The 131,711-nt window shown below is 42.6% G+C and overlaps 3 protein-coding genes and 2 pseudogenes across 3 annotated transcripts; 1 reads left to right on the top strand and 4 right to left on the bottom strand.

Moving 5' to 3' along the window:
- Nucleotides 1-45,379: 45,379 nt before the first annotated feature.
- On the bottom strand, nt 45,380-49,549 carry LOC147453911 (uncharacterized). Its single transcript, XM_086516983.1, has 2 exons — nt 47,916-49,549; nt 45,380-47,810 (listed from the first exon to the last, which is right to left on the bottom strand). Exons 1-2 carry the CDS (start codon nt 49,547-49,549, stop codon nt 45,380-45,382), a joined length of 4,065 nt encoding a protein of 1,354 aa, XP_086373109.1.
- A 559-nt stretch (nt 49,550-50,108) lies between these two features.
- LOC147453910 (uncharacterized) lies at nt 50,109-64,916 on the bottom strand (annotated as a pseudogene).
- Nucleotides 64,917-65,140: 224 nt separating this feature from the next.
- On the top strand, nt 65,141-105,289 carry LOC147453909 (uncharacterized). Its single transcript, XM_086515978.1, has 6 exons — nt 65,141-65,587; nt 74,196-74,419; nt 74,676-74,807; nt 104,325-104,422; nt 104,713-104,847; nt 104,959-105,289. Exons 1-6 carry the CDS (start codon nt 65,439-65,441, stop codon nt 105,043-105,045), a joined length of 825 nt encoding a protein of 274 aa, XP_086372104.1. The 5' UTR covers nt 65,141-65,438; the 3' UTR covers nt 105,046-105,289.
- A 1,411-nt stretch (nt 105,290-106,700) lies between these two features.
- Nucleotides 106,701-108,341, bottom strand: LOC147453908 (uncharacterized). Its single transcript, XM_086517222.1, has 2 exons — nt 108,105-108,341; nt 106,701-108,015 (listed from the first exon to the last, which is right to left on the bottom strand). Exons 1-2 carry the CDS (start codon nt 108,323-108,325, stop codon nt 107,985-107,987), a joined length of 252 nt encoding a protein of 83 aa, XP_086373348.1. The 5' UTR covers nt 108,326-108,341; the 3' UTR covers nt 106,701-107,984.
- A 76-nt stretch (nt 108,342-108,417) lies between these two features.
- LOC147453907 (uncharacterized) lies at nt 108,418-108,981 on the bottom strand (annotated as a pseudogene).
- Nucleotides 108,982-131,711: the final 22,730 nt, after the last annotated feature.

The following is a 131,711-nucleotide window of genomic DNA, read 5'->3' as shown; positions in this document are numbered from 1 at the left end:
TGCCTTGATGGATAAGTGACGAACTTGTCAAGGTTTACAATCAAAACCCAATGGATACTCTTATGAACTTGTACGTGAAGCTATCACGCTTCACGGTTGTACATACTAGCCTTAGTCATAGCCACTTAAGTGGGAGATTGTTCGGATAAAGGCATGTGGTTGGCTTCCCATGACTAACCATTTACTCTTTGTAAAACAATAAAAGTAACACACACTCATTCTCTTGGTGTGCTTTCCTCACCGATTGCTTCTCCTTCTTCTTCCTCTTTCCCACATGCATGTATAGACACACACTTCCCTCCCTCACATGTGACATGCTGCTCCACGATTATCCCCAACAATATGACTTCTTCATACTTGTGACATATCTCTCACAGATAATCCAATATAATTAGCATGGAAATTTATCTTTCCCATCAAATATATCTCAACTGGCTTCTTTACCCTTGCATGACACCAAATTTTTTTCCATGGAAGGTGACAATCTAAGTTCACACCGCTTCAATCTTACATAGCACCTTCACATGAAAGGGTTCTCTATTTGTGAGGGAGCCTTCAACATGAAGCAATAGTCCATCGTTGGACAACAGAAATTGGTGGATTCTTTGAAAAGCAAGGATATTTTTAGAGGATAAAATTTATAAAGACACTTAGGTTTCCAACATGGGACAAAACTATGGATGGATGGATGTGCCCTAATATCAAAATTCTTGTATAAAACTTACATCATTGTAAAGGGATTTAAAACTAACCCAAAGGGTAGGACTTCCCTATGCATTCAAAACTAGATTCTAAATTTGGTATTAGGCACTACTTCGATTGAGGTAAGACCTTCCCATGTTGATGTGAATTGAGGGCCTTTTTTAGTGTTTTTGGTCCTAATGTATACCCACACTATTTGGGAAGTATGCCCTAGTCAAGTTTGTAGCACACACAATGATTCATAAGTTTGGATTGCATGATCACATTGCACATGTCAGTAAGCATTTGGCTCTAGAAAAATTCTCTTGTCTAGTCTTGATACGGCTAATGTTAGTATACCTGCAATGCCTACCATCATGAATGTTGCACAATTTGTAAGGCCCCCATGTGTGGAGAAGCCAATAGTGCACATATATTTGTTGGCTTCTAGCTTGCACACTGATGAGGTCTTTATTTGTGATCGTGGATGATACAAAGCTAATTCAAGAGCCCCAACTTGGGGTCTAGAGCATGCTGAGCAGCCTCGACTAGCGGGCCAACAACCCTTAAATAGGGATTCGGGGGACAGTTTCCTCCAGACAAATTTTGAAGGAATATTCCTTGTGATATTAGGCCATATGTGCAAGCCATTAGTACTATGGCCGGTCACCGATGGTTGGTGGCCACATGCATTGGGTTGGCATAATCAATACCAGACGTGCGCACGCACACACACATCTACCATGCACTAGTAGCACTATATATGGACGCCATCTCCATGAACTATGGCATCCTATGTTGAAGAATAACTAGCCCCTTGTATTCTTGCCTACTAACTCTAGTTGTCTATATCGTCATTAGAGGTTTATTTTGAGAGCGCATGGATGGATGACGCCATCACTTTGTAATAGTGTTAATCTACATTTTGATTTTGCACTAATGTACTTTTTATCGTATATCTCTCTACTCTCCTTGTTACAAGATCCTATTTGTTCTATATTTCTTACATGGTAGCTCGCACTTAAGATTCTACGAGAAGTACTTGTATTACCTTGCAAAATCAATTCTTTATTATGTCATTGTCTTTAAATGTTACTGCTAGTGCTACTCCACTACACATTCATCTACCAATTTTCATGGAAGGCAATATTGATGGCACCAATTACACTGTGGAAAGTCAAAAATTCTGCAATTTTGGATTCATATGAACTAGTGAATACAGTGTTGGGGTGGAGTTGACCCAGAGCCTATTAAAGCAAGTAGTCCAATAAATCCAAGTCTTGTTATTTCTCTCGATACTACTCTTCTACATGCGTAGAAGAGAAGGAATACAAATGCGTTGCACACCGTTGTCATGTGTGTAAGTGATTTTGGTCTCACTTTGATTTAGCATACCACTAAAGCACATGAAGCTTGGAGCATATTGGCTTGCCAATATGAGGCACGCAATCACACCAAAGTTCAAAATATAGAATATAAGCTTGTTGCTGAGAAACTTGTTGATGAAGAGAACGTGGATGCCTTTATCAAGCAAAATAAGGATCTTCAAGATCAATTAATTGCTATTGGTGTGGATATTTTTCTAGAAGATTTAGCTCGGCACTGCAGTCACGTACTTCTTACTAGATCATATGATGGTCTTGTTACGACACTCAACACTCAGGTTCGTCCAAACCCTCTTACATTTGAAGAACTAAGTGCAATTTTTCCTGAAGAGGGGCCATGACTCAAGTCTAGGGATGCCGGGGTGATGTTGCTTTCATAGCCAATGGAAAAGGCAAGGAAGTGCGAATGAATACAAGAAGAACGTATCTACAATTAGCTGTTTTTATTGTGACACGAAAGGTCATGTTGTTAAAGACTACATAAAGAAAAAGGAAGATGAGAAGAATGACACCTTGAAAGCTTGTTGGAAGGAAAGAGAACCTACCAATAATGCTAAGGTAGAACTTGAACTATGGGCCCCCCATAGAAGAGGTATGCTCATCAACAAAAAAAAATTGTGTTGATGGTTCGTGGATTCTAGATAGTGGACATCCCGACACCCACATGACTATTAAGAAAGATTGGTGTAGTTCCTGGAAACCTTTTTAGGAACCCATCAATGTAATTGTTGAGAATAACACAAAATATCCAACAGTGGGGTTTGGAACAATTTCTTTTTTAGGAGCTATAAAGTGAAACTAAGCAACTTTGATGTGTTGTACATGCCAACAATCAAGAACAATATACTCTCAATTACTGCAATCTCTAATAGTGGTCTTGAAGTTCCTTCCAAGTAAATTGGAGCAAAAATCTTGGATTCTCAAGGCAATACAACAGAAAGGGAGTAAGGTGCAAAATTATTTACTAGCTTTCTAGACATACAACAACTATAGAAAAAGGTACAACTAAGCTATGGCATGAGAGATTTGGTCACCTAAGTATTGCTGTGCTAAAAGAGATGCAGAGATCTGGGATGGTTGCACACATGTCTCAAATCTCCAATATGAATGAAGTAGGTGAGGCTTCATGATGGGCATGCAACAAAGGAAGGCATTTCCACGAGCGACTAATAATCAAGCATTAGAGTTGGTACATGCGGAGCTCTGTGGTAAATATTGTGGGTTCTGCCAAAAAAATAAAATTTAAAAAATGAAGCAATTTGTACAAGAGTCAACACTACATTGTATGGAATCTTTCAAGATCCCATATGTTCCACCGTCTTGACCCCCTTTTCCTTTTTTGACTTCCTTTGCTTTGCTCTACCTTTAAAAGGGATCTCTGCTGATTTTGCTAAATATGTGACGCCCCAGAATCTGGGCGCGTCGGGGAGGGGACGTTTTGGGCCCGGCTTGGACGGGACCGGCTCGGGTCGGGGTGTTTCTTCAAGGGGTCCTGGCGCGGACGGCACCGGCTCAGGAGGGCCCGGCTCGGACGGGACCGGCTCGGGTCGAGGTGTTGCTTCAAGGGGTCCTGGCGCGGACGGCACCGGCTCGGACGGGACCGGCTCGGGTCAAGTTGCCTTCACGGGGGCCCGGCTCGGACGGGACCGGCTCGGGCGTGGTTGCGTTCCATGGGTCGACGGCCGTTTGCGTTTCGCGGGTCTTGCGTTCCGGGTTCCTAGCCCCACGTAACCTCAGGCTCCGCCGCACTGACGGAGGGTCATAGCGTGCCCCGGGGAACCTTGCGTGGAGTCCCCACGGTGCGCGAGTGCGTGGAGTGAGGCTAGCGTGTCTAGGTGGGGGGTCCCCTCCCGTGGCCGTTCTCGGGAGGCTCATACCCCTTATATACACCCCCGGTTGAAAAGGGTTCGACGACCTCGTCGAACGTGGGAAAAAGAGTGTTTGGCTATGCATGAGGCCGTGGGGACAAAGGGGTGCATATAAGTGCAAGTGAGCAAAAATGTTCCCAAAATGCAAGTAAGTAGGCATGCTTTGTTTTTGTACTTTTGAGATGAAGTGAGTGTGTATTTTTGGATTTTTGGAAGAAGGCTAAAAAATGTATGCTTTGAACACCCAAGTAGAATTCCCCATACTTGAGCATTCCCCGAATAGGTAACCCACTGTGCGCGGAGCCACCTGCTGCGTTGGTCCGCGCGGAGGCTTCTTGAAAGCCGGATGTGAATTAGCATTCCGTCGCAATGTAGCACTTGCGAGTTGGTCCCTGTTTGGACGTCATTTGGAGGGCAAGCTCGGGGCCTGTGGTCTCTTTGTAGACTTGAATGGGTCTTCAGCTCAGCATGGGCCACAAAACGTGGCCGGGGCGCGACGAACACCGTTGGCTTGGTTCGTCGCGTTTTTGGTCTTTCTCTGTTTTTGTTATAAAGAGCCCTGTCTGGCTCGCATCTTTCATGTTGGCGGTGTGACGGCCCGCGGGTTGGGCGCGTCCTGAAGAGCCCTGTCTGGCTCGCATCTTGCCTTTTTATCATGTGGAGAGCCCTGTCTGGCTCGCATCTTTGCTTTTTGTGTGTTGGAGGTGCCCGACTCAGATCGGGGCCGGCGCGGGTCACGGGTGACGGCCCGGGGTGTGGACGCGTCACGGGAACGGAGGGCGTGTGGTTGCTTTCTGGAGCTCTCTTCACCAAGATTTTGACGACCCGGGCCATTGCGGTTGGAGTCGTCGTGAGGATCGTGCGCGTCGGGCACGTCGGTCTTCAGCTCTTTTCCAGGAGCTCTTTTACTGAGCTCTGATACCAAGTGTGACGCCCCAGAATCTGGGCGCGTCGGGGAGGGGACGTTTTGGGCCCGACTCGGACGGGACTGGCTCGGGTCGGGGTGTTTCTTCAAGGGGTCCTGGCGCGGACGGCACCGGCTCAGGAGGGCCCGGCTCAGACGGGACCGGCTCGGGTCGAGGTGTTGCTTCAAGGGGTCCTGGCGTGGACGGCACCGGCTCAGGAGGGCCCGGCTCGGACGGGACCGGCTCGGGCGTGGTTGCGTTCCATGGGTCGACGGCCGTTTGCGTTTCGCGGGTCTTGCGTTCCGGGTCCCTAGCCCCACGTAGCCTCAGGCTCCGCCGCACTGACGGAGGGTCATAGCGTGCCCCGGAGAACCTTGCGTGGAGTCCCCACGGTGCGCGAGTGCGTGGAGTGAGGCTAGCGTGTTTAGGTGGGGGGTCCCCTCCCGTGGCCGTTCTCGGGAGGCTCATACCCCTTATAAATAAATAGGTTTAAATTCGTACCTACATACTGGTTATGTGTATTGGTTTGGGAGCACATGCCTTATCCACTTTTGGCCACTTCTTGTTGTAAAGGCAGCCATCACACGAAGCCCACCTAAAGACTTCATGAAACTCACCTTGAGGGCTTATTACTCTCCTTGTGTGATGCATTTTTTAGGGATCTAACCCTCTCTCTCTCTCTCTCTCTCTCTCTCTCTCTCTATGTGTGTGTGTGTGTGTGTGCGCGCGCGCCCCCCTTTGCTTCACCTGATTATATTGCTTTTACAATTATGCACATTGAAGAGTTTTACGAACTTGTAACACATCAATCCTTTGCAAAAGATATTTAGCTAACAGGGGCCATGCGGTAAAAATCATATGAAGATTTTGCATGTGCTTTCAAAAATTTAGGTAGAATAAGAGGGTGATTGGAGATGAGATTTAGTTTGTACCTTGAAAAACTATGCACATATTTGCAACAAGCCAATTAGTGTCATTATATAAAATAAGCAAAGGATCGTGTAGTATAGTTGCCGTTTAGAGGCCTGCTGTTAAAAATACTTGAGAAATAGATTTATCTTATTTGATTGTGGTAAATGGCGAATAGTACTACCATTAATTGAGCATTAATTATAATGTTGAATTGAAGACAAGGAAAAATTAGGGTAGATATCAACCATGGAAGGTCAATAATCATCAATTCAATAGCCATTAATTACAACGTTGAGTTGAAGACAAGGAAAGATTAAGGTAGATCAAGTTAATAGAGGGGTCAGGTTAGCGATGGCAAAGCAAAAGCGATAGCGATGATGGTTTCTAGATGAGCATCGAAGGAGCAACAGTCTACTCACTAGGTCATCAATAACAAGCTCCTTTCCATCTCCACCTTGTCCGCAACTGCCAAAGGTAGCCCCTATTGGTTGGTTTTCAAGGTTTATCATCCGTCTTTGGGTGCTCGGCAGCTAAGCATCAACCCTCGCATGCCCTCTCCCACTTTGCATGCTTGAGACACGATACCGAATCGTGCTCGTCCATCGGCCTGAGGTAGCGCTTAAGACCTCTCAAGCAACGCGCTCTATTTGTAGCAAGCTTGCGCTTATTACCAACATGATTATTAAGTTTTAAGCTTGCGCTTATTATCCTCAATAATAACAAAAGTTATGCGCTAGTCTATAGCACACAGCAACATGCAATGACAAAGAATGTAGATTTGCAATAGTATCAGTTGTGGAAGTGAGAAGTACATGTACAACTTTTTGCATGTGTGTGTGTGTGTGTGTGTGTGTGTGTGTGTGTGAGAGAGAGAGAGAGAGAGAGAGAGAGTAGAGACAATTTAAAGAAAAGAAAACGCTAAGTAGAAGAGAAACACAAATATACAATGTGAAGTTATCGCCTCTTTATATCGACACAAAAGGTCTTTTGACTTTTCACTTTCATATGTCTTTTGACTTTCCACCTCCATATGTCTTTTCATTTCTTAGCCTCATCCTTCACTCATGAGGTTGATATGTTTTGAAAGACTTTGTATTTTTTTGAGATTGGGGAGACCTAATATCTTCAATAGAGCACTTATTAAGTTGTTAAACTTTTTTTAAAGCCACTCTTGGCTTTGAGGCTTAGGAAGGTTGAAAGAAAAAAAACAAACAAACAAGCAAAGCAAAAGAGGGAAAACATAGTTGCCCTACCACTCTAAGAGTCTTGCTCCTGTGCTCTTCTCGGCATGGAGCTAGTTGACATGTCCATGGTCAATGACATCAAAAAATTATCACAACTGCTTGACGCAAAGAAAATGTCGAAGAAGGGGGAAGACGTACAGATGGATGAACGGGATCGTCCGCCGAACTCGTCCAATTTAGGTGTAAAAACGTGAGATCCCTCCTAGGCTGTTGACAAGGCCCCATTGACTGAGAAAAACCTCTGTGATAATGGTGAAGGGAAAGAGGTTGACCAACCATCTTCTACCCAAAGCTTTAAGTTTGAAGTAAAGACCCTCAAAGCTGGTGTACCTCAGGGCACGATTTATATAACTAGTAGCAAAGAGGCAGTTGGTACCTCATCTCTAAGACCAAGAATATATTTCGCGCATTTTGAAGGGTCCTTGCTCTAAGGACTCGACCAAGGTCACTACTATGGTGACATCAAGTAATGGGAACCATGATAAGGTGAATAATGAAAAGGCTTGGCTTGAACAAGAGCTGAAAGAGACTAGCATACAAATGTCTGTGTGGTACCATGGGAGTCAATAGTTGACTCAACGGAGTCTCTCTAGGGGTTCCATCCTGTCTGAGTCAAATTTGTTGGCTTGTCGGGCTAGCCCTGTTGTTCATTTCAAACAAGCAGGGTCTAGGCAGGACCTCCAATCGGGTGTGTATAGGCTAGAATATGTCTAGATCTCCACCAAAGTGCATGGTGATCAATGTGGGAGCGGAGCGGGACTCATAACAATCCCTCTCAACTTTGGGACCTACTTTGTGTTGGGTTTGCTGGCCTATGTCCGGCCGACCGTCACTAGCTCACTTACAGTTTCTTTATCCAATTGTATAGATAATACATTATGAGCCATACACACTATCTCGATATTATGTGTACTGTGTAGGGCAAGGCTCACCCTCACTTGTGTCTGCTTACTCTCTTCTCTCTCGCACTCTCTCTTTTTGCTCCTGCACTCGATCCAACAATTGGTATCAGAGCTTTGGCTTCGCGACAAATAGAGTGCTATAGAGAAGTGAGCTTTCGGCTATGGTGAACTCGTTTTCGGTGGACGCTTGAGATTGGTGAGCAACCACCAGATCTGTGCTCATGGAAGCTTGAGGGACATTCCCAAGCTTGTGAGAGGGTGTATTGCAAGTGTGTATGCTTTTTTGCATCCATACTTGTAGGAAGAATGCAGATTTTCATTTCCACAGGTCATTTTTCGGGCTCCAAAACAATGTTTTTTGCGTAACTTTTGCATACGGAATGCAATTTATGCAAGGTTAGGGTGTAACCTATGGTTTTGGCACGCTGCGGACGCAATGGTGATGTCAATTGGACTGATTTTTACCTCTAAAATTTTTGTTGCAGTAGCTGTTTATTGTGGGTCGAGGATTCCACACATGGTTTGCTCTCGGATGTGAGAGTGGTAGTGGTTCCAAGTTTTCTCACAGATGGGAGGATACGATGTATGATCTGTGTGGTCAAATGATCAAAGATTTGTTAGCACTTGTTTGAGGTCCACTTGCGTCCACATACAAGAGATGTGGTAGATATTTTGTGGTTGCCGATTTGTCTTGCCGTTATGTGAGATACTTGCAGGATACGTTGACACCTTTGTGAGCTGAATATTCAGCCAATTAGATTGCTATTTGGGATGCTATTTTCATGCATAAAAAGGGCTGAAATTATCAGCCATACATCGCTTTACAGGTGCCATATTTTTGGCAATGGTTGCATCTCAGATTTTGGTCGTTTATGCATCAACTTTTGGCATAGTTTTCTTGACATCAGATAGGATATCTTCTCCGAGCATTCTAGCAGTGATTTTGGAGCTTTATGCACACAGGTTTCATGCATTGAGATCTTGGCATAGTTTATCTGTCTAGGTCGTTAGCAGGCTTGCTCGACTAGACTATTTTATGCACAGTTGATTCCAGAGTTGGGATTTGATTATCTTTTTTGTTTTGCCATACGCTATGGCTGTTATGTACATCACCGGTATGCTCTTTTGAGAGCGTTTCTTCGCAGGATTTGAACATGATTTTGGTATACTCCTAGAGTTCTCATTAGGTGGGAGTTTTTTGGCATATTGCTTGCACTTTTTTTGGCGTCTATTTGTGCGCATATCCTGTGATTAGTAGTGAGGATTGTACGTTTTTTGTGGATACTGCCATCGTACACTTTTGTGGAGCCATATTTGGCTTGTATGGCAATCGCGACTATTTCTAAGACTTGGTCCGAAAGATAGCCATTTTTGAGACTTGGCTATACGTTTGTTGCATATTTTACATTGCGAGGATCGTGGTAAGGTTTTCTTGAGCTGGGGTATTCTCAAATGTGGAGATACTTTCGATGATACAAGTAGCTAGAGATCCCCCTTCGTGGCCTCGCCATAGGATATGTATAGAGAGGACTAGGTGCTCGTTAGCCATGATGGCTTTTGATATGTCAGTTTGACAGTTTATGCATAGCTAGTACTCTTGCTATTTGGTTAGAGATACCCTTTTATGCGTTTGGTTACATTTGTTTGCAGTTTTGGTCTGTGTTTTGGTCAACATTTGCTCCCAAAAACAAAGGAGACTTTGCCAAAATTTTGCCAAAAATTTTGGGCTTATAGTTTGCCAAGATGTCTCTTAAAGAGCGTGATGTCTATGATATAAAGAATTTTGATCGCACAAACTTTGCTCTTTGGAAAAAACCAAATGCAAGATGTTCTTGTCCAAAAGAAGCAAAAGTTGCCTATCATGTACAAGGAAAGAAGTGAGCAAATGGACATGACCAAGTTTTAGTGAGATGAGCTGGATGAACTATACTATTAGATTGCATCTTGCCGAATCTGTATACTTTTCCGTGTTGGAATGTGAGTCTGCTTACGCGGTATGGAAAAAGCTATGCAATGCCTATGAAAAGGATATGGCTAGCAATAAAGTTTTCTTAATATGAAAACTATTCGACCTTCGTATGTAGGAGTCTACTAGTGTTTCCAGTCATATAAATGATTTTGACTCATTGTTTGTTCAGATACGTGTGTAGCACATGACTAGGATGATGAGATGAAAGCTATCTTTTTTCTTTGCTCATTACCTCCATCATGAGATATATTTTGCACTGTGATAAGTAACTCTGCACCTACTGGTACACTATTGTACAATGATGTCACTAGTTCTCTTTTGTATGAGGAAATGTGACGAAAGTCTATGGGTAGCTCGCATCATGGCGAAACTCACATGGGAAGCGAAGAAGGGTCGTGCTAAGCAACATGATGCAAGTAAAGATGGCAAGAGGAACTCATCCCATGATAGGTCAAAGTCTCATGGAAGTTATAAAAATATTCAATGCCACTATTGTGAGAAATATAGTCACATGAAAAAAGATTGTCATGCTTGGAAGTGTTATAAGGACAAAGGCAAAAGTAACGATAATGTTGATAAAGAGGAGAAGTCAAAGAGCTCAGTGAAAATCGAAGAAATCAATGTCAATTCAGATAACTGTGATGCGCAAGATATCAATATGCTGACAGAGATTGATGATGTGTTCTTTGATGCACATGAATCTCTGTCATTACAGAGTTCATTGCTAGCTAAATTGCTTGTCAGCAGTGAGGCATCACACACCTGGATACTTGATTCGGGTTCTTCTTTACATGTTACTCCGCATAGAGAGTGTTTTACCACTATGAGGAGACTATTGTATTTCTCACACTTTAGACAGCTATGCATGTGACATTGTGGGTGTCCGTGACATTGCTATGGTTATGGAAAATGGCATACGTTTCATGATCCACAATGTGCCTCATATCCTAGCTTTTTCACACAATTTCATTTCAATTGGTTGCCTTGATGACTTTGGTTACAATGTCACTTTCTTTCAGTAGTTTTGGCGTATTACAGAGGGCAACTTGATGGTTGCACAAGGTTTGAAAGTGGGCTCCCTTTATCCTCTTTATGCGTAAGCCAAAAACAGTGCTCTATCTATAACCCAGATGCCAACCGTTGCATTGTGGCATAGCCGTTTAGGACATATGTCCAAGAAAGGAATGGAGACTCTTTCTCGTTTGGGTTACTTGCCTTCTCTTTCATTTTTTGAATTTCTTTTCTGTGAGCATTGTCAATATGGAAGGCAAACACGTGCTTCTCATAATGGTTCATTTGAGAAAGAGTGTAAATCTTTAAAGCTTGTGCATAGTGATGTGTGTGGCCCTATGCCCACTACATCTCTTGGTGGAGCATCTTATTTTGTCACGTTTATAGACGATGCAACATGTGAAGTCTGGGCTTATGCTATGAAGTCTAAAGATGAGACATTTTCTTGTTTCAAGAAATTCTTATCTAGTGTAGAGACTCAGTCTGACCGAAAGTTAAAAGCTTTGCACTCAGACAATGGTGGAGAGTACATTTCCAAGGAGTTTGCAAAAAAAATTTCAGGAAGGAGAATTAAATGTGAGTTCACAGCTCCCTACACCCCTGCACAAAATGGTGTTGCTGAGAGGATGAATAGGACCATTCAGGAGAGGATTATGTCTATGCTTTCACAAGCTAATTTGACCCAAGGTTTTTGGGCTGAAGCACTTTATACGGCCTAAGGAATTATGGTCAGGACATAAGTTGTCTTATGACAAGCTCATGACGTTTGGTTGTGAGGCTTATGCACATGTGCCTAAAGAGCTTCGTGGTATGCTTGATCCCAAATCTAGGAAATGCATCTTTATAGGCTATGGACAGGATGGTCAGGTTGGCTTTCGTTTATGGGATCCTGAAAGACGATCAGTTATCTGTAGCAGTGATGTAGTCTTCAATGAGACTGGCTCATGAGATGTCTGCAAAGGAACGATCTCCTTTGAGATGTCTTCAATAAGCATAATTAGTTGTCCATTAGCTAGTACTAGTCATCCGAGAAGGTCTCAGAGAACCTCAAATCCGCTAGACCATTTTTTTATTGGCCTGGATTTTGTATTGCTAACAGATAATGGTGAGCCGTCTAGTTACAAAGAGGCCATGCTAGCCAAGGATAAGACTCAGTGGGAGCTTGCAATGAAAGTGAGTTGTCTAGTATTCAAAAAAAACAAAACTTGGGAATTGGTTCCATTTCCAAAAGGTAAGAAAGCACTGCCTTGTAAATGGGTTTACAAGAAGAAGATTGCATCCAGTGTTGAGAACTACACAGCTCGTTTAGTGTCCAAAGGTTTCAAGAAAAAATATGGTATAGATTTTCAAGAATTTTTTTCTCGAGTGGTCAAGATGATGACAGTGAGAATGTTGCTTGGTTTGGTTGCCACTGAAGATTTGGAGCTTGAGCAAATGGATGTCATTACATCTTTCTTACATAGAGATCTCAATGAGGAGATTTATATGCAGAAACCTGAAGGGTTTGTGCTAAAGGGCAAGAACATTTAGTCTGTAAGCTTCCGAAAAGTCTCTATGGCTTGAAGCAATCAGACAGACAATGGTATCAAAAGTTTGATGCATTTATGCGTTCCCAAGGCTATAAGTACAGTACTGAGGATCCATGTCTTTATGTGAAAAGACAACCCAATGGACAACTAATTATGCTTATTCTTTATGTGGATGACACTCATTGTTGGTCATTCTAAGAAGGACATGATGACCTCAAAATGAAGCTGAAGAGTCAGTTTGACATGAAAGATTTGGGAAATGCAAATCACATTTTGGGTCTGCACATTACTCGAGATCGTAAGAAGAGATTGTTATACTTATCTCAAAAGGATTATGTGCATAAAGTTCTTGAGCATTTCAAACTGTAGAAGGGGAAGGCATTGAGTACCCCATTGCCTGCATATTTGAAACTTAGCAAGAACGATTGTCCCAAATCTGCTAAGGAAAAAGCTGCGTTGACTAAGGTTCCTTATGCTTCAGCTTGTGGCAATCTCATGTATGCCATGGTAATACGAGACTTGACATTGCACATGCAATGGGAGTTATCAGCAGATTTATGTCTAACCTTGGTAAAAAGCAGTAGGATGTTGTCAAGTCAATTCTCAGATACTTGAGTGGCACAGCGGATAGAAAATTATGCTATGATCGTGGAGATCTATCCATCAAGGGATATGTGGACAGTGATTATGCAGGCTGTGTTGATACACGTAGATCAACAACAGGTTGGATCTACACATTTGTTGGTTCTACTATCTCTTCGAGATCCACTCTTCAAGATTGTATGTCGATTTCCACTACAGAGGCTGAGTATGTTGCTTTGAGTGAAGCATGCAAGGAACCTATTGTTGGGATGTAGGCCAGGTGGCCGTGGGAAACCACTCTTACTCTTACTCTTTTTCTTCTAAAATATCAATATTGGGAGAGAAAGTGAGAGAGTTGACTCTCTTTCACTTTCCTCTTCAATAACCCAACTCCCTCTTTGTGCTTCATCCCCTTCCCCAATTCTCTTCTCCCCTCTCTTGCATGCATTCCTCACACGCACACTCCGCTACGACAACCCCCACAATTGGTATCAGAGCTACGGCAATCGGAGGTGATGGTCCCTTAGCGGCGACAATGAGCTTGCCGGCTATAATGGAGCTCGGAGCTCAAACTTGAGCTTCGTGGAGTAGATCCTGCAACGATTGGCGGCATCAACAAATCTCGAGCTTCGGTGCATCCTCGCATGCGCAGCCCCTCTCGAACTTAGGGAATCAAGAGAAATGGAAGCTATGCAAAGCTGAAGAAGAAAATCAACACAAGTGGCAACATGAGCAGTAAGGCAATTCAAGAGGGCAACTGAAGCAGTCAAGGAAGAGATTAAGCACCTCGGACAGTGATATATGTACTCGGGCAGTGATGTCTATACTCGGGCAGCCGACACTAGAGCAATTAGTCAAGCTTGGAATTGAGAGAACTCAAGCAAGGTCGAGCAGGTCGACACCGGATAGAAAAATTTGAGCAGGTTTGTTGTGCAATCGAAGCCAATAAGCACTGGCATAGAGCATCAGGGCCTGCTTCAACAACCAGGATTGAATTTGGGCAGCAGGAGAAAGCCAAGGTAGCAAGGAGCCGAAGCGAGCAGGGAAGGAGATCTTGCCAATTTTTTGGAACTTGAACCAAGCAAGGCAAGGTTGAAGCCAGGTCGAGCAGGCAATTGGCGAGCTAGTGTGTGTAGAATCACACACACACACACACACTCGCTGCCCCTCGGATCTCAGAGGGTCGCTAAAAATTGACAGAATTTAATCTCTACAGAATTCGATAGAGAACAATTAAATGATATTCCTTTTAAAAGTTTGAGCCCTTTTGTGTGCAAGACTTTGTTCCCACGGAACCACCATCAAGCCCCTCGAACAACTCTGAGCCCCGAGCTTGAGTAGAGAGAGACCGACTTTGAGAGATAGCGTTGTGAGAGAGAAAAAGCGAGATTTGTGAGAGACATTTGAGAGAGAGAGAGAGAGAGAGAGCATCGATGGCAACTTTGAGCATAGGCGTCTACACTTCTCGACTAGCCACTTCGGCGACGGAAGACAACATTGCTTTCATCTTTCGGCATCGACTCAAACTCTCGACAACGTCGACATCTCGACACCATTTCTAGTGCACCGGCTCGACATCCTTACACATTGTGGTGGATTTTCGACATCCGACTAGACCACGGTTTCACGCGGACAATTTTTCCCGTGATCGACAACTGTGCTTGCCATATGCACGGGTGAGGTACCTCTACCATAGAGGAGTGATGCCCGACATCAGTACCGAGCGCACGGATCACGCTCTACGGCACATTTTTCAGCTATGACATCAGCACCAATCGCGCTCGACGGCACGGTTTTTGGCTACGGCACCTTTGGCGGCTACTCATCGGCACATAGCAACCCCGACACGCAGGTTACAAGTTACAGGGGAGTTTTCAGCCGATTTACACACAGATTCTCCAGGTTCCCAGACACAACGCTTTCACAGGCGATTTAGCAGTCTTATCGATCAGTTTCTCTGCAGACAGATGTGTTGACAGATGCATTTTTGTGTGAGCACATCTAGTGCTACTGAGCTGGTTTGAGAGCAAATATCCCCACAGGATTCACTTTTACTGCATGCAGCAGGTCTTGGTGCCTGTTTGAGCACGGTTCACTCATGTACGTTGAGTTGTGGACACTGCCCACTGTACTATGTTGGAGAGGGGGAAAGGGGAATACACCTGGCACACAACACAATGCCTCACTATAGCCCAGGGTATACACAACGCCCCAATCCACTAGAGTTCACCTTCAAAACTCGACACTGTCTGCAAACAAATTGCCACCTACACATGGCCATACGCACACATGCTCTGCAATGCATAAAGCAGACCCAATCATTCCGCTCTACCCAAATCACAGCCTTCGATACGCACACAACCTCACTCTATCTCCCTTTGCACAAAAAACCTCGGGGGGGACGCACACGTCGACACACGCCCGAAAACACACGCACACAAGTAGAGAAGAGAAGGGGGAAGGGGGAATGACGCCAAGAGACAGCAATGATGGCTTCCTTTCATACACACACCATTGCTTACAATTAGCTCCTTGTCGGCACAACCCTCGGCAAAAATACTCCTAATGGCAAAAGCTCCAAGAGCAAAATAGCTCAAATGGCCAAAAGCCCCTAAAAATTAAGGTTCATCCCCTTTTAGAGGCAGCTAAGTCCAAAAAAAAGAAAAAATGTGAGCTCTCCAGCTCGTGCAGTCATCTTTTAGCTTGCATTAGTATTTTTTCGCCTTGCATACACTTGGTCTATTTCCCTTTTCAAAAGCACTTGCATGGGGGACACATCGCCATGTTGCCCACTTGGAACTAACCCCCTAGGCCTCCTTTGAACTCTCTCGAACTGTCTCTCTTCCTCCATTGGCTGTTGTCATGGGACTGCCCTGTTGGGTCTCTCTCTCTGCATTGCCTTTGACTGCCGTAGGACACATCCCCTCCCTGAGCACTAGCGATATCGCTAGTGGGGAGGCTGCACTTTGCTTTCAAAAAGGGGAGAGCCCTCACGGGCATGGGAATTGCCACCCACGGGCACACCACGTCATCACTCCGTGCCGTCGGCGCTCCGCCATACAGAACCGTCGAATGCCGGCTATTGCCAGTGCGCCACTGGTGCAGCCAAAACCGTCGTAGGCTACCACTGCATACGCCCACACAGCGCCCGTAGGGTAGCAGCCATAGCCACCACGAGAGCAAGCTCTCTCTCTCTCACTCTCACTTGCATACCCACTAAGGCTCACTGCCCTGCCTTTATACCATGTGCTTCAATGACCCCGCATATGGGATATTCACCTGCCACGTGTGGAAGCTCCTGGCTTTGAAGGCTTTGAAAACGCTCATAAAACACCTTCAAGCATTACCACTTTTTGCTCTACTTGCCAACTGCCACACCTGGTGGCCCGATCTCCGAGCCGCAAAGCCCGGCAAACAAGCACGTGATTGGCTCTGCACTCCCCCAGCTTTGCCGCACTTCAAGATTCTCTGAGACCCCAAAACGAGGCTGCAGAAATGCTAAACTTCATCTGCAACCAATCTCGAGCAACTGTACCCAACCTTCCGACTTCTATAACTTTCCGCTCCGGACTCCGTTCGACAAGCAATCAGTTTTTGTTGGCTCCATACACTGATAGCACCTTCTCAAACTCTGTTGCGGCCCAAAACACGCCAGCTCGTTAGACTTCCCATGCGATCAAGTGGGCACCAACCCAGCCCCCAACAAAACCTCAAATGGCCATAATTAGCAATCCATAGCTCCGATCTGCAATCTAAAAAGACAAGCATGCTCCATAACTTGAGCACTACGCGTTTATACACTGACATCCACTTGGGCCACTTGTCCCCAGCTGCCCCGCTCGGCAAGGATCTGCAATGCACTAAACCTTCAAACTCAAATATCTTGGGCTCTGTAGCTCTGTTTGATGAGCCGTATGGACCTGCTCTTTCATCACTTCAAGATCTACATTTCTAGGCCCAAAGATTGCACCTTGAATCTCCTTCATCTACTCCTCAAATTAGCCCTTTTGGAGCCTTTCTTGGCTTATAAACCACATCAGCCATACATATCCGCTGCTACCTGCTTGCGCATGATCTTTATAGTTTCTCTAGCCCTTTGCCATGCATCTGCTAGCCTTCACATACCTGCCCATGCCATCTTCTATGGTCGACCAACTTTGGTTGCACCATCATTGCCCACCCCCTAGTTGAGCATTCATGCTCAATCAAAAAAGAGCTTTATTCCACTTCTAACTGCAAAACCTAGCACACACTATGAGAAAACCAAAACCATATTTACATAGTCTTATTCTACCTACTGTCAAACCTTCCAGTGGGTTGCCCGACCCCCTACATCACATAGCTCCCGCCTGGATCAAACACCTGCCATTGGTGTCTTCCACCCACCTGTAACACCCTTGCATAGTGCCACAACAATGCCCCTAACCAACTGCATATCCAAACTGCCAACAGCATACTTCTACCACTCCATGCACTCAATGGCAAATTGCCCACTCACAACAAAGCAACTCCAAACACATCAACACTTTCATCAGCCAAAAACATATCTGACATACCTGACCCATGTTCCATCCATGTAAAGTGAGATCTCTTCCATCAAATCTTTCACTTGCTCAATGGCCCATTGCACAGCCGCTTTGATCACCATCCCTTTTAACCACCACTCACAAACGTCCTTGGAAATCTTGGACACCGCCTCACAATCTGCATCACTTGTCATAGAGTACACTTGCTGCATAGGAAGCACCTCCATCCTTGGCTCCATATTGTCCTTCTCACCTACCATGCACTCAATTCTAGCATCGTCGAGCTCCTCCTCGTCAACCGGCCCTTCAAGGTCAATCAGCATCACCTGCTTCTCAGATTCAATCACCTGCTCTTCAAGCATTTGCTCTCCCGCTACATCATACTCCGCCAAGGAAGAGAGAAACTCGTTCTCTATTGCATCACCCTTCTTCCTCCATGGGCATGGCTGATCTATCCCTCTTGGAAAAACTTTGCACCTGTTGCACCACCATGGCATATTCCATCACCACTTTCATCATCATGGCCACTAGCATGGCACCACACACCACCTTTACCTGCGTACCATCATCTGTAGGCTTGGACCGCTCCACTTTGTCTTCATCAAGCACATCGGCTTACTCTGTTATGTGCTCCTCTTGAACATTGGCTACTACCATATCATCAAATACATAATAAGGCAGCTTTACCTTTACCAGCTCACGTTCGTCAAACTCCATCTCCTCGCCATAGAATGTGGACTCATCCACTCTATCCTCCTCACTTGTCTCCCAGCAAATCAATCTTGTATCATCCTCATCACCGGCATCATATACCGACTCCGCGTCTGCATTTTCATCCACTTGTTGCTCCCCAAAAGCTTGATCCCAGGTTGGTGCCCACATGATCGCATGGGAAGTCATGCCAGCTGGCATGTTTTGGGCCGCATCAGAGTTCGAGTAGGTGCTAAGTAGTGTATGGAGCCAACAGGAATTGACTGCTTATCGAACGAAGCCCGAAATGGAAAGTTATAGAAGTCGGAAGGTTGGGTACAGTTGCTCGAGATTGGTTGCAGATGAAGTTTATCGTTTTTGCAGTGGTCTTGGAGAATCTTGAAGTGTGGCAAAGCTAGAGGAGTGCGGAGCCAATCACGTGATTTTTTGCCCGAGCTTTGCGGCTCAGACATTGGAGGGCTACTAGGTGGTAGTTGGCAAGCAGAGAAAAAAGGCAAAAAGTGGTAATGCTTGAGGGTGTTTTATGAGGGTTTTCAAATCCTTCAAAGGCTTGGTGAGCCAGGAGCTTCCACATGGCAAGTGAATATCCCATATGCGGGGTTTTGCATTGAAGTAGATGGTATAAAGGCAAGGCGGTGAGCCTTAGTGGGTAGTGAGAGAGAGAGAGAGAGAGAGCTTGCTCTCGTGGTGGCTATGGTTGCTGCCTTGCGGGCGCTGCGCGGGCGTATGCACTGGCGGTTGCACCAGTGGCACGCTAGCAATAGTCAGTGTTCGACACTTCTATATGGTGGTGCGGTGGCGGCACAGAGTGATGATGTGGCGTGCCCACATGCGGCAGTTCCCACGCCCATGAGGGCTCTCCCCTTTTTGAAAGCAAAGTGCACCCCCCCCCCCCACTAGCGATATCGCTAGTGCTCGGGGAGGGGATGTGTCCTACGACAGTCGAAGGAAATGCAGAGAGAGAGACCCAACAGGGAAGTCCCATGACAGTAGCCAGTGGAGGAAGAGAGACAGTTCGAGAGAGTTCAAAGGCGGCCTAGGGGGAAATTCCAAGCGGGCAACATGGCAATGTGTCCCCCATGCAAGTGCTTCAAAAAAGGGAAATAGACCAAGTGTATGCAAGGCAAAAAAATACTAATGCAAGCTAAAAGATGTCTGCTTGTTGCACAAGCTGGAGAGCTCACATTTTTCCTTTTTTTGGACTTAGCCCCTACTATTAAAGGGGATGAACGTGAATTTAGAGGGGCTTTTGGCCATTTGAGCTTTTTGGCTCTTGGAGCTTTTGCCATTAGCAGTTTTTTTGCCAAGGGTTGTGCCGGCAGGGAGATGATTGTAAACAGTGGTGTGTGTATGCAAGGAAGCCATCATTGTTGTCTCTTGGCGTCATTCCCCCTTCCCGCTTCTCTTCTCTACTTGTGTGCGTGTGTTTCCGTGCGTGTGTCGGCGTGTGCCCCCCGAGGTTGTCGTGCAAAGGGAGATAGAGAGAGGCTGTGTGCGTGTGGAAGGCTATGATTTGAGGAATGATTGGGTTTGTTTGATGCGCTGCAGAGCTTGTGTGCGTATGGTCGTGTGTAGGCAGTAGTTTGCTTGCGGATAGTGTCAAGTTTTGAAGGTGAACTCTAGTGGATTGGGGCGTTGTGTATACCCTGGGCTATAGTGAGGCATTGTGTTGTGTGTTGGGTGTGTTCCCCTTTCCCCCTTCCATCTTCTAGTGCCCCCATTGAGGAGCTTTCTGATGCTCCGATTCGAGGTTGAAAGTGGTGTTGGTTAGCTGACAAAGTGGTTGGTTGATGGTCGAAGTGTTCGGTGGTCGAATTTGAAGCTGGCAAAGATGGTGGAGCCAAGGTTTGGCCCCATATTTATGGGCGTTGAAGATCCCAAGGATTGGCTAGCAGATTTTGAGTTATGGCTGTTGTCGATGCATATGTTGACGAATGCGAAAAAGCTGCAGACGGTGCCACTGTTGATGCATGGACGGGCCAAGATTTGGTTCGATGGTTTAAAGAGCAGTGATTGAGGATCATAGCAAAGGTTGCAAAATTAGTTTTTGGAGCGGTTTAGAAAGGTGATTACTGCAGAGGAAGCTGGTGCAAAGCTAAAAACGATACGCCAAGATGTGTAAGGATTTTTCCATTTTTCTTGAGCAGTTTGAAGCCTGTTGGAAGCAGTTAGAGGTTGCTACTGGGGTAGAAAGCAATCAATATTTGAAGTTGTCAAAACTGTTAGAGTGCTTGCATTCGAGGATTAGAGAAAAGGTGGAAGATGGTGCGGATACATATGAAGACATGGTCTATCTAGCCAAGATGAAGAGCAGAAAGGTAAAGCGGAAGCTGGAATTGGACGTGTTGAAGCCTGCACGTTATGTGCTCGTTGTGAAGGTAGTAGGGTGTTCTTTGGTCTGACCAAAGGTGGTTCCAATTGTTCAAAGTGTAGAGCTTGTTGAGGTAAGGCCTATGGTTGGTTATGTTCCTTGGAGATTTTCGATTTGTGATGTGCATGTGCCGAGGGTGGACAAGCTTGTCAATGAGGAGAAGCTGCATGTTGAGGTGAACCAAGGTGCAGAAGCGATAGAAATTGTTGAGGTTCCAATGCAGCTTAAAGAGGTAAAGCCTGTTCTTGTGGAAAGTTTGCATGAAAAGATAGCAGAGTTCAATCGGGTGCCCTGCCCGGCAAGGATCTGCAATGCACTTAACCTTCAAACTCAAATATCTTGGGCTCCATGGCTCTGTTTGATGAGCCTTCTGGACCTGCTCCTTCATCACTTCAATATCTACATTTCTAGGCCCAAAGATTACAACTTGAATCTCCTTCATCTGCTCCTCAATTTAGCCCCTTTTGGAGCCTTTCTTGGCCTATAAACCGCATCAACCATACATATTCGTTGCTATGTCTACCCAGGATCTTTATAACTGCTCTAGCCCTTTTCCATGCATCTGCTACCCTTCACATACCTGCCCATGCCATCTTCTATGGTCGACCAACTTTGGTGCACCAACGTGTGGAGCCATTTTTTGGCTAGTTTGGAAGTTTTTCTCGACCATTTCTAAGACTGGGACCGAAAGAGCCCTTTCTGAGACTATGGCTAGTCCATTTGTGTCTGCATTAGCCTTTGGAGGGCCGATAGCATGAGTTTTTCTTTGAGCTAGGGTGTGCTCAAATGTTGAGACGCATTTGGTGATATAGGTAGCTAGTTTCCCACTTTTTGTACCCTCGCCATAAGAAATGTATCTGGATGGTTTCATATGCTTTTGACGTCGAGTTGGCGATCACGTTGGTAGTGAAAGTATCAATTTTTTTATGCCCAGTTAGTGTAGTTGGCACATTTATGTGTATTTTGAGTTGAATTTTGGCTCCTCATACAAAGGAGACTTTGTCGGATTTCCTTCACGCGAGTCGTAACTTTCATTGTTGACACATTTGAGCCTATTTTCGTTGAGATTTTACTCCCGATACGAAGGTTACTCTGCCCAAATTTTTGTAGCTTCTCACCATAGTTCGGCACCTCTCAAACCCTCTTGTCAGTGATGGCTTCTTCTTCAGAAAAGGAGGAGTATTTCATTAGCAAGTTCGATGGCATCAACTTCACCATGTGGAAAGAGCACATGAAAGATGTTTTGACAAATAAAGGCGTATCATAACCATTGAAAGAGCGTGCAGAGGATGATGACTATACGCAAGCTCAATGGGAGCTTTTGGATGCGAGAGCCATGGCTACGATATGTCTACATCTAGTCGAGTCAGTGTACTTTGGGATAGCTTTTTGTTCAGCATGGGAGAGCAAAAGTGCATCCAACAAATTTTTTCTCATGAAAAAGCTTATGAAGGTCAACATGAAAGAAGGTAGCACAATTTCTGGTCACTTAAATGAGTTCAACTCTTGGTTCAGTCAGTTGACATCTTAGGGTTTTAAGGAGTTTGACGACGAAATCAAGTCTATATTCTTGTTATGCTCTCTATCCAGTTCATGGGACATCTTTTGCACAGCCATTAGCAATTTGGATCCAAATGGCAAGTTAGTGTTCAATGATGTCACAATTGCATTACTCACTGAAGAAATTTGACGTAAATCTCTGAACGGTGCTAGTCATGGAGATGTATATATGGCTGGCAGTTCAACAAAGGCAAGAGGCCGTGACAAGAACTAATACAAAAGCAAAAGTAGAGAGCGAAATCCTCATAGTTCTAGTAGACACAAAACTCAAGTCGTGACCACAGTGCAAGAAATGTCGAGTGTTACTATTGCCATAAGAAGGGCCATTACAAAAAGTATTGTTGCAGTTTCCTAAGAGATCAAAAAAACATGCAAAAAGATAATTCTAGCAAAGGCAAAAGTATGGTAAAGATTGAGAAGCTCAATGTGGTGAGCCTCCCATACCTACCACTGCAGTAGAGGATGCTCCTACTCCAATTATGAACATTATGCCAATAGATATTCATGCAAAGGTAACAGCAGATCCCTCATATGTTCTCATTTTCACTTCAGATCTCACTCCAGATGCTTTGGTTGCATAGGATGAGGGTTATGCACATAATTGGATTCTTGATTCTGGTGCAAGTTTTCATGTCACACCGCATAGAGAGTGGTTTTTCTCTTATGCATCCATACATGGCATAGTCAAGCTTGGTGATTCCTATGAGCTTGACATTATTTTCACTAGTGATGTGAAACTTCATATGCATAATGGCACTACTATTGTGTTGCAAAATGTCAAGGCATTCGTTAGCAGTTTACTGCTCCATACACACCTGCACAAAATGGGATAGCTGAAAGAATAAATTGCATGATTCAAGAGCGAGTTATCTCTATGATTTCTATGGAGAAGCTTACTCCAGAGTTTTGGGGGGGAGCTATTCTGAGAGCAGTGCACATCATCAACAGGTCACCTAGTTCTCCTTTGAATTTCAAAATTCTAGAAGAATTATGGACTGGGAAAACGCCAAGCTATGATGTGAGGCATACACACATGTGCCCAAAGAACTTCATCGCAAGTTAGATCCCAGGTCACACAACTGTCTTTTATAGGCTATGGTGCAAATGGAGAGATGGGCTATCATCTTTGGCACCCAGAATCTTGCAAAGTCATTCGTAGCTCACACGTGATTTTCAATGAATCAAAAGTGCACAAGAATCCCATTAAAGAAGTTTACAGACACGTTTGTTTTGAGGATGTAGCCTCCGAACCAATCCAGTTCAGTAGTGTTGCACCTAATCCGCATGTGCAAGATACTACTATTTCTTTGGAGAGAGCAGAGTCCAGCAATACTCTGTAAGAGTATCACGTGTGCCCAAGCGGTTTGAGTTGGGTATACACTACATTTTGGTCAGTGATGGTGGAGAGACAACCTGCTACAAAGAAGCTATACAAATGGACGATAGCATTAAGTGGGAGCAGGCTATGCAATCAAAATACAATTCGATTGTGGCTAATGAGACGTGGGATTTGGTTGAATTACCAAAAGGCAAAAATGCTTTATCGTGCAAGTGGAAGATCTCGAGCCTAGGTACAAGGATCATCTAGTTGCCAAGGGTTTCAAGCATAAAAAAGGTGTGGAGTTTGATGAGATTTTATCTCCAGTAGTCAAGATGACTACATTTCACACTGTGCTTGGCTTGGTTGCTATCTAGGACATGGAACTTGTCCAAATGGATGTGAACACATCATTTCTTCACGGGGATCTAGATGAAGATGTCTACATGAAACAACCATAGGGTTTCGTATGTGAAACCCAAAAGCCAACGAGGGCAGTATTGGTTTGTAGACTTAAAAAGGCACTCTATGGACTCAAGCAAGGTTCAAGGCAGTGGTATCAAAAATTCGACAAATTCGTGCAATCTCAGGGTTACATAAGAAGTCAAGAGGATCACTGCTTATACACAAAGAGGATGAACGATGGTTCTTTAATCATCTTGATCTTATATGTAGATAATATGCTTATTGTAGGCAAACCAATTGATGAGATCAATCAGTTGAAAAGAATGCCAAGCACTCAGTTTTCCATTAAAGATTTGGGAAATGCCAATCACTTTCTTGGTATACGCATCAAGATAGACAGGCAACGTGGAATTCTTGAATTATCTTAAGAAAAGTACATCCACAAACTCTTGCAACGTTTTAGTATGCAGGGGGGGAAGTAACTGAGTACTCCAATGCAAGCATACTCCAAAATTAGCAAGGAAGATTCTCCCAAGACAGTTGCTGAGAAAGAGGAAATGACAAAAGTGCCATATTCTTCAGTAGTTGGCAGTTTGATGTACGCTATGGTAGCCACAAGACCATACATTGCACATGCAGTGGGAGTGGTTAGTAGGTACATGGCAAACCCTGGCAAGAAGCATTGGAAAGCATTGAAGAAAATCCTCAGATACTTGAAGGGTACAGCTAGCAAGTGTTTACGCTTTGGAAACAGTGATGTATCTATTGTAGGTTACACGAATGTGTATTATGCGGGTTGTGTGGATCGTAGAAGATCCACATATGGCTATAAGTTCATGTTTGTTGGAGCAACTATCTCTTGGGGATCGTGTCTCCAAGTCTGCACGTCTTCATCTACCACTAAGGGCTAAATATGTTGCTACGTCTGACGCAAGCAAGGAAGCCATATGGTTAGCTCGTCTAGTGGGAGATTTGGGCATTCACGAGGTTCTAGTACTGCATTGTGATATTCAGAGTGCCATTGCTTTGGCAAAGAATCCGGTGTTTCACTCAAAATGAAAACGCATAGAGGTCAGATACCATATCATACGAGATGGATTGGTTGGCAAGCGCATCGAGCTTGTCAAGGTTCACACTGAGATGACAGCCCCGCAGACGCTCTCATGAGAGCCTAGCCTCGGAGCGAGCCTCGGAGCGATTTACACATTGCATAGAACTTATGGGTGTAGGATGAAGCCTAGGTGATCCTTCATCAAATTTGTATAGACTAACTATATTGATACCACTATTGGCCACCATGACCTTCAAGTGGGAGGTTGTTGGGATGTAGGCCAAGTGGCCGTGGGAAACCACTTTTACTCTTACTCTTTTTCTTCTAATCAATATAGGGAGAGAAAGTGAGAGAGTTCTTGCTTTGAATGCAACAAATTTGTGCACTTTGCAAAGGACTATCCCATGAAACCTAAAGTAAGCACCAATCCTAAAGTATAAGATCCCATTACAAGGGACGACAATCAAGTCCTTTCTAGGGATGTAACTATATGGAAGAGAGTGAGAATCAAATGACGATTAATGAAGAGAAAAGAGTAGGGGAGGAAAAAGAGGCTTTGATTTGCAATAAAGAAGACATGATCATGCAGGAGAAGACTGTGGGAAAGCATAGTGTTACACTGCAAATCCCTGAACGCCCAAGCAATAAAAATGTTTTTGTCTTTCCTTCTTCTATACCTAAACTTCTAACAGTAACCGCCATGTTGACAGTGCAAGTCCCAAGGTTGAAGAGAGTCAAGAGGGTGAAGGCTGTGGCAAGGAAAGCCATGACACCGGGGTCTGCTATTGGGAAAGGCACCCATCCTCCCCACTTCACTTAAAGGTAGGACTGTTGGCATCCCTCTCTGCAATCCCTTTGAAGTGCTACAGGAAAAGAAGTCTATTGATCCTGAAGAGCCTTTGGATTCTCTCGAGACCAGTGCGATGGGGACAGGGTAGACTGTGAATGTCGAGGAATTTGTCCCCCTCTCCTCATGAACCCCACACTTCAAATGCTGTCCTGGAATGTGAAGGGCATAAGAACGAAAGAGAAGCAGGGAAAGCTTTGGAAATGCATGAAGAGGAGAACGAATATTAATTGTTGGAGCACCACCTTGATGCATATGTGTCGAGAAAGCAATCACTTGGTGAACTGCTATTCTTTTGCAGCACCACTCCTGATGGTTTTAGTGGAGTGATGACAACAATCCACATGGATCTCGAGCCTAAACTAGTGTTTCAACACCCGTCCGGTGTCTATTAAGGTCTCTTGCGGTTTTTATTAAGGTCTATAACAACTTGCTCACCATTGTCAACTTTTACGCTCCTAATGATTCCAAAGGTAGGTTGACGTTATGGAATGACCTCTCACAAATTCAAATAGAAGGGGATTTTCTCTTAATGGGAGACTTTAATACAGTGTGTTCTAGACAAGATAGGCAGAGTCCTTCAAAAATTCTTGTTGGGGTGAGCGTAAGAAATGTGCCGCCCTGGAAGATAAATGGGCCCCGGTTGATGCCTAGAAGTCTGGACCTTGGAAGGATGACACACGTTTCACTTACCACATTCTCCAATCCTCCCAGTCTGCCTATAGACTGGACAGACTCTATTTCACTCCTAGAAGTCTGGAACTTCAAAGGATGACACACGGTTCACTTACCACATTCTCCAATCCTCCCAATCTATAGCACTCCTAACGGAGATTGCATGCCTTCTTCATTGCTTATGTAGGTCCTCGTGAATGAAAATCTCTTGAGTCACTTTCCTCTTGTTGGTACCTTGAAATTTTCTTCAGAAGAATTACATCAGCCATAAGGTGCCAAGAAACTACTCATCACCTACCCAAATTCGTAAAAAAATGCTCACTTTAAGGCTCTGGTGTCCCGATCTGCAGAAGAACTCAACCAGGACATTATCAAGGAAAGGTCACATTCACGAAAAGATTCAGCAAAAAAATTCAAACTGCAATCAAGAGAGTGGGATCAATGGTCAAAAAGGCTAACAACCATGCAATTTCAATCTCCAAATCTAGATATTTTTGCTAGGCCTAAAGAAAATGCAAGGCAAGGCCTTTGAACTTGAACGCATGGAGTGGCTGAAGATCAAGCAGTCCTTGCATGAAAGGGAACTCAAGGAGACTAACCTCCTTAAGATTCAGGCCAAGGAGAGAAGCATAAAGACTGAGGAGGCTAAAAAAAACACTCTCCTCAGAACGATCAAGGTAAGAAAACGATAGGCTACCATCTCTTCCTTAATCGACAACCAGGGAGTCCAGATCAACGCATACTCAAGTGAGTTTTAAATGGAGTCTATATGCTATGTTGGCGAATATGGGCTGATTACACAAGACGGTTGCAAAAGAACAACAATGTGAAAAATCAAGATGCTTGTCTTGATTTCGTTGAACCTCCTACCGAATTGTATTTTGATCAAAAGGACAAATGGATCCATGAAGGATGACACTGCCGAAAACCTTAGTGTTTTTATGATGTTATCACCACTTTTGCTTTCAAGGATGAAAACGCTTGTCCAAGGGGGGAATAATGTAATGCTAAGGGCAAACCCAGGGGAGTCACGGACCCATGCCAAGGGCCAACTGCTAGGTGTGGATAGAGGATTCTAAATTTGGATGGCCAAGGGCCTATATAAAGGGTGGTAGGGCAGAGAATCCTCAAGGCAGTTCCCCGGGGTTCTCACATCGATCTTACAATCCTACCAACTAAAGAGCAAGGCATTCAAAACGGTGATCCCAGAAAACTCTCTCTCTCTCTCTCTCTCTCTCTCTCTCTCTCTTTTTGTGTGTATGTGTGTGTGTGTGTGCACATTATCATTGATGCTCTTCCTCTCATTGACGTCTACATTTTAGTGCCCCTCTTCCATTGTTGGTTGGTACCATCCATACTACCATCGTGAGGAGCTACTGCTACCCATTGTGGCCTTTGGGAGTGCTCGCCACTTCCCACAATCCCCACCCATCTACCCTTTATGTTGCCTCACATCACCCCGCCTTCTGTTACCAACTGCAACACCCTAGCGTGCTGTCTCCACCTGCCACCCGTGTGTCGCCCGTCGTCGTCGGCTATGCCAATTGGTATTGAGCATCACCAATGACTTTACTGCCTTCACTTGTAGGTAGAGCTAACCCCTACCCACCAAGATATAGGCCATAGATGCCGGTTGTCTACCGCCCAATGCCATAGGCACTTGCAACGCCATTACCGTTGTTTGCTCAAACGTGATGGGCAATACTCGATGATCTATGGCTGCATTCTCATGCGGCTCAATAGGAAGTAGAGAGAGAGAGAGAGAGAGAGAGAGAGAGAGAGAGAGAGAGAACTTTGCAGAGGCTAAGAGGGATTGTTGAAACACCCATTCACTCTCCTCCTCTGACAATGACCACGGGGGTAATTCTCACCGAGCCAAGTTTCTCCCCCCTCTCTTATCTGCAGGCTAGATGCAAAAATTGCATGCCCCTTTATTATACAAGCAACTTTCCTTGTAGCTTGGGAGTCAACGTCACCCTCTTTGGAATTTGGAAACCTTTACACACCCTATCCAGACTCACCATTTTTTTTTTTGCAAAACTCACAAATTGTGAGTGGTTATAGTATTAATCATCCAAAAAATTACAAGATAGACCCTGCTCAATCTGAGCCAGAGTGACAATAGAGAGACTGACGGACCACATATGACTAAAACAGGAGCCACCTGACCAGCAAACACCTGAGAAATCCGGCTGATTAGGGAGCCACCCATCAAGGAGATCATGAACAAATGACAAGGGAGCCACTGTGAACTAGGAGCCACCCACATGTAGTGGAGACGAAGACCCAATCGTGGTTGCCACCAGTATAGAGAAGGCTACCCCTCGCCCGGACTCACCACGAATTGGAAGGAGCTATTGTCGCAAGAATCCAATTACAGAAAACCGTAGATCACCAAAAAGAGGCCTGAGTTGCTGCAAAGAGGCCATCTACAAAGAGTAAACATGCCCCACATTTGGAAAGCTATAGAATCCCACCTTTGGAAAGCTTCAGAATCCCAAACTTGGGATCAGATCGAACATACACCTTACAAACCAGCATACACCAAAGGAGCCACCAAACCAGGCCACCAGAGGATGACCAACCAGAATCACCACGCTGCCTTGTAGGTCTGAGGCCCTTCTTCAAGATATCACGGACCCAGCCTCGCGGACGTAAAACCGCCCGTGGGGGCGAGAGAATCGGGGTCATTCGAGATGAGCCCCCCAAGGACATGGCAACTACCAGCTCCGTCCAAGAACCCCAACATTCTCAAGGATGTCATCCAACATCTACGCACCCCACTGTGCCAAGCGAGGTGATGAAGGTTTGGGCTCTCGGCGGAGAGAAGCACGTCCGTGCAACCCATCGTTCCAAAAATCACGGTATCACCTAGGCCAGAAGAGGGAGCACAAGGCTGCCCAGACAGGGCCCCCCCCCGGGAATCCCTCTGTAGCCGGAGCCTATCCCCGCTCCACCCCTGCTCCCTGCCTTGCACGAAGCGCGAAGAAACCCTAGTCTTTTCTGGTTCTTCTATCCACACTCATCTTATTCCTCGTATCCACACCTCCTTGGGATAGAGGGTGAAACTATTGTTCCTTGAAAATTTACGATTGCAGAAACACCCTTGTCTCCTTATTTATTACAGCTTTGCCTCATCATGAGTGCCCACTGTCACCCACATGGAGCCAATCACAAATTTTAGAGACCAATCATCTTTTTTTTTTAGACCAATTTTTTTTTTCTATTTTTAGCCCCCAAAAAAAGGAGAAGACAAATCTAAGCTTTGGAGCAAGCCAATAAAGAAAAGAATATATGAATTTTTAGAGTAAATTGAGAGAGCACGTTTCCTTTGAAAAGGAAACTATTGAATGGACATCTCCTTGAAAGCATCATTGTTCATTTTACTTGATTGATATTACTTTGATTCAAGATATGGGGAAAGAAATAAAACCATGAAAACCCACAGACCACTTAAAACCATTAATGGCCTTATTTATCTTGAAAGCTAAAAGAACAAGGTGAGATTTCACGATGCTTTTCAAAAAGAAAATCAAGATATGAGAGAAATAAAAATTATATATATATATATATATATAAAGAGAGAGAGAGAGATAGAGTCACAATCGTTTGTTCTTGTGAAAAAAACTCTTTATTCTTTAAAAGCTTTAAAATTAAAAAGATACACAAAATAAAAGCAATATAGTCTTATCCTAAGAAAAAAGAACAAGTATAAATTGTGTGTTTATGTTGAAAATAATATAAGATGAACAAGGACAAAAAAATAAACAAGGCAAAGTTTTAAAGCAGTGTAAAGTTATGAAATGAGAGGGACCCATTTGACAAACTCCATGAACATTTAAGATGAGTCTCCATCATCCATCATTGACATGAAAACATTGGAAAGATGCCTAACTCAACACTAAGGCTTTTTTCAAAAAGCCAAAAATAACAAAAATGAACCATAAGCCTTTGCTAAAGGTACACCAAAAAAAAGTCCTTTGACATAAGAGGAAACAAAAGGTACCATTGGATTGGGTTTTTATACGGTGGATTTTTAAAGGAAGTTCTTTTTAAAAAAATTGTTTATCACAAAAGCACCTTTGGCTTATAAATTATACACAAGTTTTTGTTTTTTTTTGTTATTTTGAGTTTTTGTGGTGCATATTGTGATAGCGTGTCCTGATTCTCTTGAAAGACTTTGGACTACAAGAAGTCACTTTTTATAATGTTCATATCGCTTCAAGCCCTTAAGACAAGTGTGACATGACCTTAGAGAGAGAAGAGAGAGAGGGAGGGGGGGAGAGATTTTGAAGAAATCAAACTAGCGAACAATCATGTTCGACACTAAATAATTTATTTTTTGAGAAGAACATAGCAAAAGCAATGTTTGAACCCAATCCAACAAAAAGTAAATGATGATTGTCAACGAGAGCTAGCTCAGTTGGTAGAGCAAGAGACCCTTGTGTCAAAGATTTTGGATTCAAACCCCCTTGACAGCTCGTATGACATGTAGCCCTTAGGGGCTGTTCCCCTAGTCCAAATGATGGATTGGCCACCCTAACCCAATTGGGATGACTCACCTTAAGAGTCGGATTGCCTCCACCTACGGGGGTTGGGTGTGTGTGTTGTAATTTCAAAGTTCTACTCTCTCAAAAAAAAAAAAGTAAATGATTTGAGAGCAAACTTACTGGTCAGTGTTGCTAGATAATTGTATCTATTGTCTCAAGTTAGCTCTCATTAGGTGGAATCTTCGGAGATTTCAACACTACCTTCATTTGCGCTCACCTTTCAATCTAAAAGTACGAGCCAGCATGCAGCTAGGAATCGAACCTAGGGCTCCCCCCACACCGTGAAACCATCTGAGCTAACTACAACTGCAAGCAATCGCTTGCCCTGTGAATGAACATATGACCAAAAAAAAGCTATGTTGCGTCCTTAGCCGTCGCGTGTCACTGCGTGCCACCTGTTAGACTCTTTCTCTCTCTCCCCCTCTCCCCTCCATGTACTCCATCCACTCTTTTTATCTCCAGAGCCATGGAAGGCATCTCTTGTGATTGGATCAAAACAAATGTTTTAAAATCATACCACACCTATTGGTCAGTATTTTGTAAAGATACTTTTATGTTTTCTTGAAAAATAGAAGTGCTTTTGGTTAGGGCCATTTGTGTGGGAAGGCATAGATGGTCATTTGGATTGATAGCAAGGCAGGGACGTTGCATTTTTGTATCACCTTTGATGAGAGGCAATGGAGATTGACGGTGTGCTTCGATGCGAAAGCACGGCTAGCAGCTCTTTGTGTCACAAGGGATGGGAGGTGCATGGTCATGGACTAGAGGGAGAATGGGATGTGTAGGGTCGTCGAGAAGCGAATGACTATGCAGGGAAGGAAGCAAGCACATACGAATAGGCAACGATCACGCAGAGGAGGGGGGGTTTGGCTCGTGACACCAAAAGCGCAGGGGAGGGGAGGGTGGATCGTGATAGCTAAAACTAATCTGCAAGCTAGGGAGGTGGCAAACCTAGGGAGAGAGCGTGATGCTTGCAGTGCCTTGATGGCCTTGGGCATGGTTCGCCTTTCCATCGCTGCTACCTGCATTGAGCCTTGCAGTTGTTGCATAGCAGGGGTGTGAGGGCAATCACCAATGGCATTGGGGCAGAGAGATCATGCATTGTTGATGCTTTGAAGCTTGAGGAAAAGGGAGAAGATTCAACAGCGAAGCTGAAAGCTAAGCATTTCAAGAATTTGTTTCTATCCGAGGCTTTTTTGCAAGAAGATCATCAACAAGTACCCGCTAATTCCATGCAATGAGAGTGTCATAGTGAGACCATGAGAGAGAGAGAGAGAGAGAGAGAGAGTATGAGAGAGGTAGAAACAGGTGGAAAGAAGTAGGGGATGGGGATGTAGTGCAACGATTGAGCAACGAGTAATTCATAGAATGCCGGGAGATTTGTGGGAGGGCCTCGTGGTGTAGAGCAGGGCATGCACACTTTCTATGCACAGTTTCTGCAGAGCAATGATCGGACTTGCGTCGTATTACAAACTAGGCGCAGAGTAGGGCAGTGGACGATGGGAAGGGCAACGTAAGGTCGTGTGTAATGGTAGCATTTCCCCTTTTCCTTTTCAATTGGAGATTCTTTTGGAATCTTCGTGCTAATTAATGGGTCTAGTGAAGTGGACCGACTAGTCTGTTCAACAATTAGTAAGGATATTATGACACTTAAGAACCAAATTTCCTTCTGCCATGTAGTAGTAGTTAGGGACCATTTAGTTAAAGTTCATTATCTTCAAGCCACTTTTCCCCAAATTCCAATAATATTTAGAAATATAGCAATCAAAACTCGTTATATTGCTGTTGACTCCCACTTCCATACTAGTGATATAATGTGGATATTCTTCTTCACCATTCAATCTATATCTACATTAAACGGACAAGCCTTAGATCCACATGGCGGGATCTAAGGCCTTCTCCTTTTCATTTTCGTCTTCCTTGCCAAGCTTTGCGACTGCGCCATGTCGGCATGCAAGCTTAGATCAAGACAAGCTGTTGCGACACGTCGGACTTGCTGCAACTGCGCCATTGCCACATGTGCGTGAGAATGGAACCTCCTCGAGTTGAGGTCAATTGTGCCAGTGTTACATTGCCTCTGCATGTGGCCATTGCTGCCACATCTGCCTCGGAGCGGCGCCTCCTCGAGTTGAGGTCTACAGGGCCTCCTTGAGTTGAGGTCTTCAAGTGCACAATAATATCCTCTCCCCTTCCATTCTTTATCTCGGCAATCTCTCTCTCTCTCTCTCTCTCTCTCTCTCTCTCTCTCTCTCTCTGTGAGAGGAGGAGTTGAGCTCCCTTCGTCTTTGTATGTGGGTGCACTCGAGTACCTCTCTCTCTCTCTCTCTCTCTCTCTCTCTGTGGGTGCCATGAGATAGAGGGAGCGACTGCGGAGGCTTGGGGGTCAAGAGGTAATATAACGCCCCGGGGGTTTCACTCTATATACAAAATGGGACGCCACCTACGAGCAGACAACTTTGATAAAACCCCTATATACAACTCATATTAGGGAATATGACCCCCCTTTCTACGCTTATACAATAATGAATGCAGAAAACTATCATACCCCTTTCTTACATATAAAATTTAGGTGTCACATGATATAATTAAGTAAAATTAGTCAAAGAGCATGTAGCATAGTGATTGGCAATGTACAAAGGAGCCACTTTTGTCGATAACTAGATGTACCCTCAACGTGTCTTAGTTTGATTTTCAAATTATGTGTCCATTCAGCCTACACTCTAGCTACTTGTCCAATTTGGACCCATCTAAATTACACAAAAAACATGGTTATAAAGTTGTGTTAAGTCTCCGTGTAAATTTGCATCTATACAAGCTCTTTATGGCTTTCATCCCTAAACAAATAACTGATTATAATCACAAAACAAGCAATTCATACAAAGCAATTAGTTCTTGCATGTATCTTTGTAGCTATTGACTCACAAGTTTGACTCTTTTGGGAAGCCATGATTTTGAAACACAAAAGCTTCGTCTCATTTTCTCTCTCTCTCTCTCTCTCTCCCCCCCCCCCCCCAATAAATATGATACCCCCTCCCTTATTTTTAAGCTTGGGAGATAAATTATTGGGGGCCTACCCCTAACTTATACGATTTTGTAACTTATAAAAGAACCCCCCTCCCCTGCACTTACGTGGTGCGGTAAGTTTTCCATGGTGAATCCCCCCGGGTATAACGCGCACTATCTCACCGACCCAGCCACGCCTAATCGTCATGGGGGCTTATATATTACTGCACAAAGTTAGGCTAAGAGTAGAAGGGTCTCACTGATCTCTCTCTCTCTCTCTCTCTCTCTCTCTCTCTCTCTCTCTTACACACACACACACACACATTGCAGCACTGATCGTACTCGACAATTGCGGAAATTCGCATGAGCACACTGGCCAAAGCTTGCAGAAAGAAGTATGCAAACTCATGCCCAGCCCGTTACGGTAAGTTTTCATTCTTATCAATCCAAAACGAAAGCAATCTTATTCTCTTTGATCTCTCAAACATCTTGGCTACGAGGCCATGTTGAACAAAGGTGGCTAGCAGATCAAGAAACGTGCAAGGGGGAGAAATAAGGACCTAGGGACGCTGCATGTAGGGTCCTCAGTGTCTTGCCTTCTCTCTCTCTCTCTCTCTCTCTCTCTCTCTCTCCAACAAAAAATTTTGACCTAGTAGATAGCAGTTCACTCTTTTGATCATAACTTCTTCATCCGAACTCCGATTTGGGTGATCTATAGCCTCAATCGAAGAGCACAAAGCCCTCTACGCATTGATGTAAAGATAGAAATTCTTAGAGTCATGGAAGGTGTTTCTGTAACAGAATTTCCAAAGTGAACAGGTTCAAGAAAATTGACTCTCATCTTTTACTTTACATACAATGTCTTCCGCTACTCGCAAGGGTTCTTCTTCTTCAAAGTCCAGAAACATTGTGGAAAATGATCCAAGATGTCTTAAGTGTGGAGATAGCAACACAACCACCCAACCAACAACATCGAAAACCGTGATCATGGCATACTTGATATCTTTGCAAGAGACTGAAAACAAACAAGGCAAAGACTTACGAGCACTTGCAATGGAGAATGGCACACTAAGGGTACTTGTGGTTGAGAATGAGAATCTCAAGAGAGCACTTGAGATGCAAACAACACGTTTGATGAAACTTGAAGAGGAAATCAAGGAATGTAAATGCTCTCTTGTGGACTTGAATGCTTTGAAGGAGCGAATGAGCAAAGTAGAGCATGGCCATGTATTGAAAGAGGAGAAATTTGACACCATGAGTTGGGATGTATGCGACATGAAAAATGTATGCACGAACAAGTCTTGGGCTGATGTATGTGGTAGTAATGTGGTTGCTAATTCCTCACTCATGCAAGATATGGCTCAAACAAAGAATGTTGAGAATGTGGATGTGGAGGAGTTGAAGGAACGGGAGCGATGTTCCAAGAACATTGTTATTCCTGGAATTCCCGAAGAGAAGCTAGAGACACCTCCTTCTCTTGCCATTGTTATTGAATATTTCTTCAAAACCCACTTTGGCATGTCCGGAGTTATGGTCTATGGAGCACATAGAGTGGGGAAGCAAGGGGCTCCTCGCTCGAGAGAACGGCCAATTGTATGCACCATGCCGGATGAGACCAAGCGAAAGATTATCCTTGATAATAGTTGGATCTATTTGAGGGATAGAAAATGTTTTGTATGTGAAGATCGCACTATTAAGCAACAAAAATATGTGTTGCAAGGCATATGAGGAAAAGAATAAGAAAAACAAGGAGATCTCTCACGAAGAAAATGTGCCCAAGGAGGAGGCAAGTCCCTCGAGCAAATAGGGATGCATGATCTATGAGACCGAGTTACGATTGAAAATATGCTTTTGGAATTGTAATGGATACCCATGGAATGCGGGGGTTGGCATTGATGAACTAACAAGCAAAGCCGATGTTGTACTTCTTGTTGAAACTTGGGAGCATGATACACAAAGGATTAACGGCTTGGAGAATTACAATGTACATTCATTGATGTGCTCAAAGAATCTTAAGCGACGAAGAGGACAAGGAGGGGTAGCATGTATGGTTAAGAAAGGATTGGAAGATTTTGTATCAATTGTGAAAGATGATAAGTACAAACGTTATGTATGGCTGAAAATTATGAGAGCACCCATTTTTGTAGCCGGTTGCTACATTCCTCATCATGATTCTCCCTTTTATGCTTGCATGGATAGAGATCAACTATTTTTAGATTTAGAAGAGGACATTTCTTATTTCAAAGGTGAAGGTGGTGTTATTGTATTTGGGGATATGAATGCTCGCACAAAAACATTGCAACGTGATACTCAACAATTTGATATGCCATACATTTCAAGGGAGTTGGAGGAAGTTCACTTGTATGATCGTTCTTCAATGGATGAGAAGTTACTTTTACACGTGTGTAATAGCACGAGTATGCTCATTGCCAATGGTGTATCTTTGTGGAGTAAAACCAATGGATTTACATGTAGGAGACATAATGGGGATAGTGTGATTGACTATATGCTACTCTCTGAAGCCATCATGTATGACATAAAGAGTTTTATGTTTGGCCAATGGACCCCGGAATCCGACCATCGCACCTTATGTATTGACCTTTCATGTGGAGAAGCAACTAAGCATGATAATCTTAGCCAAAGGAAAGAGAAATTATCACTATGTATGGATTTCAAACGGGCACCAATGTACATTGAATGGTTGAGCAAAATTTATGGATGAAGAAGCTTCAATATGATGCACCATTGGAAACTAAATGGGAAGCTTTCAAGAAAGTTATTTGTTCTTGTGCCAAAGAATGCTTTGCTATAAAGCATCTCCATGGTATCAACAAAGATAGATCACGCAAAAGGTGGTTTGATAAAGAATGTCAAGATGCTCGAAAGTCCTTGATAAAGCTTGATGGAACTATGGACAAAGACAACTATCAAATTCATTTGCATACATACAAGGCATTGATTTAAAAGAAGAGAAGAAGATGGGAAGTAAAGCAACAACTTTTTCAAGTCCAAGAAAAGGCACATGCATGTGGAAGATTTTGGAGAAACTTGAGGGGCAAGCGGGTTGAGAATTTTGGTAACTTGAGTCTTGTGGATATGTACACACATTGTAGGCAATTATATGAGCAAGCAAATGCTAAAAAAATGTCATTTTATGGTTAACTCCCATGTATGCCTTCTTTTTTTACTATTAAGGATGTATGCGGTGGGCTTGAAAAGTTGGCCACTCGCAAAGCGGGAGATCTTCAAGGTATCAAGCAAGAGATTATCAAATGGACGGGAGATTTTACCCATGAGTGGATGTGTGATATGTTCAACCTTGCACTTCAACATGGTATGCTTTATGATTGGAGTACTAATTGGGTTAAGCCTTTGCATAAAGAAGGGGATGCAAAGAATGTAAACAACTACCATACTATAATGATTGGGTCTCTTATGGGAAAGTTGTTTGAGTACATAATGGAGATGAAATTGAGTGATTGGGCTGAAGATAATGACAAACGTGCAAAGGGACAACCAGGTTTTCGTCGATGCTATAGCACCATTGATCATCTTGTCACTCTTCGTGTTCTCATGGAGGAAATTTGATTGAAAGGCAAGCGATTGTACTGTTGTTTTGTGGACTTTAAGAAAGCCTTTGATATGATTCCACGCAACAATTTGTGTAGAAGGATGGAAGAACTCCAAGTGCCAAGTGAGTTTATGCTTGCGGTTTCTCGAATCTATGAGAAGGTGATTTGTCAATTGTGCATGGGAAAAGAAATTTCAGAAATTTTTGTAAACACTATTGGGTTAAACAAGGATGTCCGTTGTCAACAACTCTCTTTGGTCAATGCATCGATCAATTGGAACAAATGGTACTTGACTTTATGCTAGAAGAAGGCATTGAAGAGGTCACTATTTGCAATGCGGTAATCATGCTTTTGTTGTATGCGGATGATGTAGTGCTTCTAGCACACACTTTAGAAGGTGCACAAAAGCTTATGGTTGTCCTTGAGAACTTTTGCTTGCATAGTGGGCTGAGTGTGAACGAATCCAAAACAAAGGTTATGCTTGTGAAAACCAATCATAAGGAGAAGCCATGCATTGTGTACAACAATGAGACACTTGGAGTTGTTGAGAGCTTTAAGTACCTTGGCCTTGAGGTTCCGTCCAATCACAAGTGGCATGAATGTGCTATGTGTCGTTTGGAAGCGGGAAAGAGAGCATATTATGCATTTGAGAACATGTGTAATGCAGGAAACATCAAGTGTTGGGTTCTCAAGAAGTATATTTTTGATGCATTGGTGACACCAGTTCTTCTTTATGGAGTTGAAGTGTGGGGCGGGAGCATCTCAAAATCTACTTGGAAAGAGTTTGAAAATGTCCAAAAGCATTTTCTCACAAACTTTCTCCAAGTGAAGACACAAACACCATATATGCTCCTACTTCTTGAGCCGGGATGTCTTCCAATTGAGGTTATGGGCATGGAAAGGGTTGTGGAGTACATGATAAAGATGCGTCAAAACCCATCACACCGACTTCCTACAATTGTATGGGAAGCAAGGAAAAAAGTTTAAAAGACGCATAAAAGCAAGATCTTGAGCGTGGGATGGATGCAAGACATAAAGAAGTGGTTTGGGAGATGGGATGCATTACACTTGGTACATGATGCTTCAATTTACTCCCAAGTGAATGAACCTTTTCTACAACGCCAATGTATTACGGCTTGGGAGAAATCCGGTGGGTCACGCTTCATACATTACACCACCCATATTGCCCCCAACTACAAAACCATGTTCTTCGCTGAAAGAGAAAACCGTACTCATAGTTACATGCTTGAGCCTATCCCCTTGTCGGCGATACGCACTATCGCAGACATTCGGCTTAGCTCACATTTCCTTCCATGCGAGATAGGGCGTTGGAGCAATGGAGAAGAGTCAAATCGATTGTGCACATTATGCTCACTGCAAGTTCGAGAGTCTGAGTACCACACACTACTAGAGTGCTCAGCTTTTGGTCACATCCGAACTTGCTTCTCTCACATTTTCAGCCATAACTTAGACCTACAAACTTTCCTCTCCCAACCAAAGTGTGGGCTCTCCATTGCGACTCTCATCACCACAATTTTGGAGCATCGAGATTCACTTATCAGCCATACACATACTACATCACATGTAATTTTGGTCCCATAGGTCATATTTGACCTCCGAGGACAATAATAAAATCTCTCTCTCTCTCTCTCTCTCTCTCTCTCTCTCTCTCTCTCTCTCTCTCTCTCGCGTTGTAAGGATTTCATCCTCAAACTCCCTTCAAATTCCCCTCCCTATATTTTGACTCTAATTTGCAGCAAGAGTTCTACCCTCAGCCTCTAGAAGTCCCAGCTACAACTCCCTGGAACTCCCGTCAATCGTCGTCGCAATTGTTGAGCCAATGCGTCTGCGCCCTTCATGTCGCCTTGGTTGCATGAAGGCTCTAATGAAGGAAGATTTCTGGTCAGAAGTGTTTCAGAGAGTTTATTTTTGGCCCTTTGTAATTTTGCAATGTAAAAAGGATTTTTTAAATATACCTTCTTTTGCCAGGCAACTTAGAGTAACCAAAGACCACCTACATATTTAGTGTGATATTGTATTTGAATTCTCCTTAGGCCCAGAGGGTATTGTCCCCTTGAAATCTTGGCACTGTGATAATAATGCATGCAAGAATATAATATGGAGCATAGAATCTACTAATGGGCTTGAAAATGGGCAAATCCACGAGGGCCAGAAGAGTAGTTTGGATATCACTGAGTGCAACCATGAGATGTTTGCTTCAGAAGATTTTGTGGTTTTTGTCGCTAGATCTTTGCTATTTTTAAGCCTGATTTTTTCGAGTGATATAACTTTGTGTTTATCACTAGCTTCCTTTTACTCAATTCTTTGCATGCGTCTAATGTAGATTTTGGTAGGCAGTGTATAGATCATATCAATCTCTCTCTCTCTCTCTCTCTCTCTCTCTCTCTCTCTCTCTCTCTATCTATCTAAAGATGCGGGATTAAAAAGGAAACTTGCAACTCCTTACTAGGATTTTTTGTTTGCATGACAGATCTAGTAAGGTGGCGATTGATAGATATATCAATTGATATATATGTTTGTGTGGTGCCATACACTTATTGCTCCCTGCTGCTCCCACTCAATAGCCACACTCGGTGAAGCTCTGGCCTTTGCACCTCAGTCTTTGCTCCTCGATCAATCTGCTCCTCAGTCAAACTACAGTCATTTTCTCCTTCATCAACCCACTGCCCAAGGTGCCTACCGCAACTTTATCCCCATTGGTCTAAAGCTGTAGCGAACAATCCCAAGAGACCTCCAAGATCTAATTGATGATTCTTAAACTCAAAACCTCTTATTCAAAAAGCAATGGGGACAACCAATCTATCACATATGGGTTTAACGTAATCCGACCTATAAATTCTAAAACAGGGATAATCAACCTATTAAAAACCTAGGTAAGAAACCCTATTGAATTTGGAGGAATTTATTGTAAGAACGTTCGAGTATAGCCAATTTACATCTAGAATGTTCCATATACAAGTTCTTCAAGTTTTTAGAAATTTTTCTTTTGTGCATTAATGTGTGTATATCTTCAAACTCTAAAATACTCTCTCTCTCTCTCTCTCTCTCTCTCAGAAAGAAGAGAGAGAGAGAGAGAGAGAGAGAAGGGGGGGGCCGCCGGAGGCGGCAAGCCATACTAGTGAGTATTAGTGATATTAAGCAGACAAATCCCTTGATACTAGTAATGCAACTAGTATTGCCCTTTTCCCTTCTATCAAAGAGCTTCCCATTGTACTAGCGAATGAGAATCGTACCCAACAATTTTTCATGTATATCTGGTAATTTTGCATTGATTTTTTTTTCACATCTCTAATCACTAATGGTTTCAAATAATTAAAAGGTATTACTAATTAAATCCACACAAAATCTCTCTCTCTCTCTCTCTCTCTCTCTCTCTGACTCTAACACTCTTCTTTTCCTTCGAGAATCGGCCCTCCTCAGCTCACACCCAGTCGACTTGTCACCATCAACTATGACCCACTTGCAGGGCATGCCTCTATCTCAAATGTGACCAAGATTATGAGGGAATCTCTTGAGGATGACGCCTTCTCGCCATCACCATACCCCACCCCATCCCTACCATCGAAGGCTCTACAGAGTGCTCCATGCTTCACAACTCTACCTACACAATATTCCCTTCCCTCGTGCCGCAGCCTTGTAGGTATAACCTTCCCTTCTATGTTCCACCTTGCAGTTGTCGCGCAGGACAGGGAAACGCATATACCTGCACTACACCTAGTAGTTGTCGTTGATCGCAACTACAGGGTGAGCCTCTGCCATTGCCACAGACCAAGCCACACATTGACATAGACATACACAACGGTGCCATATAGCGTTGATAGGCAAGGCTCGCACAATATACCATCCAAAAGATGATGCAAAGCATCGCGTGCGATGGAATTAGACAAATAAAATCTCTCTCTCTCTCTCTCTCTCTCTCTCTCTCTCTCTCTCTCTCTCTCTCTCCACGTGCCAAGTCCCTTTTTTTCTTCTCAAAGCCATATGAGCATCTCGTAAGATTCCTATTAATACACCCCCAAACCAAAATTGGCACGGCCTACTGGCTTCAAAAAAATTAAAAGGTATTCCTGATTCAAAGATTCCCTCAACAACAACAAGAGTGATGCACTAGTATATAGCCCGTAATCACGAACAATGACGAAGCACGTAGATCTGCAACAGTGTTAGATATAAAAGACGGATTCAACATTGAGAGAGAGAGAGGGGGGAAGGACACTTTGAAGAGAAGAAAACGTTGAAGGGAAAATAAAGAAGAAGAGAAACACCTATTTATATAAACACAAAAGGTCTTTTGACTTTCTATCTTCGTGCATCTTTTTACTTTTCATCTTCATGAGTCTTTTGACTTTCCACTTTCTTTTGTCTTTTCATTTCCTAAACTCACCCTACACTTATACTTATGTACATAATATGTTTTGAGAGAATTTTTATTTTTCTGAGATTGGGGAGACCTAATCACTGAAAATGTGGCTCTAATTTTCGAAGCAAGTCAAATTGACGGGAATGTGGGTAGATGTTCTCATGCCTTCGAGGAGAAGAACGTTGGACCCAGCACGTGGAGGAGAGAGAGGGAGAGAGAAGAGAGACAACAACGTCGCGTTTGAAGATTTTTTTGGGCGCGTTGTTTTTTTGTGTGTCTGTTTGTTGCAGGCATCGCTTTGTAGATGCCATGGCGAGTGCTTTGGGAGGAGCGAAACAGGAAGGCTGTTGGGGGTTTTAAGGGCGGGCGCAAACAGAGGGCAGGACTACGATGGTGAAGACTGACCCCATGCAGGCAAGGATCACATCAATGCGCAAGACACCGCTCTCTCTCTCTCTCTCTCTCTCTCTCTCTCTCTCTCTCTCTCTCGCATAGGCGTGTTGAGCAGGGATGCGATGGGAAGGATGTTCGATGCCCACAATCCAGAGCATGGGGTTGCGCAGCAGAGGGGACGGACAGCAAAGGCAGGTGCTGTCTGCACAGCTGAATGCAGTGACCTGGTGACACCGTGGGAACGCCAGGAGAGTCCACTTTTCCTTCAGCTAGTACTCTTAGGAGAGAATCTGGTAGATTAATAAATTAATGTACGGAGCAGAGACCCAATCATAACTCAAGATAAACTTACTATTTTCATTTTTTAAATACCACTAAATTCCTTAAAGCACTATGAGTACTTTGCTCTTAGTGGTATTGCTTTAGTGTGGATACGATGAAGCTTAAACTTTGAAGAGCTATAATTTCTCAAAGAAAAGATCTACTACACTGATCGACACCATAGAAATAGGTGGCCAAAAGGCTCTTTTCATTTCTTTTTATAGGAATCTTCGGGAAATGTTTTTTTGAAAATTAGGATAAAAAGGGGTTGGGGGGCGGGTCGTATGGGCGCTAAGCATGGCACTTGGAGAAGACAGGGAGAGGGTCTTGACGCGTATGCACGAGGACAAACCAACTCCGGTGTATTTTAACCGGATGAAATCTTGATATGCCGGTTAGATTTTCAGCCTTCCTTTGAGAAAGCCGAAATATTTTCAAAAAATTTAGTGTGATTACCGACAAAAGCTTCGAAATTTCACCTAAAAACCGCAATAACTTGAAGTGTGCCCTTATTTTTTTGGGAAAATTGTTGAAATAGCCCTCTAATTTGTGGAAATTCCAAAAATGCCCCCCAAATTTTCAAAAACTCCCAAAATATATATGCCCCTAGTTACGAGATAACCAGACGTGGTGTGGGTTGGCACATGGAGACAGAGGGGGCTTTGGCGACAGACGTCATGGCAGAGGCTCGAGGAAGAGGGGCGGGTGAGCGTAGGCTTCTCGCAGTGGGGCATGTGCGGAGGCAAGCTTTTGCAGGAGGGCGCAGCAGGTAATGGTAGCTCAAAGACGAGGCTCCACACGCGCCGAGAGCAAATCACAATATCTCTCTCTCTCTCTCTCTCTCTCTCTCTCTCTCTCTCTCTCTCCATCCTTGAGCTTTGACGCTACGCAGAAAGGTGAATCTCCTTCATGAGGTTCAAGAGGCTTCCCTATGTTCTGATGGTGGGTGATTGTCGTAGGAGGAAGAATGAGACCATGCTTCGGTCTCGGCTCTTCGTGCACCAACTCGCCATGCGGAAAGGAGATCCTATGCGTGGTGAGGGAAGACTGGGTGATTGCTGCTTGCAACAGGGCGTCACAGAAGTCTCTCTCTATGCAGGAGAGGCCATGCGTGAAAGGGGGGGCGGGGGTTGCTTGCGAAGCAGAACAAACGAGCGTGTGCATCGGGTTCAACTGTTCGGCTAGATTCAATGGTTAAGGTGTAGGAGAATCTCCTTAACAAATTAATTAATGAAATGCAACTTCGAGCCAGGTAGTAGTAGAACTTTTCATGATTAGGGGATTGGTTCAATATTTTAAATCTAGAATGCAACTTCGAGCCAGGTAGTAGTAGAACTTTTCATGATTAGGGGATTGGTTCAATATTTTAAATCTAGACTACTTTTGGATCTGCACTACTTCTTCTATACTATATATGAAGCGGCTTAAATTTTTCAAGCAAGGAGAAAGCATCCACTTGTCGCTCCTAGGTTCACTTCAAATAAAACTTTGCAAAATGTGTCATTTCTCTTAACCTTGAAACGTGTGAACCATTTCACCTTTCAACTTGCAAAGTTTAAACAAGTGATAAAATCACGAGGCCTGCCGTTGAGGGGAGTGGTGGAGGGAGAAGACTAGAATTGCAAGGCAGTCAATGTTAGTGAAGGTAGAAAACCGTGCAGAAGAAGGGAGGCTTGAGAGGTCATTGATGTTGAATAGTTGGAGTGGGAGTTGTAGAGGGAGACCTTTTTTTGGTGCTTGGATTATTTTGGAAGCAACAAATGTGTTGACGAGTGGTCGGACCAAAAACAGAATCGTGTTTCGCAAATTGAGGCTGGGGGGGCATTTTTAAGCCAAATATGGTCGAGGATTGAGTTGTATATAGTTGTGGTTTCATGGATCATTTGTTGGTAGTCTCTTGTCCGCAACATGTTGTGCAAGTCTCGGTATTGAATGTTTTCGCTGTCAGCGTGAATGTTGAAGTCGCCGAGTATGACGCTAGGGATTGAGGGAAGGGTTTCTCGAGTGAGTGTGTCTAGTAGTGCAAGCAAGGAGTTGGCAGGGGTTCTCGGTGATTTGTAGACAGCAATGATGTGGAGATTAAGTTTGTCGTGGGCGGCAAAGGAGGCTTGGATGATTTCAATTCCTGGAGGTGAGAATGTCACTTGAGAGCGCAAGGAGAAGTGTTGTTTGTAATAGATAGACATGCCATATCCATTGTAGTGGTGGAGGTGGTTGAATTCTGGTGCAAGTATGTTATGTGTGGACTGTTGTCTTGTTTCTTGGAAGCATAAAATGTCTGCAGCTGCAAAGGTGACATCGTTTCTTGTGTGGTGAATGTATTTTTGAGCAGACACAATGTTTAGTGAGTGAATAATATGATGGCTTCCCTTGAATGTGGAAGGAAGTGGACTTAAGTATTCCCATTTTGCATTTTTTTGTAGTCTTCGCAGTTCTTCGAGCACAATGGCATCAATCTTGATTTGTTTAGGATGGATTGGGCTAAGAATGTGTAAGTTTGCAGGGTCCCTGACACGAGAGAGGGCTGTGTATACCAAGCCGTGGGTGTTGATTTCGGTTGGGTCGAATGCTACTGCGTCCATTGTCAGGCCTTGGGATCTGTGGATGGTACGTGCATTTGCTGCGTGGATAGGAATTTGTGTTCTCGAAACAGTGCTTAGCATATTTTTGCCGACCTGAAATTCTTTTGTTGTTTGCAGTATTGGTGTCACTGGTTGTCAATGCCGTCATAGTATAGCTGCTGGTTTACTATCTGCTGTTGTGTTCCAGTTGAAGGCTCGAAGAAAGCTATCCATGCAGTAAATGTGTTTGCCCTGAAGTCTACATGTTTTAGAATTCCATCGGCACCGTTGACCAAGCCGTCGCAGACGTTGAGGTTGCCGGCACAAAGCTCGACTATCATTCCTGCTTTTAGCTCAAGGATTGAAGTCAACCCTGCTGTTGCTTGAGGGTCGTTGGGAATAGCAAGGTTTTTTGAGCAGGTTTTGTGGTGGGTATCATGCGCTCGTATGATGTATGCCTGTGTAGTCAGGCTTTTGAAGACAAAATGATTATGCTGATTCTTCAAGTTGTTTGTGAAGAAAAGATGTGGTGTTTTGAATATGTCAAAAGGCTTGTTTGCGTAGTTGGTGTTAATGTGTATGAGGTCCTCGTTCGTATGTGTTGCATTTCTCATTCGGTTGAGGATAGAGACAAAGTCTACGTTGGACTGCCGCATTGGCTCGTGTAGTTCGTGACATTTTATATGGGTGTGCCAGAAAGAGGGTGCAAGCATCTCAACAGGTGCGTCTGGCTCGCTAAATATCCAACGGTCTCGTACTGGGCTTGCTTGGCAAAGGTCTCCACAAAAGATTACGTCAAGACCACCGAATGGTTCTAGATGGTTATGTTTGATTGCCCGTAGTCGAGTGTATATGATGCAAAGTAGTTTGTTGCCTATTAGCGATGCTTCATCGAAAACAACTAACTTGACGTTTTTGTAGAGGGTTGAGAGGTCGGCTAAAGTCTTTGCGGAGAGAGTCGTGTTTGTTTGCAAGACAAGTGGTAAACGCAATGCTGAGTGGATTGTGGTTCCTCCAAGAGTGAAGGCTGCTTTGCCTGTGTAAGCCATCAGCATTGCTGTTGGAAGCTCAACCTCACTCTCGATCGTCGAGCCGTAGTGCCGAACTTGACCTTGGATTATTGTCCGTAATGTGAATGTATTTTCGGTTCCTGCACCTCCAGTTAAGAATAGGTGGATAGGTTTTGCTGGCTGTAAGCCTTTTCTAATCATGATGTCATCGTAGAGTGCTCGTTGGCCTTGGTTCAATTGTGTGACAAGGGACTGGTATTTGGGAGCAGGCAATGCGAGGACATGGCGAAGGGGTAGAGACTTTGTTGGAGGCCTTGAGGTTGGTAGATCGACATTAAGTTCATAATTAAAACCTTCTTCACCTTCACTTTGTGACGGGCAACTCGATGAGGATTTTTTGGAGGAAAGTGTTGGTAGCTCAAGCCTTGAGAAATTTTGTTTGTTTTTTGTGATTGTTGCAATGTTGTGTTCGAACTTTTCTCCCCAAGAGGTTGAGGACATTCCGAAGTCAGCCTCGCTGCCGATAAATGGAAAAAACAACAAGCAAAGCTCATGGTAGTGTCTCTCAGAGTCCTTGACAACATTGAAGTTCGCATACCTAATCACGCGAGCCTTCTTGCACTTGCGAGGAATGCCTCGCAAGAGAGTGTAGGTGCTGGTGTATTCCGCTAGGCATAAGTCCGCAAAGATCGTCGGACAGTGCGTATACTTTGTGACGATGTCATCAAAGAAGATGTTTGTGTCGTCTGGCTGAAGAGAGTCTAGCGTGGATCTTCTTTTCAGCAGCAATGTTCTTTGGCTCTCAAAATCTGCATTGATAAATAAGAATTGTCTACTTGCACTGTGTAGCGGCAATGAAAGTGTGATGTACGTAGCTTGTTGCGATGTGATTTCCTGGGCATTGATCAACACGCTCCCCATCTTCTTCAACCATTCGAATGTTGGGAGGCTAGTCTTTTTGCAAGTCTCAATTATATTCTTGATTGCTTTGCTTGTGGAAGAGTCTACCTTTGTCATGTATGACGTGCAATACGCAGCTACTGCATGGCCATTGAATATAAATTGGATGTCAATGTTTGCATCCCAAAGGGTGCACAGTGACTTGTTAAAGTTGTTTGTGTATATGTCTTTTGGATCCCTCTTTAGCAGAAGTGTTGGTTCTGCAATCTTCACAGAAAGTGATTCAATGTAGAGGTCGTCATCCATGTTTAGAGTGTTGAGCCAGTCGTCAAAAGATAGTTCTGAGTTATGACCTAAGCAAAGTAACTCCATGTCAATCTGTTTCTTGTTTTGTAAAAGGGTTTTCTTCTTGGTTTGACTTGTTATTGGGTACAAGATTGTGGATTTTCTTGCTGGCAGACGTGGGAACCCAAATCGACAAGATGTTTTGTGCTTCTTACAAGTGTTATGATGGAAATGAATTTGCACAGGGTTAAGGTTGTCGTCTAGTTGATCCTTGTTTGTTGTGATGTAAGAGTCGATAAATTGCAATGTCTGATCATCAGGTGTGGTGCCAAATATCGGTACATCCTTTATCCAAAGCAGGCCATGGTCGTGTTGACTCCCTCTGTGTTGAAACTCTGTCACAAAAAGATAATCCAACACTTCACCAAGTATTGATTTATTGCGCTAAAGTTCTTTCTTCATTTCTTTGAATCTGTGGACATAGTACCTCGCAACAGTAACAGGATTTGATCGAACCAATGCACGCATGAAGATAGATACGCTTGCGAAGTCCTCCTCTTTTATATATGGGTTTAATCTAGTCAAACATTGTCTCAAGGGTGCCCATCTTTGCTCTGCACATGAGAATGTCAGGAAGAAGGTAGGCTGACCCAATTGGCGAATCATTGCAGAGACGTTGCACTTGAGCTTTGCCTTGTAATCAGCAGATGTACGCAATGTCTCAAAGTCATGAGAGCCGAGTTGAGAGGTGAGCAGTTGTTCAACGTTCGTGCTTGTGCTAACGTCTCTAGCTTGAAGTTGTCTGCCCTGGAGTTTCCCCTTTCGAACGCGGACCCATATAGAGCTCAAGACTTTCCCAATGATGACTGTCATTGTTTTAAAAAAAAGGTTTTCTATGTCTCTTGCGAAGCGTCTATCTGTACTTTTAAGCTCCCAATGTGCTACTTGTTGATACTTCTTCTTTGCCAAGACGTGGTACTTTCTTCTCTCCCCAGAGAACAATGCTGGGAATGCTAACTCTTCGCAGGCTTCGTCATCGAATATACTAAGCGGGCTAAAGCCCTCGCAAGGTGCGATGCTACTTGGTTGCGCAGCGTAGTCCACAACCTGCTGTGCAGAAAAGATGCCGTGAACAAGGGTGTCGGACTGCTCAACGGTATCGTCGTCAACATGGCAATCAGGACTCATAGCAATGTCAGGAGCCAACAAAAAGGAGGATGTCCATGACTCATTGAGTGTTATGTTTTGTTGTAGGTATAAGCACGTTTTCAAAAGGTGTGACAATGCTTGTACAACATATATTGGCCAAACAAGACCACTAAGATATGCATGGTTATACTCCATCTTGCGCTTAATCTCAACCAAAATTGTTGCTTGCTCATGCGCAAAACGAGGCAACAACGTCTGTACTCTCGATAGGTCTGCCATTACATTCACAATGCTACCACGCAAACCATATTGACCCTCGTAGTTGAGCTCACGAATCTGTGCGAATGCGATGCGTGGGGAGACAAGTCGTCGCTCAACAGCATTTAGCTTTTCAATGACCGGCACCTTGGCGTTGAAGGTTAACTGCCCGCATGCACAAAAAGGTGGTGTTTTTTGTGCTTTAAGGGATTGCTTGCAAGCCGTACAAACACAAAATTCTGAGGGACCTCCTTGGGGGAGTTTCTTTAGGTTTGTTAAAAGTGAAGCCTCGGCATGGTTTAAATTATGCGAGCTTTTCTTAAACATCAAAGTCTCACATGATGCACAAGGCCAACAAGGTGTATCCATTATTGCTTTTAAGTATTTTCTTGCTTGTGAATGCGGGCACTGAACTACACGGGGTTGGGAGTGCACGGTTTTCCACATCTTATAAATTTTGGTTTGAATTTGTTTAGAGTTGTAAGAAGGAATCAAACTCTGAAATCTAAGTGCAATCTCTTTAGCAGCAGAGTTGGGACTTGCTTCTATTAACAAAGACAAAGCAGTTGTAGCATGTTCAGTCCATACACATCTCGCTCGCTTCAAACGATTGTTTGCTGAAGGAAATGAGAACAAACCTTCTGGGGTATCAAAGAAAAGCAGCCCATTCAGTTTCGAGGATGAAGGCATATGCGCAGAGCCATAAGAAACCATCTTATCGAAGGTCATATTTTGGAAAAGGTACATATTGCAACAAGAATCTAAAATACGACAAACAAGCGACACTAAATGCATGCTAAGGACCTTTGAAGATTGTCGAATCCATAACAATGATTGCACAAGGTTTCTAAGTTTTAGAATGTTATTGGATTCATTTCGAAAATCAACAACCCATGGCTTAAGCCACACATTAATGGTTCCAATGTTCCTTCGCGAACGTCACATATAACAAGCTCAACAATCTTTTCAAGGAGAGTGCATAATGAGAAGCCACAATCAAATGTGCATATGAGAGAGTTTAAAACATCTTGATTCAATGGATGCTTAGAAAAAAAAGCTTGATCTATCCCAAGGTGTAAACCACCAATATCAAAGCTAAACGATTGATTGATCATAGTTACAAGCGTTCTTTAGAGAGAACAAAGGTATGTGTCATAGACGGTATGAGCCAAGGAAGGTACAAAAAAGTGCCAAAACAAGGCTGCATACAAGAGGCTCGAGATATATTGCAAGAGATACATACAAACAGAAGCTCTAACAGATTTCAACAAAATTAGCTTGGCACACCAGACTTGTATTCTGAAACATACCCTTCAGTGTCAACAGTGAATGTCCTAACTTTCTTGAGGTTGACAAGAGATGACTTCAAGCTAACAAGATTATCATCGTACAGTTCGAGAAAAGGTCGACGAAGACAAAGCACTTGATCAACAACCTTCCCATGCAAAGTCACATTGGCAACGGATCCATTTTGGAGAGCGACCTTTGCTTGCACGGATGGCACCTTGAGAACATTCGACACTTTGTCACATGTGAAACAAAAGGGGTTGGATGCTTGGCGGCTTACCCGAACTCCCTTACAACTCTCACAAATGTACTCCACACCAAGGCTATTCACGTTGACGACCTCTAGTGTGCCAAAGATCTGCACAAAATGCGAACGCTAAATTAAGTGCTGACTATTTTGAAAGATACATACAAGCAAACATTGAAAACCAGCATGAAGAGTGGGATTCACCTTCTTCCCAAAACCCAAGCTTGCTAGTTGCTTTGAGAGGAAGCCGCGAAAAACATTCTCAAGTTGGATTGGCAAAGCACACAATATAGTTGCATCAACAATTGAAAGAGTGTTTGCAAGGTGCTTGAAAACGTTTATATTGTGAGCCACGCATGAGTAAGATCCATTTGCTTTCACTTCATTGACCATATGATGATAGTCCACTCTTCTAGAGGGAACAAACAAAAGCTAATCGAAAAAAGATAATTAATAAAGACACAAATGCCACTGTCAATTTTTTGGGCTACAAGTCAAAATGCAACCAAAGAACCCAACTTACGCTTGCCCTATCGCTCGAGGCAAGTCCATTAGCAATTGTCAAGCGATAGCTCGTGCCACCATCACCCTTGGAAGAGTCATCAATCTTCGTGACGATAAACGCAACAGTTGGGACAAAATCCATTGTTGGACCAGCCACAAGGTCTTTGATTTTGTGCTCGGGATAAAGACTCAAGACGCAATCAAATGGCTCAGCTTTGACAACCAAAGTAGTCGCATCGGCGTACAAAGCCCACACGCTTGTGCCACCGTCGTTGCGAGTTCTTCTCCTTACTGACCCCCCCTCAATGCGCACAAAGTCATTGGCTTCAACGGACTCCACAAATTGAGCAATGTAACTCTCAGCCACAACAAAAGTAGTAGTGTGCTTACATTCTTTATCAACCAAATCAGCCTTTAAGAACTTAGGGAAGGAGCCTTCTCTAATCTTGAAAGTTCCATACTTACATAGCACCTTGCCTTCAAATGCAAAGCGGAAGTTGATTGCGTTAGAAAGCTCAGAAATAGCAAGGACAGGAGTCCTAGGAGCCAACGCTAGCTGCGAATCAAAAGTTTCAACGATTGCATCACGTTTTGGAAATGTTGTGTCGCTGCTCGAGAACAACGTTACGCCAGCTAGGCTCTTACGCACGGCCTTCCCTGCAAGACAATCAAGTCAAATTTATCCTGCAGTGCCAAAAAAAAGCCAAGGCTGCTAGGAAAATACCTCAGACATGACTAAGGGCTTTTTTGATGGCCTTTGAAGGAGAAGGCTTCTTAAGAGAAGCCCTTGGACTTAGTTTCTTGAGAGGAGACATAACTCTCTCACCAAATGCCTCATGCGTCGGAGCTTCCAACACACCTTCTTCCTTCAAGTTGCCCTCCACAAGTTCATGATAAGACTTGCCATGCGCAGCTTGAGTGTCTTGCACACTTTGAACATGCTCGAAAGATAGGTCTACAACCAACAAGAATTCACAACAGAAAGATTCAAGCTCAAGGTCACTTTTCGTTGACTGTAACAAGTAAGCAATTCATTCAAAAGGTGCAAGTAAGAGTATCAAACCAGCCATTTCAAAATCCATTGCGCAGAGGTATAAGGTATGAAGATGCAGAACAGAGATGGAGGGAGAGGCAGAGACAGCGAGAGGAGGAGAGAGGCTTCCTTCCCTCGAAAGTTGGAATGCTTGAGAAGTGAGAGCAGCTATTGTCAACTACAACCCATAAAAACTATGCATAAAGCTGAGTGTTAGTCTAACCAAGCCACGGATAAAGAGGACTCAAAAAACTAACAGGTTTAGGGACTCAAAAAGGAAGTTTAAGTAACAGCTCAAGAGCGACATCCTCATGAGTGAGTCTTTAATATTAGGTCTTTAAAGATGCAAGGTGGAAGTAATCATATAAGAGGTGCAAATAAATCAGCCACGTTCTTTTTTAAGACCAAGAAAGGAAGAGAGAGAATACTCGGCAACCCAAAAAGGGAGCAAACTTCTGTCCTAATCTTTAATGCACCTCAAAAAGACAAAAGGTAGAGAGAGAAAGACAGGGAAAGCAGAGGAAAAGAGAGAGAAAAAGCATTGTAACTTGACATCAAATCTTAAACTGCAACAACATATGCACAAATTACAGACATCTTGCCATAACGCCCAGAACTGCGAGCCTTGCCCGGTGTGGGCCTTGAGAGCCGATTCAAAAACCAAGACACAAAACGATCCTGACACCCGCACACAGCTTTGATTCAGAAAAAAACCAGAGATTCTCACACTCGAACAATATTCTAACGAATATTCTTCTAACAACACGACATGAAATCTGGGCACAAAACAAGCTTAATATCGGCACCACATCAAATCTTACAACCCCTGTTTCGAACGGCACTAATTTAACCTGTCTTCAAAATCTGTGATTCTTGCCATAACCATGCATCCTTGAGATCCCGAGCGTCACCCATAGCAATAACATCACCCTCTCCATCTATATATGCCTGATCCTCAAGACTGAAATCGCTTGTCCGTCTATGTGGAATTATGAACCCACAACATGTCTCCTCATACTTGACCTGCAGAACATGAAACAAAGGTCACAAAGATCTTCATTTACAAATCACAAAAGAAGCTAAAACACTGACAAAGACAGCCACAAACCACAACATCACTCAACAATGCTGTCGAGAAGCCAAGACCCAACGCTCTCTGAGCAGGAAAATGACCCACTGTGGCTCACCTTGGGCGGAAGTGCTGCGAATAGAAAAATCCTAGGCAAAGTCAGTGCTGCGAGCAAAGTAATCCGATGATCAAAATGACCCACTATCCACTCACCTTGGTCGGTAGTGCTGTAGGCAGAGCAACCCGGGGCAGACTCAGCGCTAGCAGACACAACACCAGCCCGAATGTGTTGTATGCTTGAGGTTGCTACACAGCCCACGATGTGGGTGTTCCTGGCCAAGCTCTCACAAACTCTTGAGTGCAGCAACCCGGGACAGACTCAGCGCTAGCAGACACAACACCAGCCCGAACGTGTTGTATGCTTGAGGTTGTCGCACAGCCCACGATGTGGGTGTTCCTGGCCAAGCTCTCGCAAACTCTTGAGTGCGCAGAGGCTGAGGCTCCTCAGCCATCTATCGTTTTGAAGCTTGCAGAGATCGACAACGAGGGCTTTGCAGGCTCAGAAAAGCAGGAGACCTTGGAGGTTGTTGGAGGAACGAGCAATGCATTTTGCAGAAGAACATATCTATGAGCCATAGCAAGATCTATGGAGGTAGGTTACTCCTCTAGGTCGCTCCCCGCAGGCAGCCTGAGAATGACAAAGGGAGAGGGAGCACAGGCTTGCGCTAGCAGGGAAGAAGGGAAAAACTGCGCAGGAGGATGCTCAGGCCGAGGCGGCAACCAGGACCACATCATGGAAAAGAGAGAGAGCGAGGCAGGGGAAGAAAGGCCTCATGAGTCACACTCCACAAACAAAATGGATTTCGGCGCCTCGGATTCCCTCCTAGCTGTCCACACGAACGAAGTAATCATCCCCGCCTTGGATTCCCTCCAACTTCTCCACCTGTCCACCTACCCACCTTGATGATCCTCAGCCAATAAAAAAAAACATGTTTTCCTATTTTTAGCCAGGAAAAAAGATAAGGTGACTCTAGGGCCTTTGCCCTTTGGGCAGGCCAAAAAAGAGATTGACTTTACTTTTTCTTTTAGGGCAGACCTTGTGAAAGCCAATTTTGGGTGTCTCAACTTTGCTTTTCAAAGGCCAATGGCCATAAAATTGAAATTTTATGGAATAGTTCGTATGTGCACTATCAGAATTTTAGCGGTTTACTTCAAGGCAAACTTGGAATCTAGGCTTTTGCAATTGTAGACCATTAAAAAATATACTAAAGCCCACTTTTTATCTAACACCAGACTCGAACAGTCTCAAAATGAAAGAACGTGTGTGTATATGTGTGTGTGTGTGTGTGTGCGTGCGCGCGTGCGAGGGGGTTTCAAAGAGGGCACCAAATCTTTTCTCGTAAATTTAAAGTAAATAAGGGGCACACTAGAAAATCTTTTGAAGAATTGATGGGATTTATACTAAAACTTGCAGAATTTTGTTGGTTTTTTTCAAGGTAAGCTTGGAATCTTTGGGGGAGGTCACTATATGTAACACCTATATCATGTGTGTTCAAGGCTTTTGCAATTGTAGACCATTAAAAAATATACTAAAGCCCACTTTTTATCTAACACAGACTCGAACAGTCTCAAAATGAAAGGACGTGTGTGTGTGTGTGTGTGTGTGTGTGTGCGTGCGCGCGTGCGGGGGGGTTTCAAAGAGGGCACCAAATCTTTTCTCGCAAATTTAAAGTAAATAAGGGGCACACTAAAAAATCTTTTGAAGAATTGATGAGATTTATACTAAAACTTGCTGAATTTTGTTGGTTTTTTTCAAGGTAAGCTTGGAATCTTTGGGGGAGGTCACTATATGTAAAACCTATATCATGTGTGTTCAAACATTATTTATAAAACCCTTAGCTGTGAATTTCTCACCAATAAAAGAGAGCATTTTTCTATTCAATTTGTAAAGTTTTTTTCAAGAATAGTTTTTCAACACCCTTTTGTATGTAAAATTGTGAAAAAAGTATATAATAAAATAATTCACAACGTTGACCCCATGTGATTAGGTATTTTTTTATTGTAGTGACCCCCTTGAGTTGGAATCTATCTGGGATTTTACAATTTGAGCTGGTTAAAAACATAATAAACCATGGTTTTTTTGTGAACACTGATTTTGAATAGCCCCAAAATAGAAGGGGATGATAGACGTAGAAAAGTTGGATGCTTGGTACATCCAAAATTACTCTCCCCACCTCGAGGACATACTTTGCAAAGAGAGGAGGGAAATACCTGTTGAAAATATTTTAGATCCTCACGTGCAACACTAACATGACACACACACACACACACACACACACACACACACAGAGGAACCCTAGAAGCATAACACTGCTCGATGAAGGGTGGAATCCTCGGGGGGAGATCACTATATGTAAAACCTATATCACGTGTGTTCAAGCACCATTTTTGAAACCCTTAGCTGTGAATTTCTCACCAATAAAAGAGAGCATTTTTCTATTCAATTTGTAAGTTTATAGTTTTTCAACACCCTTTTGTATGTAAAATTGTGAAAAAAGTATATAATAAAACAATCCACAACGTTAACCCACGTGATAGGTATTCTTTTATTGTAGTGACCCCCTTGAATTGGGATCTATCTGGGATTTTACAATTTAAGCTGGTTAAAAACATAATAAACCTTGGTTTTTTGTGAACACTAATTTTGAATAACCCCAAAATAGAAGGGGATGATAGACGTAGAAACGTTGGATGCTTGGTACATCCAAGATTACTCTCCCCACCCCGAGGACATGCTTTGCGAAGAGACCTGTTGAAAATCTTTTAAATACTCACATGCAACACTAACATGAGAGTGAGAGTGAGAGAGAGAGAGAGAGAGAGAGGAGCCCTGGAAGCATAACCGTGCTTGATGAAGGGTGACTCTATTTTTCCTCTTGAAGGCAATTTGAAGCGTGGCTCTAATTTTCCTTTTGAATGCTTTAAAGAAACCCCCCTTTTTTTTCTACACAAATCCACACAGAGCTCTCAAATTTTGAAGGGTGACTCTATTTTGATGATTTATCATTTTAAATATCTATAGCAATACTCAAAAAGGGGTTAATAGATTAAAACCACCACCGATAAATAAGCCTCATGCCAAGAAATTGTTAATGCCATGAGGAGAAAACACAAATGACCATACTAGTTCATAAGCCTATCTACAAGGAAGAGTAATCCATAACCAGGTACATGCATTGGTGCCATCTCATCACATTGAGGAACATTGTGCTCATATGAACATGGACCATAAACCCTACAAAGAAAAAGGAGAAGAAATCTTGAGAATAGTACATGCTAAGCTCTCCATGATTCCACACGTCAAGCAATGCTGAGCAAAAACCTTGTGATTGGCACCTAAATGCATTGCTATGCTACTAACTTAGAGGACGTGCACACTACATGTTACAACTTCACCCAAAGAGGCAAAGTCAGATGGTCTTGCAGTCAGGCTGGCACCACCTGTTCCTCACATGGGACAACATAAGCATGTGGCATGTGAGGTCTCAAGTAGGGCTTGCCAAAAACATTTTTCCCAATCGAACTAATTTGCTAGGCTTGCCAAAAAAAAAAATGTACTCGAAGTAAAGAAGGGCACAATTAAAACTTTGGTTTTTAGGCCAAAATTTGAGAAATTACCGCTAAAACTAGCAAAGCATTTTCAATTTTTTTCAAGGCAAGCTTGGAAACTAGCCAAGATTTTTCAATTTCAGCTGATTAAAAATATAGTAAACCTTGGTTTTTTGCAAAAAATTGGAAATATATAAAGGCGTAATAAAAGCTTTTTTGATTTTTAAGTCAAAATTTGAAGAATTGACAATATTTACATAAACCTTGGAATTTTTTTTCAGTTTTCTTGAAGGCAAGCTTGGAATATAGCCCAAATTTTGTAAGTTTATCCAGTTACAAATACACTAAACCCCGGTTTTTTGTAAACATGGGACTCAAATAGCCCCAAAACGGAAGGTCGCGATGGATGTAGAAGAGTTGGAAGCTCAGTACATCCACTGTCACACTCTTACCACCCTAAGGATAGTATGTGGCAAAAGGAGGCGTTCACCTATCAAAATTTTGGTACATCCTCACGTGGGGCAGAGAGAGAGAGAGAGAGAGAGAGAGAGAGAGAGAGAGAGAGAGTGAGTTTCCTCAACAACCTGGTAGCCAGCCAAAAGCAATGCACATATTATTTCAAGAAAAAGGGAGTAAATTCTATGATATGAAATGTTTCATCTACTTATATTCTTCCTAATTATAGTAATTTAATAAATAAGGACACAAATAAAACTCTTCTAGATTTTAGGTTAAAAGTTGAAGAACTGTCAATTTTCTTAAAGGCAAGCTTGGGATGTAGCCTGGGTCTTCCAATTTAGCAGGTTAAAAATACACTAAGCCCTTTCTTTTATGAACACATGTCTCAAATAAACCCAAATTGAAGGGTATGAGAGGCACTAAAAACTTGGATGTGCAGTACATCCTCGATCACTCTTTTGCCACCTCAAGCACAAGCTATGCACGAAGAGGAAAGTGGACCTGTCAAAAATCTATTACACTCTCGCATGGGACACTGGCATGAGAGAGAGAGAGAGTTTTCCCAACAAGTTGGCAACCCTCCATAAGCAATTACATATTGTTTTAAAAAAAGGGAGTCAATTCTACGATATGAAATGCTTCATCTACTTAGTAATATAGTAAATAAGGGCAAAAATAAAACTCTTTCAATTTTGGGGTTAAAATATGAAGAATTTTTAATAACATTGATACTTGAAGAATTTCCAGTATTTACATTAAGACTTGCAAAATTTATTAATTTTCTCAAGGCAAGCTTGGATGTAGCCCACGTTTTATAATTTTAGCCGGTTGAAGGTACATTAAACTCTGTTTCTTTTTTTTTTCCAACATACCCAAAATGGAAGGGCATGAGAGGCTCTGAAAAGATGCATGCTTAGCACATCCACGGTCACTCTCTCACAAACTTGAGCACAAGCTATGCACAAAGAGGAGAGGTGCATGGCAAACTAGAAGCCTTCCTAAAGCAACTACATACTCTCTCACGGACTTGAGCACAAGCTATGCACAAAGAGGAGAGGTGCATGGCAAACTAGAAGCCTTCCTAAAGCAACTACATACCATTTCAAGGAAAAGAGAGTTATGCATTTTTCAATGAGAAATGCTTTATCTAACTAGCACTCGTTACTTCGGCTTTCACATACTCCATAAAATAAAAGAGTATCAGTGTTAGAGTTTGTAGACATGTCATCCTTACGAGGGAAAGATTATGGAAAGCCAAAGATGAAATATCCTAATATATAGTGATACAGTTTTGATTACAGCTCAAGTACCCAAGGTTATGAACACCAAAAGAGGGAGAAACTATTGTGTTGGATTAAGATAGTTACACTATTGGCTATTGAGGTCATATTTTTGAGGCTCGAAATAAAGCAAAGGTGGTTCATTTGAGGAAAATGAAAAGTATTATTTGAGAATGCGAGTTTAAACTCATAAGATTAGTTGATGTGAGCAAAATTATATTACCATTAAAATTTGGATATCTAGATAATAATTTCAACGACTTTCTTGAGGGAGAGGCTCTTGCATTTGTGCTACATAAGACATTGCATTTTGACATAGAACTTCTGAAGATTTATTTCATATAGAGCATCGATTTCTTGAAGGATTTTTTGTCTTGAAAACTTATTCCACATAAAGAGATCAAGACTCTGCAAATGAGCATATCCTTACTGGAGAAGATACCAACAAGGATCAATTGTCACAATTGTATTACATATACATTCTTGTAGAGACAATTTGTATGGCATGCTTCCAATTACAATTTTCTAAGTTTGTGTGTGTGTGTGTGCGCGCGCACGTGTGCACGTGCGTCTGTGTGTATGCGTGTGTGTGTGTGTGTGCGTGCGTGAGAGAGAGAGAGAGAGAGAGAGAGAGAGAGAGAGAGAGAGAGAAGTGGCAACTCCTTACGGGCTTCCATTTTTCCATTAAAAGAGAAAGATTGATGGAGGGAGATAGAGAAGGTGATCGCGGGGTTGAATGCCAATATGTGTGTGTATGTGTGTGTGTGTGTGTGTGTGTGTGTGAGAGAGAGAGAGAGAGAGAGAGAGAGAGAGAGAGAGAGAGAGAGAGAATAGTGGTAGTTGCTTATGGGTTTGAATTTTCCCATAGGGAGAGAGATATTGATGGAGGGAAACAAAGAGGGTGAGGGGTTGTGCAACAACACGTGTGTGTGTGTGTGTGTGTGTGTGTGTGTGTGTGTGTGTGTGTGTTCCAATAACAATGTAACATAAACACCAAAAGAATCCTTTCAAATTACAAAAGACACTAGAAACTATGTCAATGAAAAGGTGGTATAATTCCCATTCATAGTACATAACATACTTTATACACAAGTACAAGAGAATCAAGAGCATGAAGATATATAAATCCGCCATCTTCAAGCCAAGGAACTTTGAAAACCATAGTTGAGAAGGTAACCCTCACGTGCACCCATGGAAACAACACAACTTTCATTTAGCATTGGCACCGTATGCAGGTGATGCATGGTTATCCCGCATGTTATAGATGTCACCCAACTAAATTGCTTTCAAAGATAAATAATAAGAAAGGTAAAGCTACTCATATATTCAGAGATGGTTTCATTTACAAGGGGAAACAGACACATTTGGAACCCCTTTTGCTTTGCAAGCTCTCATAAGATAAGGCCGGAGACGAGTTTTATGAGGCAATTTAACCTCGAATTGGGCCACATATACCCGTTTCTTGAATTTACATAGTTTGGCATTAATTGCGGCTATTTTTTTTAGGTCAATGACAGTGCTCATACGTGTAGTGAATCTATACTTTGGAGTCACCTGTAACATAAAAAGATGTTAGTAAGTAAGTCCTACACCACCTTAGACGAAGTCGAAACCACATGTAAGGTAGTAAGTATGAGTGCTAATCCCCTAAGACATACAATATATACATGGGATATTACATAGTTCCACATTTGTTCCAAAAGCTAGGAGAGTGAGCCACCATAGCCCATAACTTTGACGCAATAAGCAATCATTAATAGCCTCATGAGCAGCCCATTTACAACCATATTCACCATATTCTACAACCTTACATAACCATATTCTTTACCATATTCATCCCCAATCAATCTTAACCCTGTTCACACCAACCATTCATAACTATATTCGGCCAAGTTGAGCAATTTTATAAAGGATCTATATACACAACACTAAAACAACATAGATCGTATTTGAGCAAGCATGGTAAGCTCGGTAACGAACCCAAAAGCATAACCTCAGTAGAATAACTATTGCGGAAGCCTTAAAAAGATACCATGCCTCTTCTTTTTACCCCACAAGTAGGTCAACCCTACCATATAGGGTCATTCACCAAGTAATACGAAGAACTTCTATCATTACTTTTAAGCTAAAAGGAATTCAAGGCAGCATTTATCCGGTATTGAAAGAGGATACCACCTTATAATGAATTATTTTACCTGCCTATGACAAGACCATATATATGCATTGACATATATCCCTAAACTCGAAAGGGAATCACAAAAACAAAGCTACACACACCAAAAGAGTGCTCATATACATGCTTATGATAAGTCAACAAATTGAAAGTATTTCCTAAACTCGAAAGGCGAGTCAAAAAAATTAGTGCCGTAGATTCAAAAGGCTCAGTAGAAGTTGCCATTCATGTACACATTCTGGCATGTGCATGGGGAATATTACCATAACAACAAGTGAATCACAACACATCCAAACAGTTTGGACAGTAGTCCATCACAATGCCATAAGTCACTTAAAATTAAGTCGGAGCAGCCAACTCCACAATGGCCTACTTATGCTTGCCTTTTGCCATATAGCCGACTACTTAACGCTACACCCTTCGCGGGTAAAACCCTCACAATCCCAATGTGCACAAGTACACACACACACCTCAGACGCACATAGTACCAATGCTAAGTGAGCATGGAAGCTCACCTTTATAGGGTTTGGAGCCAGTGGTCATATTCCTTCACAGCATCATGACGGGCCCAGCTTCAAGAGGGAGAAGATACAGCAACCCCACCTTGTGCAGTGGCCACATTCCTTTATAACAGTATGGCGGGCCCAACTTCAATAGGAAGAAGATACACAACACCACAATGTACACACACACACACACACACACACACACACACAGAGAGAGAGAGAGAGAGAGAGAGAGAGAGAGAGAGAGAGCGCCATGGCACATATCTGCCAAGGGGGGAGCCACTGTGATATAACGCAGAAGAGGCCAGAATAAATAGGCAAGGCAACCCACCCAACTTGATAACCCATTTAACTACTTAGTGTTAGGTACCATTAAGGTACCACCTACTAATACCTTTTTAGAAAATCACCAAGTGAATTCAAGCCGGTAATTCACCAAAGGTTCTCCAGGCCAACAATCCCCAGCTAATAATACCAAGGAAATAGCAACACGCTATAACTAGCCATAGTGTGTGTGTGTGTGTGTGAGAGAGAGAGAGAGAGAGAGAGAGAGAGAGAGAGAGAGAATTTTTAATATCACAGCAACACTCTAAAAAATCTCAAATTTTTAACTTGACAAGTTTTTAATTTAAGAGTTGGTTTTTAAGAGGGAATTTTGCTGACCAATCCACCACAGTCAATGGTTATTATAGTTTCCTCTTTTTATTCACTGAGAGAGATCTCAAAGATCTACTTCACAAGTCTCCACCTCAAAACTGTTTGTGTGTGTGTGTGTGTGTGTGTGTGTGAGAGAGAGAGAGAGAGAGAGAGAGAGAGGCGGGGGGGGGGCGGGCAGGGGGGGGGAGGAGGGGAGGGAGAAGAGAATTTTTATTGATGCAAATAGATATCAAAGATCTACTTGACAAATCTTGATCTCATGATCTAATATGTGAGAGAGAGAGAGAGAGAGAGAGAGAGAGACACAGAGAGAGAGAATTGTCATTTTTTTGGAGTGATCCACTCTCTCCACTTGTGTGCATATAGACACTTATCCACACCTACAAATGTGTGTGTGTGTGTGTGTGTGTTTGTGACCCAATGGCCATGCTTTTTTTGGCCGCAGCAACGCGTGGGTCACACACTAGTCTAGATTTAAAGAAATTATATGAGGATTTTAGTAGCCTTGCACCACTGCTTCCAACCTTTGGTGAAATGTGACCTAAAAGAGCCCCATAAGTTCCAAATCATGTCAATTAGTATGTTTAGGTAGTAGAGTCACTTAGTGTGAAGCCATAAAGGCCTTGGCACCCTAGACAACACATAGGGTAGAGGAGCCTATTTAAGAAGAGTTAATGTAGATCAGCTTTTGGTGTACTAAATCGAGTGTAGATAGGTGCGGGAAAATTACAGAAGGGGTAGAGCAAGGAGATATTCCAATCACCTTTTGTGGAGAATTATAGAGATCTTTTGACAATGGTTGCTGAATCTCTTGGCAAAATTTGCGAAGTTACGAAATAAGAATAGTCGTGGTCCATATTTAGAACCTTAGGCAACGGGTGTTGAATGCACAACCTGTGAATGCATGCGTTGAACTAACCACAAGACTTGTCCGCGACCAAGTGGCAATAAGGGGTTGATAAAGACTACTCTCACAATTGGGTCATGTACCTTAATTGAATGTAAAACAATTGAGGTGATGTCTCTCAATGTGAGCGTCAAATTTGTGAGTGGTTATGGCTATGGAATCCTTGAAATTCTCCATGTCCTTGTGACTTTGTTTCTAATGGCAAGCTCACTAATCTCTCCTTTATTAGGATACCTTCCACTTCTAGGTTTCGAGAGATGTTGCAGCGACATAGCTCGACTCATCCCTCTCTCACTGAGGGCTCACGAGGTGGGGTGTTGGATGGGGATCTGTTGTGCTTTTTTAGCGGGGTGTGGTGCTGTTGAGGGGGACGCGGAGGATCGCCCCAGGTGGGGGCCCATGGCTATTGACCTCTCCTCGGCGGCTTCCCTTGTCTTCTCAGCCTAATCAAGGGGCTAGCATGCACTCCTTTCTCCGGTGGGGATCAACTTGCATGTTGCTTGGAGGGATTCTCGGTGCTTGCGGCAAGGGTACTTGTTTTAGTGGCACTCTTGACCGTTCTCTGGTTGGGATTAGCTCCCTCGAAGCCAAGGTTCTTATGGTGGTATGGTCCCGTGACTGTAGTTCAGAGCTGAATGGGAGGTTCGTGGTGAAGTGATGGCTCCGATGGGTCAGCCTTTTGCTAGATTTCTTTGGTGGCTCCGGGCAAGGGCAACGGACCGTGGAAGAGTGCACTGTCTTTGGTGGCACCGGTGGCTTCTTTTCGGTGGGTTGGACTCGTAGTGCTGGTGGTGGGATTCTGGATCTACTAGCCCCGGTGCTTGGCTCCCCAGGGTCTATACGTCCTTGGAGTTCTCATGTGATGGTTGATCTCCTTTTTTTTTGTTTTGTTGGCCATTCTGGGTACTGCTTGCTATGTGAGAGAGGGTTTATTGTGGTGGCAACTTGCATGGTCATGCTCGGCAATATGTTTTTCTTTTTGTATGGATTTGTGGCTTCCCTGTAAAAAGCCATGTTCTATGAACTTATTGCTTGTGGTTGTTGTATGGACTCTCGTGCTCGCTTTGAGCATAGATTCTCATGTAATTCTTTTTTGGGAAAATTACCAAAATACCCCTCTAATTTCAAAAATTCCCAAAATACCCTTGAGTCTATTTTGAGTGGATTGCTTTGGATTTTTTAGAGTTTATTCCTTTTGACAATTGAGATCCATTTTTGGCTGCTTTACACATAATTTCTTATGAATTAGCTAACAAAAAAGGGCATTTGAAGCAATTCATCGTCAAAGCCTACATAACTAGCTTAAATTCTAGTTTTAACATCTTCTAATGATAGACAATAAATCTTCTTATGAAAAGCTAAATTTTTTTTTGTCTTTGGAGATGTTTAGTTTCCTATCCATGGGTATTTTGGGAATTTTGAAAAATTTGAAGGGCATTTTGGGAAATTTTGACAAAATATGGGAGGTATTTTGGAAATTTCTCAAATAGGGATATTTTGGGAATTTTCACAAATCAAAATTTCTCTTCTTTTTTTTGTTTTTACAACATACTCACTCACACTATGTGAGCTCTGCTTTAAAAAAAAAAAGCATACCTTGCACTTCCATGAAGTTATATGTGCATTATTAGTTTCGTAGTATTCACTACATAATCAAGCGTAGCACTAAACGAAGCATTGAATAGGAAAAAAATGTACAAGAATAAGGTAGTTGAATAGGGAAAATGTGCACAAAGATAAGGTAGTTGATAGGGCATACTCACCATAGAAGATAGTAAGAATTAACACAATATCAACTTGTCGTAGCTTGGATGAAAATTTAACAATGTAAAGTCTCCATGTCCATGCCATAAAAAGAAGAAAAGTTTCCAAAAATGCGGGACTAATTATAGCTCCCATAGGTCCCCTTATGCCAAAGAAACATGGAATGTCCAACACATAAGTGAGTAAAGCATGCGTCAAGGAACCATAGCAACTAGAGACTAGAGAGTCTAGACTCTACCCTTCATAGTTATGACAAAAACTTAGTGCATAGATCTTTGTATTAATAAATATATTCTCGTGTGGGCACTCACAACGTTACGACTACTACTATCATACTATGTCGTAGTGTGAAGTCAATGGAGTTGATGGTTAGGCTATGGTCACGCGAGGCTTAGTTTTTCGTAACCTAAGCCGGCAGAATCTGACACTGCGCAACTTTTTGCAGTAGGCCACCAGTTTAGTAAGCTTACTATTCCATTTTCAGCATAGTTGAAAAACTATGCCGGTAAGTGGCCGGTGTGCCCTTTGTTTCTCTCTCTCACTACTTGCGCTTCCTTGTCATCGCAGCAGTTGTCATACCTGCCATCGTCAGGCCTGTCAAGGCTTACAGATAACTAAGCCTCGCGTGACCATAGCCTTATATCACCTTATGGATGACCATTGACTACTATGTTTGCCCAACGTTACTACTTTTCGAAAATGCAGATCCTGTTTTGCTCGAGTAGGTGTGCACCACAGATTGTTCCGTCTGAACCCAGAAAGAGCTTGGGCCCTGCATGAGGCGTGGCCCGTGGGCCTCCCGGGCACAAGATAGTGGTGCAAGGGCCTGCCATGTGGAAGCAGGCACACTTATACCTAACCTGGACTAGAACTAGAATCAGGCAAAGATTTTTTTGCTTTTGGTGTGAATGTTTGCATTGCATCCTTTATATTTCTGCAATACTCCAGTCTCCGACATTCTAGCTCAGGTAAATTGTGTCTGCGACTCTTGAGGCCTCGAGTCTTTCCCAGAATTTGCAGTTGGGCTCTCTCTCTCTCTCTCTCTCTCTCTCTCTCTCTCTGTGTGTGTGTGTGCGCGCGCGCGTGCAGCATTGATCTCAATTTCTACATGGCAACCCTCCTGCTGGTGGATGGCGTGCGCTGGGGCAACCGACAACAAGCAGGAGCTTGCTCCTTCCCTCCTTCCTTGCATAGGCCGGATCACTGCACTTCCTGCGGCTGCAACAGATCTTGTGAACCATGCTCTTCTACCACAAGGTTCTCTCTCTCTCTCTCTCTCTCTCTCTCTCTCTCACACACACACACACACACACACACACACACACACACACTTTTTTTTTTCTAATGTCTCTCTCTCTCCCACTCACCCACATAGGTAGCCGTTAGTATGCACTCAATATGTTGCTACGCTATCTCTTTTGACCAAAGCTAGTCGGTAGCTCTGATATCTGTCATCCAAGCAACCATGGATTAAGTTGGGACCATCATGAGAATGCATGTGAACATTGAATTGTAATGTGCGGCGGAAGTGATTGATGGTAAATGCGATGGTAAATGCTCAGGATGAGTGTTTAGTCTGTACTCAAGGTTCCTTTTACTGAATGAGAGAGTTCCCTTTTCTTCATGAGAGATGTGTAAAGACTAGCTAGAGAAGAGAGAGTAATACTGTGAATGAAGGTTCTGTGAGTGATAAGAGGGAGAGAGAAGACCAAATGGGGTCTCAAACCCCCCTCCAAGGGGCCCCCCCTCTCTATTGCGAGAGAGGTATTTGCTTTAGATTGTACAAATGCTAATATAATGGTCTTAGATGTTGAGATGCGGATGGAACTTTGTTGTGGGTGCTTGGATTTGCAAGGCTAAGGATTGGAAACTAAAATCCTAGGGTTGATCGGGCCTAGAACTGTGATCTGATGATGAGGCTAGGGCTGAAATTTGAAAACGCTGGCTGATTTGAGGCTGAATCTGAAAACGTTGGGACTATGCAATGAAGGTTGGAAACTGTCGGTAATGCAGTGTGCTACTGATGGCTGAAAACAATGATGGTTTGCTGATCATGACTGAAAACGCTGATGCAAAAACTCCATGGATGCTGATGTTACTATGGGTACAGGGTACTGGTACTAAGGGTACTGAGTTATGCTTGATAAGTGACGGGTATTGACTTATGCTTGACAAGTGACCCCTAGGGTCACTTATATAGCTGGGTTGGCAATGCCAAATAAAATCTTACGAGTTTTGAAAATTTCACTTAATAAAACTTAAGTTAATGAATTTACTCATAAGATGTGCTTCACATACCTAGGCTGGGTACTAATGCAACTGAACGGGAACACTCCCAGTGCCTACACCTAACAGACACTGGCTACGCTCATATGCATCAGAGGTTATGCAACTAATCTAAAGTATGTGGACATGCAGGCCTTGCGTATAGGCTCACACGGGTGCCAAAACACTTCCTAGGCTGTCCTAAATGTGGGTACTAATGCAACTGAACGGGAACACTCCCAGTGCCTACACCTAACAGACACTGGCTACGCTCATATGCATCAGAGGTTATGCAACTAATCTAAAGTATGTGGACATGCAGGCCTTGCGTATAGGCTCACACGGGTGCTAGAACACTTCCTAGGCTGTCCTAAATCCTAGAAGTAGGAGTTAGCTTGTCCACATGTACATAGAGTTAGATGTGCACGTGATATGAATCCAAAAAGAAAGATATAATTGTGATGTAGTGCTAATCGAAAACATACGCACACGCGTTTGGTGAGCACTTGTGTCACAAATACGGAAGCGAAGCTGCTCACTCAGATAAATATCATGCGAAATTTAAGAGAGACAGTTCAACATGACGAGGAGAGAGAGAGAGAGAGAGAGAGAGAGAGAGAGAGAGAGAGAGAGAGAGAGAGAGAGAGAGAGAGAATTGACACGGTATTGGGGACCAGAAGATGGGCTGGTCCCTCCCGTCAAGAGTATTCTTTATTCAGGGAGAGTCGTATACAAGCACAAGAACCTGAGGAAACCCCTCCGTTCTGTAGACTTAGACCTGAAGGTCGTTCTTTCTAGTAAAGGGCTTGGACACAAGGCCGTTCCTTCCCGTAAGGGCTTAGGCGCGAAGCCGTTCTTTCCCGTAAAGGACTTAGGCACGAGGCCGTACTTCCCTTGCTGGGTACTTAGGCATCAGTTCACTTCCCTGGCTGGGAACTCCGTCGTCAATTTCCTTACCTTGCTAGGAACTCGGTCATCACTCCTGCATCATCCAAACACAAGGACTTCATCATAAACAAAGCTGAAAATCGTTACCTATCACTTCTCGGACGTGGAGGAGAGTTTCTGTCGCGATAGATTTCTTCTGGAACTCGTTCTTCGCGATGAAAGCTTGCTGAAATTGCAGGACAGCAGGGTAGGAATGTGGGAAAATCCTCTTGCAACTGAATTTTGGCGACGAGATCTCTTCACGTGAGCAGTAGGGCAGCGTGAGGGTGCTTCTGCGATCTCTTCCATGGCTGAAATCTGCTAGCGCTGGCTGCTTTTTGCTCCTCCTACGAATTCTACCTCCCAGAGATGAGAGAGCTAGCTGCTTTTATAAGCCCTGCAGGTCGGCCAAAATAGGGAGGGTCGACTGCTTTTCTGCCAGAATAGTGGGTGCCGGCTTTTTCTTGCAGGTTTAGGAGGCGCTGGCCTTTTTTGCTTTTTGGAGAACGTCCTGCAGCAATTTTAGTACTTCGTTGCCCACTTATTAAGTGGGCGGCCGGTCACTTAATAAACTTATTAAAAGTTAGTCTGTTCACTTAAAATTGACTGGCCGGTCAATGTGAACCTATTTAAGTTTAGTTTAAACCTTATAAACTTATTCCAATGCTTGCACTTATTCCTTCCAGGCGTCCCCGGATATGAACTCAAGCATTCTCTCGCGGAAAAACATCCGCTTCTCGTCTTGCTTTTTACCAAAGCTTCTTAGAACCCATCTTTATCTATGTGCTTGCGTTCTTACACGTATTTTCTTACTCAGTTCGGATTTCCTCCTTAGACCCTTAGTGTGTCCCCTTACCGATGAACCTGTCACCCATCTTGTGACTCATCAGGGACCACCATTACTTGGTCTTCTCCCACCGAACTAACAGGCCAACTCCCTCACGGTGCTTCTTGTCACCCATCATATGACACACCAGAGTTGTCTGTTTCCTGATGGCTTTTCTTACAGATCTGTGATTCCTTAACTTGTTAGTTAACTTGTGCACATTTCTTATTAAGGTCCTAATTCTAGAAAATAGAAATTAGAAACAAAATAGTCAAATTAGTTTCATCCCTCTCACTTATAAACAGTTGTCCTCAACTGTAGAGGTCCAACTGAACTGCCGGGGAGAAACCGGAAAGATTCCAAATCTTACAGAATGGTGAGTTGAGCTAGTCCTTTCTCAAAAGAGAGCTTAAAAATTAATTTAAATAAAATTCAAGAATTCAATACTTACCTTACTGGTTCATGTCCTTCCTCTAGTACCTCGAGGATATCCTTCACCATTCATCAAACTTACGAGCCATGTAAGAACTCGTCATTCGCGTCTTTCCAACAGATTGGAAGTTTCCTTATCCGAGAATTGGTTAACTCAATTCCACCTTCTCAATCCCGAGAAGAATAATCCTCCTAGAAATCAATCTAGGCATCTGTCCTTGCGCATGATCCTGCGCTGTTAGTCCAGAGGGTATTAAACCTCTTGTGTCCTCCCACATAGGGAATGCCCAAATCATAAGAGTATTAATTTCGATATCTTCCTTCACAAACAAGGTCTTCGATCACCTTAAAGAAGGTTCTTGTTTCGGGCCGTCGCTCAATGTAGACGAGCGGTTCCAATCCGAAGATTCCTTGTGCACGGCGGCACTTCCTTCCAATCTTTTCCTCCTGTAAGTTATTACCACTAGCAGGGTTCTCGTGACACCTACTAGCGTCTCTTCCTTGCAAGCATCTAGGATTCCTCGCAAAATCTTAGGCAGATAAAATTCTAGCCATACCATTCTGTGAACATAAGTTCAAACTTGGCCCACTTAAGGGTGAACCCGCTTTGGATCTCAAGGATGTTCTCCCATATGTGGTTAAGGTAATTCTTACCATTTTAAAATGGTTGGCAAATTTTACTCTTACGAACATAATAGTTCGAATTTATTCCAGCAGCGTGTAAATGCTACTTGACGTGCTCATGGAGAAACATATACTGCAACCAAAAGTTGCTACTGTAATAATAAAAGCACATAGCGTACTCAATAATCAACGACCATGAGAAAACCTCTTCTCTGTAGAGAATCCTTCTACCGAACACATCTCAAATAGAGATTCTCGTGTCGGAATATCCTTGCGCATAAAAAGGCGCTCAAGAGAGTATAACAAACTCTCGTCCAGTTCCTTGGCATAGGTCTGCATCTTCGTGTGTTATGCATGTACCCAAAGGTGTACATAATTCTTAAGTTGTGTTAGAGTTTTGGTGAACCTGGGAAATTACCTTCCCTTCGTAAGATCCTTAGAGCGAAGACGCTCAACTTGACGATCCCTTGGCTCGATCTTAGAGCAAAACCCGCTCATTAAATAACTAGGATTTCAATCCTTGGATTCCTCGAGCACAGGCTGTAGTCGTTGTTTGTTCCTTCTCTCATAAAGAGAGTGTTCATTCATTTGTGTGAAAAGCACTACCATGTCCTCCCTGACCGGGTAGGGGGTGTGGGCTTAAAGAGTATTCAAGCTTAATGAAAGCTTTTCTTTGCTTGGAATCTCGGAATGGTTCCTTCCTTTCTGCCGTCCTACTCAGGGCATGGCATCCCTGCAACGCTTTTCCGACTCTGTTTCCAGAGTCCTGTTCCTGCAGAGTAACTCCGCTTTCTTGGACACGAAGTCCTTTCCTTGGGAATTTCAACTTCCAGATCACATCTTGAGAGTCTACCTCTTTTCAATCCGTGGATCTGCTTCTCGAACTTGGGTACGAAACCCTTGGGCTGATCTGGTTCTAGTTCCTCAGAGCACTTTTATCCTGCAGAGGCTCATGCCTTCCTCTGCTCCTACTCCCTCACGAAGAGGAAGTACACCTGCAATCAATTACTTAGAGATCATAACATAAAAATCGTACCTTCAAAGTCATGACGCTTGTAACGCAACTCGGTTCTCGAAAAAGCAATTCCCCGGAAGAGATCTCTGCATAGAAAATCCTCTCTTCCAATCCTACACACAAAAGAGGTGTGTTCTCGGGTTCCTTCTCGTAAATCAGCCCTGTCTACGACGTTTATGGGCTGAAAACAGAGAAAAACAGCAGCTTGTCGCGATGAAAACACGCTCCGTAGGCACTTCTTTGCGAGGGAACTCGCGCACTGGGTTTTGACGACATCTGGTACACTTGGGGCAGCCATGGGTATCACCGGCAACGTCTTCTTTACGGCTGAAATCTGCAGCAGCATCTCTTCCTTGCAAAGATTGGTCTTCCCTTACCGGGTAGGGAGTGTTGGTTTGTAAGGTACTTAAGCTTGATAAAAGTTGTTCTTTGCTTGAAAGCTCAGAATGGTTCCTTCATAATTTCCTACCCGCACTAGCAAGCAATTTGTTGGAGAACTACCGGATACCAGATCAATCATGGGCCTTTCGGATGGTTAAGCAAAGCAGTTCATCGTATAAAACAATGTTCTGACTCAACCCTACTCTCATAAACACTCGAGAGTGATTGTCCTGGTTAGACACGTGCATATGTCGTGCATAAAAGCAATACGCATTTTATGAGTTCCTCAAAGATTTAACTTTGATCAAAGATCTGCCCTCTCACTTAAAGTTTGAGGGTCAAAAATTCAGGAGTTAGATTGAGTTCTGTTATTCCAAACTTTCTCCGGATAGCAATGTATCCTTCGAGGAGAGGTAACAAAAATTCGTTGTTTCTGTGTTCAATGGTTCTCGTCCCACTGCGGGGATTGTATTTTATGTACATCAAGATGTACACTTTCAACTTTTATTGTTGACTCCACCATCTGCTGCAAAGTATCTTGCAGATGGGTTTACAAAATTCGGGCAAAAGTCCTTCGTTAAATTTGTTCATCTTTCCTTCCTCAGAGAGGATCAAGAATGGACCTACCTTGGCAAGAGTGAACCACTACTTGCTTTGACTCGCTCGTGTTCCTATTGGGCAAACCAATCCCAATCTTCTTGAATGCCCTCCTCAAAGCGTAGAGGAAAAAAATTTGTCGGAGAATTCAACCTTGAATTGTTGTTGTAAGTTCCTTGCAGAGCTTTGGTATACCACCAAGTACTTGCAATCCCTTGGAGGTGTTTGGTCACATGCCTCACCTTAGACACTTCTCAGAAATTGCCGTTTGCAAAGGCAACTTCAAACTGTCGAATAAAAGCAGTAGCTTTCAGGACATCTTCCCTTCCGTCAAAAGTATCAAGCTTGACTGGAGTGTTCCTAGGTCTAGAGACCTTCTTCATATCCTTCCTGAAATGACGGGATTTCTTGGCTATGGTTCTCGATTGATGTTCATGGATATCTTTTGGGTTCTGAAGTATCTTGAGCATTCCGCTTCTCAGATTCTCTAGTTTCTTGAGCATCATGCTCTTGTCGCCTTCTCAGAGAATCCCAAATCTTGTGTCGCCTTTTTGCAGAGAGAAAAAAAATTTCCAACTCTGCGAGCTTTTCCTGCAGGACTTAGGTTTCCGCCTGCTTACTTCTCTCTTGGCTTGTCATCGCTTCTTCCCGTATCTTCCCAGAGTCGTCCTCCTTTACAGAGAAAGAGAGGAGACCATGCTCTGATACCACTGTCACAAATACGGAAGCGAAGCTGCTCACTCAGATAAATATCATGCGGAATTTAAGAGAGACAGTTCAAGATGACGAGTAGAGAGAGAGAGAGAGAGAGAGAGAGAGAGAGAGAGAGAGAGAGAGAGAGAGAGAGAGAGAGAGAGAGAGAGAATTGACACAGTATTGGGGACTAGAAGATGGGCTGGTCCCCCCCCCCCCCCCCCCCCCGTCAAGAGTATTCTTTATTCAGGGAGAGTCGTATACAAGCACAAGAACCCGAGGAAACCCCTCCATTCTGTAGTCTTAGACCCGAAGGTCGTTCTTTTCAGTAAAGGGCTTGGGCACAAGGCCGTTCCTTCCCGTAAGGGCTTAGGCGTGAAGCCGTACTTCCCGTAAAGGACTTAGGCACGAGGCCGTACTTCCCGTAAAGGACTTAGGCACGAGGCTGTACTTCCCTTGCTGGGTACTTAGGCATCAGTTCACTTCCCTGGCTGGGAACTCCGTCGTCAATTTCCTTACCTTGCTAGGAACTCGGTCATCACTCCTGCATCATCCAAACACAAGGACTTCATCATAAACAAAGCTGAAAATCGTTACCTATCACTTCTCGGACGTGGAGGAGAGTTTCTGTCGCGATAGATTTCTTCTGGAACTCGTTCTTCGCGATGAAAGCTTGCTGAAATTGCAGGACAGCAGGGTAGGAATGTGGGAAAATCCTCTTGCAACTGAATTTTGGCGACGAGATCTCTTCACGTGAGCAGTAGGGCAGCGTGAGGGTGCTTCTGCGATCTCTTCCATGGCTGAAATCTGCTAGCGCTGGCTGCTTTTTGCTCCTCCTACGAATTCTACCTCCCAGAGATGAGAGCGCTAGCTGCTTTTATAAGCCCTGCAGGTCGGCCAAAATAGGGAGGGTCGACTGCTTTTCTGCCAGAATAGTGGGCGCTGGCTTTTTCTTGCAGGTTTAGGAGGCGCTGGCCTTTTTTGCTTTTTGGAGAACGTCCTGCAGCAATTTTAGTACTTCGCTGCCCACTTATTAAGTGGGCCTCCGGTCACTTAATAAGTTTTCTGTGATTCCTTAACTTATTAGTTAACTTGTGCACATTTCTTATTAAGGTCCTAATTCTAGAAAATAGAAATTAAAAACAAAATAGTCAAATTAGTTTCAACTTGGATATGGCAATGTACGTTTCAATTAGTCATAGGGATAGTAACACAATCAATAACGATTGAAACCACGTGTTGATGGAGGGCCTACAAACCATGGTTGCTGTGAGTGAAAATGCTCTTTTTAATTTCAGGTGAAGAGGGTCTTATTTTGACAATATGATAGAAGGAATGTAAATGCTGCATTTGGCATGCACAAGTGTTGTAATTTGCTTGGGTGCGCCCTCTCTCACACACTCATATACACACACAGAAGAATGAGAGGCTGAAGAGAGAAGGAGAAATGGCGCAAAACTATGAGAGAGAGAGAGAGAGAGAGAGAGAGAGAGAGAGAGAGAGAGAGAGAGAGAGAGATGGCATTGCTGTTGGTTCAATCACACGTATGTATTTGTGTGTTTGTGCCTTGCTTTTATAGCGTTGGGGCGGCACCATTTCAATGCTTGCCACCTTTTTTACAAATGATTAATTGCAACCACAAGTGTGAAGTAGATGGGGTCTGATTCGTTATGATTCTTGCATTTTCCATTGTATATTCCTCTCAATTAGATGAATGACATAGATGATAGGATATTGGAGAAAATATGATTGACGATGCTGAGCAAGAGGTATAAAATTGTGGCTAATATTGAATTTGGGTATACGTGAATAATGTGGCAAGCTGAGTCTAGACTCTATGTTCTTTGGCTCTACTACGAGTCAAAGGATATGCGCCACATCCAGAGTAGGATAATGAGCTGTTGGGGATCTCGCTTGTGCTTGTGGGTGTTGAACGACAGAGAGTTTCTTGCATGATTTGGGCTAGGTGGTATGGCGGCTTATGTACATAGATTGTGCGATGCAAAGGATGTAAAATGGGGACTTTTGTTGTTGTTTTAGTAGAGGTTGGCAGAATAGAACATGATCTGAGAAATTTCTTAATCGTAAATCTTGTGTTCTTCCAGATGTGCTTCTTCAAACAATTCTCTCGATAGATTGGATCCACCGCTTCCTCGCATCCCTGACCATTACACAACTAAGCGAACTGGAATGCCAGGACCTCGGTTGGTGATAGAGGTGAGACCTACCTTGTTGCAGCCATATCATGATGAACGTACTCCAGATACTTTGGCAGAGCCTTCTTCACCCAGCAATGGAGACACTTCGAGCCAAATAAGCATTACTTCAGGTGACCTCGATACTCTTTTTGGCGTTCTATTTTCTTGAAGCTATTTATTGCATGTGACATTGATTTTGTGCATATCCAATCTTCCTAACAACCTGCATGTACATGCTGTGGAAAGGGCTCTGTCATGTGGGTGTCCATTAAGTGAGATGATATTTCAACTTTTGTTGGGGTTGGTGTGCTATTGTATGTCATTTTATGTAGCAATGGACCATCACCTCTTTGGGAATCTGAATGGGTTTTCTTAAATTGTTTGAAGATGGGCAAGAGGTCAAACGGAACTACAGGGTTTCACCGTCCTATTTATCAATGTCACAGTCACGGAGGGCTATGGCCTCTGGAGCTGTTTTACAAGCGGCTTCTTCATCTTTGCAAACAAAGGAGTTAAAAGGTCTCTCTCTCTCTCTCTCTCTCTCTCTCTCTCTCTTCCTCAAGGTTACAGAAGCTTGACTTTTACGGCACATTCAAGATAGAAGCATGAACATTAAAGACAGTTGTCCTCAATGCCATTGATTGGAGTGGGCAAGTAGTTGATTAGTTGTTGATTTTACTAAAAACTCCCTGCAGCTATAGCTAGTATAAAAATATAGAAGTCTGCTCCTTCTTTGTCTCTCTTTGGAGAAACTGCTGTATTTAATGTGCAATATGGTCCCAAAGCTTGCAAAAGCAGCCTAACTTTGAGGGATGGTACACAATCAGAAATAACTTGCAGGAAAGACGTAAGGCCTCAAGGTGGCTGATAGGAGTGGGCGACGAAGCAATCTGGTGGTGAGTAATGACACTTAAGGGTCTAGACTCCTTGCGGTTAGTTTGAAGACTTTGGAAGTCTGCCAACAACCTGCACAAAACTGAAATGCTGCTCTTGTGCTGCCTTGAAAGACCCTTCTGACTAGTCATATGTGCTTCCAAGGGTAAGGAGTCGCTCACACAATATCCTACCAAGATTGCTTACAGAATTGAGATTCAAAGTCAGGACATGTGAAAAGAGCACGGAGTTGGGAGTATCTAGATGAGGAAACATAAGTTGTTTCATGACATTGAACTTTCATGAAGAAATTGTTTCATTATTCAATCCAGTGACGCTTTACCGAACTGAAACATATTGGATAGATATTCAAAGTTTCAAGCAATATATTACAAATAAGGAAATTTTAAAATGAGGAATGGCTTCGTCTCAGCCATTTGTTTCTATGAACCGGAAGCCGAAACCAAAGAAGTTGTTTCGGGAAATCCTCCTTCTGAGTCGGGTGTCTTATTTGACATCTTTTGAAGGGGCTGCCTTCTCATACTGTACATGGTGTGAAGCTTCTGTGCTAGTCCTTTCGTAGACAAGAAGTTGCGGCGGCAGGGAATCTCAGAGACAATCAAAGACATAATGCTTGCAGAAGCGCTGTGTCTAGAAGCAGAGAAACCCTTAAAACAATCTCGAAGGCACAAGGTGACATAGTGCACTATGTCCAGACTCCAGAAGCAAAGTAACAATCTCAAGGCAACCTGAGACATAGTGCTTGCGGAAGCACCGTGTATTTGTAAACAAACATTATCTTCTTAGGCACCTCCCAGCTGTGAACTCTTCTCTTTTCAGCTCATCATCTTTTCTTCTTTTGAGTAGACCACGTGTTCATCAGTATGTTGACCTGAGGATCAGCTAAAATTATCATGTGGCACAAAGCTAGAATTAACTGCTCAAGTATTCAAAACTGCATTTGAGATGACCTTCCGAATGGGGAGACGAGAACAATCCCAAGATGGAAAGTTGTATGTAGTCTTGTAAATCTTGGACTTGAAAAAGTTACATCCAACCGCCACACACAACAAACAACAATCAAAACTTGCTCCCAATTGCAGGCTGGATAATCTGAAAAGATTCTGTTCAACTGTTTGGTCTTTGTTGACCTGATGAATACACACACAACACACTTTTTTTTTTTGTAAATCAATTTGATTAATTTACCAAGGAAAACCCACCAAATCGATCATGTACAAGGGAAGGGTGTTCGGCTGTACAAAAGGCTAAAAGCATTTATAGGAAAGCTGATGTATCTCTGGGGTGATATCACCAACTTCCAAGGCGAACCGCAACGATTGCCTAAAAGAAAGCTTGAAGATCGGGAAGGGATCTGCATTAATGCGATGGAACATATAGCCATTACGTTGTCGCCATAAGGTCCAGTAAGCCCAGAATCGGACCCACATGAAGAAGACCGCAAAACGCTACAACACCGGTGAAAAAATGCCAAATGCCCAAAACCGTTTATGGAAAACCACCGTGGGAAAACGGAGCTGCATGCACGCCGATATGCGGTGAAGGAAATCTCGAGTAATGCAAGAATCCCACAACAAGTGACAGACATCCTCTTCTGTAATCGAGCAACGGACACAAGATGAAGGGCGAATCCGACGTGCCCTAAGAAAAGTACCCACCGGAAGCACACCAAGCAAACAACGCCAAAGAAACAACCGCTCCTTCAAGAAGGGCAAATGGCTTTTCCACAAAGCAGATAGAAGCTTCTTCCACCAAATGTCAGATTTATGCATGTGCCAAAGAGCATTACAATGATCAGCAAGCCAAGGCTAAGGTAGAAGAAGAGCATAAACTCGACCATCAGAAATATCTTCAAAAGGCGTTTCTTGGAGATTCCAGTGAGACAAGCGATCACCATCAAGCAGAGGTGAAATGGACAAAAAATCAACCAGCATCTGCTGTAGTTCTCTCCAGAGTTGACGGTAATGCATCATGCATGCCCAATCCAAAATGGCGAGCGACGAAGCGAAACTCCAAAGTGAATCTGGTTGCATCCACCACATCCTCAGCTACGCAAATACCACGGCAAGAGAGGAAGTACGCCTGTCGAGGCGAGCGGTCAACCAAAGTAAGAGAGAAAGCCCGGCTCCAATGAAGACTCCAAACAAAGCAAATTTCCTTCTTGCTGAGCATTCCATGAACGATGAACCGTAACCTCCTTCCAAGTAGAGAGCAAAGTGGAAGGAAGCGGACATCCAGGAATTAGCTCGTCTATCTTACCAAATACAATCTCAATCTCCCAAATAGTTGATTGCCAGTGGCCAAATGAGGATGTAACAACATGTTGACTCTGATATGCAAACATAAGAGTTCAAGGCTGAGATTGTTGTGCAAGTGTAGGCAATAACATAGCTTTCCTTGCAAGAGCATGCCTGCGCAAGTCCAAAATATTCAGACCACCGAAGTGTTTAGCTTTACAAAGCTTCTCCATTGGTATCAATTGCAAACCTTTTTTGTGTGCACGAGTTTGCCACAAATGAGACAGAATGGCTGACATAAGAGAATCAAGAGAGTGGCGAGGCCAATGCCATTGTGGCAGAAAGAACTGAACATATGCCATTAGACTACTCTGAACAATTCGCAGGCGAACATGCAGTGGCCAAGTAGGTAGCTTCTAGGAATGCAGTTTGACATTCAAGCATTGCATAACCCAATCCACTTTTTGAGTGAGTGATATTCCATCCAATTGGATATCCTGTAATGGAAATGGGCCATGAACTTTGAGAATAGCGGAATTAGGAGAATTAAAGAGAGCAGTTTTGTGAGGCTACTTTGAGAACATAGAGGGTGAACTTAGCTAGAGGTAGCAACATAACATTATACTTAATTAACTTGGCATGAACAATAGTTTTACAAGAGAGAGAGAGAGAATTAGAGAACTTAACAACAATTGAGGACCGGATTTATGTGGAGCCGGTCCTCCCTCCAATAGGCTTTTGTATTATACATTCTCCCATCAAGAGAGACTTGATATAATACAATCTTTGTGAGACTTGGTATAATACAATCTTTGTGTTCCTTGTGACCTTGGTGATGCTATGAAGGTGGAAAGCTTCATGCATCACGAGCATAACATAAACTTTGTAAAAGCATTAACCATCGCCGGCCTCAGTCCCAAGGCCTCAAACACCTTCGAAGGTGGAGAGAGCTAGTGGGGAATGGGGTAGGGAAGAGAAGAAGATACATTCATAGGAGAAAAAATTAGTTCCTCACTTATCCTTGCTAGCATACATAATAGCATAGTAATGAAGATGGAGAAGATGGCAAGCTTAAGCATTGAAGCATGGCTCTTGGTTGGATCTGCATTCCATAGCCAAGAGTGTTGTAGGCACTCAGCTTCTCAACAAGCTCGGAGAAGGAGGTGGAGTTCCTCTACTTTCACTAAGTGAGAATCCTTGAAAAATGAGTGTGTCAGAGGGTGTATACGCCCAAGCACACCCCTTGCTTGCTTTGGTCGACCCCTCTTTTTTGCTGAAGCTTGAAGCTTATAGGACCCCTCTAAGGCTAGCGAGTTGTTGAGCGCGTGGCGGTGTGTGCAAGTGAAAGAGCACGCGAGGAAGTGCAGTGCGTGTGCAGAGAGGGGTGGCGAAAGCCAGCAGGAGAGGAAGCGCTAGCAGAACGATGAGGGAGAGAGAGAGAGCTCACGTTTTTGGGGAAAACTCAATAAGTGAGTTTTTGGGTTTTCCCACTTTTATTATAAGTGACCTTTAAAAAATGTGTCCAGGTTCAATATTGTGTCCAGGTTCATATTGAACTTGGACAAAGTATAAAAATGTACAAAAAGGGGTTATTTAGGCCTTTAACCCAACAACCTCCCACTTAAAGGCATAAATGACGCCTTTAAGTTAACCAACTCTCACCAGCTGTATGCAATGCTCATGTTGAGCCTTAGCAAGACTCTTGGTGAGAACATCTGCAGGGTTATCCTGTGAGTGAATCTTAGTCAAGGTGACTAGACCATCCTCCAATACCTGTCGTATGAAGTGGTATCGCACATCAATGTGCTTTGTCCGTGCATGAAACATGGCATTCTTGGCCAAATAGACAGCACTCTGGTTATCACATCCCAAGACAGGAGTACTAGCAGGCATACCAAGCTCTTTGACAAGTCTGCCCAACCATATGGCCTCTTTAGAAGCCTCAGTGGCTGAAATATATTCAGCCTCAGTAGTACTCAATGCCACAATTTTTTGCAGTCGTGAACACCAAGAGACATCACCACCAGCAATAGCAAACACATAGCCACTAGTGGACTTCCTAGTATCCAAGTCACCTGCCATATTTGCATCACAATAGCCATGCAACTTCAGGTCACTTTTGCCATAACATATACACCTAGATTGTGTACCTGACAAGTATCTCAGAATGCATTTCACAGCTTCCCAATGTGCTTTGCCGGGATTGGACATGTATCTACTAACAACTCCCACCGCATGGGCAATGTCAGGAGGAGTGGCAACCATAGCATACATAAGAGAACCACAAGCTGATGCATAAGGGATTCCCTTCATAGCATTCACTGCCACGTCATCCTTTGGGCAATCGGCTTTGCTAAGTTTTGTGTGTGGAGGTAAAGGTACTCCAAGTGACTTAGCTTCAGCCATGTTAAACCTGTCAAGTACTTTAGCAATGTACTTTTCTTGAGATAAGAAGAGCAATTTCAGCTTTCTATCTCTCTTGATTCTCATGCCCAAGATGTGCTCAGCATCACCTAAATCCTTCATTGCAAAAGCTGAATTCAGCTGACGTTTAAGAGCATCAATGGTAGACTTATGCTTCCCAGCAATCAACATATCATCTACATATAGCACAAGGATTATAGGACTTCCATCATTATCCTTCTTTGTATACAAACAATGGTCTGAATGGCTGCGTTTAAAGCCTTGAGACAACATAAAAGTATCAAACTTTTTGTACCACTGACGTGATGACTGCCTCAAACCATACAGTGCCCTTCTTAGTTTGCATACAAGTTCCTTTCTATTAGGAACTACAAAACCCTCAGGTTGCTTCATGTAGATATCTTCATCGTCACCATGAAGAAAAGCTGTTTTTACATTTATTTGATTCAATTCTAAGTCAAGCACTGCAACGAGAGCAAAAAGGACATGCAATGTCGTAAGCTTTACAACAGGAGAAAAGATCTCTTGAAAGTCAATCCCCTCTTTCTGTGCATACCCTTTGGCAACTAACCTTGCTTTAAACTTGGGCTTTCCATCAACACATTTGACCTTGTAAACCCATTTGTTAGGAAGAGCCTTTCTTCCTTTAGGCAATGGCACAAGATCCCAAGTATTGTTTGCATGCAAAGATTTGATTTCCTCTTGCATCGCAAGCTCCCACTTACTGCTTAACTCACATGATTTTGCCTCTTTATATGTAAGAGGCTCACCCTCATGTGTCAACATAACATGATGCAAAGAGGGGTCAAAGCGCTGTATCAACCTTCTGACACGAGTAGACCTGCGTACCCAATGATCTACATTCTCAGGCACAGGTTCTACATCAGGAGGCAACTCATTTTCAGCATGTTCATGCTGTTGAAAATCATTTTCAGCCATGACAGGTGGCTGTCCATCCTCATTTGGAGCATCTAAATCATGTCCTACCTCTTCTGGCTCAAGGTTAACCGGCTGATTATCAATTTCAGCTTGTGATAATGCATCCTGAGGCTCTTTTTCAACATCAATAGGTGGCAAGAGAGGTTGAAATTTGATCGATTTCTTGTCAATTTCAGAAGATGTAGCATTTTTCAGCAATTTAGCCTCATTGAACACTACATCTCGGCTGCGTACAACCCTCTTAAACTGAGGCAACCATATCGTGTAGCCCATTTCACCCTCTTCCCCATAACCTAGGAAGAGTCCTTGGATGGACTTGGCATCTAGCTTTGTCCTCAAGTCATTACGAACATGGACAAAAGCCTCGCAGCCAAACACTCTCAAATGATCATAAGAGGCAGGTTTGCCAGACCAAACCTCCTCTGGAATGTCATTTTTTAGCGTACTGTTAGGAGAGCGATTGCATACATGAACTGCAGTTTTCAAAGCCTCTCCCCAAAACCCATGAGGGAGATTAGCTGTGGACAACATGTAACGCACTCTCTCACATAAAGTACGGCTACACCTCTCAGGCACACCATTAGAAGATGGATTATAAGGGGCTGTCAACTCCCTTTTAATCCCATATTCTTCGCAATAATGCTGAAATTCAGCAGACGTGTACTCCCCCCCATTGTCAGATCTCAAACATTTAAGCTTACTACCCTTTTGCGTGCTCACAAAAACATGAAACCTCTTAAATGCATTAAATGTCTTGCTCTTATTCTTTAACAAATATGCCCAGCCTTTCCTAGTGCAATCATCAATGAATGTAACAAAGTATAATGCACCACCAAAAGACTTAACAGGCATTGAACATACATCGGAGTGAATTAAATCAAGAGCATTAGCTTTGCGCGAGACACCAGAGTAATAAGAAGACTTCTTTTGTTTACCATACAAACAGTCATTACAAAAATCTAACTTGGTGCCCTTTACATCAACCCTCTTCAAAGAGGAGAGCACATCAAGTCCCTTCTGGCTCATATGGCCAAGTCTTTTGTGCCACAACTCCAAATGAGAAGCAACTTCGGCCACTGCAAGAAACTTACCAGGCAAAGCTTTGCCATGTAAATAGTACAATGTACCACTCTTGCATCCCTTGACAATGAGGATTGATCCCTTAGGCAATTTCCATGAACCCCCAACAAAAACGGTTGTATAACCCTGTGCATCCATCTGGCCAACAATAGACTCTTCTTGATGCCTGGTACATACCTTACATCTTTAAGCATAAACTCTTGGCCATTGTTTAATGCCAAGCGCACAATGCCCATTCCTTCAATGTCACAAGCATGGTTATCCCCAAGGTAAACCTTGCCATACTTGCCTGCATGATAAGAAGCAAAACACTCCACAGATGGAGTCACATGAAATGAGGCACCCGAGTCTACTATCCAAGACCGTGTAAGGCCATCATTTGCACTTAGCAATGCATCAATGACATCTCTATGTGAGATAAGCATGTCTTCTGCATTTGCTACAACAAAATCTGAGGGGCATGAAGCTGCAACCAAGATCTCCTCACTGTCGGATAACTCTGTGATAACCACACTAGAGGATACATTGACAGTCTCCGAATCCTTGGAGGAGGTACCTGCTGATTTTTCCCCTTTCTTATCCTCTGTCTTCTTCTTCTCGTGTGATTTCTTCTTTCTTTCCTGCTCTTTCTTGAAATACCTGCAATCGTGCTTCTTATGGCCTTTTCTGCCACACTGATAACAAGTCACATCCTTATCCCTAGACTTGCTTTTGCTCCTGTTTTGAGTCTTGGTACCTGTATTTTGATTTTGACTTCTGCCTCTCGCATTGTAAGCAGAGCTGCCACCTTCCCCACCACTAGACTTGCGTCTAATTTCCTCATTTAAGATGGAGCCTCGCACTCCATCATATGTGAGGTTGGGGCTATTACTCAAAGAAACCACAAGAGTTTCCCAAGAGTCTGGCAAAGTCATCAACAAAAATATGGCTTTCAACTTGTCATCAAAAGGTTGAAGCCCAATATCCTGTAGCTGACTCATAACACTGGTGAAAGCACTTAAGTGCTCAGAAGCCGACTTGGCTTCGTCAAGCATCATGTTCACCAGTTTGCGCATCAAATGCACCTGATTCACAAGGGTGGCATTCTCATAAGTTGCCTTCAACTTATGCCAAATTGCATGTGCAGTGTCCAAGCCCTTTATGTCCACAAGAATGCCATCGGTCACAACCATTTTGATATAGGCCTTTGCCCTCTTGTTGAGCTTGGCCCAATCCTCATCCGGCATATCCTCAGGCTTTACAGCCAAAAGGGAGTCCTCACAATCCTTGAGGAACAAAATCCCCTGCATCCTGTCCTGCCATAGGTCGAAACCTGTACCGTCAAATCGCTTGATTTCCATCAAGCTCTTGGCATCAAACGACGAGGAAGTAGAGGCCATTTGCACGGATAAAAATGTAGCAGAAAGTGTCTATACAAAATCTGAAAATTTTCAGTGATCACAATGTACCGCACGTTGCATACAATGTGCTGAAAATTTCAGCAATTAACAAGTATCCCCAATGTGTACTTGCATAAACCCACAAAAGGCGTACATAAACCTCAATTTGTGTACATAAAAACAGTCCAATGCTGAATTTTCTGCAAATTTACTGTTTTGGCGCATCAATTTGCATCAAATGGACTTATTTTGAGTGGGAAAAGCAAGGGGCATTCACGGGAATCGATTTAGAACACCTGCGTTTTGCTGTTTTGACCTGTAATTTTCTGGTTTTTACCTGTTTTGACTTAATTTCAGCCTGTTTTAGGTTGTTTTGGGAACCCTAATCACCCTAGGTGACACCGGAAGCAAGGGGCTTCGTGATGAAAGTGGAAATTTGACGCGAGAGAAGCCTTTTGCCTGTTGTCCAGCCACCTGCGCAAAGCTTCTGAAACCCTAATCTGGCTCTGATATCAATTGTTGAGCACGCGGCGGTGTGTGCAAGTGAAAGAGCACGCGAGGAAGTGCAGTACGTGTGCAGAGAGGGGTGGCGAAAGCCAGCAGGAGAGGGAGCGCTAGCAGAACGATGAGGGAGAGAGAGAGAGAGCTCACGTTTTTTGGGGAAAACTCAATAAGTGAGTTTTGGGTTTTCTCACTTTTATTATAAGTGACCTTTAAAAAATGTGTCCAGGTTCAATATGAACCTGGACAAAGTACAAAAATGTACAAAAAGGGGTTATTTAGGCCTTTAACCCAACAAGCCAATCACATGCATAATGCATTTCAAGCAACATGGGTAGCATTAGAACATGTCCTCCTTACCTCTTTGAGAGAGAGAGCTTGAAAATATCTAGATATTTGTTGAATTGAACTAGCAGCTCATTGGACCCCTCTTTAGCCAAGCCAATAGGATTTAAGCACACCATGTGGCTAAGCATAGGGAGAGCTTGGCATGTGTCCATGTGCCCCTTGAGAAAAGGGGGTGCCCTTTGGGTGAGTGGGAGGTTAAGTCAAAGATTCCCCTAACTTTGGGGCTTTCCCCCTCTTATGTATGGTCTCTTTTTGACTCAAGCACCTTACCTCCCCATGCATGGGAAGCTTCTCAAGCACCTTCCTCATCAAGCATGACAAGCACCTCAAGCACCTTAGTCAGCAAGCACGACAAGCACCTCAAGCACCTTAGTCACCAAGCATGACAAGCACCTCAAGCTTGGGCCGGATTCCCACCTCAAGGACTTATTGCACATTGCTCTTTGGTAGACCGTCTCCTTTTGGACCCCTATTGAGATGTAAGCATTTCTCCTTTTGGTCCCTTGTTGAGATATGTTTAGATAATAGAAGCACTTATTGCATATTGCTCTTTGAGACCATCTCCTTTTGGACTCCTATTGAGATGTAACCATCTCTCCTTTTGGTTCCCTGTTGTTTGAGATAAGTTTAGAAGCACATGTCTATTCTAGCTCTTGTTCCCGGTTATTCTCCCACATTAAATGGTCCCTTTAATATGAGAAAATCATTTGGATTAGCTAGATATTAGATTTTATGACATTACCTCTCTCTTGAAATCATAGTCGTCCTCGACTACGAGGTAGATAAGATAAAGCCTAGTCATTAGTCCATGTTTCTTAACAGATAGAGGATCGCTTTTTACCCTATGACATCATTTCAAGATGGATGACTAATTCATTTGGTGCTCGGAGACTTAGTTGCCGCAAGCATGTCTGCTCTTTAGTCCAGATCTTACTTCCAAAGTAGAGTGACAAGTTCTACTTGGTGTTTGGGAGACGTTGTCACCACAAACATGACCCTAAGCATGCATACTATTTAAATTTGTGCACAATAAAAAGAAAATGAGTCTTATAAGACAAAAACATCGTTCATTTAAAATGCATTTTCAATTGCTTGCTCTAGTGTAGCATTGTAAGCATTGACAAGGTTCATATTACCCTTAAGCTAGGTTTCTTGCATCCATCTAGCATCTTTAAAAAAAATAATCCTTAAACTTAATAAGATATCGTTGGATTCTTACCGTTTCTTAATACCTTGTCTTCATATCGTAGGATAGACTCAGATTGAGGTACTTCTTCTTGATCTTCGTTTTCTGGAGGGTCTACAACTATTGCTTCTTTTGGTGGCGCTCCTTTGTAAGGCTTACGTAGACTCTCATGGAAAGCATTGTGCATGAGCCAATGGTTGGGCAACTTTAATTGATAAGCCATCTCATTGATTGGCTTAAGAATTTAAAAAGGACCATAGTATCGTTTTGTTAGTTTAGCATAATACTCTTGGTGGCCCGTAGGATTCTTGCTCGTAGTATGCCTTAGATGAGCCTTGAGAAACTTAAGCAAGACCCAATGATTTTCCTTAAAGGCTAAGGCTCTTGTGTGCTTATTAGCAACAACGTTTTTTGCCTTTTCTTTGAGATGGATATAACCTCTTTAATCTTTGGAGAAGATTCTTGTGAGTCTCGGCTATATTCATCAGTAGCGAAGATCTTTCCATGTACTTTATGTAGTAAGAGACTTTTGGATCTTCCCTCTTTAACCTTGAAAGGTGCTTTTCCCATAGAAGTATGTACAATGTCATTGTACGCATACTTTATGAGAGGTAGGTACTTCTCTCATTAAGATCGTTGATCTACTTCCATGACATAAGCTTTTAGTAAATTTAAGAATCGTTAGATGAGTTATTTTACTTTGGTAATCTATTTGTGGATGATAGGCCGAAAGATAAATTTAATCTACTTTCTAGATTCTTAACGAGATCCTTCTAGAAATTATTGATTATTCTAGGATCTTTGTTCGACACTATGGATGTTGGCAAGCCATGATACTTGAAAATTTGAGATCTAAAGAGGATTGCTGTTTGATGTGCTTTAATAGTCTTGTTGATAGGCATAGAGTGTGTTTTCTTGTTAAGTCTGTGAACTAAAACATTCCAAGTTGCTTCCCTCAGTCAAATTTTGACTTTTTGCATACCACACATTCTGAAACATACTCTTCATGTGTATGTTTATAATCATGGTGGCCAATATAAATACATTTTTACTCCTCGAAGAGTAGATTATGGAATGCTTCTTTGCCCCGCATAAGAAGCAGGGGATTCATACATGACTTTCTTATTGTATGGGTGAGTTAACACACAGCCTATTGCCGTTTAAAAGATAATCATCCTCCAAGGTGAATGGTTCTTTTTTCTTCCCTAATGCAAAGGTTGTAATTACGTACTTAAAGTTTTGGTCAATAGCATACTCATCTATGATAAAAGATAGATCATTGTGAGTTGCTATAGACACCACATTTACCTTTGGCCGTTGTGAAAGTGCATCGACAACTTGATTGTGCTTGCTAGCAATGTGAGCAATATGAAAGTTAAATTGCGAAAGAAAATTTGGCCACTTCATTTGTTTGTCGGAGAGCTTGGTTTGCGTCATGAAGTTCTTGAGGCTCTGTGACCCATTTGTAGGATGAATGGAGTCTCCAAGAGATAGTGTTTCCACGTGTCTAGGACATATAGAATAGCTAGTAGCTCTTTTTTGTATTTACCCAATACTCGCTTGACGGAGTTGGGTCTTTGACTCTCATATGCTATGGCATGTCCTTCTTGAAGCAAACTAGCTCCAAGGCAATCGCCACAAGCATGACATTGAACCCAAATGGCTTTGAGAGATCTAGTAGTGTGAGCACACGTTTAGAGATAAGCTTCTGTTTAAGCTTCTTGCACTTTTGCAGTCCATGAATACTTAACCTTCTTTTTTGTTAAGTCACGTAATGGGCCTGCTATTAACGAGAATTTTTCTATGAAGCATCTATAGTATGCACACATACCTATAAAGCTTCGTACCTCCTATAGATTCCTTGGATTAGGCCATCCTTTTATTACCTCTAACTTTGTTGGATCCATACGAGTGCCATCTTTAGAGATAACGTGACCTAAATATTGAATCTCTCATAGGAAAAATTCGCTTTTCTTTTGATTAATGAAAATCTTATTCTTTCTCACAACTTGAAAGAGTACGTGGAGGTGTCGCTTATACTCCTTAAGAGAATTTGAGTGGCCCATGGCACATGAAATCTGTTTTTGAGAGTGATCTTATTTAGTGCTCTATAGTCGACACACATGTGATAGGTGCCGTCTTTCTTTTGCACTAAAAGTACTGGTGAACAGAATGGAGGGGAGCTAGGCCTCACCATCCCTTTTTCCACCAAATTATGCACTTGCGTCATGATCTCCTCTTGTTGAGCTTGGGAAACTCGATAAGGAGGCTTGTTAGGCGGTGAGCTTCTTGGTAGAAGCTCTATTGCATGGTCACCATCCCTCGTTTTGGAGGTAGCTCACTAGGGATGTCATCAATGAAAACATCTTGGAATTCATTTAGGAAATTAGACAACTTTAATTTCTCTTGATTCCCTTTATTGCTACTTGTAAAACCATTGGAATCATTTACAGATTCTCTAACAAAAATCATATACGCAGAAGTAGAGCTTTTCATGGACTTATCAAAAGCAAGCATATTACTAGGGATATGGTGTTCCTCGACTCATTAGCAATTAGCATGTACGTACATGCTCTTTTCTCTGTAGGTGAAGTAGATTCTCCTTAGGGAACTTCATGTCGGAAGCCATATGGTTAAACCATGGTGCCCCAATGATAACATCTCCATGTTTTAGAGGGGAGATGAAGAAATCCTCTTTGTCCACATAGCTTTGGACATGAAGCCTCAATTTTCCAATTAAGGGAGTAACTGAGACGTCTTGTCCCTTGATAGCTCCATCGGCTGTGGTCAACTTCGTGGATATGAAGTTGTGAGTTGAACCAAGGTCAAACAAAATAAAGGCATCATGCTCTTTCATCTTTCCCCAAGCATAGGAAAGGAGAAATCCTTGGCAATGAGCATCCTCTTTTGGAGCTTCAACCATAGAGAGGCTCCAGGCGGCCCATTGCACACATTTCTTTGGGGGCAAGCACGATAGGCCTCTCCTTGCTCCCTACTCTTAAAACATTTGTGGTCCTTGTAAAAAGCTTCAAGCTCTTCAGGTGAGTTTGTTTTTCCCTTTGTAAACTCCCTTCTCCTTGGACCGATTGTTGTTGTTGTTGTTGGAATGGCCTTGGGAAGAATTTTGGGCATTGGTTTTCCCCTTTGCATCACTTTTGTCTTTATTTTCCATGGGTTTGACATTCCGTCTAGCCCCTTGTTGAAAATTGATACGCGAAGCAACCATAGTGTGGTGGATTACTTCCATGATAGAATTAGGCCGTTGGGAGTTTTGACGTACTCGGCCATTTCTTCAGGGAGTCCCGCACATAATTGTTGCTTTTGCTCGGCGAAGTCTATTGTTAGGTGTAGCGGAATGAATGTTTGCGCTTTGCTCAAGATGAGTGCTCCGAACTGTGCTCAAGGTTCCTTTTAGTTCTTATGGAAGGGAGAGCCTTCTGTTCTTAATGGAAAGTGCTATGATCACGAACAAAGTGAATGGACAATGTGCACGCAAGTGTATGAGACTGAGAGATAGAGAGAGAAGAGAGATACGACACTAGACGTTGTAAAACCCTCCTCCGAAGGCCCCACTCTCGTCGGTGAGAGTGGTCTACTTATGATTGCACAAAGCGGTACAATGATGATGCAATGGACTAATGCAATGGACTATGTCAGTGACGACGACGGGGATGACGACGATGACTTAGGGCTGAAATCTGTGATCTTTGAACTGCTGAAAATCTGCAAATCTTTGGGCTGTTTTGGGTGGCTGAAAATCTCTGTTTTGGCTGCGTTTTCGCGGATTGAAAATGGGGGTCTTCTGCAAGGCTTCAAGGGCTAAATCTGCTACTGTGTCTAATGCTGAAAACACTGCTGTTCTGCTCCATTTGTGGCTGAAAATGAAAACGCTGCAGCAAGTGCAAAACGCTAGCAAAAAAACGCTAGGTTGTCTTGGGAGTTCCGGCGATGGCCACTGTAAAACGCTAGGGAATATGGTATTGCTACTAGCGATCTGCAAACGCCAGGGCTTGGAGGACTTCCGGCGATGATGCAAACTGAAAACGCTAGGCTGATGTGTGGCGAGGATGGGGATCCAAAAACGCGATGGGTTCCTGCTGAGAAGGTGCCTGTTGAGCGGGAAGCTCCTGCTGCCTCTTTTGCCAATAAGTGCTAACTTGGGTTTGCTTATATATTAACTTAGCAAAATTGCCCTACCGACTTTTGTTGGAAAGTCACTTAAAAATAATAAGTGAAAAATACCAAAAATAAGGAAAATAGGCGAAATGCACTGGAAAAATCCCCTAACTGATTCTAATGGATTCTGATGGGAATACTGATGATCATGTTGTGTGCAACCAAAGGATATGCATCTACAGTAAGTGACTGGGCATGCACGGTCTACGAATAGACTCACAAAAGTGTCAGATCACTTCTAATCTAGACTGACTGAACTGACTGAACCCTGATCATGCTGTAGCTTGTCCACGGACACATAGGGTTGGATGTGTCACGTGACATCCCCTCCTTTTCAAAGTGAGGTACTGGTACCGAACTGTATGGTGTCGAGGGAGATCGCTAACAGCATCCGGAATCCTGGAAGGGACTCTTCGCCGGCCCACTTTGATGTGTGGGTCGTGTGGTACTTGAACTTCATAAAGGTCTGCAATGCTAGCTTCTTTGGGCCGTGCCGAAAGCGACACAAAGTCTTCTGTGGCTCCTTCCTTGCTTCAACTTCGTTTAGAGACCTGCTTCTTTCGTCTTCAAGAATGTCCATGGTTGAAAATTCCTGAAACCATTTCCAACACAAAACCATGAACATACCCATTCCATGTAAAGTGAAGGGAAAAAATCTCGTCTTCCTGAAAGACTGTGCATGCAATGTAGATGAACAAAGAGACGGAGTGACAACCCGTTCATCAAACACATGCAAACAATGAGATCGAATCTTTCGCTTATAATCTAGAGCAATCAACTGAGGCAATTCACAACGGAAATGCCCATGCTTGGTGCTCACACTTTCATGTGCTCGTTCGGAAACTGTGTCATGCCAAGGAAGAGACATGGAATGTGACTTCCTTACATACATACTTTTCATCTTTTCCCGCATACATTTGTGGTCATCCATGAGAGAAACGTGTTCAACATACAATATGTCATGCCTAGGAAAAGGGATCACATAAAGATGCTGACTAAAATACAGGAAACGATCACGAATGAAACACTCGAACAATGCGTGCGTATCAATCATGCGAACACATAATACTTCCTGTGATGGTTCTTGAGACCGAGGCTCGAGAGCCAAGATCGCTCCTTCGTGATTGATCGAATCTGCAACGAGGTTAGCTTCGTTAAAAAAAGCATCCACTAACACATCATCCTTGTGAACAATCACATCATCTTCATGCAACTCATCATGCTTGTGAGAAATCACATCTTGATCATGCAAAACATCTTGCTTGTCTTTATCATCCAAATCATCATGCAAATCATTATCATTCAAATCATCATGCTTCTCATAATCATGCAAATTCTGTGTGTCATGCTGTGGAGAAAAAGAGACTGAGAGAGTCTCCTTTTCCTGAATTCTTTCAATCTTGTCTTGCATATTAGCAATGAGAGATGGAGAATAAGAAATGTCCTCTCCATGAATGACAACAGGAGAACCACTTGTGGCATTGAGAGTTATAGTGTTAGTCATAAAATCCATGAGAGCGTCATTATCACGAAACCATCGAATGCCCAAAATCATATCATATCTTGAGAGAGGAGAAACAACAAATCTTCTAGTGAAGGCAATCTGTTGAATTGCAAACAACACATCAAGGCACTTCTCCGTGATGAGAGCGTCCATACCAGGACGAAAGCCAGAGACCTCGATAGGAGATCTTTGACTAACTTCGAAACGGGCTCTCTCAACAATAGAGGAACTGATCACATCATGCATACTACCTGGGTCAAACAATATGACAAAACGGTGCTCCGACGAACGACCATAACATTTAATGAGAGAATCATCAATGGGAGGGTCCTGAGAAACTTGGGGCATACTCGTGTTATCATTCATTACATTGACAGAGGAAGTGGGTTTTGTGGATTCTTTAGATTCATTCGATTCAAGCTTAGGACATGTTCTTTTTATGTGACCCTTAATGTGACAATGAAAACAACGACCTTCCTTAAAATAAGTGCTTTGCTCTTTCGAGGTGATGTATCCTCCTACAATTCCTTGTGCTACCTTTTCATCTGGAGTAAGCTTAGGTTTAGCAATTGTGTTAGCCTACCCTTAGATTCATTGGACGAATTCTTTTCTGAGAGACTGTTGGAAGATTGGTTAGAAGAGTTATCATTCTTACCATTCTTACCGTTTTGAGGGTTCTGAGGAGTCTGCGAGGTACTTCTGGAATTCTTGTTCTCCTTAGGCTTTCCCTTGTTGTGCTTCATCTCCTGTGCGAGAGCAATCGCTACCGCCTTGTTGAGATAGATTGGATCGAGCACCTCGACATCGTACTTGATATACTTGTCCAATCCAAAGAGAAAAGCCTCTTTGCGCTCATCATCCGATTTTCATAATTGAGTACCTAGTTGCAAAACATGATTAGAAAAAGACATAACCGGCATACCATTTTGCTTGAGAGAGCGCCAATCGTCCTTCAATTGTGCGAGGTACTGAGGTGGCATAAACGGTGCCTTGAGCTTCTCTTGGAAATCAGCCCAATTGAAGGAAAGGGACGTGAATCCGTCGGCTTCCTCTAGGTGCGCGGCTAGCTGTGCCTCTTGCCATGCGTGTCACCAATTGATGGCATCATCGGCAAGGTACGTAGCTACCGTCAAAACTTTGCTAGTTCTTTTCTTCTTAGTTGTCGCAAAATAAGCATTAAATTGATGCAACCAAGAATGGATAACCGTAGCATCCATCTTACCGTCATACTTACTGAAAGTCAACTTCTCTGTGACTGGATGGTTGGAATCCGCGTCGTGGCTTGCGCCACTTGATGAACTCTCACTCTTTGGGTGGTTCGGTCTTCGAGGCAAGTACCTATCGAACCAATTCTTGAGTTCGTGGTTCTCTTTGAGCTTCACGCTCGGTCTCCAAGGCCACGCTTCGTGCTGCGGCTTCCTCCTTTCTTAATTCTTTTCTTTCTTATCGTGCGTTGCGTTCGCGTTCTAAAGCAAGGCGATTTTCTTCTTGTTGTGCGGAAAATCTTGGGTTTCTTTCGTCGCGCTCGCGGTCTTTAGCTGCTTGCTCCCGGTCCTTAGCTTCTTGTTGTTCTGCTTTGCTTGCGAGTTGTGCCAACGCAACTTGATTCGTTTCTTGTTGTTGCGCCATCATGTCCATTATCGACTTGACCATCATCTCCATAGGAGTTAGTACAACTCGTGGCGTACATGGCGAAGGGGGAGGGTCGAAAAAGTCTCCTGGTGGGGAAAAATCTTTGCCGCCTCTCATGCTCATCACCTGTATGCGAAGTATCCATTCCGCTTCGGGTGACGACCATGCACTATGATCGTTGGTTCTTAAGTTCACGAGGAACTTGGGGTCTTGAGGGTCTTGGATTCGTGTTCTTGGGTTCTTGAGGATCTTGAGGTTCTTGAGGTTTTCTTTCGCTTGCAAATCGCATTGGAGAAGGATCTTCACTTCACCCGGGTTCTACTCCTTTCTGCGGGCGCACCCCTTGGCGGCCTTGCGCTCACACCAAGGTTGCTTTTTCCCTCCTCACATCGTTTGGCCGGCCGCTAAGTGCACGGTCCGCTCTCAATGAGTGAAAAGAGACACAAGGGGAGGTTGGACAAGCCCTTCTTTCTTGGGATTCCTGTCACTCTTCAACAAAACATGATTAGGAATCGACACGCCCAAGCGAACTTGGGTTCGTGCGACCTCAACAAGCAAAAAAAATAAAATTCTGTGGTTCTTTCCTTGAGTGATACAGAACACTGTCAAAGCTCTGATACCAATGTTAGGTGCAACGGAATGAATGTTTGCGCTTTGCTCAAGATGAGTGCTCCGAACTGTGCTCAAGGTTCCTTTTAGTTCTTATGGAAGGGAGAGCCTTCCGTTCTTAATGGAAAGTGCTATGATCACGAACAAAGTGAATGGACAATGTGCGTGCAAGTGTATGAGACTGAGAGATAGAGAGAGAAGAGAGATACGACACCAGAGACGTTGTAAAACCCTCGTCCGAAGGCCCCACTCTCGTCGGTGAGAGTGGTCTTCTTATGATTGCACAAAGAGGTACAATGATGATGCAACTTGGGACTATGTCGGTGACAACAATGGGGATGATGACGACGGCTAAGGGCTGAAATCTGTGGTCTTTCAACTGCTGAAAATCTGCAAATCTTTGGGATGTTTTGGGTGGCTGAAAATCTCTGTTTTGGCTGCATTTTCGAGGGCTGAAAATGGGGGTCTTTTGCAAGGCTTCAAGGGCTGAATCTGCTACTGTGTCTAATGCTGAAAACGCTGCTGTTTTGCTCCATTTGTGGCTGAAAATGAAAACGCTGCAGCGAGTGCAAAACTCTAGCAAAAAAACGCTAGGTTGTCTTGGGAGTTCCGGTGATGGCCACTGTAAAACGCTAGGGAATATGGTACTGCTACTAGCGATCTGCAAACGCCAGGGCTTGGAGGACTTTCGGCGATAATGCAAACTGAAAACGTTGGGCTGATGCGTGGCGAGGATGGGGATCCAAAAACGCTAGGGGTGCTGAGGGGTTCCTCATGAGAAGGTGCCTGTTGAGCGGGAAGCTCCTGCTGCCTCTTCTGCCAATAAGTGCTAACTTGGGTTTGCTTACATATTAACTCAACAAAATTTCCCTACCTACTTTTGTTGGAAAGTCACTTAAAAATAATAAGTGAAAAATACCAAAAATAGGGAAAATAGGCTAAATGCATTGGAAAAATCCCCTAACTGATTCTAATGGATTCTGATGGGAATACTGATGATCATGCTGTGTGGAACCAGAGGATATGCATCTACACTAAATGACTGGGCATGCATGGTCTACGAATAGACTCACAAAAGTGCCAGATCACTTCTAATCTAGACTGACTGGACTCACTGACCCTGATCATGCTGTAGCTTGTCCACGGACACATAGGGTTGGATGTGTCACGTGACATCTATTTTTTGAAAGGCAGTAGCCTTGAGATGTAAATCCCAAAACTTGTCCACATATTTATGGATAGACTGATGAGAGAGAAGCTTCAAACTACGCCATTCGGTAAGCACTTTGTCCTTTGCATCGCTTGCAAGAAATTGCTTCATGATGAAAACTCGTAGACTTTTCCATGTCTTTGGGGCTTCGCTGTTGCCACGAAGGCTAGCCCACCGTGACGAGGAAGTGCATAGCTACATGACGTAGCTTGGAGAACTCCGTGAAGCCCTCGTCTCCAAAGGTCGCAGCAAATTGTTGGATGAAGGCCAATACTTTGTCGGTAGCACCAAAGGTGCTATCATAGGTGAGAAAAGAAATACTTTTTCCTCCCTTTTTGAACTTCTTGAGCTTTTGGGACCTTCGCCATGTAGGGTAAGAGCTTAGGAGGCCTCTTGACGAGACTCCCAAAAGAAGACTCTCTCCCATACCAAAGGAGGAATCCAAAGAACAAGAAAGTAATGAATCCCTAAGTTCCTCCGAAGATGTGACTCCAGGAAGACGGCATACTAAACGATCGCCAACTCCTCCCAATGGGAAACGGTCAACCCATAGTCCTTCTCCTCGTCACTTTGAAAGATAAGAGAGGAAACAAAGGAAGAAAATGGCAAGAAAGAGGTCACCCTCTTTTCCTCCTTCTTCACCTTCCCCCTCTTGTATTCTCTAGGAGAATAGCCATAGCTTTCATCGGAAGAGGAGGAAGGTGAAGAAGAAGGAGAAGAGGGTGACCTCTTTCTTGCCCTTTTCTTCCTTTGTTTCCTCTCTTATCTTTCAGAGTGACGAGGAGAAGGACTGTGGGTTGACCGTTTTCCCTTGGGAGGAGTTGGCGATCGTTTAGTCTGTCGTCTTGCTGGAGTCACATCTTCGGAGGAACTTGGGGATTCATTACTTTCTTATTCTTTGGATTCCTCCTCTCGTATGGGAGAGAGTCTTCTTTTGGGGGTCTCGTCAAGAGGCCTCCTAAGCTCTCTCCCCTCTTGGAGAGGAAAGGAAATTCCATAAGCACGAAGTTGTTGAGTAATCCACTTGCAAAGTGAGGTTGCCCATAGCTTGTTGCAACCTAGCAACAAGATAATTAACAAACATGGAGGCATCATCATTAGCACCTTCATTTACAAAAACAAAGTTGTCATATTCATTCTACTCCCTTGGTTATTATTAGCCATGCTAATTAAACTTAAGTATAAAATACTGTGTCTTTTGGTACCCTCAAAACCTTAGTCGCTACTCTTCTTTATCTCTGAAAATTAGTTCTCTAGTAGCCACACCCGTGGTTTAGACACTGTTGATTGCAAAGACTAGTGGAGAGGGTCTAATATTGCTCGGTTGATTATAGTTCCTGTTGAGCTTGCTAGTAGCTCAATAATGGTTAAGCCAAAGGCAAGCCCCAAGAGGAGGCACCATTATTAAGACTATAGTTCCCAAAGGTGTACCTCGAAGTAAGTCCTTCTCAACCAAGATAATAAATCCCTGTCCCACTTATCCTATTGCAATAAACAGGCCCAACCTTTCATGGACAACTTAAGGACCTCTCTTCTTAAGCAAGAAAAGAGAAACCAATAGCTCTGATACCGATGTAATATAAATGGCCCATGAACTTTGAGGATTGTGGAATTAGGAGAATTAAAGAGAGCATTTTTTTTAAGACTACTTTGAGAACATAGAGGGTGAACTTAGTTAGAGGTAGCAACATAACCATTATACTTAATTAACTTGGCATGAAGAATACTTTTGCAAGAGAAAGAGAGAATTAGAGAACTTAACAACAGTTGAGGACCGGATTTATGTGGCTTCAATAGGCTTTTGTATTATAGGTTCTCCGATCAAGAGAGACTTGGTATAATACAATCTTTGTGTTCCTTGTGACCTTGGTGATGGTATGAAGATGGAAAGCTTCATTCATCACGAGCATAACATAAACTTTGTAACCATCCCCGGCCTCAATCCCAAGGCCTCAAACACCTTCGAAGGTGGAGAGAGTTAGCAGAGAATGAGGGTAGGGAAGAGGAAGAAGAAACATTCATAGGAGAAAAAAATAGTTCCTCACTTATCATCACTCTTCTTGCTAGCATACATGATAGCATAGTAATGAAGGTGGAGAAGATGGCAAGCTTAAGCATTGAAGCATGGCTCTTGGTTGGATTTGCATTCCATAGCCAAGAGTGCTGGTGTAGACACTCAATTTCTCAACAAGCTTGGAGAAGGAGGTGGAGTTCCTCTATTCTCACCAAGTGAGAATCCTTGAAAAATGAGTGTGTGAGAGGGTGTATACCCCTAAGCACACCCCTTGCTTGCTTTGGTCGACCCCTCCTTTTTGCTCTAGCTTGAAGCTCATTGGACCCCTTTAAGGCTAGCCAATCACATGCATAATGCATTTCAAGGAACATGGGTAGCATTAGGACAAGTGTCGTCCTTACCTCTTTGAGAGAGAGAGCTTGAAAATATCTAGATATTTGTTGAATTGAACTAGAAGCTCGTTAGACCCCTCTTTAGCCAAGCCAATAGGATTCAAGCACACCATGTGGCTAAGCATAGGGAGAGCCTGACATGTGTCCATGTGTCCCTTGAGGAAGGGGGTGCCCTTTGGGTGAGTGGAGGGTTAAGTAAAAAATTCCCCTAACTTTGAGGCTTTCCCCCTCCTTTGTAGAGTCTTTTTTTGACTCAAGCACCTTACCTCCCATGCATGGGAAGCTTCTCAAGCACCGTCCTCATCAAGCATGACAAGCACCTCAAGTAAGCACCTTAGTCAGCAAGCACGACAAGCACCTTAGTCACCAAGCATGACAAACACCTCAAGTTTGGGCCGGATTCCCACCTCAAGCACAACCCTAGCTTGCCTAAGGTCTAAGGACTTTTAACACTAACCTTTGGAGGTCTTTAATGAAGCTAACCCTAAGGTCTTTTAAGCTCCATTAGATGCACGTTGCTCTTTGATAGACTACCTCCTTTTGGACCCCTATTGAGATGTAACCATCTCTCCTCTTGGTCCCCTGTTGAGATAAGTGTAGAAGCGCTTATTGCACATTGCTCTTTGGTAGACTGTTTCCTTTTGGACCCCTATTGAGATGCAACCATTTCTCCTTTTGGTCCCTTGTGGAGATAGGTCTAGATAGTAGAAGCACTTATTACATATTGCTCTTTGGTAGACCATCTCTTTTTGGACCTTCCTATTGAGATATAACTATCCCTCCTTCTGGTCCCTTGTTGAGATAAGTCTAGAAGCACATGTCTCTATTCTAGCTCTTGTTCCCGGTTATTCTCCCACATTAAATGATTACTTTAATATGAGAAAATCATTTGGGTTAGCTAGATATTAGATTTTATGACATTACCTCTCTCTTGACTTCATAGTCGTCCTCGACTATGAGGTAGAGAAGATAAAGCCTAGTCATTAGTCCATGTTTCTTAGCGGGTAGATGATCCCTTTTTACCCTACGACATCATTCCAAGATGGATGACTAATCCATTTGGTGCTTGGGAGACTTAGCTACTGAAAGCATGTCTGCTCTTTAGTCCATATCATACTTCCAAAGTAGAGTGAGAAGTTCTACTTGGTGTTTGGGAGATTTCGTCACCACAAACATGATCCTAAGCATGCATACTTCTTAAATTTTGTGCATAATAAAAGAAAGAGAATGAGTCTTATAAGACAAAAACGTTGTTCATTTAAAATGCATTTTCATTTACTTACTCTAGTTTAACATTGTAAGCATTGACAAGGTTTATATTATCCTTAAGCTAGGTTCCTTGCATCCATCTAACATCTTTAAAAGGATAATCCTTAAACTTAATAAGATATCGTTGGATAATCTTACTCTTTCTTAATACCTTGTCTTCATGTCGTAGGATGGACTCAGATTGAAGTACTTTTTGATCTTCGATTTTTGGAGGGTCTGCAACTATCGCTTCTTTTGGTGGCGTTCCTTTGTAAGGCTTACGTAGGCTCTCATAGAAAAAATTGTGTATGAGCCAATGGTTGGGCAACTTTAATTGATAAGCCATCTCATTGATTGGCTTAAGAATTTAAAAAGGACCATAGTATCTTTTTGCTAGTTTAGCATAATACTCTTGGTGGCCTGTAGGATTCTTGCCCGTAGTATGCCTTAGATGAACCTTGAGAAACTTTAGCAAGACCCAATGATTTTCCTTAAAGGCTAAGGCTCTTCCGTGCTTATTAGCCAGCAACCCTTTTTGCCTTTGCTTTGAGATGGATATAACCTCTTTAATCTTTAGAAAAGGTTCTTGTGAGTCTCGGTTATATTCATCAGCAGCGAAGATCTTCCCATGTACTCTGAGTAGTAAGGGACTTTTGGATCTTCCCTCTTTAACCTTGAAATGTGCTTTCTCCATAGAAGTATGTACAATGTCATTGTACGCATACTCTAGAAGAGATAGGTATTTTTCTCATTGAGAACGTTGATCTACTTCCATGACATAAGCTTTTAGTAGACTTAAGAATCGTTAGATTGGTTATTTCACTTTGGTCATCCATTTGTGGATGATAGGTTGAAAGAGAAATTTAATCTACTTCCTAGATTCTCAGAGAGACCCTTCTAGAAATTATTGGTCATTCTAGGAGCCTTGTCCGACACTATGGATGTTGGCAAGCCATGATACTTGAAAATTTGAGATCTAAAGAGGGTTGCCATTTGATGTGCCTTAATAGTCTTTTTGACAAGTATAGAGTGTGTTTTCTTGCTAAGCTTGTCGACTAAAACGATCCACTTTGCTTCTCTCAGCCAAATTTTCACTTTTGGCATACCGCACATTTTAAAACATACTCTTCATGGTGTGTTTACTTTTCATAGTAGGCTAACATAAATACATTTTTACTCCTCGAAGAGTAGATTATGGAATCCTTCTTTACCCCACGTAAGAAGAAGCATGGGATGCATACATTACTTTCTTATTGCATGGGTGAGTAACACATAGCCTTTTGCCGTTTGAAAGATAACCATCCTCCAAGGTGAATGGTTCTTTTTTCTTCCCTAATGCAAAGGTTGTAATTACGTGCTTAAAGTTTTGGTTAGTAGCATACTCATCTATGATAAAAGATAGATCATTGTGAGTTGCTATAGACACCACATTTACCTTTGGCCGTCGTGAAAGTGCATCGATCACTTGATTGTGCTTGCCAACAATGTGAGCAATATGAAAGTTAAATTGCGAAAGAAAATTTGGCCACCTCATTTGTTTGTCGGAGAGATTGGTTTGCGTCATGAAGTTCTTGAGGCTCTGTGACCCATTTGTAGGATGAATGGAGTCTCCAAGAGATAGTGTTTCCATGTGTCTAGGGCATATAGAATAGCTAGTAGCTCTTTTTTGTATTTGCCCAATACTCGCTTGACGGAGTTGAGTCTTTGACTCTCATATGCTATGGCATGTCCTTCTTGAAGCAAACTAGATCCGAGGCAATCGCCACAAGCATGGCATTGAACCAAATGGCTTTGAGAGATCTAGTAGTGTGAGCACACGTTTAGAGATAAACTTCTGTTTAAGCTTCTTGCACTTTTGCAGTCCATGAATACTTAACCTTCTTTTTTGTTAAGTCACGTAATGGGCCTGCTATTAGCGAGAATTTTTCTATGAAGCATCTATAGTATGCACACATACCTATAAAGCTTGTCTAAGGTCGAGGACTTTTAACATTAACCTTTGGAGGTCTTTAATGAAGCTAACCCTAATGTCTTCTAAGCTCCATTAGACTGTCTCCTTTTGGACCCCTATCGACATGTAACCATCTCTCCTCTTGGTCCTCTGTTGAGATAAGTCTAGAAGCACTTTTGCTCTTTGATAGACTACCTCCTTTTGGACTCCTATCGAGATGTAACCATCTCTCCTCTTGGTCCCCTGTTGAGATAAGTCTAGAAGCATTTATTGCACATTGCTCTTTGGTAGACCGTCTCCTTTTGGACCCCTATTGAGATATAACCATTTCTCCTTTTGGTCCCCTGTTGAGATAGGTATAGAAGCACTTATTACATATTGCTCTTTGATAGACCATCTCCTTTTGGATTCCTATTGAGATGAACCATCTCTTCTTTTGGTCCCCTATTGAGATAAGTCTATAAGCACATGTCCCTATTCTAGCTCTTGTTCCCGTTTATTCTCCATATTAAATGATCACTTTAATATGAGAAAATCATTTGGGTTAGCTAGATATTAGATTTTATGATATATCCCAAATGCCTGGTGATCACATTTGGAGGAACAATCTCACCTGGCCACAATAGACTGTGCCAATCGCAAGAACCAAGTGGTGGAAACTTCGATTTACGAAAGTTGACTTTACGACCGGCCGTAATCCCAAACAATTCCAAAGCTTCCATAATCACTTGGACATCCCGTTGTTGGTTGCGAGGCATAAACAACAAGTCATCCTCATAAGCCTGGTGAATAAAGGTATGACCCGAGGGTAACTACAAACCATGAAGACACTCTGCAGAGGTCAAGTGATCAAGATACATCAACAAAGGGTGAGTGGCAATAGCATACAACAAAGCACTAAGAGGACAGCCTTGCCTAACCGAACAACCAAGTGGCCACGATTCTGTCAGTTCACCATCTAGGATCCCCGAAGATGTACTACAAGCATACAAGAAATAAACCACATTGGCCAATTTAGGACCAAACCCTAGACACCTCATCGTGGCAGCAATGAAGTCCCACTGCACAGTGTCAAAGGCCTTTTTAATATCCACTTGCATGACCAATACATTTTGCTGTGTGTACTTAGCATACCCCATGTCAATCATAACATTAGCCAAATTGTCCATGATTTGGCGACGCGGATGAAGCCATATTGAGCCCGATGAAGTCCTGCAAATAGATGGTTCTTAATGCGATGCACCAACATTTAAGCCAATATCTTATAAACCATTGGCATCAAAGTAATAGACCGCTAATGAGTGAATTACTAGCAAAGTGCTTGCTCAAGCAGCAATTTAAGTAAACCCTCTTTCCATGATAGTGGCAAATCCCGTTTCTCCCATGCCGCATTCAACATGAAAAGCAGTGGTTGTTCGAGAGCATCCCAAAAGGAGAGGAAAAATTCCATAGTAAGCCCGTCTCAACCGGGAGATCGCCAACGGCCCAATGCAAGCAACGCACTACGTAATTCAGAGGCAGTGAAAGGATCCTCAAGGCATTGTGCATCTTGTGAGAGATAGAATCGGATGAACACAAGAAAGAAACAATTGATGCGCTTGGCAAACATTTGAAGATGGCCGAGAAGAAGCAGCAAACATCTAATGTGAAGCCATAACCTCATCAAGTTCCTGTTTCGAAGAAGTCCAAGCACCCGAGGGAAGCATAACCCGCTTCATTGTTTGGGAGACCCTTGTATGATGCAGATTCTTCAAAAATTGCTTCGAAGCGCAACCTTTATCCATAAAAGCTTGTTACGGGCACGTGTTTGCAATTTAGTAATTTTTTGCTTATCATTTTGTTGAATACGCACATTAGCTTCACATAGCTCTGCCATTTCAAAGTCAAACAGAGGTCGCAAATCAGCCAATTCTTGCAGTTGATGTCAGACCTGTTTCACATGCCCCCCCCCCCCCCGAGTGCACCGCATATAATGTGTGCCATAGTCATGAAGAACACTTTGTATCCTCATGACAAAGCGATACCAGGCAGTATCCAGATTAAGATGCATGTGAGCAGACAATGGGGGAATAATGTCTGCAATCATGTCTCGAAAAACCTCATGAGTAAAATAGGCATTGTTAACATGCAGAAAACGTTTTCTAGGAAGAGTCCAATCACAACTAGACTGCCGAAAGTACAAAGATAACAAAAGAGAGTAATGGTTCGATAACCGTAGGGTATAATCTATCCTCACATCACATACAAACGCTTCATATTGTTGCCCATTAAGCAAGTACCAACGATCCAACCATGCAAGATAAGAAGAATGAGTAGCATGCTGAAAAGTAAATCCAGAAGCATTTGGATGCAAAGAGCGCCATAGATCAGTCATTCGAGCCGAGGCAAAGAGATGATCCCATTCTTGTCTTTCTGTAAGTAACATGTGCAAATTGCCCGTGGTACTATCATTCGTAGCAGCAGGGGTATTGTTGAAGTCACCACAGAAAAATGCATTGGAGGTCCATGGGTGAGAAGAGATATCTTGCCATAAAGCCGTTCTGTGCCCAGAGGCTTTATATGCATAAACACCTCCAAATTCATATACTAGTCCATTCAACAAGCATTGCACAACCATCCACCGCCCATGCGGATCATTGTGTAATAAAACAGGCTTAAGCTCATGACGAACCAACATCAATAAACCCGAGAAATCTTGCAGGCCAGCATACACAATCCAATAACTTGCAAAATAAGAACATTGACCAGCAAAGTCGTGCTGATTGTGCTCTTGCAAGACAACTATGTCTGCCCTACATGTACATAGTGCCAGGTCAATCGCCACTTGTCAGGGTTACATAACCCATGCACATTGTATGAAATGCATTTAATGTGTGATCACTCTTACCACATCAAAGCAGGAATTTGCAAATTTACCTTAAATGGACGCTTGCCCACCAATGGATCCCCCGAGTCAACCATAATCCCTTCAGTGGTTTGTTTGTTAGTGTCCCAAAGGACGCAAAACCTATTGGTGTTCGCATCCAACTTCGGGGGGCAAATCACCTTACCAAGTTGCACAGCCAACAATGGCAGGAAATGTCTCCGTGTACGAGGGAAATCAACAATTTCCACCCACACCGTACATTTGTGACGAATAAGACTCTGATAATCTTTAGTGAGTGCCCACGGCAAAACATGCGTCATCTGTGCATTAAAGAAGAGGGAGACATCTCAAGCAAAAGATTTATGGCTTCTGTATCTGCTAGCAGAACTACATAAAATCCACGCACCCCGGACAACTTGTCTTTTAAGGAGAAAATCGACCCATTGTCCGACATCTTGTGCAGTAGGCATTTTCCTTGGGAAAAGCAGGATGACTGCATTCATAGCATACAGCGCAAGTGGGTTCATGAGGTCATGCACGGGAATGTGCACCTCAAGAGCAGGCGCCTGACCATTCCCGGCTTGCCGAGCCTCCTCAAAGTCTTCATACAGGCAACCCTTGATATCCGAAGAAGCTTCCAAAGCAGGCTCCATAGCTCTTTGATGCTTAAACACACACAGTGTCGAACTTATATCAAGAAAATTCGCCAAACAAAAGCAAACGTCTAAAAAGCTCTGCGAAAAACTGTGGAATGAAATTGAAGCTCTGTACACAGAAAACCACAACAGCACTACATCAGCTGCCCCACTTTTGAGTATAACGCACTCTTGAGTGCCCACAAAGTCTCTGAATAAGCTGAGAAAAGAAACGGCGGTTGCAAAGTGCGCACACTGCCCAACGAGGTGATGCAGAGAGAGCCTGCTGACAGATGCAAAGCCTGTCACAGGGGCAGAACGCAGAGATGACGAACTGCCTCTGGGCTGCGCGCAGGAGGAGGTGGAGACACGCGCCGGCAGGGTGCACAGGCAGAGAATAGACTCATGTAGATAAGGAACGCGCAGACAGAGAACTCACTCCTCGATCTCCTCCCCCCCCCCCCCCCCCCAAAAAAAAAAAAAAACACACACACACACCCCACCAAACACACACTCTCTCTCACGTACACACAAACACACACACAGGTGTGCGCACATGCATTAATAATTTATGTGCTCAATTTGCCCGCTTTGTGCATGTTTCATTATGTCTCAAGATGAAATTACTAATGTGGTCCAAGGTGGGTTTACAGAGAGCCACACACACACACACACACACATACATATATATATATATATACATATATGTTCATATTTATGTATGTACGCTTGGTATTTGCTTCATTCTCTTGATAAACTCAACGAGTGTATATGTAGCAAATAATCTCATGTTTTGCATGCACCCTTTCAGGGACAACAGGTTTCTATGTGGGATTTGCAACGGTAGTCCTAGGGCTTATGGCAGTTTTGCAGAAAGGAGGTTTACTGGGGAACAGCAGTGCACCCACAGTAAGAAATTGTATATTTTTCAAATAAGCGATGCACATAAGACTTCGTATATTGTGTTCTCAATGATTAACAGGCTTGTCAAATTTCTCATTGTAGGAAATAGATTGCTGTGGACTTTTATGAGAAATAGACAATCCATGTTTGTTGTACGTGTCGCTTTCATGATGCATATGCATCCTTGTATGGAACATGCAAGATATCTGTATTTCTCACTCGCATGATATGTGTGTGCTTACATTTGGAAGTTGGGACATGCAAAGTTTGTAAGCATGTTTGTATTTCTGTCTCAGGCTGTATGTACTAGTTGTTATGGCTATGGTAGGAGACCTTGTAACTTGTGTAAGGGAAGCGGAACTGTCACATGGGAGGGAAAGTTGATGCACATGGATGTGTGTCCATCGTGTCTCGGCACCCGCATAAAGAAGGTAACAAATTTTGACACACAGGATTTGACCATACAGTTTTGCAAAGCATTGAATTAAAGAATGTTTTCCAATGCAAGGTGTAATTGATCTAGCTTGTTGCAATGCTGGCAGTGCTCAGAATGTGGGGGATATCGTATGAGAAATGATGCGCCACCATTCCTGCAACAAATGTCCAAGGCAAGAATGTCAAAGCCATGAAATGGAGATGAGGTACCTTTGGCCTAAATTATCCTTCAGAGGTTTTTTAAGATCTGGGGATATTCAACTCACATAGATTTACAGCTATGTACATACTCATTAATTGTAAGTGTACATATACATATCCTCAATTGGGGACAATTTTTAACATCAATGTAACAAGGAGTAGGAGCAATTTTTTTGCACATTTTGTATTCAAAGAGAATTTACACTGAAAAATTTAAATGGTAGAACAATTGAATTTTATTTATGTAAGCACTGTGGAACTTGGATGAGCTTTGATTGAGAGGGAATTAAGGAGGAAGTATGAGGACTTTCGCTGATTGATCGTTGAGTAATAATGAAACTACGAAACTGAGGGATTCTTCTTACAGTTGATGATTGCTAACTTCCACTACTCTGCTTCAAGACTTCTAAAAACCTAATTTTAGCATTTTTACTTGAAAGACACCTGCAAAACGACACTTCTTGTTACTCGACCTTCCAATCGGCTACAAGTACAAGAAGAAGAATGTGGGTTGACTTTTAAAAGGACCAATTTGACAAGATTATTTGTCATGTTTGTCTATCTTGTGCTGATATGTCTTCCTAAACTAGTCTTGCTTGGTGGGCGTTGCTATAGAACATAATAGGACATATGCATATTGACATCAAGCAATTGTGAGAAAGAAGTATCCATTTGATATATAGATATGATGATTGAAATTTGAGCATGTACCAGTGAGGAAAATATGGAGCTAAACTAAGCATCGACAAATTCAAAAAATAAAAAAAACATCAATAGACTATAAAAATTAAATTGCACTATTGTCTTGATAATCGTGCACAAGTATTGCACAATTGTTAAGTCGGAGAATAGTGTTTGTGTCAAGCTACATAAAACCAATGTGAATAGTTAAACATTTCGCGTTGCAATGAAGTGTCGCATAGTAAGAATGTTAATTATACAATGCACATAATGTAGAAATGTCTTACAAAAGTATGGTGGAGAGTTGGCACTGTGGTCTCTCCAATAATTATAAAAAATGGAAGTCATGCCTTGTCCCGTAGGAATGTTGGACCAAGCAAATGCATAGGCATGGGGGATTGGATGTAGATAATGGACTTAGCAATGTTGTCCAATGGTTGCATCTTGATTGCTCTCTCTTCGATATCTATGTTCATCATTGTCATGGTTCTAGCAAGCCTTTCTTACACAAACCATGTTCCACAAAGCATGAACGTGGCACTTGGAAAGTATCTATCATACATATCATACAAAAATTCTAGTATATCTATCAATTTTAGGGCTTGGTGCGTGAACAATCAAACCATATGATATTTATGATTTTGAATCGTAGTTCTCTATGAAATCGTAGCATACTTTAGCGTATGATTGAAAAATGACAACCTTGATATGATCCAATGGTCATGCCATGTATTTGACATGTATGATGATGACGTTAGAGAATACTAAAACAAATATGTATTATGAAACATGCTCTTTATTGTGCTACAAGCATTGTCAAATTGTCAACTTTGATTATTAAAAGTTTTAGGCCATGTGCACGTTTTTAAAGATGCAGGTATGCGACAACTCAACGCTTATACATCAATTTCTAATCACTTGAGAATTGATATGAATGTGTGTAGGTAGTGGCCGTTACAAACTTTCCAACACACTAATCCAAATATGCCCCTCTTGGCATAACCATCAAGCACGCAACCCTTGATTAAATCTCACTCTTATCCTTTTTTTTTCTTTTTAAGTGCAACCTCACAGTCATCAATGGTGGCTGCTCCCTGCTAGCTATAAAGGGCCCATATGAAAGGCAAGTATATATCCTGTGGTTTTGGGCTCGGAGCTTGCTTGCCTGGGGTGGGTCGACGGTGAAGATTGTCGCACTCGACGCGCTTCGCTGTCGTGGTGCGCTATTGGTTGGAGGAGAGCAGGGTGCGTAGTGCGATTATCAGTGCTTATAATAAGTGCTCTCAGGAGTAGGACGGAAAATGAGTATGGGGGGATGATGACGACAGTTTCGCCATCTGATGTCACCGGGGAGATAGTGGCTCACTTGCCGCTCCTCTGGGTGCTATTTATTGTCTCGATCGTGATACGGAGGATCACCTCCGGAGTGGCTCTTAGGAGATACGAGGAGACTGCTCCCATGGTTGCCTTGTTGGCAAACTATTACAGGCTTAGTTGACGTCCTCATATGCGGCACGCTTCACCTCCCCCCTACAACAGATTGCACAGGAGGACGATTGCAATTGTAGACCTTTGTGTTAGCTGGCTATGGATGTAGCTTGGTTTCCATTTCCTCGCGATACCTGGTCTTCTGCAAAACTTCGTTCTCAAATTGATTCCACATTGCAGCTGCAATATTCTTCCCACGCCCTAGGGGATAATGGGTTGTGCTTGCTAATCATATTTTTTAAGTTATCTACAGAGTTATGAATGAAAGTGCGTAGAGTAGTCGAGTCTTCGGGAGTGTCTCTACGCAGCTGGCGTCACATTTGTAGGAGCATGGAATTTGTCGAGCGTTGCATCATCGCCAATGCTGGCGGCTCCGGTGCTTGTGTGTCTGCACTATCCCGAGGGCTAGACTGCTCCATCGACCCTTAAAAAAATCAAGAAATGTTTCAGAGAAAAACGCAACACTAGCCGTCGGGGAAGTGATTGTAATATATTATATACATCATTTTAACTAGCAATAGTAGTGACTCCTCGTCTAGTGAGGAGTGGGATGAACTCTGCGCCGAGAGCTGCATCCTCTTTGTCCTCACTGTCGAGCACAACAATTTCTTCTTTGTCTTTTACAGTTGAAGAGTTGTCGATGAATCCCTGGCAAGCATCTGCTCGAAGAGATGCATCCTCTTCCTCCTCACTGTCCAACACAACAACTTTCTCTTTCCCTTTAAAAGTTGAAGGTTGCTAACTGGTCCTTCATGAGCATCTGTCAGATAGCAATTGCAGTTTTTCCTTCATCGCTGACAACAGGTTGCAAATCATTAACAATGTTAGCAGTGATATTTACCATTACACCACAACTAATGTTAACAAGAAGAAATCAATCTACCTGTGGGTTTCTTGCCACCTTCTCAGGAACCGGTCGTTGCGAGGTTGTGCGTTCGTGTAAGCCTCGTCAAGAACAAAAATATCAATCACATCCTGATATGTTGTAGACGAAGGAAAAATCATGGTCTGCCATGATGCTTTGCTCTTTTTCAAAAGCATTCCACGGCCCTGAAAAGGTGTTATCCACGAGGAAGACGAGTAGTACTTGCCAGACTTTAGCATATGGTGCAACGTTTATAAAAAGTTGTTAGCAATTGGGTGCTTCAAGTGGAATTTCCAATACATAAGTGCACGATCAAAAATATTCGCATGCGTCAGACAAACTCTATTTTTAGCTCATCTGCCCCATATTGTGTGTATAGTTCAATTCCCTTGTTGATGTCATCAACTGTTACATTATGCGAGAAGTTCTGATAATGTGGTTGATCCATATCTTTCATACAATACCCCAGCATACCATGAAAGGTGTGCATGTTCTTTTGCTTGAGGGCACGACAGAGAATATTTGCTCCGACGGGACTATGAATATCCCATCCTAGGTACTGATTTAAATTCTTACTCACTGCAATAATCGAAGTTGCCATGATCCGAACAACCATCTGAAAGTGGAGGTAGAAGATGGTGCCGTCTCGCTCAATCGAGCACATGCCGGCGATCGCCTCCTCCTCCACAAAGACTTTCAACCTTGGAAAAAGAGCAACATCCACATCACTACCGCCTGTAGACACCGTTATGCTCAACTCGAGCATCTTCCTGGGTTTGTTGCCTTCGGTACGCGCCATTCTCTCTTTTTCCGAGAGCCTAGGCCTCCCTCGAGGTCTCTTTGAACTAGAGGGTTGTACGTCTCCTTATCTCGCAAGATTCTTCATCCTTCCCATTTCACACAATCCTAAAGCTACAATCCACTGAACTACGACCTGTAAACGTACATGCACACGGCGACAACGAAAGCAAACAAAGACCAGCTCGATTTACCTGGGTCTCGTGATGCACTATTGCAGCAAACAGGTTTGTGTCGTTCTCAGCACCGCAATAATCCACATTCAGCAGCGTGCTGTCGTCGTCGACGGATATCTACTGCTCTGCTCAAACACTGCAGCAGAGCAGACTTTGTTGCTGTCGTCGTCCACAGCTGCAGCAAAAAACGTGACATGACAACACAGGCTGCTGCAGTCGTCTGCTCCTTGCAGTTGGGATGTCCGGTACAACCAAAAACGTGACGCCTCAGGACAGGCTGTTGGCCTTCCTCTGCTCGCTACACTTCAGATGGCGGGTGCAGCTACAAACGTGATGCCTCAGGATAGGTTGCTGCCCGCCCTCTGCTCGCTGCGCTTGGGAAGGCGAATGCAAACCAAAGCCATGCCTGAGGACAGGCTGTTGGGCCGTCCTCTGCCTGAGGACAGGCTGCTGGGCCGTCCTCTGCTCTCTGCAAACGGGTCAGGACAGGTTGCTGTGCCGTCACCTACTACCCCATACCTCGCTGCAGGCGCGATGGCAGTTGCATAGCAGTGGCGCGTTATCACCAACTAAACGACGCACCTGGCTATATGGTACTGCCCACCAACTGCCCATACAATATCGCCACGACCATAGCATGCGACGGCAACTTCCAAACTAGCGGCCGCCACACGTCTAACGTCTCCCTACCCATCCAACACAATGTCCAAATTACAGATTCCATCTTCTGGGGATATTTTAGCATTTTTTAGAGTTGGGTACCCCATACTCGCTATTGAGGTTCATTCATGTGTGATTGCGTTTTATTTACCTCAATGGTTTTCACAGGCATCGTTAACTGCACGTCGCATGATTTTTATTCTAACTTAATTCTTGTGCTAGTTCCCACCTTGTTAACTTACTCCTTTGCTTTCTTATGTAACTAGATGTATTCAAGACACGTGAACTACTGTATAAGAACCGTTCTGGTCACATTGCAGCCGATATGTATTACTCCGAATCCTATTTTGGATTGTGTATGGGCCAACCCACCTGAATCAAAGTTTTTTTATTGTTTTCTCGCTGACGTGGAGAATATACGTAAACTGTTTGTCCTTTAGTATACTCGGCAGAAGATCTACCCTTGTCACAATTTCGCTTGTAATGAGCTTGTGCTTTTGCAATATTATTTAGTATTTCTTGGTGGATTAAAGGTTGCTTTGCTTTCATATACGCATACCATTGATTAGCATCATGATATATTTTTTCGATTTGCATAAATGGTAAGTGAGGTGGAAAAATTGGATCTCTTCCATACAATGCTCGAAAAGGGCTGGTTCTTGTTGAACTTTGCATCGTACATCGATATGCATGTAATACATATGGGAGTATCTCATCTGAGTTGTTGCAAAGTGGGTCTACAAAAGGTTTAAGCATTCACACAATCTATTTGTTTGTGGATGATAAGGTGATACAAATTCTTGTTCTATTCCAAGGCACTTAGTGACCACTTTTAGCACTTCTACTTTGAAATTGGTACCCTGATCAGATAACAAGTTCTTTGGACAACCATGATGTACAACAATGTCTTCTACAAGAAATCTAGCAACTGCTCTTGCTGTGGTTTCTGATAATGGTTTAGCTTCACACCATTTTGTGAGATATTCGGTTGTAACAATTATATACTTGCTTTCATTGCTAGCATTAGAAAATGACCAAAAATATCTCAAGCAACCATCTCAAAAGAATGGCTCACTTTGATAGGTTCCAATAATCCTTGTGGTCTCCTGGTTGGTTCTTTTGTTGCCATGCATAATTCACAAGATTTGAGCAATTCGTGAACCGACTTTCGCATGGCCTATAAACAATTTGTCGTAGCATTGCTATGCACTTATGAAACCGAGGTGTCCGTAAAACGGATGAAAATGAAAATCCCCGGTGATTTCTTGTTGCAATACTATTGGGATACAAGGTTGTAGTACTTCTTTATATTAGCTGCAAAATAGAGAAGTCCATCTTTCATCATATAATATTGTGTGATTTGATCCAACTTTGCTTGTCTGAGCTGACTTATGATGTCTTAAATGGTTGGGTCAGTAGCTTGTACCTAAGCTAATCGAGTTATGTCCAAATTTAATGGAAATGTTTGCACTGCTTGAATTTTTAATCTTGATAAAGAATCTGCTACTGTCTTCATTTTGCATGCAACATACTTCAATGTAAATCGATAATCTTATAATGCTAAAATCCATTGTAGGAGCCTTCCTGGAGGCTGTTGCTTCTTTATCGTTGTTGTCAATGGTTGATGATCTGCTTCTACTGTTAGCTGAGACCCATGAACATAGGCATGCAACTTTTGTAAAGCTCATACCACAACTAGTAATTCCTTCTATGCTGTTGAGTAATTGCGCTCACACTTTGTCAGACTTTGATTGATAAAAGCCATTGGTTGCCAATTTGCATGTGTGTCATGTTGCAGTAACACAACTCCTATTCCTGTGTTGGCATCGTCCTTAACAAAAGTGGTTTCTCAAAATTAGGATGTCGTAAAACTATGTCTTCCATAACTTGGGTTTTCAATTTTTCAAAAGCTTCTTGATGAACATTCTCTTAATGATTTTTCTTCTTTTTCAACAATTCATACAAAGGCATGCAACTTTTGTAAAGCTCATACCACAACTAGTAATTCCTTCTATGCTGTTGAGTAATTGCGCTCACACTTTGTCAGACTTTGATTGATAAAAGCCATTGGTTGCCAATTTGCATATGTGTCATGTTGCAGTAACACAACTCCTATTCCTGTGTTGGCATCTGTCCTTAACAAAAGTGGTTTCTCAAAATTAGGATGTCGTAAAACTATGTCTTCCATAACTTGGGTTTTCAATTTTTCAAAAGCTTCCTGATGAACATTCTCTTAATGATTTTTCTTCTTTTTCAACAGTTCATACAAAGGTCTTGCTAATGTAGCCAAAATTGAAATAAATCTTCCTAGAAAAATTGATGAATCCCAAAATTTATGTACGTCTTTAACATTTGAAGGTGCAAGGAAGCTTTTGATTGCCATTACGTTTTTGGGTCGATACTGATGCCTTCTTTGAAGACAATATAGCCCAAAAATCATAACTTTGTCTTGACCCATTACATTTGCATAATTGATATTTTAAATTAGATTGAACTTCTGTAATCGATGAAGAACTTCTTCCATCACTTGTAAATGTTCATCCTATGTCTTTGTATCAACCAGAATGTCATATGAATACACAACTAACATTTATCTATCAATTAGATATGAAAAAATGAAGTTAGCTAATCTTTGAAAAGTTCTAGGGGCATCCGTCAAACCAAAGGTCATCACTATAAATTCGTATAATCCTCTGCTTGTTCTGAATGCTATTTTTTTTCTGTCTGAAGCGTCAATTGGTATTCGCCAATAACCTGATGCTAAGTCAAATGATGCAAAATAAGATGATCCTCCTAATTGATCAAGCACATCGTCAATCCTTGGCATTGGGAATACATCTTTATTGTAACTTTGTTCAATTGTCAAAAATCTATTCGGAATCTATATTCTCTAGAATCCTTCTTCACAAGGTGGGGTTCAAAAGAGCAGGAGCTTTTTAGGGTTAAATTACTTCTTTTTGCAATATTTCTTCTATTGCTTTGTTTATAATCTCATTTCCCTTTGGAGAACATTGTCATTGTGCCATTTTGATCGGTCTGGTTTCACTTGTCTGGATTTCATAGACTCGTGCATTGGTTACTGAAAATTGTCCATCTTTTAGGATAATTTGAGGGAATTTTTATAATATACTCATAAGTTCATGTTCTTGGCTATCATCTGGTTTATTCACTACCCGAATACATTGGAATTTTTGAGGCTTCTGAAACCTTTGAAAAGATATTTATCTATTTCCTCATAAACTCGAAAATTCCAATAATCCTTTACATTTTTCAAACCAATCATATCTCATTGTTATAGAAAATATTTGTTTAGGTAGGACATAATATGAGTGGGCATACTCTTTCCCGCCTATCTGCACTGTGACTTGTGTTAGCGTATGTGATTTATAAATTTTATGATGATCACCAAATAAAACTGAAATCAAAGGTGATTGTTTTGTGTTGATATTTAACTGGTGCACTAATCCTTCATTGATCGATAATAATGAACTACAAGAATCAAGTAATACTTCAATCTATTTTTCCAAGAAGCATGCCTTGATCAAACACAATTATCTTGTCTTTTGATACACTTTACAGGCCTGCAAGTGCGAGTGTGTGGCCTCCAAAATCCACCCACTCACACGTTTTTCAATATTGCTACTAGATTGGTTGCATCATCTACTACTTTTGCATTCTATATCTGCCTACTTATATATCTTTGTGGTTGTCTATAATGACGTGATACGTGCCCAAACATATTACAATTGAAACATCTTGGCCTTCCCTGTGCATCATGTGTAGGGAGTCTTTGCTAAACATTTTGTACATCAATATCCATAGGAACAACTTCATTTTGATTATGATTTTGTCTAGATGTTACATCTATATTGCTTCCTTCAATGCTCTTTGCTATTTTGATAGCGTCGGCAAATGTTGCTGGTCCCTTACGCTTTACTAATGTACAGAGGTCGTGTCTTAATGACGTCCATAAAAAATGTAATTTCATATCCTCTGACATTCGTGGATCGATACGCAATATAATTCAAGCAGACAACAAATTGAGAAATTGGTTCGTGTTGCAATTGTTTACAACCTTGTAACTAGGACAAAGCACTTTTTTCTACATCTTTTTGTGCAAAATCTTTAGTTAAGTATTTTTTAAATGTGTCCCAAATTTTCTTAACATATTCGTCTTGCTGTACATACCAAGTAGCTGCCAACCCTTCAAATACCATACAAACTTCTGCTATTTTTTGAGAATTATCCCAATCGTGATAAGTGGCATGTTTTCAAAATGGTCTAGCCATGATAACACATCTTCCGAAAGCAACCCTGAAAATGACTCATTAGGGCGAAGCGATTGTCAGGATTGCTTTGTTTTTGCACCAATATCTGTTGCATTTTCTTTTTTTGATTTGCCAGTAATATCATCAACATCTGATTACTTTGTTGAAGTTGTCGAAAAAGATTTTAGAACAAATTTTCATTTGTTATGCTTGGAACAGATGATGCAACCTCCATTGAATTTAGTAGTGTGCTTGTTATTCATATTAATGATATAGCCAAGATGGTTAAGAATACCTAATCATGAGTGTTTATTTCTATCCTGATTTGATCCATTCCAAGATAAATCATTGTCTTCCTCTCGTCGATCAATAATTGTAGGTTGTCTTCCATTGTCTTCAACTCGTTGATGACGACCTTTTGTATCCCATCAACTCCACCGATTCCTCACCAATGTAAAATACCCCTTAAGTGAGGATCAATTAATAATGCTAAAAGATATAACAGACTAAGAAAAATGCGATGATTGTTTATTACATTGTTTCTTATGCCAGTCTCACGCTTATTACATTCTTTCTTTTGTATCCCGTCAACTCGACCAATTCCTTACTGGTGTGAAATACCCCTTGGATGAATTAGTAATGTTAAACGATATAGAATATTGAGAAAAAGACAATGATTATTTATTACACTCTTTCTTATGCCTCTCTGAGGCTTATTCCAGAGGGTGGTGAACTTATTACTATAGAGGACGGACTAGTTGCAGGGATAGATTGGAACAAGGAGAAGGACGAAAAGTGAGTAAAGGGGATGATGACAACAGTTTTTCCATCTGACATTGTTGGGAGATAGTGACTCAAATGCCTTAGCGCTCCCCTAGACGGCTCTTGTGGCTATGTTGCTAGAAAAATATCGCACGCCTAGTCGATGTCCACATAAGTGGCACGCTTCAGTTGCCTGCCTTTAGCACGCTTATACCTTTTGCTTTTGCTTGAGCTAGCCCCCATCTTAATCAGCGCACTTATTATGTGGGTGCTAAGGGCGGATTCTTGCACAGCTATAACTAGCGAGCGCTAATGATTGAAGCAGTTCTACCATAGGCGATCTGTCCCGTCTATTCCCATTCAATGTTGACCTTATTTTGAAGTTAAGAGTCTTTTTCACTTTTTGTTGTTTATCGTGCCTCGCTGGGGAAGGTCATCATCGCTGGCATGGACCTTGATGGGGCGATGTTAGAAGCGCAAGATGGCACTAGGGGAGGGAGGGTTTTTTTGATCCCTTCAATCGGGGAGCAGATTTTGTATTCTCGATGGAGGGGAGGAAAAGGGATATTCAGTCGAATGCAAATACCTTCAATCCGGAAAAGATGTTTAAGTCCTCCTTCATTCACATTATCAGAGGAAATTTTGCACATGGTGATTAATCTAAGTAAGAATAAAGTTCAAGATAGGTACGTAATGCAGGCATATTTAATCCAAAAATTGTGATGCGGAGTCTAGAGACATGATGTGCTCACTCAGTGGTGTTGTAGTTTATGGGTCGTTGTATGAAGACCCAAGGCTTATGGGAGTGGGCGAGAGCGGCGACTAACAGTAGGAATGGGATATGCTAGTTCACGGCGGTAGGAAAAGCCTTTTATGTGGTAGGATTTGCCTTCGAGCAAATTGTTCAAGATCTGGTTATGAGAAGAGGCATATGGGGGGCGTCCCACTTCGCATAGGCTATGCCTTGGGCGCCTGAGCTATGTTTGAACAAAGAGTTTATGGACTTCTTCCCTGTGTGGGTAGTGCTCAAGGGATTTCCTCTATTGCTTCAGGACTGTGTTGACTCAATAGCTACCATGTTGGGCAGGGTGCTTTCATTTCGAAACTACAATGGGTGAGATTGGGCCTGGGCATAAAGGTCTGTGTACTACGCAATATGAGCAATCCCATCCCCAAATATTTGGATTTGAATATGGGCAGTTTTGGAATCGGCAAGAGTTGACTTTTGCCTTGTTTTCAAATGCTTGCTACAATTTTTAGAATTGGTCAATATGCTAGGGACTGCCTTGAGGTGGAAGCTACCTGCAATCCGAGGATCAAGACAACTTGTGCGAATGCAAATGCATTGGCACTAATTCATAAGCACTACAATAGAAGTGTTATAAACATAAGCACCAATGCAAGAGCTATTATATGTTTTGGAGTGCTATTGTTTTAGAGCTCACACCTATATCTCTTTTTCACCACATAAATTATCTACCAAAAGTTTAGTAGAGTCTCCTTTGTCTGGAGAGCTATCAACCCCAAAAAAAAACTAATTCTCCGCTTGCGGGAAAGGGACTATTGGCGATAAATAAAATATTAAATATTTAATTTTAGAATCAAATAGCTAAAATGTCAAAAGACGAACAGACACAACCTCCGAAATAAGAGGCACGCTTAAAAAGTGACACGATCAAGCAATACAGAAAAAATTTCATTTGTCTACCATTGCCTTCGTCTTCCTCATCTCTGCTTAGTCAACATATGCGAAGTTTGTTATTATGTTTGAATGAAATGGTGTTTCAATTCAACATTCAAAATATTGTACAATAGTTGTCTACATGGTATCAATCATTGACAACTACTAGCTATTTGCTTTCTGAGCCCTCTCGCTTCTTGCTACAGGCTCTGCCTCTTGAATTGATCCGGGATGTTATTTCGTCATTTTGTGCAGAATTTTTGTCAGTGCCGTTTTCTGCATAACAGGTGCCTCATAGTCTTACGGTTTGTGCTATATAGCACGTGTTGTTTCCGCTCGGTTTCTCCTATTTTTGGACAGTTTTCACATCAGGTGCAGCATTTACCATGGCTGATAACAACACAGATGTGTTCAAGATGTTTGCTGCTGAGGACACGTTGGATGGGGACAACTACCCCATATGGGCTTATATGATGCAACATGTTCTTGTGTCAAAGGGCGTCTGGAACATTGTGCAGGGCAGTGATGTACGTCCTGGTTCTGAGGATGCAGGCGATGTTGAGGATGATGTAGGTTTTGCTGCAAGGATTGCTGCTATTAAAGTTGTTTTGCGTACGGCAAAACAAGCTCGTTGGGATGTAAAGGATGCGCAGGCTCATGCATTGATTGCATTGTCTGTGAAGCGCACCATTGTTCCTCAAATCCATTCAGCAAAATCTGCAAAACAGGCTTGGGATATTTTGGATGGTCTTTGTGCAAGCCACAATGAGGCTAAAATTGCTTTGCTGCGTAGAGAGCTGGAGTCGAAGATTATGCATGAGGAAGATGATATGGACACTTTCCTTGCTAGTGTCAAGGATATCAATGAGCAACTTATCTCTGCAGGTGAAGTCATTTCAGACAGTTCCCTTGTGCAAACTGTTCTTGATGCCTTACTAGATTCTTACCAGACTTTTGCTAGTACTTGGAGACTTGTGACCCAAGGAAATCCAGAAGTTGTCAAGTTTGATGTATTATGCACATTGCTATTGCAAGAGTCACTTTCCAGAAAAAACAGGACTAGACAACATGCAGTTGAACAGGCTTTTATTACTTCTCAAAGAAAGGGTGGTAACAGCAATGCAACCACTTCTTATGGTTCTTCTGCGAGTGGCAAAACTTTTGTTCCCAATGCTTCTGCTGGCAGCACTTTGTCTCGAAATTCTGGTGATAAGGGCAAAAAGAAGATGCGTTGCCATTATTGTAAAGCTAATGATCACTTGATAAAATCGTGTCCTAAGTTGAAGGCCAAAGAGGCTAAGAAGAAAGAGGGTGGTTCCACTGCAAATGTTGGTTCCACTACAAATGTAGCCATTGTTGAGTCTTCTGTGAAAGGAGACTGTGTTGCTGATGTTGATGCAGAATGGGCTTTTAGCACAGAGTGCACTTACAATTCTGCTGTCCATGATGCATGCTTGTCAGTTGCTGCAGATTCACATGTGTGGTATTTCGATAGATATGCTACAAAGCACATTACCTCACATCATGAATTGTTTACCTCTCTCGAGTCTGTCCCTCATGGGAATTCAGTCACTTGTGCCAACAATGCCTCTTATCCGGTTCAGGGAGATGGAAAGATTGTGCTTACTGCTGCAAATGGCAGTTCCTTCACACTTGTTGATGCACTTTATGTACCTGGGATCAAGAAGAATCTCTTGTCTGTATCCGCACTTGCTAGACTTGGACTTGTAGTCAAATTTGTGGAGGACAGATGTACAGTTCATGATCTCAGTTTTGGTGATGAAATTGTTGCATCTGGCCTTTTGTGCCGTGGGCTGTATAAGCTCACTTTGTATGACAAGTGTGGACAAAATTTTGCAAATGTTTTTGCAGATTCAAGGGCTATCTCAGATGCAAAACTTTGGCATGCACGTTTTGGTCATCTGAATTTTGCCAGTTTGCTGCGTTTGCAAAAATCTGATATGGTTGCTTCTTTGCCGCCTCTTGAAGCACCTGTCAAACATGTTTGTGAAGGCTGTATTCTGGGTAAGATAAAACGTTCTAAGTTTCCAAAGGATGGTTCAGTTCGGGCCACATGCAGGTTGCAGCTTGTGCATAGTGATGTTTGTGGGCCCATGCAAACTCCGTCCTTGGGCAATTACCTTTACTTCATGACTTTCATTGATGATTACTCTAGGCATGCATGGATATTTCCGCTTAAAGCGAAGTCCGAAGTTTTTATGTGCTTCAAACAATTTCTGGCTATGCCTGAAAATGTCTTGAAATGTACTATGGGCACCCTCCGTTCCGATCGAGGGGGGGAGTATATGTCTCATGAATTTAATGCATTTCTGGCTAGTCATGGGATAAAACACCAATGTACAGTGCCTTATACACCTCAACAAAATGGTGTTGCTGAGAGGAAAAACAGGTCACTGACGGAAATGGCACGATGTATGGTCAAAAGTCAAGCTTTGCCGCATTCTTTTTGGCTTGAGGCCATCATGTGTGCCACTTATGTACTTAATAGGTGTCCTACGAAAGCTTTGCAGTCTGTTACTCCATATGAAGCATGGCATGATAGAAAGCCTTCTATTGAGCACATGCGTGTTTTTGGTTGTTTGGCATATGCTTTGGTGCCACAAACACAGCGCAGAAAATTGGATGATAAGGTTGTCAAATGTATTTTTGTTGGTTATAGTGATGAAAGCAAAGGTTACAGGTTATATCATCCACAAACAAAGCGTATTCTGGTTTCACAGGATGTAGTGTTCGTGGAAGATTCTGTTCAGCCCTTGATGTCATGTACTAGAGACAGTAATGTAAGCTCACAGGAGATTTATGACACTTTGTTGCCTCTTTTTAGTGGTGGAAATACGAATGTAATTTCCAATGAGGCAAATGAATAGCGTATGGGGGTTTCTGAAAATGTTATAGATCGGCCTATTACTGATGCAGATGTACATGATGTACTTGATGAGGAAAGGGTTGAAAATGAGCAGGCTAGAGGTATGCCAAAATGGCTGGTGCACACTTTGCGTGACAGTAAATTGGATGCACCTTTGTCTAGTCGTACTCGTTCAGGCTCCCGCCATGCATCTTATGCATTAGATTGTTATGCTTTGGCTGTGTCTAGCTTACATGATGTTGAGGAGCCTCTGTCTTTTGATGAAGCACATAATTCAAAAAATTAGAAGGCTGCCATGCAATCAGAATATGATGCACTTATAGAAAATGACACATGGACTTTATGTGATTTGCCTCCTTGGCAAAAGGCCATTGGTACTAAGTGGGTTTACAAGTTGAAACGCAAGCCGGATGGTGAGATCGATCGCCATAAAGCTCAACTTGTTGCAAAGGGTTATGCACAACAAAAAGGCATAGATTATGAAGAGACTTTTGCTCCCACTTGTCGTATGACTACTGTGCGTTTTCTATGTGCATTGGCAGCTCATTTTGGTTGGGATGTACATCAATCAGACATTGTTACTGCTTTCTTGAATGGTGACTTATTTAAGGAAGTTTATGTAACGCAGCCTCGCGGTTTTTTCATAAAAGGACAAGAGGACAAAGTTTGCAAATGTAAGAAGGCTTTGTATGGGTTGAAGCAATCTCCTCGTGCTTGGTATGAGAAAGCTGACACTCATTTGGTTAAACGAGGCTTTCGTAACAGTCCAACAGAAAGCACATTGTATGTAAAGCGTGAGGGTGATGTACTTCTCATTGTGGTTCTTTATGTCGATGATTTGCTGATCATTGGACCAAATGAGAGACATATTGCTGAATTTAAGGCTGATTTGAATGCCACTTTCAAGATGAAAGATTTGGGGCTGTTGCATCATTACTTGGGTATACAGTTTAAGCAGTGTGATGGTGGTATTGCCTTGTGTCAGAAAAGTTACATAGAGACATTTCTATGTAAGTTTGGACTTGAGGATTGCAAACCTATTGCCACTCCCATGGAAACATGTTTGAAGTTGAAGTCTACATGATGCTGGCGATCCTGCTGATGTCACTCTTTACCAAACTGCTGTTGGCTGCCTCATTTATGTATGCAACACGAGGCCAGATATTCAGTTTGCAGTCTCACAGGTCAGCAGATTTATGCATAGCCCAGGGTCTAAGCATTGGTAGGCTGTCAAGAGGATTTTCCGCTACCTTAGTGGCACTTTACATCTTGGCTTGTTTTATCCCAAGGGGGGATCATTGCCGCCAGACTTACATGCTTTTCCGGACTCAGATTGGGCTGGTTGTTTTGACATGCGAGTGTCCACAAGTGGTTTTTGTTTCATGCTTGGCACTTCATGTATATCATGGTTGAGCAAGAAGCAACCTACTGTGGCCACTTCGAGTTATGAGGCTGAGTACAGGGCAGTCTTCACAGCTACGGTTGAGTGTGTATGGCTCAGATGCCTTATGGATGATTTGGGTGTTGGATAGGACACTACCAACACTATCTACAGTGACAGTCAGAGCGCATTGGCTGTTGCGAGGAACCCAGTTTTTCACGCTCGCACAAAATGCACCTCAACTATGTCAGGGAGAGGCTCTCAGCAGGAGAGATCAACTTGGCTTATGTGCCAACACAGTACAACCTTGCAGATCTTTTCACAAAGGCATTGTCTCGTGAGAAGCTTGAAGCTTTCCACAAAGCTTTGGGCTTACTCCCCTTTGTGGACTGATCATGTCCTCAGGGCATGGCACTTCCATTTACTCATGTGCCAGCTCTCGTTCACCGCATCACTCCAAGGGGGATTTGTTACCATATACATGTGGTAGTGATGTGTGTGAACACACTAGGACCGCCGGGGCATTTTTTCCCTCTTTAGGAGGTTTTTTCCCCCTAGCATTGTATATACGCCCATCACTCTAGGGCTATCTATCTTTTCCATTGCACACTAAGTAACACACTCTCTATTGTGTGCCTTGAGCTTCCTTCGTCTTCTCCAAGCTGTGTGCGTTTCTCTGCAACCCTAATTCCAATAGTTAAGCATTTAAGGAAATTGGTAGAGGAGACCCAAAGAGGGATTGATCAAGAACCTAGGTGGATTAGGATTATGGATACATTGTTCCCCACACAACCGCAACCTCAAGAAGATCTCAACCCACTGGCCACACCTAGTATCGTCTCAAAAGGAAGTGAGGTCAAAACATAAAAAAATGGGCATACACTTTTCTTGATTGAAAGAATGTTTAGTGAGGGAATACCTGACCCCATCAAAGAAATACCATCTTCACCAGCCTTAGGTCATGGACTAGAATCTCAAAAAGTACCCTTGAACATTGCCAAATTAGCAAATTTCTTGGCTTCTGAAGTCAAAACCACTATAATGTCTAAATTGTACGGGAATCTAGAGCTATTCCTAGCTCTCTGGGCATTTCTCAATGGAGAACTAAAAGTCGGCATACCACAATTTGCACAAATGCGTAGGCCCAATGAAATCCCAATTGAGGAGGACGCTTGGACCCACAACCCAAACTAGATGAAAGCTCAATTATTAAAATACATGTTAACAAGTTGGGGCAATACTTTGAAGGTGATGAATCTAAGGCAACCCTACCAATCACTACTAAAGGATTGACTACGAAGGGAATCCTTGATGGGGGTGCAAGAGTGAGCATTGTAACAAAAAGCTGTTGGGAATCTATGGGAAGACCTCATCTTGAAGTCACAAGGTAGTAGTAAAAATGACCAATGGATCTATCGTTACACCTATTGGAATGTTGAAAGATCTCAAGGTCAAGGTCCTTGGACACAAGATAAGGCATACCATCATACTTATGGACTTCTCCAAGCATCTTATGTCATTTGAGATGATCTTAGGGCATCCTTTCATAAGGGAAGCAGAAAAGGTACATTACTGGTCTACAAATCACATCTACTTATAGTTCCAAGACTCCATCATCCGAGTTGATCTGTGTAAGCGGTCAAGTGCACCCTTTAGGGAACAAGTTTATAATTGACAATCGATCAGACACCACAATTCACTCGGCTCCATTGAAGTATTGTTACACATGTAAAAAGGACACGAATATTGGGAGAGACTCTCCTTATATGGATGGCCTACCTAGAATGGCTAAGTCGGACAACATTGATTGGGTACACCACGTAGCAACCACAGACACTTGGGGCAATAGAGGAACACTTGGGTAACACTTGAGGGTGAAGAAATACTGCAAGTAGCACCAATGAATATATTAAGTGCAATGCATATGTCTTCTAAGGTATGAAGAGTGAAGACCTGAATGACATCCAAGCTACTAATTCCTTGGAAGATTGTGATCAATGTGACTCAGAGACTAAATCGCTGACAGATATTGATTTTGAGCTTGAAAGGGAGTCTGACTTGCATATTAGCTCAAGTCGAGAAACAAAACCCTCAAGGCCAAGTACCATGTCATATAACAATGTATCGTGGAATGAAGAGGACACAAATAAGGGCAAATCCAGTAATTCCATGCCAATAGCAACCCAAAATTAAAAGTTAGACAAGAGGAGTAAGAGATATAAGAGGCAACAATATTGAGCGAATGTACGTGCTAGGATAAAAGAAGAGAATTCCATCGCAAAATGGCTCAGTTATCTGGGGCCATGTGATGCTCATCAAAAGTTGGTAGATAATTGGGGGAAATACCTTCAAAGTGTCATGTGGTGTAGCCCACAACCCTTTGACATTGCACGATTAGAGATTGCAAAGAAGCCAAAAGTTAAGCCGTACCATAAGGAGATGCCAAAAGCGGGAGTTAGCTCAACAACAAAGGGAAGCAGAAGTAAAATCATAGTCCACAACACAACCAGGTCCCACGGACTTACACCCTGTACCTGAGCATTTCAAATCCTACCCCATGGAGGAGCGTAAGGTTGTGTACACGAAGGCCTAAAGAACGCCTATCGATGGAAGTAATGGAGTCTATATGGTCCGGCGATAGCTAAGGAAATAGAATTAGCGGACATTGCTCAAGACCTTACTGAGACTAAAGAGGTTGTACTTAAAGAGCTTCTCAAAGAATTCAAGGATATGTTTTCTTGGACATATCACGTATGAAGGGCGTTCCACCTTCCGTGTTTCAACACACAATTCCCATGATTAGCATTGCTAAACTAGTCCAGCAACGATCCTACCCAATGAATCCTAAGTATGCAAAGGTTGTTCAAGAAGAGATTGAAAAACTTATCCAATGTGGATTCATATACCCTATTGAGCACTCAGAATTGGTCTTTTCGATAGTCATTGAACCAAAAAGAATGGGAAACTTAGAGTGTGTGTGGACCTCAAGAAGGTTAATGTAGCCACTATGAGAGATCATTATCCCTTGCCATATTCGGAACATGTGGTTGAAAGAGTTGTAGAAAAGGAAGCTTATAGCTTTTAAGATTGATACTTTAATCAAATCACAATTGCACTAGAGGACCAAACTAAAACTTCTTTTAGTTTAACTGAATTTTAAGTGTTTGCATTTCATGTTATGGCCTTTGGCTTGACAAATGCCCATGCTACATTCCAATGGTTAATAAACATTGCGTTTCAGAGAATATTTAAGGGAGTTTTGTGAAGCTTACCTAGGCAACCTTTGTGTTTATTCCTCTTAGGAGAAGCATCTATCATGTTTATGAAAAGCGTTTGAAAGGTGCAGATTGTATCGCATCTCATTGAACCCTTTGAAATGCCAATTATGGGTTAAGCATGGAGTCATTTTAGAGCATAAAGTGTCCAAGAATGGGATTTCCACAGACAAAAGCAAAATTAAAGCCATTGCCAATTTGCCACCACCTACAAACTATAAGGGAGTTCAAAGATTCATGGGCCATGTTGGTTATTATTGACGGTTTATTTTAAACTTCCCTAAGATAGCTCATCCATTGTACAAGCTTCTTATCGAGTTTCATGGGACCGAGGAGTGTGACCATGCTTATGAGTTATAAAAAAAGGTCCTGACAAGTGCCCCCGACTGGAACGTTATTTTCCATGTGTATATTGATGCATCCAACTTTGCTATTGGGTGTGTTCTAACTCAACCAGGAGAACATAAATTAGACTACCGTATTATATTTGCAAGTTTCCAATTAAATGACGTCGAGATGAAGTACACCACTACAGAGCGAGAAGGTTTAGCTATAATTTATGCTATAATTTTTTTTTATTACCTTCTTGCTACCAAGTTTGTGTTTTACGTAGATCATCAAGCATTTTTGTATCTAGTAAACAAGCCATGTTCCACAGGAAGAATTACACGATGGTTGTTAATTCTGCTCGAGTTTGATTTCATAGTTGTTGTAAGACTTGGCAAGAAACATGTCATGGAAGATCATTTGTCTTGTATACCCAATGTTGAAGCCCCTGTTGGAGTTGATGATGAATTGCCCGACACTTCCCTATTTATAGTTGAGACAATGCCTGAATGGAGTGAAAAGATTGTCAACTTTTTAGTTAATGGGTTTTCCCCCAAAGAGCTTTGAAAGGATTTAGCTTGAAGGTTAATCAAGGAATGCGAACCTTATTGCTTAATTGTCATAACTCTCTGTAAGCAAGGAAAAGATGTTAGATGGTGTGTCCATGAGGATGAATATTTGTACATTTTGCAAGAAGCACACATGAGCAAAGTTGGTGGTCACTTTTTAAGAGAATTGACTGCTAGAAAGGTATTACAGTCAGGCTATTGTTGGCCACTTATTTGAGGATGCATCACTCTTTACGAAAGGATGTGATGAATTCCAACGTTATGCAAAACCACAAAGAAAAGATAAGATGCCTCTGCATCCTATTAAGGTGACCGAACCATTTGAAAAGTTGGGCTTAGATTTTGTAGGGCCAATTAGTCTGGAAGCTCGTAATACTCAATCCCAATATATTATTGTGGCTATTCACTATGCGACAAAATGGGCTGAAGCTAAAGCTACACGCACAGCCAACGCAAAGACAACAAGTAAGTTCCTCTTTGAAAACATTATTACACAATTCGGATGTCCCTTTGAGATTATGAGCAACAATGGTACCCATTTTTTAAATGAAGTGATAAAAGAAATCGCCTCAGAATTCATGATATCTCAACTTCAATCTACACCTTATTATCCACAAGAAAATGGCCAAGCTGAGAGTACCAACAAGACTCTAATTTCTATCTTAACTAAGACGATAGAGGCTCATTATACAGATTGGGACTTGAAGCTTACACCAGCTCTATGGGCTTATCATATTGCTTATAAAGTGGCCATTGATTGCACATCGCTTAAAATGGTGTATGGTCAAGAAGCAGTAATGCCATGGGAGTTCATCATTCCTAGTCTTTGACTAACATCTCGGGAAGGTTGGGATGGTAACCCATTAGTCGAGCGTTTATATATCCTCAAAAGGCTAGAGGAAGAGCGGCAGTTGGCTATGAAAAATGCCCTTGTGGAGAAAGATAGAAGAAAGAAGTGGTTTGTTTTCCATTTAAAGAACAAGGACATCAAATTCGGTGCTAAAATTCTTATGTACAGAGTGTTTAACAAGAGAAAAATTTGAAATGCGCTGATAAAGGGCCAAAAGAGTATGTGAATTTATCCCACAAGGTACCCTTCATGTGGAAACTCTAGGCGGAGTTGAAACCATTGATTACTCAATCGGAGTAAATTCAAAAGATACTATGATCCCCTAAGCCAAGAGGAATTGCGTGCCATCCATCAAAAGAAAGTAGCAAAAGAACAAGCTAAGTTAGAAAAGATACAAGCCAGGATTGAAGCTCGATAGGGACATTGTATTAGACGCCAACGAGAAGCCAATCTGGGCGTTACACATTCTTTTCAAGTCAAAGAAGATGATGATTCTATAGACTCTGAACTGCCTCTACTGTACCCAATCGAGTTAAATAGCTCCTATGGAAAAGTACTATATAATGCATTATTGGACACAAGGGCTCAACATAATTTGTTATCCTATGGAGTGTGGTGTCAGCTAGGAAAACCACTCTTATCCACAAGTACCATCCAAGTCAAGGGTTTCAATAAAAAGAAGACCATTGTTTTTGGAATCCTACACACTCTTGTCATTTATGACAATGGGACTATGGTTCAAAGCTTTTTGGTCATGCCTATCGGCACTATGGAGGGTAACATAAACCTAGGGCACACGTGGATGTCTGCAAATAAATGTAGTATTGATTGGGAAATTGGGAGTATAACGACACAGAAACCAACTCTCAACCCTACCCCTCAAGCAACAGTCCCTGAGTTATCATCTCCCAAGGAATCACATAACAAAACATTGTAAATCCAAGAGGTTAAAGCATCCATACATATAGCACAAACCTCCAAAACTTCAACTTCCATGCCTAAAACAGAGAATGTGACACCCATGAATCAAGGTGTTTTGACAAGGGGAACATACAAATGGGTCCCTAAAGCTTTGTTAACGACCACTTCCGATGCTCAATCTGGTTCAAATAGAAGCCTCCACTCGCCCCAAGAAATGTAAGAAAACATTACGTTGGATTCCTAAACAACTATTGGAATCCCAAGGCTACTATGACGAAAATGATCAAATTCGGGTGCCTAAATGTAAATTGTGTTCTTCCATGTCCCCTTTAGACCCATATGAGTCGAATCCTGTAACTATGGAGCCGATTAAAGACCGCGGGAAGGGAAGAATCAGGAATACTACACACCTGTTTCAGAGCTATTTTAAGTACCAAAGTGAGAACGATTTGTATCACTTAGCTCAAGAATAGGGAAGTCAAATGAAGCTTCATATAGTTCATCCATAGAAATACAAACCCCAACACAACCTCCACCTACCACTCTAAATCTCCAAAATAACAAGAAAGAATTAGCACCTCCCATTGTAAGTTCACCACCTAAAGCAACGTTGCAAGTAAGATCATGGGAGAGTACCTTACCACCCTTGCAACTTGATGAAACACCTCGGGTGGCAGAAAACTATTGGTCAAAGTCCTCACCCATTACAACTTGGACCAAGTGATTTCAAAGGGTGAAAACATCTTTCCAAAATGTATGATCTACCCAAGGAAGGAGGAGTGTTTTAATGACATCCATCATTAGCTTGCTTCCCTCTTAACCTTCCTCCTTGACCTCTTAACCTCCTAATCTTAGGGAATGTATTTATATAGATCTATACTGGAAAAAAAAAGAAGAGTAAAACAGCAAGAGCTACCAGAAAAAAAGCTTGAAACCAAACAAGATCTAGTCCATAAACCAAAACTCATAGTGATGCATCAGCACAATGACACAACCCTTATACAAACTAACCAAAATCTATTTGTGTGTATAAATATTTCTAGTATGCCAAAGTCATCTACTCCTACCTGGGGTGAGAGGTACCCTCTTTACTTTTCTCGAGTGTTTACAAAAACACCTTCCATAACTCTAGAGAGAGAGGGGGGGGGGAGCGGATGTGTTATGGGGGAAGAGAGAGAGAGAGAGAGAGAGAGAGGGGGAGACGGGGGCCACTTCCCACGTTTACAGGGAAGGGGGGACTGGGGAGAGAGAGAGAGAGAGAGAGAGAGAGAGAGAGAGAGAGAGAGAGAGAGAGAGAGAGAGAGAGAGAGGGGTACGGGCAGTTCCCATGGGAGAGGGAGAGAGAGAGAGAGAGAGAGAGAGAGAGAGAGAGAGAGAGAGAGAGAGGGATGGGGACGCTTCCCATGCGGCGTGGGAAGGAAGAGAGAGAGAGAGAGAGAGAGAGAGAGAGAGAGAGAGGGGGGGGGGGGGGGGGGGGGGGGGGGAGGAGAGAAAGAGTGGTTAACGGGGGGGCATGGGGGTGCGGAGAGACAAGGGGCAAGAGGTGGTTGTTTGGGGGAGGAGAAGGAATGCAATTTTTAAAAAAATTAATTTAATTTGGATTTCAAAAAATTATTGAATAATATTAATATCTACTAAGATTAATATAAAATGCCCTTAACTCTTCTAAACACAATTAAACACTTTCACTCTCATTTTTTCAATGTAGTGCTTATTTTTTCAACTCTACTATCATGTAGTGCACTATAGTCTTCCCTTCTTTCAAAAGAGCTTTTCTTCACCTATGGGAAGATTATCTTTGGGATTAAGAGCATGTTGCACCACCAACATTTACTGCTCTACATGCAATTGTCATGATTGGGAGTGAAGAGTTGACAGTGCCACTAGAGAAAACAAGAAATCACTTGGGAGATGAGTTTTATGTTGTGGAAGAATCTCTCTCTACAAAGTTCATGGTGCTAGTCGAAGATGACACAATTTTAAATTCGAGTTGCGTGGCTGCTCCTTTGGTGGATGTTCCCTACATAGACTTTACTAGTCCAAGCAAGGAACAATTCTTTGGGGAGAAAGCATTGCAAAACTCTACCGAGGTAAGGAGAACAAATAGTATTTTGTCATTTTTGATGCAATGACGAAGCCCAACACCTTGACAAAGCTTCTTTCAAAGATAGTGAAAACCAAATAAGTGTCAAAAACACCAAAGGTGTACAATGGTAACATGGTGTTTGAGTTTCCACAGACCTTAGGAACATAAGTATGATCCACGTCACTGAACCAAACAGCAAACCTCGAACATCGCATTTTCTGGAGTGTGTCATAAAACTCAGTGTGTAGGTGACCTAAAGTGTCTTAATGAAAGTTGTCCCAAAGTGGTTAATTTTGGGAAGTCAAACACAACGCATTTCAATGGCAATATGCTAAAATTACCTTGCATGGGCGAGTTTTGCGATAAACGTAGAGGCTAACTTACTTGCCACTATTGCAGACAACCACCCATTTGTTTGCGTACATGTAATTGCTTCGTATATTATGTCATACAAAGGGAGGAAAGCATGAGCAGATCGATGGTACATCAAGGAATTCACCAACATGACATGAGGGATGGTACGTCCAAAGGGCTCACTGATAAAACCAAAGAAATGGTTGCACGAGTTCTTTGTGTAAATAGACATGCAAGCACACGAAAGGTACAAATGTGTGTGGCAAAGTAAACTGTGACAACAACTTTGATGCAAGAGGGGACTCTAGCAATGGGGCTCTAGCCATGTACTTGGTGAGCAAGAATTTCTAAAGGTTGTTGAAGCAATGGATCCCTTAGTGGAGGATCGTTGGTGAGGATGATTACTCGTTTCTCTTGTTTGTGCATATTATTTCAAAGTGACTCAACTCTGTAATATAGGTTTCAAAGGTCCGTAGCAGCAACAAGAAATGGGCCAACAAAGGAGAGCTTTGGTGTGGACTCCTTGCTACGGCTAAAAAGGGATTGCACATATGATTTTTTTCACAGAAGCGGGATTCTTAGGTAAGGAGCGGAAGGGGAGCAGTTCTTTGTGCTCAAGATGTCTACAATTGGTCCTACATCTGGATTGGATTTGGTTAATCGAATGGTGACGAAGTGGGCCTAGAGATCGTTGGCATGCTTGGATGCAATTTGATCACACTTACCAAGTGGCGGATTGGGTGACCATAGCATGCCACATCTACGATCCAAGGTTTGTTGTTTTAAGGACATATTTCTCAAGTTTGGCTTATTTAAAAAAACAACCAACAATATGTATACTAATATGAATGTCTTATGTTGTTGCATACAAGATCTCCTCGCTATTGCAACTTGTGAGATGAAAGAGGAAGACATGGAAGCACAAATTATTTTTTGGCAGTGTATAAATGAATTTATGGAGGGGCATGGATATGAGAGAGTGGATTTCCACAGATTCATGGCCGACGAAGCTCAAGCCAACTGCAATGCAGTTTGCACCATGTTCAATGGTGGGAAAGATAATGTTCTACAACATCGTGAGCGATCTTGCCTTTTTCATTGGAAACAAAGCATGGTGGCACACACAACAAAGTACATTGTCTCTTCATCTCAAGCAATCACAAAGAAATGTGTAAAAAGTGGCATTTAGGCCCCTCTAAAGAGACACCTGTCTGCAGCAAAGTCTTGTCTCCTTTGATAATGGTGGCGCAATGAAAATTGCGTGGATAAAAAACATCCCTGCACTGGACTCTTGGTTGATTTGGTGGGAGGTACGTATTGCACATTGGGGGAGCATCATGACAGCAGTAGAGAAAAGTATTGATGAGGCAAACACTCCAAGAACCAACTTGACTGAGGGTAAGCATGGAAGCTGGCTTGCAAGCGAAGGGTTCAAGAAAAAAATCTCATTTTATGATGCATGTACTTCAGGTATGGCAAATGCAATACTAGAAAGCACAAAGGTAGTTTCTTACTCTCAAGGTAAACATATTGGAAAGGGTCCTTCACTAGAAAGACTCCAGGAAAGAGTTTCCTCTAGTCTAGCACAAGTGATAAGAGTAGTAAATGAGGCTACATCTGGAACACCCATGTATAAGGCTAGCACCCCGCTTGAAGGAGACAGAGAAACCATTCGGCAAAAGCGAGGGCTATTGATTTGAATGATGTTGAGGATGAATTGACACATATACCAGAGTACAATACAAAAACACGTGACCGCACAACACACAAAAGGCCAAGGAAAATCATTTTCATGGAAGATTCAGGGGTAGCAAATGGGAATGAAAGACAAAGTTTTGTGTTTTGGAACAAAAGGTCAATAAAGCTATATGGTCAATTAGAAGAACCTCTCTCGATAGTCGTGTAACATGTAGTGGAATTTCCAGCAGTGGAGAAAATATAGTGGCATGTAGTAAAGGGACTCCTGCACCAACCTTTGAGGGATATAGAAAACATCCAAATAAGCTACTTAGGCAGTGGTTTTGGTTCTATCCCAGACATGGTATTCAATCCTATGTGGTGGATCATAACATAAAACCAAGGCCATCTCCTCCTCCAACAATTTGGTCGGTTCAAATCTCACAGATAAAGAAGTTGAGATATTGCTTGAAGGAGGATTTCAAGTGGAGACATTTGGAAAAGATCGAGAGAGTGCAGCAACAATGCAGACTCCTCCTAGGGATGGAGGTGATTTCTCTTTTGCTTCAACAAAAGCATGTAGCAATGGTTCAATACTAAGAAATGGCATAAGAGTCAAATTTTGGACTTCCATTTCAGAGGAGGCAGCTAAGAAAATTGGCATGGCTCTTTGTTTAAAGGCTAAGGTGATTGCAGAGAAATGCATTAGAGAAAAATCACAAGGTTGAGCATCACGCAGTAGATGGACATGTGGGGGTGTATGAGGTGCACATCAAGGATGAGCCCTCCTACACATGCCCTGATTTCACCGACAGGGAGGCCAAGAAAATTATTTTTTTGGCTTGCAAGCACTGGTACTTCATAAATTTCTTGAGAGTGCTTGGATTGAGCTAACCTGAAAACATGCTCATACATCAACCCGTGCTAAGCAAAGTGGATGTCTACCGTGCTCC

This window comes from Adiantum capillus-veneris, chromosome 7 (genome assembly GCF_014529385.1).
Source record: "Adiantum capillus-veneris isolate H3 chromosome 7, ASM1452938v2, whole genome shotgun sequence".
Lineage (NCBI taxonomy): Eukaryota > Viridiplantae > Streptophyta > Polypodiopsida > Polypodiales > Pteridaceae > Adiantum > Adiantum capillus-veneris.
The sequence above is the reverse complement of the archived record's forward strand: the minus strand, read 5'-3'. Positions and strand labels throughout refer to the sequence as shown.

Coding starts and splice junctions, on each gene's coding strand:
- LOC147453911 (XM_086516983.1), bottom strand. CDS start 49,549: ATGGTTTCTTATGGCTCTGCGCATATGCCTTCATCCTCGAAACTGAAT. Junction 47,811..47,915: donor AATCCTGTTACTGTTGCGAG/GTACTATGTCCA, acceptor GTTTCAACACAG/AGGGAGTCAACACGACCATG.
- LOC147453909 (XM_086515978.1), top strand. CDS start 65,439: ATGGCAACCCTCCTGCTGGTGGATGGCGTGCGCTGGGGCAACCGACAA. Junction 104,423..104,712: donor GGAACAGCAGTGCACCCACA/GTAAGAAATTGT, acceptor TTTCTGTCTCAG/GCTGTATGTACTAGTTGTTA. Junction 104,848..104,958: donor TCGGCACCCGCATAAAGAAG/GTAACAAATTTT, acceptor CAATGCTGGCAG/TGCTCAGAATGTGGGGGATA.
- LOC147453908 (XM_086517222.1), bottom strand. CDS start 108,325: ATGCTAAAGTCTGGCAAGTACTACTCGTCTTCCTCGTGGATAACACCT. Junction 108,016..108,104: donor AGGTGGCAAGAAACCCACAG/GTAGATTGATTT, acceptor ACCTGTTGTCAG/CGATGAAGGAAAAACTGCAA.